Genomic DNA, 121,896 nt, shown 5'->3' with positions numbered 1-121,896 from the left:
CCACTTGTAAAGAAGAACTGGTTCGAGATGATTTGTGGGTTGTTGTTTTTTTTTGGTCCTTCCCTGTCCCTGGCCCTTCCCCCCACTTCCTCATGGGTTAATCGTTTCGAAGGATGTTACTTGCCTACAGAGTGTACCACCCCATCTTTGGATTAAGAGAAAAGGGAAGATTATTGTTGATCCCTGAGGTCTGGGGACCCCTGTTCCATTATTGGACACTGGCAGGTGGGCAACGTCCCCACGGTAAACCAGCCGAGCTGTTGCAATGGGTCACAAAGCTGGGACGTCTGAGAAACTCATGTCACAATCAGTTGCTCCTCTCTCCCTGGTCCCATTCTTCCCTGACATTTGGAAAAATATGGTGAAGATCAGTTAACCCAAGCAATGCAGATGCTGACTGTAGAAGAGCCCCAGGTACACGATCTCAGGCCCTGCTGTCGGGCCTGGCAGCCCGGCCTCTCCTGTGAGCTCCTTTGACTTGGCAAAACAAAACTGAAGTGAAAACCAAAAGGCAAAGCAGGGGAAATGTGGTCGGGCTGTTTGCCTGCTGTCATTAGCAACCCACTTTCGATCCACTTACTATTTCGGACACCTGCATAGTAAAAGTGTTTGGTTATTATCATGGGGGGGTGTCCTACACGCTGAAAAAAATGAGTAAGACGTGTGTGTGTGTGTGTGTGTGTGTGTGTGTGTGTGTGTGTGTGTGTAGGCGGCAGGAAATTCACCCCACCGAGAAGTCAGGCTCACAAGTTCGGTGCTGAGGCCAGTGAGAAAAGACAACTTCTGGATTATGTTCCGGCAGATGGAGTGGGAAACTGAAATTCCTGCCTCGGCACAATTCTCACTAATATTTATTAATTTTTTGGGCTGCATTGGATCTTCGTTGCTGCGCGCGGGCTTTCTCTAGTTGCAGTGAGCGGGGGCTACTCTTCGTTGCGGTGCACGGGCTTCTCATTGTGGTGGCTTTTCTTTTTGCAGAGCATGGGCTCTAAGTACGCAGTCTTCAGTAGCTGTGGCACGTGGGCTTTGTTGCTCCATGGCATGTGGGATCTTCCCGGACTAGGGATTGAACCCGTGTCCCCTGCGTTGGCAGGCAGATTCTTAACAACTGCGCCACCAGGGAGGTTCCCTCTCACTGATATTTAAAAGAGAGAAAATCTCCCAACTATTGGAAAGAGGTAGCGATGCAGCCTGATGCCTTCATGCAGAAATGCCTGGGTGACTGGACGTTCGGGGAGCGTCACACCCGTGACTAAGAGGGCAGGGCGCCAGCTGGGTTTTCAGACACTTGGCTGTAGGGCAGACAAGTTATTGAACTTTGCTGAGCCTCCACTGGATTGGATGGGTGCTTTTTTTTTTGATGTGGACCGTTTTTAATGTCTTTATTGAATTTGTTACAATATTGCTCCTGTTTTTTTTATGTTTCGGTTTTTTGGCTGCAAGGCATGTGGGATCTTAGCTCCCCGACCAGGGATCAAACCCACACCCCCTGCACTGGAAGGCGAAGTCTTAACCACTGGACTGCCAGGGAAGTCCCTGGATGGGTTCTTAGACTTAAAACTCTAAGATCTGAAACATTTTGACAATACTGTTCCCTGTTGCTATCGGGGAAACTGACACCACACAGTAAGCCACGGAGATGCTTTTAAAGACAGGTTACAAACAAAATAACAATGCCACGGTGCCAACTCTTCGCTCAGCCCCTTCAATGTGCCAGGCGTTGTACTCTGGAGATTTTGCCGGGTGGGTGTTGTGGCCTTTGTGCAGATGAGAACCTTGAGTCACTTGGTGCAGTCTCCCAGACAGTGAAAGGCAGGGAGAGTCCTCTGCCACCCAAGCCTGGTTCCTGGCGTTCATCCTACACACCTGCTCTGACTCGGCATGGGTGAGCTCGGGGGCACCTGAACATGGCATCTCGAGGGGCTGAGATACCCACAGAGGAGTCACATGACTTTTCACGCTGTCTCTGTCCCTTGTTTGTGAGACGGGAAACAAAGGGGCCACTGTTCAGCAGAAACTGCCCAGCAGAGGCAAGGATGCTCCGTGAACTGGAGTCTCACTTAGGGTCACCAGACCTGGCAAGTGAAAACCCGGGACACCCCCTTAAACCTGAATTTCAGATAAACCGCGAATACTTTGTTAGTGTAATTATATCCTGCGAAATATCTGGGCCATATTTATACTACACAGTACCCGTGGTTTACCTGAAATTCAGATGTAACTGCATCTTCTCTGGCAGCCCCAAGCTCACGATATCATATCGTTGTTGTGGACTCCGCTCAGAAAGCCCACGAATCAAAATTCTTTCCATCCTTCGAGGCCCAGCCCAGATAACACGTCTTCTGTGAAGCTGTCTCCTCTCCTGGCCCCCAGCACACTGTGCCTGTCACATAGTCACAGAACAAGCCTTGCTCCTCTCTCAGACATCAGACTCGTGAGGGCAGACGCTGGTCCTTTTCCCACAGCTCCTCACTGTGGAATTCATTCATTCCACACTATGCCAACCGCAAAGCAGATGTGGATGCTGATCCCGTGGGTTTTCGTTTCGTAGGAAAGCACCGCATTATCCGGGCAGTTATGAACAGCTGCGTGAAGGGATGGGACAAAGTGCTGCAGAAGGGCTGCTCTGAGGCTGGGGTCCTGCACGGCTTCTCTGGGGGGTGGTGCTCAGGGGCCAGGATGAACAGGAGGAACCCACACGACAAGTCAAGAGAAATTTCCAGAAGACACTGAGGGGTAAGAAAATCTGGTCAGTTTGGGGAACTGAAGGCAGGCCTTCGACATGGAAGTGGGACCCAGAGGTCTTCTACGCGGTGGGTGGCATGGGACTGAGCTCCACCCCAAGTGAAGTTGGTGAGTTAGCGGTGGGTAGTGGGGGCACAATATAATCTGTTATAAGCTTTTTGGGCTGCTTGTGAGAATTACACAAAGCGAAGCACCAAAGTGGAAGAAGCGAGACCAGTCAGAGGCCATTATAGGAATTCAGGTGAGAGAGAAATGGGGGGGCAACGTGGAAAGGGGCTCACTTGCTGTCCCACCTGTTCTGGAACTTGTCGACTCCCCCCAAGAAGTGGAGGCTGTCTCCCTTGGCTCCTGGGTGAGATTTTCCCAGCCGGCCTTGACGGATGGCAGGTGGGGAGGTGATGCTGCGTGACTTTCCCAGGCAGGTGGGGAAAGGCAGTGTGGATTCTGCCTGCCCTGCCCTCCCCCCACCCCGCATGCTCACCCCTGGGACCCCAGTCTCACTCCGTGAAGAAGCTCACACCAGCCCATAGGGAGAGGCCTCCGGTGGAAGCCCCTGCGAAGACCTGTGGCCGCCAACCAGCCACATGGACACCAGACGAGCCACCCGCCATGCCTGGTCTGAATCTCTGACCCACAGCGTCCATGAGCACGGGAAACGTTGCTTTGAACCGTTAGACTCTGGGGTAAAATGTTGCGCAGCCATAGTCACTGGAACAAGAGGATCCTGGTTGGAACTTGGGTGGGTAGCAGGGGACCTGGAGAAAAGCAGACCCACCTGAGATGCTGAAAGGAGACAATGTTAACAAGACGTAGTCATGAAAGGGATGGAAAACGTCTCAAGTAGGAAGATAGGAGGAAAGGCCCAGATGGAACACATTTTTTTTTTTTTCCTGTGGTACGCGGGCCTCTCACTGCTGCGGCCTCTCCCGCTTCGGAGCACAGGCCCCGGACGCGCAGGTCCAGCGGCCACGGCCCACGGGCCCAGCCGCTCCGCGGCATGTGGGATTCTCCCAGACCGGGGCATGAACCCGCGCCCCCCACATCGGCAGGCGGATTCTCAACCACTGCGCCACCAGGGAAGCCCAGAACACATTTTTAAAATCCCTCTTTACATTTTGAATGGTGCATGCATTTCAGCTCGAGAGCTTCATTCGTTCAGTTTAATAATTTGATCCCTGGTAAAATGCAGATTACTCAGGGACTGGTAAAATTTGAGTTTTTCATTCATTTATTAACATCTTAGCATAGATAAAGATTTTGAGATGAAATTTTCTTTTCAGTAAAGAAAATGGAGGGGGACTTCCCTGGTGGCGAAGTGGTTAAGACTCCACGCTCCCAATGCAGGGGGCCCGGGTACGCTCCCTGGTCAGGGAACTAGATCCCACACGCATGCTGCAACTAAGAGTTCGCATGCCGCAACTAAGGAGCCTGCAAGCCACAACTAAGGAGCTGCCAAGCCACAACTAAGGAGCCCATGAGCTGCAACTAAGGAGCTGGCGAGCCGCAACCGAGGAGCCTGCTTGCTGCAACTAAGACCTGGCGCAACCAAATAAATAAATAAGTAAATTAATTAATTTAAAAAAGAATGATTAAAAAAAAGAAAATGGAGGCACGTGAGGGCCAAGTGGGGAGATGTCCCCAAGAAAGGAAAGAGAAAGAAAATTCGGGACACAAAATACAAATGATGCCTCCATAGGGCGTCAGCCCTGACTCTTTATCCTGCTGCTGTTACCGGGGAAGATGCCCACAGGTGACATGCATGTGCTTACCATGTGCCGGTCACCTCAAGCACGACCCCACTGAATCCTCACAATGAACACGGAAGGCACACAAACAGCCCTCATCAAGGCAGCTCTGAAAATGGCACGTGGCAGAGACCCCATCTGGCCCCCAACTTTGATTCTCTGCCAGCTATCATGGCTAAGCTGTGGCCAGCGGGATGGGAATGGAAATGATACACCTGCCTTCATTTTTAATTTTTAAAAAAAATTTAAAAAAATTTTAAAGGTTTTTTAAAACATTTATTTTTATTTATTTATTTTTGGCTGTGTTGGGTCTTCATTGCTGCACGCGGGCTTTCTCTAGTTGTGGTGAGCAGGGGCCACTCTTCGTTGCAGTGCGCGGGCTTCTCATTGTGGTGGCTTCTCTTGTTGCGGAGCATGGGCTCTAGGCGTGCGGGCTTTAGTCATTGTGGCTCGTGGGCTCTAGAGCGCAGGCTCAGTAGTTGTGGCACACAGGCTTAGTTGCTCCGCGGCCTGTGGGATCTTCCCGGACCAGGGCTCGAACCCGTGTCCCCTGCATTGGCAGGCGGATTCTTAACCACTGCACCACCAGGGAAGTCCCTACACCTGCCTTCCTAAAACGGGGGTGCAACTCCCTTTACAGGCTGGTGAGCAGTCTTAGGGCCTGGACAACTGACATCGGGGGTCTGTCTGTCCCCAACTGTCCTAACCCACCCTAGGTTGGCTTTGCCCAGGCTTTTACCTGGGAGAGAAATACACTTGTGTTTATGCCTCTGTTATTTTGGGTATTTGCTATGGGAGAATTTATATTGTAACTAACGTAGGCAACAAAGGAGGTGTGAATAGAGTGGATGGAAGCTCTGAGAAGGAAAAGTTATGTGTGTAAATGTTTTATTGATCTTCCCTCCCCACATGCATGCATACAAGGTCAGGAAGGTGTTTTTGAGAAAATATGGGATCCACACTCATGGAGGCCCATTCTTCTTTGCTTTTGGAGTATGTGTTTTTCTTTACTTGCGGACCTTTCTTACTAAGTGATTTTTGTTTCAGTCTAATGTTAAATGATTAAATTGAGCTAGCTAAGCCCGCGTCAGCTGGAAGAATGGGGAGAGAGCGAGACCAGAGCTGTGGACCAAGGGACAGGGTAACCTGCAAGCTGGACTTCGTTCCTAGGTCTTTTATGTTCATCTGAATCTTAGTTGATTGTGGATTTTCAGCAAAACGGGGAAAAATGAAGTCCATGCATGCTGTAGTCTGGCACAGGTGAATGCTCTAGAATCTGAGAGGTGCTCTGAAGTTATCAGAGACTAATCCAAACAGACATACCCCACTGCATCCAGGCGGTGTCTTTCCACTCCAAGAATTTTAGTTAGCCTCTATGTACGACCATATCTATTCAAAAGAGGTTTTCTAAAAAAGGAGATATATAGGAAATTATCTCTGCAATGCTGTAGTCTGTTTTTTCTCCACTTATAAATGCACACCAAAAATTTTAGTTACCACGTGAATTTTGTGTAGGGCTAATTCATTCGATATAAAAAAGGCTCTCACAAATCAAGACAAACAAAACAACAGTCAAATATAATGCAAGACGTTGATTTCACCAGTGGTCTCAGTCAATGGCCTCCCAGTATCCAGGCTCTGGGTGGTGCCCTCTGGCGCATGCTCTGCTTGGCAGGAGGACTTGCTTTGGCTGATGGGATGGGAGTGTCTGCACACACAGGGCAGAGACAGAAGGGCACTGGAGTCTCTTTTTCCTCTGTCCAATCCCTGCCGCTGTCAGGAGAGCAAGCCCGGGCCAGCCTGACTGAGGAAGGGACCCACACAAAGCAGAGCCGACTCCATCCTGCACGGCTGGCTCAAGCGACAGGACACCACCCGCCCGGCTCAGGTAGGATCAGCAAACCACCGGAGGACCCGAAGCCTCTGGAGAAATCAACAGTTGTTTTCTAAGCCACTGAATTTTGTGGTAGTTTGTTGTTGACTAGGTCATAGCTAACGAATGCTGATAAAAACTGAAAAAATGTAAATGGCCAGTAAATCAATCTAAAGATCTTCAGTCTGATCCATAATTAAAGAAATGCAGGATTACAACAGTGAGATGGTATATCAAGTTAGTAGAAAATAAGAACGTGGTAGCACAGCTCTGGTGATGTGTGTGGGAATCAGGCACTTTCCCAGGTGGTAGATTTTATTTAATTAATTAATTAATTTCAATGTTTAAATTTGTTTCAAAGTTAAACTCAGGACACATTGACTTCATAGGAAATCCACTGGAATGTTCTAGGCTGAACACCTGTTTCCCCTTAGTCTCCCCTAACAGAGCATGTACATGCTAACTACTTTCATTTTGCAGTCACTGCTGTCCCACCCCTACCAGTTATACCAAGACCACCTAAACTGTGTGTGTGGTATTCTGAATGTTCTTAGTTATGCCCTAATTTCAATAACTGAAAAAGATTTTCTGCCATAAACTGTCACTTGAATTCTTTGGCTACTTTTGAAGTCCCAAGAACACTGAAATGATTCTCCTTTGGGGGGATTATCTTATAGGCATTAGTGACTAGCCCCTGGGGCTGTGCTGGTCCCAGGTGGTAGATTTGCTAAGGTATTCCAGCAACACTGAGTATGGTGGGTGTGTGGACTCAAACGCCACCTCCTCTTTATGGGATTTCCTACGCTGCAGTACCAGGAAGATTATAAACCACGTTTCCTGGGCTCCCTTCCAGCCACACTTCTGGATGTGAGTTGGATTCTGCTAACTGCAGAGCCTGGAGAGGCGCCCTGATCCTGCCAGCAGTACCACTGGTCCTCAGGCCATCCTGGTAACCGGGCGAGGAACGCCTGGAGCAGTGAACCCTGAACAAGAGGTAATCACCACTCTGCGGTATTTTTCATCTTGTTTCATGTGCCCCCCGGGATGCCACCCACCCTTAAGTATGCTCTGAGTCTTCCAGAGACGGGGAAGAAGGAAAAAGAGGTTTAGCTCACACCACGAGGCTGGCTGAAATGCCTGCGTCCACCCTGAGGTTGACGTTCTCAGGCCAGAAAAGGCCCCGTGGCAGCGCCTGGGTGGCTGAAGAGTGTAAATATTCCCCAGCACTCTTTTCAGGAAGCCCTTGGCCTGTCCATGTTACAAAGTCAATCACCTTTCTGGGGGATGTTACAAATGCTTTCCCATAGGCCTTCCTCATGCAGGCCAAGCAAAGCCTACTGTCACGGCTCAGGTCAAAGGCCAGGCCCCACTTCTACCTCGTTTTTCTCGATAAACATCACATCCCTCTTTCAAATTGGGTCTTGAACCCTCCACACCCTTGCCGGCTTATGAAAGCAATTTTAACAAGTCTACAGACCGTCAAATGTAAGTTCACATTGTTATTCGCGATGGTAGAAAATGTAACACACGTGTTCCACCAACCCCACTCCCTCTAAATACCGATGTCAGTTGAGGTGTTTGTGTGGGTCCACCTGAAGCTGTCTCCTTACCCTCCCTCCGCTCTCCTGTGCGCCTGGAGCTTGGCCTCCACGGACTTCCGGTCCCCCTCCCCCACCTCCCGAAGGACCCGCTCCCTAAACCTGCTTCCAGTCGAATTTGACAAAGCTTCACTGGTTATCCCATCTACATCTCATCTTAACGAGACAAAATAACCCCAAAATGACAACATAAAGGAATAAGTGTGGACAGTCATACGATGGGGCATTAGACAGCCATTAAAGTAAAAGGTCACAGAATTCTGAAGAGTATTAGGATGTGCTTGAGATGTAAAGTTGGGGTAAACCGCACATACAGCATCATCTCAACTATGTACATTTACAAAGACTAGGAAGAAGTAAGGGTGGTCATTTCAGGGCAGCGGGATGATCGGTTTTGTTTTCTCCTTTACTTTTTTATATTTTACAATGGGCTCTATTAAAAAAAAAAAGCCTGGGCGAATAAAAGGGACATTGCTCTGTGCCGCCACCTGCTGGCGGATCTAGGAACAGCAGGCTGGATAAAGTGTTGCTCCCCCCGCGCCCCAACAGCAGAGCTCTCATTTTCTGAGTGTGAGTTTTGTGCTTTCTTTTCCATGTTGCAATCCCTTTTCTACTTCTGTCTTGTATAACTTTTTTTGGTAATGTGTGTTGGGTCCCAGCTATTTTCAAATGACAGCAATTCTTTGTATCCCTTCCGGCTTCTGCTCTGACCTCTCACGTGGATCAGCTGTGCTCTCGGAAGGACCGGCCACGGTCTCTGGACGTGGGTCATGGATGAGGCGCTGGGAACCCTGGTGAAGGTGGCAGCCAGCATCGGCGGTCAGCGCCCTTGGTCACATCAGAGCCCCGATGGCTGTGCGGGGAATGCATCTGAGGGGGCGCAGGAGGAGAACTTGGGCTGTGGCAGCAGCGGTCTGGATGTGAAGCCTGAACCAGGGAGTCACCATAAGGATGGAGCTGACCAGACTGGCCGGGCCTCCTGTAGAAGGAAGGGACCCGGGGAGGCGGGATGAAGGGCGGTGTCACAGCTCAGACAGCAGGCGCAGAATGAATGTACACAGTTTGGGGGAGGCTAGGGTTTTTTTGGGTTTTTTATTTTACAATTTTTTACTTTATATTAGGGTATAGTTGATTTACAATGTTTTTTTAAATTTTTTATTTTAGGGGGAGGCTAGGTTTTGAGCGAGTTGAGTGTGGGGCAGCCTTGGGACATTCATGCAAAAACGTACAGCCGGCAGCAGAGGGTCAGGGCTGGAGGGACTCAACGGGCAGGGGGCAGTGAGATGAGAGTGGATGAGACGGGTGGAGGCACACTCGGCACAGGGACAGTGCTGAGCGGGGACAGAAGCATGTATGGGATAGGCCCTGACAGAGGCGCTCACGACAGAGACGGAAAAGGAAGGTCAGAAAGGAAAACCCAGAAGCGTGTTGTCGGAGGTGACAAGAAACGAGCTTCCGGAAGGTGGGAGTGATTGATAATTGAACTGAAAGGATCAGTAACATGAGGGCTAAAGGCACGTTACTTGATTTGGCAATTGGGTCCCGGTGACCTAAAAGCAGCAGTGAGGAAGCCGGGCGGCAGGGGCCGGCAGTGCCCATGAACCGGGAACCAAGCACAGGCTCTTCTCTAAGGAGGTCGGGATGAGAAAGGATGCTTGAGATGGAGGATAATTAGGAGGGGCTGCCCCTCTTAAGAGCCAGGGATGGAACGAGACTGGCCAGGAAAGGCACTCAGCACAGCATCCAGGACACAGCAAGTGGTCAAGAAACAGAAGTTATCGTTCACTCGTTGGCTATCTCATGATCTACAACCTTACCATGTGCCAGGCATTGTTCTGGGCCCTGTAGATATAGTGAGTGAGCAAGAGACACAAAAACCCTGGCCAAGGAGCTTACATTCTCGTGGGTGAGACAGACAACAGAGAAAATAAATAACTCAAGACAGCTGGTATATTCCACAGTGGTAAATGCTATGGAGAAAACATGAACTAAGGGAAGAAGATATAAAATGTTGAAGGAGGGAACAAAATTCTAGATCTGGTGGCCAGGGACGGGCCCCACTTTTAACACCCAAAGGAAGTGAGAAAAGTACCTATAATTAGGAAGTGAGAGAATAATACTAATGATCACCACCATTGTCATTAGCATTCTCAATATATTACTACTGCGGTAATAGGTTGTAATTATATCATCACCACTATCTTTGCCACAATGAATGTTACTATCATCACTGCCCTCTCTGGCTCTCGAGTAGCTTTGGCAGCAGCATCCAGCAGCCCTGTCCACGCTACAGGGGCGTTTTCAATGGAGAGCCGTGTACTGGAGAACCAAGCATAACCCGACAGACCATCATCATGGCGAGTGTGTAAGGCAGAGGCACAGCTCGGGTGGGAACACACCTGTGTGCAGTCACTGCAAAGAAAAAGCTGCTTCACGTGTGTGTTGAGGGGAGAAGGGCGGCCCCAGACCGGTCTTTCTGTCCCACCTGCAAGTAGGGATGCACGTAACAGGCCATCCTCAGACCCAAAGGCAGGGACACGAAGACATCTCTGGAGCAACAGGAAACGGTTAACTGCAGCTGGAGAAGGTGCAGATGGAGACAGTGTGTGATTCAGAGGTCCCAGTCATGTTTCTACCAGCACATTTATCTGGTTGTTAGGGATAAAAATCAGCCAGCACCACCTGGGAATAACAGAGAACTGGACATTCCTGCTATTTGCCCAGCCTGGCACGATGCTGAGAACGGGGGTGAGGGCGTGCGATGAGTTCTTACCAGATGACACTGAACGAGGGGACTGAGTCTTGCTTCTGATTGATGCAAACGCTTTTTTAACAGATTGACTTGGACTAATAATTATTATTTGCATATAAAGAAAAAAAGAAAAGGAAAAGAAACAGGAAAAGAATCCAAATGCCTGAGGACTCATCCTTTCTTCAATCTGTTTAAGTTGCTACAAAATTTTTCGAAGTTACAATGTCGAGTGTTTCACTTCTGGACAGCCACAAGCTTCCGTGGGCAGGTGGAAGGTGGGACAGGAAATGTGACCTGTGGGACAAACCCCATTTTTCAAATGAGGTCGTGGAAAGGCTTTGTAAATATCTTCAATGCGTTTTGAGATGCCTTTATTATCCAAAGGGAGCCAATTCAGAACTTGTCATTAAAAAAATAATAACCTCAAGATTAAAACATTATAGCTCAAGGAGCAGTGCTTAGACTATAGAAACGTTTCCATTCCTTGTAAATGTCTATGTAAACAGATCCCAGCATTTCCTTCCAGGCTTTGAAGCCAAAAGTTAAACCATTGCAATGCCAATGAAAAGCCCATGAAAGAAGAAAGTATACAGGCCAATTATGTTTTAACTCTCAAGGCAATAGGAAATTGCTATATTCTAAATATTATTATCATGGCCTCACCACACACTCTTGATTATAAAACATTTCACACACATACATAACAGTATGTACACTGTATTTTCATGCTTCTCTAAGGATTCCAGACACCGACTTCATCAACATCATCTGACTCCACTGGAAGGGCAGAAAAAGTGAATCAGAGATTATGGAAAGATTCCGATCGTGCGGTGTGCAGTCATACAGCCAGGAAGACAGACGCCTCATTCCTGGGGAATCCGCCACCAAAGCGGGGAGTGCAGGAGAGGGAGGGCAGAAAACACTGGCTACTGGCCCATTTCATTGCATCTGCAAACAGATTCAAGCAGCAGGACGTGGATTACTGTGGGTTCACTGTTTTCCTCTGGAAACGCCCTCCGCTGTTGCGCTGTGGTTGAAGCACTGAAGGACGTCCGGACTCCGTGTGAGCTGCTGAGCCAGGGCGCCCGTCATGTCCAGAGAGTCCTCGAGCCCAGAGCACAGGAGGAACTTGACGCAGGCCGCGTGCTGCCCCGCGCAGGCCAGGTGCAGGGCTGGGTGGGGACAGAGGCACCCAGCTCAGTGCATCACCTACAGCAGTACTGACTGGGGAGCAGGATGCCCCTGATAAAAACACTGACTCTTTCAACTGCACAGATTTCATAGTTCCATATTCTTCCCTATGACTTTGCCTATTCTGGATCAAAACATTTTTCCTTTTAACCTGACTTGGTCACAAATGGTTTTAAAAGTAACAAAACCAATCAGAGAGAATTTGAGAGACTTGTCTAAAACAACAAAGTAAGTTAATGAGAAATAGGAGACTTTAAATAGTACAGAAGACATTTTCAAAGTTTTGTGAATTCTCTGTGTAAGTGAAAATATCACCATGAGTGAGAATGACGTAACAGAAAGAAAAACTGCTGACACATCTTCCCATTCTGGTTAGAAATTGGCGCTGAGGGTTTCTGATGTGCTGTGAGCCATGATCCTGGGTCCTGCTCCCCTGTCGTTAGGAGAAAGTTTGTGTCCTGGGACTTAGTGATCTTCCTCTGCAGCCCTGGAGTGAGTTGTGAGGCATCACAAGGTCCTACTTAACCCTTGCAAGATGGACACTGGTGCATAGAGTGCTACTGAGAAGGTTTATTCTAAAGTCCAGGTCTAAGGAATTAGCTCTGAATATATCTTTCTGAGCCCAAAATCTAAAAAATTATAGTGATTAAGGTTTTAAAATACATTCCGTAGAGAGAAGACCTATGAAGAATCTATGTAACACCTGGGGAGCTGGTGTGATCATGGATTAAGATAGAAAGTGCTTTGATGTCACATACGTTGTGTGGTTTAAAATAATCAAAACAACAACAGTAATACCAGCAGCAGTAAGGAGTAGTAGTCATCATCGTTACCATGGTAACAGCAGTAGTTCTATAGCTTTGCAAATGGAGGAGGTGCTTTTTTAAGGAAAAGTTGCTGAGCTACTAGAGGAATAATATTAAAAGTGATGATTTTAACATAGAAGTCCATTGTTTACATTGTTTACATTCAGTTTACTAATAATTTTCAAAGCACGTGTAAAATGAGGTCGTACCTGATCGATTTCTTTCGTCCTTGGCGTTGATGTCGGCACCCAAGGACAAGAGTGTCTGGATTGTGCTTACGTGTCCTTCCTGAGAGTTGAAATAAAGGTGTTACCACTGTAACAACAAAAGCAAGCCTTAAACACAAACTCTAATGCACATTAGGTGCTTCTTCTAAAATACTCGACTGCTGAAACTGAATTTTCATATCCAAAGGAAGGCTCATCACATTACTCTCGAACTTCAGCATAAATCATTAAAGATGTAGGTGACGTTTAGTTATTAGAATACAGATGATCAATTTTGTAGCCAAATCACTGACCACTATGGTTGGGTTTCCCTGAGTGTAAGGAGTATAAATCTTGTGATTTACTCAGAAAGCACAATTCTAAATGTCCCAAGCAAACACACTCTTTGCTAAATCTTTAGGGGAGAAATAAACTGGAAAAGAGCGTAACCTCCCCTGGATGGGATTCTTATCATAGCTGGCATTGTCCTTTGAGAAGCAATCGATATACCTTTGTCCAGCCAGTTAGCCTGTCAGTACCTGCTGAGACTGAAACCAAGGCTGCAGGTTCAATCTTCCCACTCGCTTTTATCCCCGTGGCCATAGACCATGCTCTTAGCCCACCCTCAACTGTATACCCACGTTCTCAAAGGGGGAACACAGGCAGGGGAGTGCAGTTCACCAGAAAAATGTTTATTCCTGTTGCTAGGAAAACAAGTAAAGGCAGGCGGCCAATAATATTAAAGATAGTGGCTAGTTTTCTAGCGAAAACTTTTGTGTGTCTTCAATACTTCATACATCAGAGAGCCCAGTAAATGCAATTCCCTTTCCTTAAAGAAATCTTCTGAAAACCAGTAAAAGGATAAGGAACTAGGAATTTCATACGATGGATTTTTACGGCTTCAAATAACATTATTCCTGAAAACAAAAAAGGGCAGGAGGGAACACAGAGCCCAGACATTACATGGAGTAAAGGGCTCTTCTCAGTTTTTACCCAGAAACAAATAAAGGCAGGTTTCTATTTAAAGGGCCACAGGGCTTTAGAATCATGACCATTTTAAGAGTATGTCATGGGCAATTTCTTTTTTCCATAGAGATCGAGCAAAAGAACCACGACTACAGGGTTACTCATCAACAGAGTTAGGCAAGCCTCAGGAAGCAGGAACACTGTTCTGGAAAGAAACAAACCTTAGCTGCGTAGTGAAGTGCTGTGAGGTGGGTGGAGGCTGCTCTCACATCTACGTTGATGCCAAGCTCAGAGACCAAGAATTGGACGGCCTCATTCTGCCCAGTGACTGCTGCCCGGTGGATGGCCTGGGCCCCCAGGGAGTCCTCAGCAGAAACACAAGCCTAGAGGTTGGGAGAGACATGAACAAAAGTAAGGAGCAGAGATACCTGGGACCACGGACTTCTGACATTTTGGCAAAACTCTGTGGTCTACGTACATTTTCCTGGGCACATGATACATACAAAGCTTTTGTCAGATTCCCAAAGGATGCTCTAACCAAAAAAAATGGTTAAGATTCAACGCTGTAGGCTAAAGTGCCAAACAAATAGAGTCACTGGGGAGAGTCCGTTGTTATTATTATTACGAAACAACTACTATTTATTGAATACTTATTTTGCTAACTGCTTTATGTACATTATGTTATGTAATCCTTATAGTAACCCTGTTTTACAAATGGAAACACTGCTGCTTAAAGAGGTAAAGGGGACCTCAGAGGGGGGGATGTGGCAGAGCTGAGATTTGAACCCATGATCTGAACAACAATGCTTCCTGTTTATCCCATGATCTAAAACTTGTAGGAAGAACTAAAGGGATAAAACCAAACCATTTCTATACCTTGTGTTTTTCGAGGAGCAGCCTGGCTACGTCGATGTGTCCACACTGGATGGCGTCCATGAAGGGTGTGAGGCCACACTTGTCTCTGCAGTCCGGTTCATACTGGCACCTAGAGCCCAAACACAAAGTAACAGCTGGGAACAGTCACTGCTTCAAACCCAACTGTGCTGACTCCTGACCACCTGCCTTATGGATGATCCGTGAGAATTGGAGTGCTTGCCCTCCTTCCCCACCTCAGTATCTGTACCGAGCTCTTCGAGAGCAGGTTGGTTTCCCCAGCAAACCTTCTCCTCCTCTAAGCTTCTTGTCACATTTTTGGGACCATGATCTCTCCAGCTTCTCATGCAGAACCTTGAAGTCACCCCTCATCCCTCATAGCCAATCTATTACCAAAACCTCTCAATTCTACATCCAAAATATTAAACAAAACTGTATCCTTGTCTCCATCTTTGTCTTCACCCCTTAAGACCAAGTCAACAGGGACCTCCCTGGTGGCGCAGTGGCTAGGAATCCACCTGCCAAGGCAGGGGACACGGGTGCGAGCCCTGGTCTGGGAAGATCCCACCTGCCACGGAGCAACTAAGCCTGTGTGCCACAACTACTGAAGCCCGTGTGCCACAACTACTGAAGCCCATGCGCCTAGAGCCCATGCTCCACAACAAGAGAAGCCACCGCAATGAGAAGCCCACGCAAGAGGGATATATGTATATGTATAGCTGATTCACTGTGTTATAAAGCAGAAACTAACACACCATTGTAAAGCAATTATACTCCAATAAAGATGTTAAGAAAAAAAAAAGCCCTCACCCCACAACTAAGAGTAGCCCCTGCTTGCTGCAACTAGAGAAAAGCCCATGTGCAGCAACCGAGACCCAGCGCAGCCGGGAAAAAGAAAACAAAAGACCAAGTCAACACGCAACAGCCTCCTACCCATTTTTCTCTCTTTGGTTCTGGCCCAGCCATTCTGTTCTCACCACTAACAGAGTAATCTTTTCACCATGTAATTTGGGTACAGCCTCTCCTGGTTAAAAGCTTTAACTACTTCCCAACCACAAAGGACAAAGCCTAAAACCTCAACATGACCTCCCACGGTCAGGATTATGTGGCATCCACTCACTTCTCTGGGATCCTCTGGCCCCTCCTCCCTGTGCTTAAGGCGACCCCCCTTCTGTCCAGTCCCACTTTCTTCTCGGTCCCACAGCCTATTTGTCCTCCTTCTTCTGTTCCTATTGCTTCATGGTCCTACCTGCTTTCATTCCTACCCGTCTTCCCTTCTCCCCAGTCCTCCCTTCTTCCGTTCCTACCTTCCTCGTGGTCACACCTGTCTCCCCTTCCTCTCGGCCCTACCTCTCACCTGTCCCATCTTCTTCTGTTCCTACCTTCAACGGTCCTGCCTGTCCCACCTCCTTCTGCTCCCCAGGGTGCCAGGCTCTTTGCTGCCTTTGCACTTGCTGGTCCCCTCTGCTTGGAACATCCTAGTGCCATTCTTCACCTGGCCACTCCAAGGCATCCTTCAAATCTCAGCTTCAGGAGGACCTCAGAGGCCCATCTTCTCCCCCAGATCTACAGGACGACCCCTGCTCCCGCAAAGCATTGTGGACTTTCCCTTTGTAGTATCATCACCATTTGAAATTTTATGACATTTCTGTGATTGTGTGTCTATACTTGGCTTCCACACTAGCCTGAAGGCTGTTAGGGAAAGAACGGTGTTAACTGCTTATCACCCAGTGCTTAACACACACAGGAAGTGCTTAGAAAACATCTGTTGAATGAAGGAAGGAGTATTTATGACTGCAGGTATACAGTCCCAACGCATAGGAGGCAAGCCCTACACAGTGATGCTTTCGGGGCACTACATGAGGCCTCCTCCTCTTCACTCATCGTCTCCTAGGTAACCACTTCCATCCTATGGATTCAATCGTCACTTCCATGTTGACGAGGCCCCCTCCTGTATCTCAGCCCACACCTCTCTTCTGGGCTAAAATCTGTGTCTAACTGCCCGCTGGATGTCTCTGCCTGGGTGTCTCACAGGTACATGTGACTCAACATGCCCAAAAGTGACACTGCCAGCTTCTCCCCAAGCCTGCCCCTCCTCCCCAGGTGTCATCTACCTCGGCAGGTGGCACCAGCACAGCACCAGCTGCTTAAACAAGACACCTGGCCATCATCCTGGACTCGTCCTTCTCCCTCATTCCGTTTGTCCCTTTATTCACCGAGATCTGGTGATTCTACCTCTCAAGTGTCTCCAGACCTTTCTCTTCACCCTATAGTCAGCATCGTGGTCCAGCCACCACCATCTCTCCTGTTCAACTGCAACAGCCGCCGGACTGCGTTCACAGCACCCACGCTTGCTCCCCCTCCAATCCATTCTGTTTTGCAACCGGGGGATCTTTGAAAAATGAAAATCTCTTATTATTCAGTGGTATCTTATACGCTTAGCACAAGATCTGGAATCCTCAGGTGGTGCCCAGTGTCCCACTGGCCCTGAATCGCCCTTCCTCTGCAGCCTCCCCGTCACTTTTGGGACACAGCAAGTGCCTATCTTCTTTTGGTCTCTTCCGTGCACTGTGTTTGTCCCCGGCCCTGAGCATTCACGGTACTGTCACCTCTGCCTGGAATGCCCCCTCCACCCTGCCCCCATTTTCAGCCTCCTCCAGGTCATAGCATCAGTGTCACTGGGGCCAAGATCCCTCACCCCTAGGCCACGTCCCATGCTGTTGTGGGGACCTCGCAATTCCCTGTAATGCTCATCAGACTCACACGACATGGGCAGCGTCTATCTTCCCTGCCCATCTGTGAGTTCCATGGGTTGGGGGGGAAACCGCATTATCTTGTTGCTGTGGTAGCCCCTGTGCCTGGTACAGTGAGTGCTGAGTGAGCATATGAATGTCTGTTGAATGAACAGATAAAAGGCCAATGTTTCCCCAGGTTTGTCAGCTATTTTTGTTTCACCTTCTTTATCTGCTTAAGTCCTTTGTTCATGTCTGTTTTGGTACCTTAGATTCTTTATGAACATTTTGTCTGAGCTCTGATATTATGCAGCACTGATATTAACTGTCAATTAGCAAATATTTTCCTTAATCTGCTGTTCTGTTCTTACCTCTGAAGAAGCACCTCTACTGCCTCTGAACAGCCATGCATTGCTGGGTGGAGAGAGTTGAGAATGAGAGCTTTTTAGCACAAAACCAAAATGCTTCTTCCCTCCTGGCACCTCTCTGTGCCCCATCCCTCTAGCTGTAACTTCCAGGAAAGAGTATTAAGTTAGGTACACTGCCACGGCCCCAGAAAAAGACAAATTTAGCTCGATGAGTGGTAAAGGGTGATGTTTTCACTTAACAGGTACAAGGCTCACACTTGATTATCTTGTCTTTATGAGACTCTGATGGCAAACATTCAATCTTAAACCTGCCTCCTCACTTTCGTGCTACAAATCCCTAGGACCAGTCAGTTTTTTCCCAAGAAATGTAAAACATTTTAAGAGTAATCCATGACAAAATAACCAGGAATTTAATTCTCCTGCTAGAAATAACTATCCTCTATAATAAAGATTTCGAGGGAGTTCCCTGGTGGCCTAGTGGTTAGGATTGCAAGCTTTCTCTGAGATCCCACAAGCCACACGGCGTGGCCAAAAAAAAAAAAAAAAAAAAAAAGATTTTGACTACCTACTCTCCACTATTTTGTGTGAATGACTGGGCACTGACTGTTTCTCCACAAGAGCAGGGTAGTTCATCAAACAATTCATGAGCAGAGAAGTTTTTCCACTCATGTGCAAAGTTTTATAAAGGATTCTTTAGTCCCTAACTGTGGCCAGAATAACTGTGTGCCTATCTCCTCAATTACATCATGTCACAGGCATTGATTTCAGAGAAACCTAAAAGCCCTGTATTCTAATTCAATGTGCTATCCAGAGGGCTAAAGATTATGTTCTAAATGTCTTGACCTGGACTCTTGGTCTGCTTAGTGCCCCTTTTGTCTTATACCGTGGTGCTTTTGCTTTCAACTAAGATAATCTACAAATAAACAGTTCAGAGTTAAGGATAATTACTCCAAACAATGAAAATGGTAGTCCAGATTTATATTCAACATTGTCACTAGATAAGTCACATCCATTGAGCCCTGGTATTTAATTATAAGCACCTATATTTATTTAAATGGACAGTACCATAGTAGGTATTACTGAAGATAAAAGGAAATAGTCCCCTTTCCTTTTGCTTTTAATAATAATAATGTCAAAATGGTTGTGAAAATAGCAGCTGTAGCTGTCCCGTGCTCACTGCGTGTGGAGCACTGCACAGAGGGCCTTGCATGTGCCTTAATCCCTACGACCTTGTGATATGGGCATCATCATTATCATTATTTTGTGGCTGAGGAAACCTGCTCAAGAGACTAAGTTCCTTGCCCAAGGTCAAAGACTTAGTAAGGAACAGAACCAGCCTACCATCTAACTGGGGAGGAGAAGACAAATGTATGTGAAAAGTCACCTAAAACAAGAAAGAAGAGCATGTTAAGGGCCCGGTGACACTGGTTTTAGAAACTAAGTGTTTGCCAAAATACCCCAAAGCTGCTCGTATTCCTTGCCATTTCCCCAACCCCTCGCTCCCTGGTGGGTGGCATCCCGCACAGCTCCAGGTCATACCTGCAGTGTGCAGCGGGGTTCTCCCAATCTTGCTCTCTGTCTTCCAGGCAGCTGGGCAAACAGCGAGCAGGTACTGAAGGATCAGAGGGTTGCCTTCTCGGCTGGCAATGTGGAAACTGTTCCAGCCATCTTTGTTCTTCAGCAGTGGATTGGCGCCATGCTCCACGAGGTCCTGGACCACCTCAAGATTCCTCCTTGTGCAAGCCATCATCAGAGGAGTCCTAAGATTAATCGGGACAAGCTGTCAGACGGAAGGGCAGCTGAGGCATTAGAAGCGCTCGACCAGGGCTTCAGAAAAACGCACACCCTTGGCAGAGACGGAAGACCTAGAGGACTCGAGAGTCTGGGAAGCAGGAAAACAGCTTTGGCTGGCAACTTCCCTGCCTGTCGTGAGGGCCCTGGGAGAATTAACAAGGGGAAAGTGATTGTGACGTGGGTGCCCCTACAGATGGGGAATACTGAGGAGGCAAAGTTGTTTCTGAACTAGTTTTTAGTATGGCACTGAATTGGAATAGAACTAGTCAAAATCACAGTTTGTGCTTAATATTTGCATAAGAGGTACTCTGCTGGACTTATCCCATTCACCTCAATCAGTAACCGATAATTAAACTGTTCTGAAACGGAGTTAAAACAGAGCAGATGACAAAGTGCCTTGCCGTAAGGAGCCTACATTGGTGGAGCAAATGAAACGGCGTGATTACAATAAGGTTCTGAACTGATGTGTGTCCACAACTATGGGACAGTGAACTACATCACTATCAACTCCTCTTCTCCCACATCAGTGATTTTGTGCTTCTGCCTTCTCATCTGCTATGACTCTCGGAAGCAGGGGCAGGTCTTGTTTACCTCCTGTCCCAGGGGCTGGCCCAGCTGAAGCGCAACGTAACTACATGGGTCTCAGCCAGGATCTGTCCTCTGAGACTGCTTTGACATTACTTAATTACCAACACTATTTTGATTTTTTATTTTTGGTAATGTAGTAATGATAGTGAATGAGAAATCAAGAGGGAGACACCCAGATAAATGAAGGCTGGAATCTTCAAGAAGTGCTTCACAGAGGGAATGAATCCAGGGAAGGGACTTGAGAAAGCCAGCAAGGTGAGAACAGGCAAAAATGTCTCACTGTAACTGCACTTCCTAAGCACAATCAAATGAAACGTGCCCTTTTAACGGTTGTTTGGGAAGACTGTTTCCTTACCCATAGAACTGGATAAGCATAAGAAAATCAGTTTTGTGCTTAGTCACAGCCAAAGTGCAAACCTCAAAAAGTCACCAGGTCTACGCCCCCCGCCCCCCCATGCCAGTGGGCAAGATGCACTTTGTTTAGTTATCTGGCTGTCTGATGTGTTCCTTATTTATATCAGATCAGGAATCCCTTGTGGATTCATTCAGGAACTTCATTATGTTATGAATCTTCAGATGTTCATAACCTCTAAGGAGGTGGACAGACATAGTACTGAAAACGATGTGGATCTAACACAATGCAATTACTTTGTGTGATGGTTACAGGTGAGCATCGTTGACTGTGGAGGTGGTCATGCAAGGCTACACGTGATAAAATCACACAGAGTACCCCCCCACACACACATGTGTACGTATAACTGGTGAAATCCGAGTAAGTATACTGATTGTAGCAATTGCGGTTCCTTCTTCTTGCTACCTTACTGTGGCTGTTAACATGTTAACTTTGGGGGAAGATGGGGGAAAGGTGCATGGGACTTCTCCCATGTCTTTCCAAATTTCTGAGAACCTATAACTACGAATTTCAAAGTATAAAGTTAAAACAATGTCACTGGTGAAGTAATCATTTAGCTACATGTTCCTAGAAGAACATCCCGCCCTGGTGCTATACGTAGGACATATAGACAATTTGTAGTTTGCTTATATTCTATCTGATCATGTACTTTACTGTTCTCTGCTCTATCATGGGAGGCAGTCTGGAACAGAAGATCGGAGCAGTTAACCCCATCAGGGTAGCAACCATGTTCTGCTCAATAGGGGAAGGCTGAGGGGCTATGGCGTGGAGGCCGACCAAGGAGCGGGAATCTACGATTCTGCGGGGAATGGTGAGGGTCTCTCCGCAAGTTCCGCCACCTACCAGTCGGCCTTCTTCAGGCAGTCGACCGCGGCCCCTCGGCCCAGCAGATACCGCACGCAGTCCCGGTGGCCCATGGAGGCAGCCTCGTGCAGAGGCCGCTTGTAGTCTCGATTGGCAGCCTCGATGTCCAGGTCCCAGGCCTCGACCAGATAGGCCAGGATTTCCCGGCGGCCGTGGCGCGCGGCGCAATGCAGAAGGGTGTCCCTGGCCGGCCCCGCGCAGCCGGCGCGCCCCGCAGCCCGCAGCTCCTCCCGCAGGGCACACAGCCGGCCTTCCTGCACCAGCCGGCACAGCCGCCTTGGGTCCGCGGGCGCTGCCATGGCCCCTGGCTCCGCTCCTGGTCCGCCCCCGCCCCCCAAGGGCCCTCCCCGACCCTTCCCCCGGACGCCCCCGGCCTCGCCCTGCCGGCTCGGCCCCGGGCGGGCGCTCAGGTCTCCGGCTGACCACGCGCCCCGCTGGCCGCCGCGAACGCACGCTCGGAGGCTGCAGCCCGCGCTGGTTTCACTTTCCGGCGAAACATTAGGTGAACCGCGGGACCGCCGCTGCCGGTCCCGGTCACAAGCAGAGCGGACCCGCGGGGACGGGGTGGGGCCCGCGCGTCCCCGCCCACAGCCCCGCCCACCGCAGCATGCCCCGCCCACAGCATCGGCCCCGCCCCACCCCGACTGCCGCAGCCCCTCAGTGGGTCCCCGAGCTCGGAGGAACTCTGGGAAAGTTTCTGTTCGCCTCTTCCGCCCTAGCGGAAGCACGGACGGGGCGGGGCCCGCTAGCGGTAGCCACCCCTTCTCCGGGTGCGCGTTTCGATTGGCCGCCAGAGAAGTCCGTAAGCACGCCCCCTCCGCACGCGCGTTTCAATTGGCCAGGGGCGCATTCCGTCAGCGCCGGCGGCGGGCTCTTCCCTGGGCTGCGGCGGGGGCGGAGCTGGTGGAGGAAGTCCGCGGCCTTCTCGGGCTCGCGCTGCCCGGGGGATGCTGGGACTGGGTGTCCGGGCGGCTCTGGCCCGGAGGCGGTGGCGGCGGCGGCGGGACCCCCGGTGTGGAGCGCCATAGTGCGTGAGGCCGACGGCGTGGAAGGGGGCGCGGGCGGGCCCAGTCGTGTGGACGCTGAACCTTTGGGTTCCTCAGCGGGTCCCGCCTCAGGGGGTCCGCGGGGGACTGGGGGCCGGGCGCGGACGCAGAGGGGCGCGGGCCGGCGGTGAGGGGCGCGGCGGGGCGCGGCGGGGCGCGCGCGCTGGAGGCCGAGGCGCCCTGGGACGCGGGGGCGCGGCGCTGCTCGGCGGTGTGGGAGTCGCGGAGACGTGGCCTCCAATGGGGGCAGCCAGCGTTTCCTTTTCTTCTGCTCTGCTGTTTTGACCTTGGGCGAGTCATTTTATGGTATCCTTTTGCCTCTTTCGTTTGCAGTCGCCCTCCCCCTAAACTGAGTATTAAGAAAATTAAGGTGATGTGGGAGGGCCTTGAGCGGGTGGAGGGTACTTGAGGTCTGAGCAAGCTGTGTGGGGTGACGGGAGACGTGAGGGTAGGTGTTGAGTTCTTTACCCGATCTTCCTGGATGCTCGTCATTTAACCTTCCTGGTGTTTTCAGTTCCTTTAGAGATAAAATGGGAGCAGCTGCTATTTGCCAGGCCTGGAGACAATTCTGCTTTACATCTTGTATTGTACTCTGGTTTACAAACCACTTTACATTAATTATCTCATCCGCAAACAACCCTGTAAGGAAGGCATCATGACAGGTGGGGAAATTGAGACCTAAAGAAGTTAGCGATTTTCCCACGGGAGTACAGCTAATAAAGACCTCTGGAAGGAAGGGTGGTAGCCCCTGGTGAGGGTCTGCTATTGCTTGGCACTCTGCTCAAATAAATTAAGGGAGATAAAATGAAAAAAGACCTCAAAACAAGCTCATTTTACTTGTGAGCGGATTGAATTTGGTTAACTGAGTGTAATATGGATAATCATCAGAGATAGAACCAAGTCCAGTATCAGCTTTGCCAAAGTTATTGTCCCCTTGTATTTTGCCACTTCCAAAAGAAAGGAAGGTGTAAAAGTGCTTTGAAGTGCATCAAGTCTTAGGACATGCCAAGCATTGGTCTTAGCGCAGCTGTTGGTGTTGGTGCAAATGGAAGTTGAGGTATCTGGTAGTTTCACACTTTTTGTTGTTAATCCCCCTCCACATCCTCATTGCCAGTGACTCCACCTTCTCTTGCCTTACGCCTTCAGCTTCCTTGCTTTTAAAAACAAAACGTTTGCAGTATAGGACAGTATTTTAAATTCAGATGATTGGTTATTTAACTGGTATCCCACATGCAGTTCTGCACCTCCTGCCTTCTTTAGGAGCTTATTTTGGTCTGCGTCCCCCTTGAGATAACTAGATGACAATGTATGTTAACCTGTCCACAGCCCCTGTGGTTCTCTGGAGTAAAAGTTTGGTGTAGAGGGGACAGATCTTGACAGTAAGCTAATGGATGGAGCTATACTGGGGTCTTAAGGTTTCCCAGTTGGTCTGCTCATTCCTTTTTGTGCAGGTGTTTGGAATTTGTGGTGTGCCCTGTAGTGACTCATTTCGCATGTGGCTTCCATTGGCATTGTGATTTGCTGCTTGGCTGTCCTCTTTCCTTTATCTTTTGTTGTGTTTCGTGGTTCCGGTGTCGTGATCATTTGACATGTTTTGTGACCTGTGAGTGTGTGAACACCAAACTTGGTATTGGACTTAGAACTCTCATTTCAGATTTGTTGTCATCATCTTTCTCTGCTTGTCATTCCCCTCTATCCTTCCTAGGCTGATTTTATTCGAAGATTGAATGTGAATTCTGTCTTTGCCCATCTGTCAGTGGAATCATCTGCTCTTAGAGCATCTCACCAAAGCGTCTTGAATCTTATGTCTCCAGTTGTCACTCACAGACGTTTGAGGACAAGTCTCATATCTCAGAGTACCTCCCGGAGCTTAACCTGGCATGCTACAGATAATTTTAAAACAGAACAAACAGCCATTTTCAAAACTGAAAGCTTTCATTTTCCGTTCATTCCCGGAAGAAGTGATTAAAACGAAAACACGATTTCTCCTTTACTCTTTAACGTGGTTAATGATGTGATCATTGAGCTCTGGCTAGAAACGTCAGTTACCTGTTTTGTTTTTTCTCTTCCAGTCTCACCAGTCCAAAAAAACTTGTTAGGCTTCACTTTCCCCTTCTCCCTATTTTTGCTGCTGTTACCCTTAGGCCTTGACCACCTCTTGCCTTGGTTGGTAAAGTGACTTTCTGCCTTGTTTTCTTGACAGTCTGCATGTTTACTCATCCTCTGCCTGCCTCCAGAGTTACCATTCTAATGTGTAAATTTGGTTGGTCATTGACCCTGCTTAGAAAAGCGAGATGATTCGCCAAGTTGCCTACATGATAAAGTCCAAATTCCTTGGCATTATATTTAAGGACATTTATCCTCTGTGTTTCCAAATTCTTTTCCATCCTTTTCCACAATCCATGAGCCTCTTGTTCTAATGAAACCCGGCTTACCGGCACACCATTGGTGTGCTATTTCTCTGTGTTTCTGCACACACTGTTTCTTTTGCCTTCCCCGATCCTACTCATCTTGCAAGGCTGAACTCTTCATAAAGCCTTTTTCATCCTTCCTAACTGGTCACTTTTCTTCATTTCATAAGTGCATTTGTGTAGCACTTATAGTGCCTTATGTATAGTAATTTGTGTGTGTTTTGAGAGCTGCCTTATGGACAAGTGACATCATTTGTTTTTGAATCCTCAGTGTCTCAAATAGCATTTGACCTCAGAGATGCCAAGAGAGGAAGCCCTCATGGTGTTTATAATGAACCTGGGAAATCATAGATACTTAAAAGTGGTTGTGGGTTGAATTGACAGTAGAAAAAAGCCTTTCAAATCTATAAATTCTAGTCTGTAAGTAATGGTTATTTTCTTGTATTTCCGTTCTTCCCCTGTTCTTTCTTTTCCTTGCGAGAAACACGTAGAAAAGCTCTTGCCATCCTTGTTTGCTGTAATAAGTGAGTGCTCTTCCAGGGGAGGAGCAGGTGTTTGTGGGTGTGAGGGGACCTAAGTGAGGTTGGGCCTGCGGGCCTGGACCTTTGGGTTTGTAGGGAAGCGGGGTGTAGTGCTGGCAGGGACCCAGCTCTGCACTGAGAGTGAGGACTTGGATGTTGTGTTTCCTTTCTGCTTTTGCTTCTTGTAGAGCTAATGGGGACGAAATATTTGGAAGTTTTTTCATTTTGAGTGTACAGTATTTTGTGATATTTTCCTTATGCTTGCTATTTTCTAAATACTTGCTATCTTTGGTTATGGTGTTCCACAGTGATTTCTAAAAAGGGACAGAGAAATTAAAGCTGAGGTTTTTAGAAGCTGCTTTGAATATTTCTGGATGTGGAAGAGAGAATATTACCTTCCGTAGAAGGAACTCTGGCTTGAGGAGTCAGAAGATCTAAGTTCCATCACCTGAGCCCCAGTGTCATCCTGGCACAATTGCAGGATTGTGCAAGGATCAGATGAGAGTACGTGAAAGAACTTCCAAAAACTGTGAAGCACGTTGGACCTATAACATAGTGTAGGATTTCAAAGCCAAAGAAGACAACCTCAACCTCATCTTCTTCAGAGGGAAGTGCCGTAGTTGTGCATTTGTTCTTTTAATGCATTCATTTCATTAATATTTATGGACCAGTGAGTGTTGGGTGCTGGGGCCGAGTGCCTTGCTCCTCCCACCAGACTATAAAGCTTTCAGCCTAAGGGCAGAAGACATGTTAATACACGCTTAAACAATGATTAAGAAGACGTTAATAAAACATACTATAGGGACTTTCCTGGTGGTGCAGTGGTTAAGGATCCGCCTCCCAATTCAGGGGACACAGGTTTGAGCCCTGCTCTGGGAAAATCCCATATGCCGCAGAGCAGCTAAGCCTGTGTGCCACAACTACTGAGCCTGCGCTCTAGAGCCCACGAGCCACAACTGCTGAAGCCCGCAGGCCTAGAACTCATGATCCACAACAAGAGAAACCACCGCGATGAGAAGCCCGCGCACCTCAACGAAGAGTAGACCCCGCTCGCCGCAACTAGAGAAAGCCCGCGAGCAGCAACGAAGACCCAACGCAGCCAAATAAATTAATTAATTAAATAAATAAATTTAAAAAACCATACTATAGTAATAGTAATAATTTGTATATAAATGACTTATATTAAATATAGTTGTACAGATAATTGTTGCAGGTCTCTCAGAGACATACAGGGTGGTTTTATTACTACAGAGTGCTGCCTGGGTTGAATGAATACTTTCTGTCGCACTGGAATTGGGGACCAACACCGTTCATGTTGCTCAGATTGGGCTCTTAGTTCTCTCAGGGAGCAGTTTGGCCTGTGAAGTACCTGCTCCTGGTAACGATGGGCCAGCAGTGGGCACCTTTGCTGTCTCACCAGAAACAAGAGGGTGTCCGCTTGATCTGCACGGAGTCCCTCGGAGAAGGGCAGGAGGCTTGTGGGGAGCTAACAGGACGAGGTTGGGTTTCTCTAGATTAGCAAAACCACCCAGCTGGGTTCTTGTTATGAGCTGTTTCTCCAGTCAGGCACCTGTGCTGGTGAGTTATCTTAATTTTTTTTTTTAAATGGTTTTTTAATAATCTTTCCTTCCAGGAATTGTAGGCACTTATTATTTTCAGCTTGTCCATTTAGGTCTGTAACCTGTACATTTTGGAGGCCTTTTGTTTTTTCTTTTGTTTTAGTTTTTTTGTTTTTTTGCGGTATGCGGGCCTCTCACCACTGTGGCCTACGCCATTGCGGAGCACAGGCTCCGGACGCACAGGCTCAGCGGCCGTGGCCCATGGGCCCAGCCACTCCACAGCACGTGGGATCCTCCCGGACCGGGGCACGAACCTGCGTCCCCTGCATCAGCAGGCGGACCCCCAACCACTGCGCCACCAGGGAAGCCCTGTTTGTTTGTTTTAATTAATTAATTAAATTTATTTTTGGCTGTGTTGGGTCTTCGTTGCTGCGCACAGGCTTTTCTCTAGTTGTGGCGAGCAGGGACTACTCTTTGTGGTGTGTGGGCTTCTCTTTGCGGTGGCTTCTTTTCATTGCGGAGCACGGGCTCTAGGCGCGCAGGCTTCAGTAGCTGTGGCACGTGGGCTCAGTAGTTGTGGCTTGCGGGCCCTAGAGCGCAGGCTCAGTAGTTGTGGCATACAGACTTAGTTGCTCTGTGGCATTTGGGATCTTCCTGGACCAGGGACCAAACCCGTGTTCCCTGCACTGGCAGGCAGATTCTTAACCACTGTACCACCAGGGAAGTCCTGCAAGCCTTTTGGTATAAATTATGATTAACAAATGTAGGGGAATAAGGGAAGTGACTTGTGTCAATTTCAAATGATCCTAGAATGGTTAGGGTAGGTGTGACTGCAGTAACAAACAGATCCAAACGTGTAATGACCTCACAATCCAAGCTCATTTCTCAATCCCATAACAGCCTCAGGTGGTTGCAGTTTTGTGTGTGTGAGTGTGTGAGCGTGTGAGCATTGTGCGGGAGGAGTGGTGCTCTTTAAAGCAGTTATCCGAGGACCCAGCCTGCTGGAGGGTCTTCCTTTTCGAATGTTTGGCCTCTAAGATTCTCTGGGGTCACCCTTCCCTTCTCTGGATGGGAGCAGCGGACGGAGGAAGGAGCAGGAGAGGCTTTTATGGCCAGGCCTGGAAGAGGCGCACATCCTTCTACGCACATTCTGTGGGGCCTCCAGCTACCAGCACGATGGGGAAGCGTGGACCAGCCATGTGCCAAGGAGGAAGGGGACTGACAGTCTTCACCACGAAACCAGGAGCAGTCCATTCTGCTTTGTGTGACTTGTTTTTTAAATTGTCTTGGAATCAAGAAGATGACGAAATGAAGCTAGGCGGATTACAACAGAATTGAGTCATAGCACGTACTTCTCATTCAATAAGCGTTGGAGGAAATAACTGTTATTTGCACAATGTCGTGCTAAGTGCTTTGAGGAAGAAGCTGATGAGACATGTTCCCTGCCTTTTCAGGGCTGGTGGTCTCATACAGATTTAGTGATGATCGTTCCAGGGGCGGCTGAGGAGAGTCTAATCTCCAGCAGTGTGCCTGACTGGGGGCGGGGGTGGGTGGGACAGGTCATCATCAAGGTGAAGAGATCGGTGATTGGCAGAGGGCCGCACTCCAGGTGATCGCCACTTCAGAGTGAGATGCAAGGCCGGGACCTGCACCTGCGGTCCGGTGAGGCGTCTCTCTGTGAGAGGACCATCACAGAAAAAGCAGCGTGGGAATGAGCAAAATTCTGTTTGACAAATGGTTTTCATACTTTTCCAGTGTTTTTCTTTCATCACATCTGAGGGATGTGACACATTTCTGTTAGTTACTGTGGTAGAGTCTCCAAGGGTACAGATACCCACTGTGGCCTGGAGATGATTCCACTGGGCCTCTGGGGCCTCACGTAGTTTGGTTGTCATCTCCCTCCATCCCTTTAACGGTGCACGTTCCTCACCGACCACTTTAAGTTTGCTTCTTGAAGAAACGCGAGCAGCTTCTAATAGTGCCCTTGGAGAGCGATGCAAAGGGCACCTACTGCTCAGAGGACGGAGGAGCAACACGAGGTTTGGGGACTCAGGGAAGCAAGAAGTAGCATTTGAGCATCTTTATTTTGATAAAGTTATATTTGAGCTGCTGGTTTAGAAGTATATTAACAAGAACAGAAGGTGGTTAGAATTTTACTGTAGTAATTTTAAATAACTTCACAAGAACATTGGTGCTGTTAAAATGTAGGCATCTTTTAGGAGACTCAGCACGGTGTGGTCCACGTGTAATTCTGAGCTGCTGGGCTTTGTGAGCCTCTGCATGGGTGTCGCTAGGTACTTTCATCTGTCTTGTCTGGTTCAAACCACATGACTGTGGTGTTAACTCTGCATGTTAGCTTGTCAGGGTCCTCGTTGTGATGAGAAGGGGACCAAGGCTGTTAGGGAGGAGGTCTCCCGGCTCCGGATCCGAGTGCATCACACGGCCTTTGACTTAAGTGCCTTGTTAACTCCGGAGACAGGTGCGGGGGCCCCAGCTCCCCATGCAGTGAGTCACAGCGCTTCATCTCGCAGAGACCTGAGAGGCAGAAAGAATAGTCTCAGTTTCTGACCTCTCACTGAAGTCAGAAAAGTAAGAACGTAAAAGTGCTAGCTCTGCCTCCCAGATGAGCAGTCAGGGCTGTGAGGACCATTCCAGATGGACAGTGCAGGCGGCTGTGCTGGTACCCAGAGGCCAGATGGCCCAGTGTGGGCACCTCTGTCCCCAGCTGCTAGCCTTTGCTCTGTGATGGCTTCATGCAGGACCACTCTGGGCTGTACCAGGACTCTGGAAGCAGAACGCTTCCTGCAGGTCTGTACCAGCGCCAAGGTCCTGGGTCATATGAATTTGAGGGTTTGATATTGTTAATCTTATTCGTTTGTGATTTTATCTATGGAAGCTTCTTTAAATTAGACACTGTCTGTTGATAATTTTTCTAGACTGTTTCCAGTTTTAATTCTGGACACTGTATTTGCCAGCTTTGAAACAGTTGGGAATGTTTGAAGAGAAAGCAGAGATCAGTCTCATATCTGGAATCTACAGGGTTAGTGGGTTTATTGGCTGGAATTCTTCAACTGCTTCTGTAGTTGACCCAAGTGTGTTTAGAGCACCTGAATTAGGGGCCAGTATTCGTCAGTATAGTCATTCCAGGGTTTCTGCAGGGAATTCGTTCCAGGACCCCCTATGGCACCAAAATCTGAGAGGGCTCAGGCCCCTCAGAGTCCACCCTGTGGACAGGGACCTGTGGATCCCACATCCGCGGATTCAGCCAACCACAGGTGTTGGTGTTTTTCATCTGCGGTTGGTGGAACTCGCAGGTGCAGAACTCACGGATCCCAAGGGCCAACTCTGTTCTGCAAGGCCCATTGTAGCTTCCTTATGTCTTCTGCCAGTCAGCCCAGAGGTCCCCATTCAGACAAAATAGCAATTAGGTTGTTGGCTTTGTAATATGAAGAATTTTGAGCAGAAGAGGTAAACTTTCGTGTCTTATTTTTAAAAAGAATAATCAGATTTCAAGCTTTTTTTTAATGTGGAAAATTTTCAAATTTATTGTTTTAACATAGAAAAACTGCACATTCATTTTTTCTGCCTCTGTAAGTATGAGGAATATGTTCAACAACAAAATAATTATAAAACCATTATAGTGGAGGGGATTTTTTTGTTCATAATAAGTAATTAAGATATATGACTTGGCTTTTTTTTTAATTAATTAATTTATTTTTTGCTGCATTGGGTCTTTGCCGCTGCGCGCCGGCTTTCCCTAGTTGCGGCGAGCGGGGGCTACTCTTCGTTGCATTGCACAGGCTTCTCATTGCGGTGGCCTCTCCCGCTGCGGAGCACAGGCTCTAGGTGCGTGGGCTCAGTAGTTGTGGCGCACGGGCTTAGTTGCTTCGTGGCATGTGGGATCTTCCCGGACCAGGGTTCGAACCTGTGTCCCCCGCACCGGCAGGCGGACTCCCAACCACTGCGCCACCAGGGAAGTCCCTTGGCTTTTTAAAAGGTATTTTCAGTAATACAGAGTATGCTGTAATTGGACTGCTGATATACTTCATGTCTTGCCATTAGGTGACATCTTTATAAATTGAAAGTTATTTCAATGTTTTATGCAAATCAATCACATCTAAGCTTTGTTTAACACAATAAGCAGATGTGTATATTTGTATAGGGTTTTATTTTAACAAGTCTTTTGGAGTGTGTTTTCTCATTTAATCGTTGTAACGCCCCTGAGTCTTAGAGAAGCTAAGTGACCAGGGGTCCTCCGGCCACTATGTGGCCAACTTAGGGCTCACACCTAGTTTTTTTCCTTTTAAGTCCACTGTCCCCTCACTATGTGACACTGCTTTTATCCGGCTGAGCATTTTTTTAAATAAATTTATTTATTTATTTTTGGCTGCGTTGGGTCTTCGTTGCTGCATGTCGGCTTTTAGTTGCGGCGAGCGGGGGCCACTCTGTTGCGGTGCGCGGGCTTCTCATTGCGGTGGCTTCTCTTGTTGTGGAGCATGGGCTCCAGGCGCGTGGGCTTCAGTAGTTGTGGCTCATGGGCTCCAGAGCACAGCCTTAGTAGTTGTGGCACACGGGCTTAGCTGCTCCACGGCATGTGGGATCTTCCTGGACCAGGGCTCGAACCCATGTTCCCTGCATCGGCAGGCAGATTCTCAACCACCGCGCCACGAGGGAAGCCCGGCTGAGCATATTTTTAAGTACTTCTTCATGACTTAAGAGTTATACCACTGCATTTTAACTCTGAATTCAGGTAGTGAAAAGGTCTCTAGCGTCCTTTCAGAGGGGCCTGTAGAACTATTTCTGTGTGTAGAAGTAATTTTTAAAAAGTCTTGAAATATCCATGAAGTTTTTTTAAACTTCCATTAAACCTTGAAAGAATAAACTGAAATTTGGAAGGATCATTTCTGAAGAAGCTAAGGGCTGAGGGGAGTTATTAAGTTTATAAACTGTATCAGATATACTCAGTGGTGTCTTGGTTTCAGACGTTTTCAGGCTTACAGGAAATGTTGAGTGAGATTCTGGCATTTGATACTACAGTTTACTGGAGTATTTTTAGCATCTGAAAATACGGTACTGGCAGGAACTGATTTCTCTGTTGACCGTCTCCTGTAAAGGGTCACGTTTTAATTTTTTTTTAATTTATTTTTATTTATGTTATTTATTTTTGGCTGTGTTGGGTCTTTGTTGCTGTGCACAGGCTTTTTCTAGTTGTGGCGAGCAGGGGCTACTCTTCGTTGCGGTGCACGGGCTTCTCATTTCAGTGGCTTCTGTTGCTGCAGAGCACAGGCTCTAGGCACTGGGCTTCAGTAGTTGTGCCTCGCGGGCTCTGGAGTGCAGGGTCAGTAGTTGTGGCGCGTGGGCTTAGGTGTTCCGCGGCATGTGGGATCTTCCTGGACCAGTGATCAAAACCATCTCCCCTGCATTGGCAGGTGATTCTTTTTTTGTTGTTTTGTTTGTTTGTTTTTGCGGTATACGGGCCTCTCACTGTTGTGGCCTCTCCCATTGTGGAGCACAGGCTCCGGACGTGCAGGCTCAGCGGCCATGGCTCACGGGCCCAGCCGCTCTGCGGCATGTGGGATCTTCCCAGACCGGGGCACAAACCCGTGTCGCCTGCATCAGCAGCCGGACTCTCAACCGCTGCGCCACCAGGGAAGCCCTGGCAGGTGATTCTTAACCACTGCGCCACCAGGGAAGTCCTTAAAGGGTCACTTTAATTCTCTTGTATCTGTTCTTGTCCTCTCTTTTTTTTTAAGTGTGACTATTCTGTTTTACAGTAGTGTAACTGTTCTATTTAATGCCATAAGGAGGTAGTTAGATCTTACATGCAATAAAATGCAGAAATAGGAATGAAAAAATACCTGGCAGAAAAATGACTAATATAAACAAAAGTATTTCAATACTCTCGAGACAGAATTCTAGGCACAGTCACTGCTGTAGTGTTTTGCTGAGGGAGAATATGAAATTTCCTCCTCTGAAGATGCTGAAAAGTGGGCTCCATTCTCTTCTACTTGGGGGCTTTGCTCCTGTCCTATTACATCAGTGCCCGATGCTGAGATGCTCTCGGGGCCGAGAGGGGTGCATGGGGTGGGGTGGGGTGCATGGGGAGAGACATACAGCAGGGGTGGGAAATCTCCTGTGACTGTCCGCTTAGTGCCTTCTGCTTCTCAGACTTGGAAAAGCTGGTGTATACAGGGGACAATGCATGAGTATATTTTGAAAAGCTATAGCCAACTCTTAAAATATTTATGGTTATTATGATAGTATAAATGGCCTGGCTAAAGTCAAGGAAAAGTTGCCAGATCTCCATTTATCCATTAGTGGCAACTTCTTTTTGAATGAGCATTTCATGATCAGGGCTTCTACAAAGTGTGATAGGTGGAAAAGAAGGCTATTTTAGGATCTTATTTTAGGATTCTCAAATCCTAAGGAAGAGATGCAAAGAAACTATAAAATGACTGAAAGTTGATGGGAATATGGGGAAGAGGGAAAGGGCTGGCTGGGGTGGCCCACAGCCACTGTATTCCTGAAAATTAAGGTTAACTTGCTAGCTTGTAGAATTGGTGATAACTAACAAGTGTCCCATTTCTTCTGCCTGTTGATACAAAACAGTGAGACGGTTTAAGCGGAAGCATCTTACAGCCGTCGACTGCCAACATCTGGCTCGCAGTCACTTGGCCGTGACCCAGCCCTTCGGTCAAAGATGGACAAACAGAGACCCGAACCACGGTCTCTATCCTAGACCCAGAACCAAAAGAGGGACTAGAGGTATGTCTTTCCCCCAAATATCTTGCGTTTCAGAATCTGTAGTGTGTGTGGCCTTTGAGTATCTCCCGGTATTTGTAAATACTGCTACTGTGATCTTGTGGTTCTGTTGCAGTAGTTTGACACTTTTTCACTATTTCTGAGTTTTCTGTGAAAATTCCATCCTATCATAGTGGTTGGTAAAAGCCCCAGAAAAGCACGGCTGAATGAATTCCACTAGCTGGCTTAACTTTAACGTGGTAGGGAACACGTCCCAGCATGACCACGATACCATTCTGGAACCGTCGTGATTTCCTGACTCTTCAGCAGTCCTCTTTGTCCAATCCATCACTAGGTCCACCGTCTCACTCTTTTTCTCCCAAACGTCCCCTCACTCAGTGCTTTTACGGTAGATTGTGCCCTCAGTCACCTCGTACCTGGGCTGCTGCAATAACCCTCTCCTTGCCTTCAGACTTTATTTTTTCCATATCAGCTCGAATATCAAATAATGTTCCTGAGTACCATTTTCTGTCATGTCACTGCCACTCTCAAGAACCTCCAGTGTGGTATGTTCCCTGTTACTATGAGGGACTCAGGCTCAATCCCCTGACGTTATTACATGCAGGCTCTACTTCTGGCAGATTGTTTTCCTTATGACCCATTTAGTGCCAAGTGAATTCCCACTTTCATTAATACCTGTTTGTATAATCCAGATTGTCTTATTTCCCTGTGATATATCTCATTTCAGAATCCAACTCGGATCTCACTAGTCATCTTCAATTCTTGTGATGTGATTGTAGTCTCTGTTTCCCACTTTTTGGAACCACTGTAACCAATTGTATGAGGCAGTTTTAAACTCGGTGGTTATATAGTGTTTGATATTTTGTCTGTTTTGTGTGTATAAGTCAACTTCTCCTCTGTATTGTGAGTTCTTTACTGATAAAGACTTATCAGCATGTGTGTTTCAGCGTGAAGTCCTAGCACTGAGCAGGTGGTAGCTCTTCATAAATATTGGTGTAATTAACTCCACAATTAGAAAACATCAGAATTTAACCCTGGCCTATTGCAAGGTGTACTGTGGTCCTCACACCATCCAGACTGGTCTCTGTCCCTTTCCAAATGTGTATCTGACTGTATGATAGAGCCCGATAGAAATATTTTTTGGATTAATCTATTTATATAATCAGTTGACCAATAAAATACATCCTTGTCTCTTTCCTCTATTAAAATCGATAATTGAAAATTAGTTTGTCTTATTTGGGTCAACAAAGGGTCATCAGTCATTATTCACTTCTCGTTCACCTTGTTTGGGTTCTCTCTCCAGGTCGAGGATGCCTGGGATACAACCCTGAATTCTTCCTCGCTGGCCAGCAGCGGCGCACCAATGACATGGCCAAAAGCAATTCTGTGGGCCAGGACAGCTCTAAGGACTCGGAGGATGAGATGATTTTTGCTGCAGAAGGCCACTGCGCCCTGCCTCAGGGAGGTGATGGAGCAGTACGGCCACGCTCGTCAGGGAAGCGGTCTCGGTCCTTCGAGGACGAGAGGAATCAAGCCACAGGGACCAGTCAGTGGGATGGGGTTTCTAGGAAGACCCCACGGCATCATCTGTCCCTGTCGTGCAGACGGCCCAGGGAAGGCAGGCAGGAAGCAGAGGACGGTGTGTCGTGGTTCTCTGCGCAGCCGGGAGAATCCAGCCAGGAGGTGGAGGACATTGGTCCTGATCCTGTTCCTGACTCTTACTATGGGCTTCTTGGGACCTCGCCCTGCCAGGAACCCCAGAGCCACATCTGCAGCCTGCCCAGTGAGGTCCTGAGGCACATCTTTGCTTTCCTCCCCATGGAAGACCTCTACTGGAATCTGAGCTTGGTGTGCCACTTTTGGAGGGAGATAATCAGTGATCCACTGGTACGGAAAGCGCTTTTCGTTCTCTCGTGTTTTCTCTAAAAAGTCCATGGATTCGCTTCACTTAATGCATACTCCTGACAATGGCATTTCTTCAGAAATGTTGGTGTCCATTTTGCCTCCAGGATCAAATCCCAATCTCCTGGAGGCAACCGGGACCTTCTGTGTGTGTCCCACCTTATTATTCCAGGCTCATTGCTGACTTCATTCCAGTCCATTCCTGTATTCTGTCCACAACCAATGATGTTCTGCTTCCCAACTGTGGACTGCACAGTACTTCCCTTATGTTGGTCTAATCTGCACCCCACTTCCCCCAGCCAACCAAAAGGGCCCCTCATAGCTCTGTTGATGTCTTTCCTCTTCAAGACTGCACTCTTAGACTAACGCTTTCCCGTTCCATCCCATTGAAATCACTCACTCTCTTCCTTGTGCTATTATAGTGATTTATACCTCTGTTCAAGCTTATCATGTTCTGTTATGGTCTTAGAGAGCCTTCTTCCTCCCTGTAAATTATTAGCATATTGCTAGAGGGCTGGTTGTCCTGTTTGTTTTTGCATTCGGCACTGTCTCACGATGTTCTACATACAGTAGGTGATTAGTAAATGAGTGTTGCGTTTAGTCACAAGAGTACCTTTTGAAGATGACACAGGGGCAGCCCGTGATCTCAGAAAGGATTTCCTGATACCGTTATCCTGTGCCCTGCCCTTCCCTTTGTTGTGTCATTATACTTCCCAGGTTCAGGTCTCCAGTAAGCCTGAGGGCTGGGAGAATGTTCTCCTTAGCTTGTATGTCCCTTAGACCAGACATTGGGAAGAAACCAGAGGTAGAGAGTTTAATTTATTCTTCAAATGCATTGAAGTTTAAAACCTTGGAGATGGAGGGAAAGGTGGATATATCAAAACTTAGTACATTTCTCTTCCAAGCCCAAAAGATTTTGGAGGAAATTTCATATCGCTCTTGCTCCATTCTTTGCCTGGGGTCTTGTCTCCTACTTTCTAAGAAATATCTTTCTGTTTTTATTTGTGAACTCTGTTTTGGTTCAGTATTTCTACCCATTTAATTATCTCTCTGATGTGAACTGGGGATAGATGAGGTTTCACTCCATTCTGCTCGAGAAGATTTTGGGAAGATATCCCAGCTTATCCTTACCTCTTGATGTTTTTATCATCACCAGCAATGACTTGGTTATTTTCAGTGACCTTGTCACAGATGTCATTTTCTTTTTATTTCTTGTAGTGTCTTTGTCTGGCTTAGGTATAAGGTTATGCTGGCCTCAGAATAAGTCTGCAAGTGCTCCCTCCTCTTCAGTTTTTTTGAAGAGTTTGAGGGGGATTGATGTTAGTTCTTCTTTAAATGTTCAGTAGAATTTTTCAGTGAAGCAGTCTGGTCCTGGACTCTTAACTTTTTGGGAGGCTTTTGATTACCGATTCAGTCTCTTTACTAATTATTGGTCTGTTCAGATTTTCTATTTCTTCATCATTCAGTCTTTGTAGGTTGTGTGTTCCTAGGAATTTATCCATTTCTTCTACTATATCCAGTTGGTTGATATGCAGTTGGTCATAGTATTCTTATAAGTCTTGTTATTTCTGTGACATCAGTTGTAATGTTCTCCTCATTTCTGAGTTCAGTTATTTGAATCTTCTCTTTTTTCCAAAATATATCTAAGGGTTGTCGATTTTGTTGATCTTGTTAAAAAAAAAAACAACTCTTAGTTTTATTGTTTTTTTTTTTTTTTTTTTTTTGCGGTACCTGGGCCTCTCACTGTTGTGGCCTCTCCCGTGGCGGAGCACAGGCTCCGGACGCGCAGGCTCAGCAGCCATGGCTCACGGGCCTAGCTGCTCTGCGGCATGTGGGATCTTCCCGGACCAGGGCACAAACCCATGTCCCCTGCATCGGCAGGCGGACTCTCAATCACTGCGCCACCAGGGAAGCCCTTATTGGTTTTTTTTCCTATTTTTCTATTCTCTATTTCATTTATCTCTGCTCTTTAGTCTTTATTATTTCCTCCCTCCTGCTAGCTTTGGGTTTAGTTTGTTCTTTTTATAGTTCCTTTACATGTAAAGTTAGGTTGTTGATTTGTGATCTTCATTTTTTAAAAAATATTCTTAAAACATTATTTTATTTTTGGCTGTGTTGGGTCTTCATTGCTGCATGTGGGCTTTCTCTAGTTGCGGTGAGTGGGGACTACTCTTCGTTGTGGTGTGCGGGCTTCTCATTGTGGTGGCTTCTTTTGTTGCAGAGCATGGGCTGTAGGCATGTGGGCTCAGTAGTTGTGGCTTGTAGGCTCTAGAGCACAGGCTAAGTAGTTGTGACACATGGGCTTAGTTGCTCCGCGGCCTGTGGGATCTTCCTGGACCAGGGCTCAAACCTGTGTCCTCTGCATTGGCAGGCGGATTCTTAACCACTGCACCACCAGGGAAATCCAGACCTTTCTTCTTTAATGTAAGTTTTTATAACTATCAACTTAACTTTTAGCCCTGCTTGCACTTCATTCCATACGTTTTGATATGCTGTGTTTTTGTTTTCGTTTGTCTCAAGGTATTTTCTAATTTCTTTGTGATTTCCTTTTTGACCCATTGGTTGTTTTAAGTGTGTTGTTTAATTTCCACATATTTGTGGGTTTTCCAGTTTTCTTTCTGCTACTGATTTCTAGTTTCTATAGTGATTGAAAAACATACTTTCTATAATTTCAGTCTTTTAAAATATGTTAAGACACTTGTTTTGTGTTCTTGTACGTGATCTTTCCTGGAGAATGTTCTATGTATACTTGAGAAGATTGTATATTCTACTGTTGCTGGATGGAGTGTTCAGTATATGCCTTTTTGGTCCAGTGTTGTTTGTTCTATCCATTCTTGAAAGTGGAGTATAGAAGTCTCCTGTTATTATGTTGCTGTTTTTCTCTTCAATTCTGTCAGTGTTTCCTTCCTAGATTTAGGAGCTCTGATATTTGGTACATGCATATTTATAATTGTTATATTTTCTTGGTGAATTGACCCTTTTATCATCAAGTAATATTCTTTGTCTCTTCTAATAATTTTTTTTAAGTTATTTATTCGGTTGCATCAGGTCTTCATCGAGGCACGCAGGATCTTCATTGCAGCGCTTGCTGTGGCGCGCGGGGTCTTTGTTGTGGCACGCGGGCTTCTCTCTAGTTGTGCTGTGCAGGTTTTCTCTTCTCTAGTTGTGGCGTGGGCTCCAGGGCACGTGGGCTCTGTAGTTTGCAGCATGCAGGCTCTAGTTGAGGTGCGTGAGCTCAGTAGTTGTGGCACGTGGGCTTAGTTGCCCTGCGGCATGTGGGATCTTAGTTCCCCGGCCAGGGATCGAACCTGTGTCCCCTGCCTTGGAAGGCGGATTCTTCACCACTGGACTACCAAGGAAGTCCCTCTTCTAATAACTTTTGACTTAAAGTCTATTTTGTCTAATCTTAGTATAGCCACAACTCTCATGTTATTTAATCCTTGCTGAAGCTCTGAGCCATTAGTGTCCCAACAGGGACAGGGCACTATTTCAGATAGGGAAATTGAAGCACTGGCTTTTCCCAGATTCTGTAAAAAGTTATGTAGGAACCCAAACCAAGAGCCCCCCCTTCTCCTAGTTTCCAACTAAAATTTGTATAATGTTTCTACCCTATTTGCCCAGCTTTTGAATTGTAGACTGTGATTGTTTTTCAAGCAGTTATCTATATGTTTGTGGCCTGATCAGTTCTCTAATAGCCATTGCCTGCATGTTGTTTTGGATTTTTTAAACTGTCTAGTTCATTCCTTGGAAAAAGCTGTATCACCGATACCTGATGAATGAAGAGCAAGCTGTCAGCAAAGTGGATGGCATCCTCTCGAGCTATGGCATAGAGAAGGAGTCAGACCTGTGTGTGCTGAACCTCATCCGGTGAGTCCCCGTTTCCTGGGAGGAAGTCAGTTTCCAAAGTCCTTTCCCAGAAATCAGCACTTACTGGATCACCTTTCCCATGGACGCTGCTGTGAATGTCTTACAGCTACACAGCCACCACTAAGTGCTCCCCGAGTGTGGACCCTGGACGGGCGTTGTGGAGTCTGAGGGATCACCTCCTCCTCCCCGAGGCAGAGGCCTGCGTGCGCCAACACCTCCCCGATCTCTACGCTGCCCCTGCCGTACGTGAAGAGGCTGCAGGGAGGGGAGGGCTGGGGAGGTGACACCTTTTCTCTTTGGAAGAAAGTGTATTGGTGATCAAGTTTGGTTGAAGGTTATTTTAGATTTATTTTCAAAAATCTTCCTTCAGCCTTTGCTTTGAAGCCTTAATCTTGTCATTGGTCCCATAGAGAAATAAAAGGCTACATTGTTATAGATTCTTTAATTTGGAAGGAATTTTAAAAAGTATTTCATCCAATTTCCCATTCTGTTGAGCGGTTCCAACAGAGGATGGTCATCTAGCCTCTACACACTTTGATTAGTAAGGGCTTCTTTACAAGGCAGCCCATTGTATTGTTGACACCTTGGGTTATTTGAAAGAACCAGAGAAAAGAAGGATTTTGTACTGATGCACAGTGAGTTAATGAGAAGCTGGAAATAGTCTCCAGTTTCCTTTGTCTTGTGGCTTCTCATCTGGATAGCGATTCTTCTTAAATTTTGTTTTGGAAGCCACATGCAACCTCAGCCTCATTCTGCAGCCAGTCGAGGGTTGGAAATCCAGCCATGTGCATTTCTCTGTCCATCTTTAGTGAAGTGATTGTCGATGGAGTGAGATTTGTTTCCCAGTATGGTTGTAGTGAAAGGTGTGTGGAACTTTGCTTTTGTGGATGCATTTTTAACAGGGAGGCTTGCAGTAAAGTTAAGAATGATAGTTATATACTTATATGTCTATTATTATTAGTTTTATTTTTATTTGGTTGTGCTGGGTCTTAGTTGCGGCAGGCGGGCTCCTTAGTTGCGGCTTGCCGGCTCCTTAGTTGTGGCTTGCGAACTCTTAGTTGAGGCCTGCATGTGGGATCTAGTTCCTTGATCAGGGATCGAACCCAGGCCCCCTGCATTGGGAGCGTGGAGTCTTGATCACTGAGCCACCAGGGAAGTCCCTATATGTCTGTTATTGATATTTCCATGTTAGTGAACATTTTCTTAGACATTAATAAATGGAGCATACTGTGTCCATAATAATAAATTTTCAATAATTTAATATTTAGTTAACTTAATATTTAATAAGTATTACTAATAATATAAATACTAAATTAACATCTTAATGCCATTGAATTGTCAGTCTTGATTTCCCCCTAAAGACCGCTATCTTCTTTTGTATCCCCCAGTTTTTGTGCCTCCCACATGGGCACCCATTTAATAGTGAGCTTGTTTGAGTTGAGTGTCTGGACCTCAGAGCTCACACTGACCTGGTGCGGGTGGGGTGGGCTGGTGAGGAGGTGGGAGGATCACGTCTGTGCAGCGTCTTGTGTTAAGTACTTTATAAATGTTATTTAATCAAAGAAAACTTAAGAACTCAAACCCAAAAATGATGAGAAAGAAGGAATCCAGGGTAAAAGGAGACATGCCTGGTGTTTCCCAAATGTCATTCAGGAAGTTTGCGCTCCGTTTAGATGGTCTGAGGAAGGTACACGAACCCCAAACCTGGCTTTCTTCACCGGCTGTCCCATGTGATTCTTACCGGTTGTGTTTTGGGTCTCGTCTCCTGTCCTGTCCACCTCCCTCCTCAGGGTGTCAACGTGTGGGCCTTGGTGGCGGCCATCATCCTCCTGTCCAGCAGCGTCAATGACATCCAGCAGCTGCTCTTCTGCCTCCGGCGGCCCAGCTCCACAGTGACCATGCCAGACATCACTGAGACTCTGTACTGCATTGCCGTGTTGCTCTACGCCATGAGGGAGAAAGGGATCAACATCAGCAATCGGTAACTGGCCCCCGCCCTGCCCCGCCCCCGCCCTGCCCCTTCCCCGCGTTACCGCTGGGCGAGCCCCACCACCCACTGCTCCGCCAGGTTCTCCGTGAGGTTTGAGTGCAGTGATGCAGGCAGGCGGGTTCTGTGAACGTGAGGTGCCGTGGGGTCGTACACCATCCCCAAGATAGTGTTTACCTACAGGGCTGTTGAGCCTGGAGTGGACGGAGCCTTCTGTGTTCATACGTGGCTACATTTTGTTCCCCAAAGAGCACATCCTGGTCTGTCTCCTTTGCCTCTGCCCATCGCAGCCAGGCAGAACCGTGCTCTCCAAATATTTACCTCCAACAGTGCAGGTAAATATAGCTCAGCTCTAGGTATATTTAAACCCTTTTCTTCCCTTTTTTTCATAAAATGGTGGTACATATTTTATTTTTAGCAATGATTAGGAGTCTAAAAAACATCTGAGGAAAAATAAGATACAGGTCGTGACTGAATTTGAAAATCTCTAATCTGCTTTTTTCCTGTTAGGATTCACTACAACATTTTCTATTGCCTGTATCTTCAGGAGAATTCCTGTGCTCAGGCCACAGAAGTCAAAGAGGAACCATCGGTCTGGCCAGGGTATGTCTGTAAGGGGGTGTGTGTGTGGACGTCTTTGATTCCTGACTCTCGTACTTGAAGAGGAAAAGGTGTTTTGTTTTAACCACTTTATTGAGTTATAATTTACATTACATAAAATTCACCCATTTTAATTGTATAATTCAATAATTTTTAGTAGATTTACTGAGTGTGCAACTAACATCATAACCTAGTTTTAGAACAATTTAATCACCCTAAGGGGGGGCGGCCCTCCCCTTTTTTCTGGTTAAATTTTATTCGTCCCATTTGGTTTCCTGTTTCATTTTTGACAGTCCATCACCTGATCGTTTCAATTCCTTATTCTTTTCCTGATTTCTCTTCTGTAATGATTATAGCAAGAAAACAACCATCCAGCTGACACATGAACAACAGCTGATCCTAAGCCATAAGATGGAACCTCTCCAGGTGGTAAAAATTATGGCATTTGCAGGTAAGGGGGCTGCCATTCCTGGAATGCCTCTTACCACCTTACCCACCACCTGCCAGAATATCTTTACCTTAATCTATTATTGAACTGCTGCAATTAAATCATCTAAAAAGCAGTTGCCAAGGAATAAGTGCTTTTTCTTACCACTGCAGGGGGGCATCCACACTGGGCTTCCTGGTGAACGAATGGCCATAGGAGTTTGTTTGTGGGGTAGATGCCACTGGGATTGATCCAGCCTATTATGTATCATCATATCTGCTCAGACACTGATTGCTTATGGGGCGGTAGGTCATGTGAATCCCTTGTTCAGACAGTGTCAGGAGCTCCTTGATTTCTATAGGGTGAAGTCTGGAAGGGCCTCCTACCTTTTGGTTCTGACATACATTATTCAGTCAGCTAATTGTGCTTCCTGGCTCTTAAAGTACTTGGTTGCTCTTTGAACCTTTGCTCATACTATTTTCTCTACCTGGAATGCCTTCCCGCTTCTTTTCTGCCTAAATATCCTACTAAAAACAACAGCCACTTTATCAAATGTCTGCCCTGTGCTAATCCTAACATTCTGTGAGGTTGGTTTATTTATTTATTTTTTGGCTGCACTGCGTGGCATGCAGGATCCTAATTCCCCAGGGATTGAACCCATGCCCTCTGCGGTGGAAGTGTGGATGGCCAGGGAATTTCTGGTTCATTTTATGTATGAGGTTTTAAAGCTCAGGGAAATTAAAATGATGTGGTCCAGATTAAATGAGCAAATACGTGGTGGAGGTAGAATTCAAAGCTGTATCTATTTCTCTCCAGAAACGTGCCTTTTCGCCTACCCTCCCCGTCCCCTACTTCCTCTATCTCTCTGCCATCTGACGTTGACCCCCGTCACTTCTGTGTCTTCTTGGTGGAGGCTTCCTCAGCCCTTTGAACCCTCCGTGATTCTGAACTCTCACTGTGACTAATCTGTATTAACTGTTTGGTGCCTGATTACATAGGAAGAATAGCCAACACACACCTTCTATAAACACCTCCACACTATGTCATTGATCTGTTGATCTTCAAACAGCCCTGGTAGGTAGGAAAGGAGGTGCTATTTTTCTTCTTCCATAGGCGAGATTTTCTTTTTTGTTTCCAGATCCATATTCTTTTTCACTCTACTGTGTTATCATTATTCTCTTTTTTTTTTGTTCCAATTGTTCCAACTGTGTTGGTGTTTTATTCCCAACTAGATTGTAATGCAGGAAGCTTGCTTTGTGTTTGTGACATGCCTAGTGTAGGGCTGAATATGCAGTAGGTGCTCAGGAAATACTTGTTCAGTGGGTGACAGTTGACTAACTGAATAACTGAATGAAAGGCGGGGAGGAGGGGCAGATAGGATAGTTCAGAACAGGTTGGAAGGATCCTTGAATCTCATTTTCATGCTCTTGCTATCGAAGCATGAATGGTGCCTAGGCCAGCATAGCTACCGTTTATGAGTTCCTCTGCTGGGTACCTGGGTAATTATCCTGCACACCCTATGAGGTCAGTGTTACCCACACAGGCTGAGGAGCAGACTGAAGTGGCCCCTTTAGAGCTGCAGGGTCTGCTACCTCAACCCAGGTGGCTCTGTCTTGAGTCTGCTGCTCCCTTCACAGCACTGTTTTTAGTTTTCATCAGTACTGGAGAACTTGCCACTGTCTGGTCCCAGACAAGCGGGGAGATAGGCATGGGTGGGACCCGATTATAGCATCTGTGGGAACCGTTATTCCTGGTCAGAGGGTCACCTCCCTTGCTCTTGGCTTCCTCAGGTACTGGGAAGACCTCCACCCTGGTCAAGTACGCTGAGAAGTGGTCTGAGAGCAGGTTTCTGTACGTGACCTTCAACAAGAGCATCGCCAAGCAGGCCGAGCTCGTCTTCCCCAGCAATGTCATCTGCAAGACCTTCCACTCCATGGCCTACGGGCACATCGGGCGCAAGTGAGCATCATGGTGCCACTGTTGCCATTACGTCCAGTTACTGCTCTCACGTTGCAGTCAGTACACCACAGTGACTCGGAGAAAACTTAGTGCTTTATCTTCACTTACAGGCAGGGAATATGGCCATAGATTGAGTAATTTTTACTTCACCCCATAGAGATATATTGCTACTGAGGGAAGCTTAACACTGTCTCACTGAGGGAGGCATTTTCATGTCTCGAACTGAGGCACAGAAGGTCAGAGTGACTTGCCTAAAGTTCAGGGCATCACCAGTCTGGTTGACCCATTCAGGCTTTCCTCAGAAGCTGGAGGGGAGAAGATGGGGCTGAGGGGCACTTGTTCCAGGCACCCAGGCCTCTGAGCCATGTCCCCTTGGACGAGAAAGCTTCAGGGAGCTTCGAGGGTCCCCCCCTGGGGCCTCCTGGAGTCTGGTCCACACCTTGGAACAGTGATATCTGCTGTGAGCCACTTCGTCTCCTGGGTTATTAGATGTGAATTCTGGAAAGCGTAACGGAGCCCTTTCCAATCCTACGAGGACCTCACTCAGCTCCTCAGGCTTTTTTTTGTCACCTGTATGTGCCACTTTCAGTGACCTGGTGGTGTCATTGGAGAGAAGGGGGCAGACCTGGGGGAGACACTAAATCGCGAGTTGCCACAAAAGCCAACCCGGTGCCTTTGGGACGTGCATTGCAGGTACCAATTGAAGAAGAAGTTGAATCTCTTCAAGTTAACCCCCTTCATGGTCAACTCTGTCCTTGCTGAAGGGAAGGGTGGCTTCATAAGGGCCAAGCTAGTATGTAAGACTCTGGAAAACTTCTTTGCCTCGGCTGACGACGAGCTGACGATTGACCACGTGCCCATCTGGTGTAAGAACAGCCAGGGACAGAGAGTCATGGTCGAGCAGAGCGAGAAGCTGGTGAGTGTCTCAGTCCCTTTGGAGTTAGGGCTCGGGAGGAACAAGGGCTCAACACGGTGCCAGCTTGTACTGGTCTTTGATGTCTTTAGAGCTGCTGGCAGGAGGTAGAGGTGGGGGGAGACCCTAGGCCAGTTGTGCTGGCTGCAAAGTATACAGGGTTTTCTGTGAAGAGCACTCATCTTGCTTAGTCCTCAGCCTGGTCCTCCATTTCACAGATGGGGCTCCTGCCCAGGGTTTATAAGAGCTCGTCGTGGGGTCTGCTGGTCCAGGGTCTAAAGATGTGATTCTCTTTTCTAATTTTTATCAAGTCTTTTCAGTCATTGACCACACTTTTTATGAATTAACTGTCGGTCATAAATCTAGAGGAATCATCCAGCCTTTCTTGGTTCATCAGATGCTGTGCTCCCTGAGCGATGCTCTACCTCTGGGTGTGGTCCAGCCCCTGGCTTTTGCCCATCTGGGCGCCTGACGTTGACATGAGGCCGTCGTGGAGCCGGGGGAGGCCAGGGGGTGGCTGCCGTTCACCGTGAGCTGGGACCTTTGCTTTGACCCCTGCACATGGACATGAACTCCTGATTTCAGGGTCATGACCTTCACATCACCGTGTCACTTGCTTTCTAGAACGGTGTCCTCGAAGCGAGCCGACTTTGGGACAACATGCGGAAGCTGGGCGAGTGCAAGGAGGAGGCTTACCATATGACGCACGACGGTACGCACGCGCCCAGTCCTGAGCCCCGCCGTGGACCCGCCTCATTCCGATTTCTGACTCTTCTGCCCCTTCTTGTAGGCTACTTGAAACTCTGGCAGCTCAGCAAGCCTCTGCTGGCCTCTTTTGACGCCATCTTTGTGGACGAGGCCCAGGACTGTACCCCAGGTGATAAACCATTCAGGACACCAGTAGTCCCAAACACATAGCAACAGTGTTGTGAATGTGTAAGAGGACACGTGTGTGCATAAGTCGATGATTCTTGTCTGTCATGAGGAGGAGCGCGTGACGCTTAGTCATTCAGAAACCCTTTGCTGTCTGACTGTGGATTTCAGCACTTGTCTCTCCACCCCCACCCCTCACCCAAAGGAGACTTAATTTTCTCTAAATGTTTTGCTTGCATTATTCTTAAAATATTGGCTGAGCCTAGGTCACCACATGATTGGGTTGAGACTCATGTGGAGGGGGAAAAGGTAGTCAATTTAGAGTGAACAATTTGTGTTGTGTATTTTTCCAGTGGCTGATAGAAAATAGTGTGACTTGGTCATTTTGGGGCCTTAAATTATAATATCAGAGAAGATAACTTGCGTCATTTTATATTTGCCTATGTGGTTTCTTATACTCATATGGAGTAAAAATAATCTGCATTCATAGGGTTAGAAGCTGTTTCTTTTGTTTGTTATAAAATCATTTCTTTGGACTGAGTGCACCTATGCTGGAGGGAAAGATAACTGTTGTCCAGTGTGCAAGCGTTTTCATCCTTTTCTGTCTTAAGTTTGGTTTCTTTTTGCTCCGTGGGTTGGTGTCGCTTCAGAGCCCTTACTTTCCATCTTCTTGGTCGCAGCGATCATGAACATAGTTCTGTCTCAGCCATGTGGGAAAATCTTCGTGGGGGACCCACACCAACAGATCTATACCTTCCGAGGTGCAGTCAACGCTCTGTTCACAGTCCCTCACACGCACGTCTTCTATCTCACACAGGTAAGCGCTGTCTTTTCTTCCCAGTCCCCAGACGCGTATATACACGCAAGCCTTGTGGCTCCCCACCCTGGTTCTCCAGTGTTGACTACATGCCAGGCCCCGTGTAAGGCTTTTCATGAGGCTCACTGTGTGTAGCAAATCCGTGCCTCTAAGCAGTGGCTCTCCGTGGTTCTCAGGGGGTCTGCAAAGTCAAAACTGTTTTCATAATAGTTATCTGCCTCTTGCACTATGTTGACATTTGCACTGATGATGCAAAGTCAGTGGTGAGACTGTGGCTGAGAATCTCGGCTTTGGCACCAGCCGGTCCTAGCAGTTGCCTTATTCTTCACTGCAAGGCACTGAGTCAAAAAAGAAAGTAGGCAGTTCACTAAGAACATATTTTGTTTTTAAGAGTACTATTTTTTTTAATATTTATATTTATTTATTATCTTCATTGTAGCACACAGGATCTTCTGGTTGCAGCATGCAAACTCTTAGTTGTGGCATGCATATGGGATCTAGTTCCCTGACCAGGGATCGAACCTGGGCCCCCTGCATTGGGGGCGCAGAGTCTTACCCACTGGACCACCAGGGAAGTCCCTACTAAGAACATCCTTGATGGCACAGGAAAAATGATTAATTTCATTACTGTAGACCCTTGAGTCCGTCTCTCTCACAGTCTGTGTGATGAAATGGGAAGTAGGATGAAGTCCTTCTGCCCCTGCAGTGTGCTGCTGTCTGACCAGGAGCACTTTTGTGATTGTGTTGTGAGCTCCACCGCTGCTTCTTTCGTTTGTGCTTGAACAAGCAGCTGACAGACCAATTCTGGTTATTCAGACTTGGGGATTTGGCATTTTCTCAAAAACGCATGCTATGAGCTGTGACTTTAAGGAAAACAGCTGACATATGTATTGCCGAAGATAAACTTGCTTTCAAGTGAAATCCAGATTTTGGAAACCTTGTTTCCAGCATGAGCATGGCAACTCCTGGGGCCTTGATTATCTGGAAAAGCTGTTACATGTTCCTCCCCTTTTCAGCACTCATCTTTGTGAGGCTGTCACACCAGGCTGGATGCAGATAGCTCTGAGATTCGGCTGTCTTAAGCTGGGCACTAAAAACATTTGCAAAAATGTAAAAACAGTGCCACTCTTCTCTCTAACTTATGTTTTGGAAAATACCATTTAAAAATTTTTTTTAAAATTTTTTGGCTGCGTCGGGTCTTGTTGCTGCGCGCGGGCTTTCTCTAGTTGCGGTGAGTGGGGGCTACTCTTTGTTGCGGTGTGCAGGCTTCTCATTGCGGTGGCTTCTCTTGTTGTGGAGCACGGGCTCTAGGCATGCGGGCTTCAGTAGTTGCAGCATGAGGGCTCAGTAGTTGCGGCGTGTGGGCTCTAGGGCACCGCCGTGGGCTCAGTAGTTGTGGCTCTCAGGCTCTAGAGTGCAGGCTCAGTAGTTGTGGCGCATGGGCTTAGTTGCTCCATGGCATGTGGATCTTCCCGGACCAGGGCTCGAACCCGTGTCCCCTGCATTGACAGGTGGATTCTGAACCACTGTGCCACCAGGGAAGTCCTGAAAAATACCATTTTAAAAATATGTTCTGTATGTTATCATGTAATGGGGTTATTGTTATATTGAAATGCACTAAAGTTGCTAATGTGGTAATTGTAGGTAGGTACAACTCATGTAAATGATAAGCATCTTTGGGTGCTCACTAATTTTTTAAAGTATGAGGAGTCCTGAGACTAAAAGGTGTGAAAACCACTGCTTTTAAGAACCTCACTTCTAGTAAGAGGATGTGAGACTGCCAGCGAAAGTGCCAGCGTCATCTAAACTGTGTTCTGTTCTTTTCTAGGAGGCCCTGTAGCCCACTCAGTGACCTTATTTCCTGGAGTTTCCCTTGTTTGCTGTAGTGACTTAGGGTGGCGTCAACCCAGAGGAATTTTTTTTAATAGACGTTTTTTAGTTTCAGATATATAGAAGAGTTGAGAAGATAGTATGGAAAGTTCTTACACATCCTACATTCAGTTTCCTTTATTATTCACGTCTTATATTCGTGTGGTACATTTGCTACAGTTAATGAACTACCGTGGATACATTATTATAAACTAAAGTCCATCGTTTATTCAGATTTCCTTGGTTTTTTACCAAATGTCCTTTTTCTATTCCAGGATCTTATTCAGGTGACCCTATCTGCATTCAGTTGTCAAGTCTTCTTAGGCTCCTATTGGCTGTGCTCTGTGGTTTCTCACGCTTGTCTTTTTTTTGGACCTTGAAGAGGACTGGTTAGGTGTTCTGTCGGATACCCCTCTGTTGGTGTTTGTCTGGTGGTTGCACTGATGTTTTGGGAGGAAGGCCTTGGAAGAAAAATTGCCATTTTCATTACAAGGTATTGGGGGCCCGTACTGTCAACATGGTTTATTTATTTATTTATTTATTTGAAAAATATTTATTTATTTATTTGGTTGCACTGGGTCTTAGTTACGGCAGGCGGGCTCCTTAGTTGTGGCATGTGAACTCTCAGTTGGGGCATGCATGTGGGATCTAGTTCCCCAACCAGGGATCGAACCTGGGCCCCCTGCCTTGGGAGTGTGTAGTCTTACCCACTGCGCCACCAGGGAAGGCCCCCTTCAACATGATTTATAACTGATGATGTTGTCTTGGTCCCCTGGCTGAAGTGGTGCTTGGCAGTTGCCTTCACCGTGAAGTGACTCCCCCCGCCACCCCTCCACACTGTGTGCCTTGGAAGGAAGTCACTGCCCTCAGTGCTCACTCGGGAACAAGAGTTGGAGTGTCTACATAGATTATTTGGAATTCTTCTGCAAAGGAGATTTTGTGTCTTCTCTTCCATTTATTTATTCATTTATTTATTTGTGTCAATATGGACTCGTGGATCTTTATAATTTGAGTTATGGCTCACTTAGAATAGTTCTATAGCAACAAAGTACTGTTTGTTGAAAGTCTTGCTTTCCTTAGGCTGTGTTATTGATATTCACCAAAGTACATAATACTTCATTACCTTAAGTTATAAGTGAATGGAAAAAGGCAATAAATACCACGAGTTTGGGCAAGAATGGTGTCTTTCCAGCTACAGTGGTCAAGGGATTAGTGTGTTGGGCTGCGTTTTGAAGTTACTGCCATGCAGCACGGCAGGGGGAGGGCAGGGAACGCTCAGGAAATGGTGATTAGTCCCGTGGCCGGTTATGTAGAGTTTGAATCGATGTTGAGGGAGCCTCAGGGGGCAGGGAGAGACCCCCTTCCTCCCTTAATTTTCTGTATAATATACGCTTCTTTGTTAGAGGCAGTTTGGAAAGAATGGTAGATTTGCTTAAAAGAAAAGTTTGCTGCTGGTCTCGGGGAACGAAGGGGCTTAAGGCTGTCCAGGCTGCAGGAGTCCTGAAAGTCCACACGTCACCTTTTCTTCGTAGAGTGCTCGTCCTTTTTGTGGCGAGGCACGGGGCTTGATGAACACATGAGGGAAAGATTCAAGTGGCAGAGGGAAAGAGGCCAAGTTGGGGAGGCATGAGGTAGGGGTCTCTGAGCTGCGCTGGGAGCAGTGGTAAGAAAACGACTGTAGAAAACATGGTGGAAGATTGTCAAGGTTTGGATTTGGGGGCAAGAGATAAAGAAAAGCAGGTAACTCTCAGGTTTCAAGATAGAAAATGCTATTCTGAAAACTTAGAATGGTGATTCTTTGCTTGCCAAGCTCCTGTTCTGTGTAAGTCAGTTTACAGTAGGGAATTTCCAAGTACCCATTCCAGGTCGGGCAAGTCAGAGATGCTCAGTGGGGTTTGGTGAGGCCAGGCCTTGGCGGTGGTAGCAATGTGCTCACGTTCTTCAGGAGGTGTTAACTCCTTTCATTGTGTTGTTCTCCCACAGAGTTTTAGGTTTGGTGTGGAAATTGCCTATGTGGGAGCTACAATCTTGGATGTCTGCAAGCGAGTAAGAAAAAAGACTTTGGTTGGAGGCAACCATCAGAGTAAGGCTTTCAGTTACATGTATTTGTTACACAGATTAGCTTCCCTCTTTATCTGGATTTGCTCTAGAGTTTGTGCTCTCTCCCAAAAGGTGGCATTCGAGGTGACACGAAGGGGCAGGTGGCCCTGCTGTCCCGGACCAACGCCAACGTGTTTGATGAGGCCGTCCGGGTGACGGAAGGAGAAGTGCCTGCCCGGATCCACCTGATAGGGGTAGGAGTGCGTTTCTGTTCTCTGCTTTCGCCCGGAAACATTGCCGACACACAGAGCCATTGAAAACGGCCCACATGTCCAGGCTTACTCTGCACACAGGCATTTGGGTTTGTGACTGTTCCCGAGCCTGCGCTGTGAAGTCCTTCCCCCTGGCCATTCTGGTCCAGCGAGTCCTGTAAAGTCTGGCCCAGCAAGGACTGTGGACCTTTTCCTCCGATATTAAAAAAAAAAAAAAGAATGCCCTTCTAACCTGTGTGCATGCGGGGCTGCCAGCTGCCTGTGAGTGTCCTGAGGTGTGATGATCAGTCGTGTAAGACAAGCGAGGTGAGGGCACAGCTGGGAGGTGCCCGGGGCTCCAGATGCAGAGTGGACACTGGTTCTAGCTCTGCTTCTTCACTAACTGTGTGTGGCTTGTGGCAGGCGACTCAGCCCCTCTGTCTCTGACACAGTGACACTGCCTGTTTCACAGGGAAGCTAGGAGGGTTGAGTGACATGTGTACGGCGTTTTTAACTCTTGGAAGCAAGAGTTTTATGTCTAAGAGACATTCACCCGTTCATGTATGAAAAAAATATTTTCTAGGGCCTACTATGTGTAGACCCTCAGTACATACAGTAAGTGAATCAAAATAAAAAATTTCTGATGCTCCTTTTTTTAATTTATAAAGATTATGTAACCAAGTTACAGAAGTTTTGGAAATTAAAAGGAAAAAAATCACCCTTAATCTCAGTGTTTTATGTAAAAATTCTCATTTTTGCTAATTATTTATGTCTTTGGCCTTATAGTTGTGTATTTTTACACAATTGCATTTAGAGTGTACAAAAAAGAGTATGTGTTTTTTACTCCACCCACGAGCATATTTTCTCCCATGTTGCTATTTGAGTGACTTTACAATACTTTCTCAGTGGATGTAGCATAGTTTAGCCATCTTTGTTATTGTAAGGAAATGGTACTGTTGGAGCATCTTCCACGCCAGGCAGGATGTGAGCTTGTCCTCTCCCCTGTCTCACTCCCACATGTGTCATCCCGCTTGATCACTTCTGGTTACGTTATAATCTGTACTGTCTTATTTTGGTCTCAGTTTGATGTTAATGTTTTATGTGTCCCTTCCCCAAATGATCTAAACCCTTGGAGTGTGGAGCCTTTGTCCTGGGCCCCAGTCAGCGCTCAGTACACGCTTCCCAGTAGAGGTGGGCTGAACTGGGAGGGTCAGGCCCTCTCCTCCAGGAGCTGACCTTTTAACAGATCCAGTACCTGTAGACAGTCTAGTTCTTTCCTCAGAAGGAACAGCGGCGAGTGTTTGTGCTCCACACTCAGTATTCAGGTCTCATCTGTCTTCTTTGCTGCAGCTGTTTTATATTCGTGGAAGGTAGATGATTTAAATTGCCTTCTTTGACATGAAAGCAACATGCAGCTAGTTCTTGCCTTTTTTTTAAACATAGGAGAAGTCTGAGGGAGCAGCCAGAGCTTAGCACTGGGTCATCCCGAGTTTGCAGGCTGCATTGTAACCTCTGCTTTTGTGCGTAATGAAGGTTCCCACTCGATGTCTTTATGCTTTGGGTGCAATTTGAGATCTGTTTCCAAAAAAAGCGTCTCATTTCAAAATCCCACCTCTACATTTGCTTTACTTTGTCCTGTTAACAACAGTAACAAAAATAAAACAAAATTAAAAACAACAAAACACCAAAAAATTCCCACCGAAAAACTTTTTCAGGGGATTAAATCATTTGGATTGGACAGAATCATTGATATTTGGACGCTTCTTCAGCCGGAGGAAGAACGGAAGAGACGTGAGTGTCCTCCTTGCTGCGTGGGGTGGACGCAGGCACACAGTGGCGGGGTGGAGGAGGGCGGGCAGGTTCTGAGTCAGTTCCCGTTTGCTCTGGAGGAGCCAGTGTGGCTTCTTCTCATCAGCGGTGGGATGCCAGAGACCTCCTGTTTTCAGAGGCACCGATGGCTCTTTCCAGACCCTTTTCTCAGGAGTCTAAGTTTCTCTGTCACGCTGGCCCCTAGGCCGTCTTCCCCACCATCTTTCTGTCTGCCCGGGTGACCTCACACACCGAGACTTCTGCATGGGCCCCATGTGATCCTTTCTAATTTTCTGTAGCGCTTTCGTTTTTTCATTACTGCACAATTTCGAATCCCTGAGAAGCAGACAAGGATGTCAGCAGGGCTCTTGACCCTGAGTTTGGAGCTGGAGGGGCTATGGCACAGGTCACTGCGCTGACTTGCCCAGGCACCCACGGCAGGTTAGTGATGCCGTCGAGCCTGGACCTGGGTCTCCAGCTCTGAGACCATTCGTTTATCATGTGGTCAGTGAGGAGTGCACGTCGGTGCAGCCTGTGTCACCTTGACCCCTACGCCTGTTCCCTCTAGGAAACCTCGTCATTAAAGACAGGTTCATCAGAAGGTGGATGCACAGAGAGGGCTTCAGTGGCTTCAAGCGGTATGTGACTGCGGCCGAGGACAAGGAGCTGGAAGCCAAGATTGCGGTCGTGGAGAAGTACAACATCCGGATTCCAGAGCTGGTGGAAAGGATAGAGAGATGCCACATAGAGGACTTGGACTTTGCAGGTGAGGGACACGGGGGCTCTTCACTTCCCCCTGGGGGCGGGGGCAGCCCACCTCTGGTGCCTCTTGCCAGCGTGGACATCATGGGTGACTAGGGGCGGCTGTGTCAGTGGAACAAGGCTGCTGTTCTCCTGTGGCCCCTTTATTTCTGTTCTACTTCCAGCCCGTAGAAGGGGCTCCCGAGTCCCATCTCTGCTACCGGCTGACCCTTGGCAAACCCCCAGCCTCTTCTGGGCCTCTGTCCCCTCGTGCGTAGGAAGCAGGCGGTGGGCAGCCGCCATGAGCTCTGGACTGGAACTCGGCCGTGTTCGCAACACCTGCAACGAATTTCTACTTTCCCCTCGTCTTTTTTTTGTCTCTCCCTTTTTTATTCTGACTGAGGTTTCCTCTTTCCCCCTTTTTCTGCAGAGCCGCACCCAGGCAAGAAAACGTAATTAGCATTTTGGGAGTGGTGGGAAGTGTAAGCTTTTCACCTCTTTCCTTTCTTTCCCAGTCACCCCCTCATCTGCCCGTCCGCTGTGTTTCTGTTCCAGAGTACATCTTGGGCACTGTGCACAAGGCCAAAGGCCTGGAGTTTGACACTGTGCATGTCCTAGATGATTTCGTGAAAGTGCCTTGTGCTAGGCACAACCTCGCTCAGCTGCCCCACTTCAGAGTCGGTAAGGAGACCGCTGACGCCTCACTGCAGGGCTGCCTTGCTTTTTCTTGCACGGTGTGGCTCCTTGGAAGGATCCTTCTAGAACAAGAAAATCCTCCTGCTCCTAAATTTGTTGTTTTTAGACTGTGTGTTTAGAAAAACTGAGCCTCCAGGGTCCACCTCCCTCAGGGCTGCTCGGAGGGCAGCTGTGTTTATTGCATCCTGTTTAACCTGCACCGGCTCTTCAGCTGTGGGTTTTTCCCCATCAGACAGAAGCTCTAAAACAGTTTACCTGCTCGCCAAGGTGTTTTTCTTTAATTAATTCTCCTTTTTATTAAAGAGGCCCGAAAATCATACAAGGCATTAGTGTAAGCACTCTATCATTTGTCTGCTTTTGTATCAGTTGATACTCAAGGCTACCTGTTAAACTCTAAGCATCTAAGCATCAGTGCTGTTTTTTTTTTGTTTTTTTTTTTTTTTTTTTTTTTGTGGTACGTGGGCCTCTCACTGTTGTGGCCTCTCCCGTTGCGGAGCACAGGCTCCGGACGCGCAGGCTCAGCGGCCATGGCTCACGGGCCCAGCCGCTCCGCGGCATGTGCGATCTTCCCGGACCAGGGCATGAACCCGTGTCCCCTGCATTGGCAGGCGGACTCTCAACCACTTGCGCCACCAGGGAAGCCCAGTGTTGTTGTTTTGGTTTTAAGTCTTATAATAAAACCATTTGAAGTTTTCCCACAAACAGACAAACAAAAGCTCTCTGTTAGTCATGGAGTCAAAATGTGGGTGTTCTGTGCCCCTAGTCTGTTAGAGTTTTGTTTCTTTTCGGAGTTGGTGTTTGTAGGAAAATTTTGCTTATAAAGCCAGCAAATCCTGAGGGTTTTTTGGGGCGATGGGGAGTAGTAAACTTTTTTTTTTGGCTGTGTTGGGTCTTCGTTGCTGCACGCGCGCTTTGCACATGGGCTTTCTCTAGTTGCGGTGAGCAGGGGCTGCTCTTTGTTGTGGTGCATGGGCTTCTCATTGCAGTGGCTTCTCTTGTTGCGGAGCACGGGCTCTAGGCGCACAGGCTTCAGTAGTTGCAGCACGTGGGCTCAGTAATTGCGGCACAGGCTCTAGGGCGTGTGGGCTTCAGTAGTTGCAGCACGTGGGCTCAGTAGTTGCGGCATGTGAGTCCTAGAGCACGTGGGCTTCAGTAGTTGAGGCATGTGGGCTCAGTAGTTGTGGCGCGGGCTCTAGGATGCATGGACTTCAGTAGTTGTGCATGGGTTCAGTAATTGTGGCTTGTGGGCTCTCGAGCACAGGCTCAGTAGTTGTGGTGCATGGGCTTCAGTAGTTATGGCTTTCAGGCTCTTGAGCTCAGGTTCAGTAGGTGTGGCGCATGGGCTTAGTTGCTCCACGGCATGTGGGATCTTCCCAGACCAGGGATCAAACCCGTGTCCCCTGCATTGGCAGGCAGATTCTTAACCACTGCGCCACCAGGGAAGACCCGAATAGTAAACGTTTAGATAAGAATATAAATTTCTGTAAGCAGGCTTCTGTGTTGATATTTTTTTCCCCTTTGCTTTCTTCAGAGTCATTTTCTGAGGACGAGTGGAATTTACTGTATGTAGCAGTAACTCGCGCCAGGAAGCGTCTCATCATGACCAGGTCACTGGAGAACATCTTGACTTTGGCTGGGGTAAGAGGACAGCACGAGTTAATTTAACAACGTCCGGATTTTACCGGTTTGAATAAGGGATCAGCCAACCCGGGGCCTTCGAGGCTTTTGGTTGGGGGTCTGCATCAGAAGAGAGGGGCTTCTCTTTCTTGGGTGCTTGGAGGCCGATTGCCAGTGGGGGAGGGTCCTTCCTAACCACAGAAACAAAAACCTGGGTTCTTTTCTACGTTCTTTCCTGAGTCAGTTTTAAAAGTTCTTTTTAAAACACTAACTGCGCTCACGTCTTTGGTGAGTTCTCCCTGCTCGGTTAGCGCTCAGCACTCTTCGGGAAGAACAGCAGGAATGTCCTCTGGGTCTGCACGCCCTCCTTCTTCTCCCTGGTCCCTTTTGGACTGGTGGACTCCAGACTTGGACAGAATGTGTCCTGCCAGGGAGAGCGCATGTTCAGGCACCTGTCCTTGTCACTGGTGAGAAGCAGGAAAGTGTCAGCCCTCCCTCTTTACCCCTCACAGACCAGCCCCCTCCCCCACCCCCTCATTTCCACGTCTTTTCTGCCTTTCAGGGTCTAGAGGATAAGCTGTTCAGTTTTTTCAACGCTGTTGGGTTGAAACTAGAACAGAAATTTGAGCTAATGGTTACTACTTCGTCTGTCTTTCCCTGAAGCAAAGATTCTTAAGCCTGAAACATAAAACTTACATGTAAAAGAGACTGTAAATATTCTTTTTTTTTTTTTTCCTTTTGGCTGTGCTGCATGGCTTGCAGGATCTTAGTTCCCTGACGAGGGATTGAACCCTGCATTGGAAGTCTTAACCACCAGATCGCCAGGGAAGTCCCTATAAATACTCTTTTTTCCTTAGCCGTCTCCCAAACGTGTGAGGTTTTGTACAGTAGGAGGATTTAGTCCAAGTGCTGTAGTGCGTGTTCTCTCAGAGGTGAGAACACTGGGAGCCGCGGAATCTCAGCTTTGCTGCTCACGGCTTGGGGCCTGGGCTGGGGGAGATGGGGGGCAGTGGTCCTTTCTAGTAAGTGGTGTCCACAGTCTCAGAGTTGGTAAGTGGTGGTAACACAGAACCCTGATGCTCATAATCGAATATCTGTTGAGTGTCTGATGTGTTCCAAGTGCGTGTCTAGGCCCTGGGGTGTGATAGTGGGCTGGAGAAATTCCTCCCCTCACAGAGCCTGAGCTCTAGGACAAGAGAGAGATGGTAAACAAGTTAGCAAATAGCATTTCTCTTCACATTCTTGAGGAAGAGTGTGTCAGCGCTTAAAGGGAGAAATTGCAGATGAATATGCTGTATGACCTGTCGTGGCAGCAAAAGCTTCCTGTGTGAGACTGATGACCTTGCATTTTTATTGCACTTTTCTCTGAACCCTCTCTGGCACTTGTCTTCCATGCCTCTCTAAGACAGGCCTGTTTGGCCATAGAATGTTTCTGGAATTTGAAGTCAGCTGCATGCTTCCCCAGCAGCTTTGCTTCGCCTGGGCCTCGCTGTGTGTAACAGCTAATGTGTCAGCGCTTAGAACTGTAAGCCTTTTTCTTTGGCTGCACCCTTGGTGGCACCTGGGTCACCCAGTGGGGTTTCCAGAGATGACTTAGAGCAGAGTGCTGCCATCTCTTTCTGTCAAGGGCCAGACGGTAAATATCTGAGGCTTTGCAGGCCTGCAGTTTCTGCTGCGTCTTCTCAACTCTGCCACCACAGCAAAGAGAGCTGTGGGCCATCTGTTAACAAACGGTGGGCCACGTCCCAATAAAACTTTATTGACAGCAGCAGATGCTGGTCTGGATTTGGCCCCTGGTTGCAGTTTGCTGACTCCTAGTGTAGAGATAAGCATGGCTTTTTTTAACCTCTAAAACCAGTGCCCTAGGGAGTGAAGTAGGAGAGTAATTTTTATGTACAAATAATCTGTACCTACTGTGTGAGTTTTTGCATAAACTTTGATCATAAGTAATTTTTTTTAGAACCTGTAGTATGGTTTTCTTGTAGAACCTGTGTTATGGTAGTGGTTAGATCTGTAACAAAAGCAGATTGTCACATCCGTGACTTTTTGGGTTTTTTTTTTGCGGTATGTGGGCCTTCCACTGTCGCGGCCCCTCCCACTGTGGAGCACAGGCTCTGGACGCACAGGCTCAGCGGCCATGCGTCACAGGCCCAGCTGCTCCGCGGCATGTGGGATCTTCCCGGACCGGGCCACGAAGCCGTGTCCCTTGCATCGGCAGGCGGACTCTCAACCACTGTGCCACCAGGGAAGCCCTCATCTGTGACTTTTAATGGAGGTCTTGTAGAGCAGTGATACTTCACAACATGGGCTACATAAGGAAAATTTTGAGACGTTTTAAAGTTGAGAAAATGGTATATCGAATTTCCGTGTACAAATCACCCATGTGTATATTTGGAGTCCACATCTCTAAAACGCCCTGTACCTTTCTCTCGTAACCACGGTCCCATTTTATATCTTATAAAATTTATGGTGATTCCTTATGGGCTCTACTACCCATTCTGCAGTCATACTTTTATGATTATCTCAGAAATGTCTTTTACAGTTGATTTGTTCAAATTAGGGCCCAAACGCATGTTTGGTTATAAGGTCTTTTAAGCTTCTTAATTTAGAGCAGCCCAGGACCCCCTGCGTCCTTTCTGACGCTCCTGTCTTTTTGTGGAAACCGAGTTGGTTGTCCCCCAGAACGTCTCCCGTTCTGGGTTTGTTCTGCTGTCCCCCTCCCTGGGCTCCCCATCACTGGAAGTCACTGCAGGGGCATGACTGGATTTGGGTCTAACTGTTCTGGCCAGAATCCTCCATGGGGGGTGGGGTGGGCAGGGGGCTTTGCTTTGTGTTGCATCCCATCAGGAGGCAGTGATTTCAGATTCTCTCCCTCTTAGTGATGCTCAGACTGTTTACCTTTTTAGTAGACAGGGCTAGGAAATCCGTATTTTTGAAAAGAAAAATCAACAGTTCTGATTATTATCATACTGATAATTCCAATCGCAATTTTTAATTTAAACTTCTTGTTGTTAAACGTGACACAAATGTATAAAACACACGGGCGGTGCAACTAGGGGTGAGGTGGGCGTCCACCCAGGTCAGGAGAGTGTGTCTGCCAGCTGTCCCCACTGCCTTCCTGGTGGCCTCACAGCCAGCACCCCCACCCCACCCCCACCCCCGGGAGTAGCCACTGCCCCAGCTGTGACCACAAGCACTTTCTCACTTTTCCTCAGAGTTTTTTGCCGAGTGTGCACCACAGACAGTGAAAACCTTTTCTTCACCTGCTGTCCTTCTGCTCCCCTTTCGTGAGGCTGCTCTGTGTCCGCACTGTCGGAGCCGGTGGCCAATTACATTTGTAAACCTCATCACTTGTGGTTTTCCAGCCCAATCAGATTTAACCTTTAAGGATTTTTACTTCTTTTAAATGCTTGAATATTTTCTCTTACACTGAAAATCTTGGTTCCGAACAGTATTTATTACTTACTTATTTACGCTATTCTGTGTATAAAAGTTTTAATGTAATACCAGTATTACTGTTGGCAGAATACTGTATGGAATTTAAGATTTCCTACCAGCTCTGTTTCCCCACATTCCACTGAGGATGTGCAGTCAGAAGAGCATGTTCTGAAGGTGCCTGAGATGAGTCTCTCTTTGTGTGGTATGATCACCAGTTTAATTGTAGGCAGATATGTTTCTTTGTCTACACTTCCTGAAAGAATTGCTTTCCTGTTTGATTATCTTTTTTGAATGTATAAAATTTACGTTTTCAAAGTGAAAACTTTGTAACACATGTATCCCCGAGAAGTCTCATTCCCTCCCTGTCTCCTGCAGACTTTCTCTCCCTCCATTGTTGATAGCTAGTTTTTATTTATTTTTAAATTTTTGGCTGCGTTGGGTCTTCGTTGCTGTGCACGGGCTTTCTCTAGTTGCGGCGAGCGGGGGCTGCTATTCATTGTGGTGCGCAGGCTTCTCATCGCAGTGGCTTCTCTTGTTGTGGAGCAAGGGCTCTAGGCGCGCAGGCTTCAGTGGTTGCAGCACGCGGACTCAGTAGTTGTGGCATGTGGGCCCTAGAGCACGTGGGCTTCAGTAGTTGCGGCATGCGGGCCCTAGGGCACAGGCTCAGTAGTTGTGGCACACGGGCTTAGTTGCCCTGTGGCATGTGGGATCTTCCCAGACCAGGGATTGAAGCCGTGTCCCCTGCATTGGCAGGTGGATTCTTAACCACTGTGCCAACCAGGGAAGTCCCGATAGCTAGTTTTTAAAAATTAGTTTTTGATTTATCCTTCAGTATTTCTTTTTGCAAATATTGGCAGATGTGTATATATATTCTTCTGTTCTCCTTTTTCACAGAAAGTAGCATTCTGTAATATTCTGTACCTCACTTTGTCACTGAGAAATAGACATGGAAATCACTCTTTATCAGTTCCTTTTTTTTAATACATTTTTTAATAAATCTTTACTGGGGTATAATTGCTTCACAATGTTGTGTTAGTTTCTGCTGTATAACAAAGTGAATCAGCTATATGCACACACATATCCCCATATCCCCTCCCTCTTGCGTCTCCCTCCCACCCTCCTTATCCCACCCCTCTAGGTCATCACAAAGCACCGAGCTGATCTCCATGAGCTGTGCAGCAGCTTCACACCAGCCATCCATTTTACATTTGGTAGTGTATGTATGTCAGTGCTACTCGCTGACTGCATCCCAGCTTCCCCTTCCCCCCTGGGTCCTCAATCTGTTCTCAACGTCTGCATCTTTATTCCTGCCCTACCACTAGGTTAATCAGTACCATTTTTCTAGATTCCATATATATGTGTTAGCATACGGTATTTGTTTTTCTCTTTCTGACTTACTTCACTCTGTATGACAGACTCTTGGTCCATCCACCTCACTACAAATAACCCATTTTCGTTCCTTTTTACGGCTGAGTAATATTCCATTGTATATACATGCCACATCTTCTTTATCCATTCGTCTGTCGATGGACATTTAGGTTGTTTCCATGTCCTGGCTATTGTAAATAGTGCTGCAATGAACATTGTGGTACATGTTATCTTTTTGAATTATGGTTTTCTCAGGGCTATATACCCAGTACTAGGATTGCTGGGTCATATGGTAGTTCTGTTTTTAGTTTTTTTTTTTTTTTTTTTTTTTTTTTGCGCTACGCGGGCCTCTCACTGCTGTGGCCTCTCCTGTTGCGGAGCACAGGCTCCGGACGCGCAGGCTCAGCGGCAATGGCCCATGGGCCCAGCCACTCCGCGGCATGTGGGACCCTCCCAGACCGGGGCATGAACCTGTGTCCCCTGCATCAGCAGGCGGACTCTCAACCACTGTGCCACCAGGGAAGCCCTGTTTTTAGTTTTTTAAAGGAGCTGCATACTGTTCTCCATAGTGGCTGTATCAATTTACATTCCCACCAACAGTGCAGGAGGGTTCCCTTTTCTCCACACCCTCTCCAGCATTTATTGTTTCTAGATTTTTTGATGCTGGCTCTTTATCAGTTTCTAAAGCTCTTTCTCCTTTTTACAGCTGAGTAGTATTCACTGTGTCCATTTATCATGATTTATGTAGCTCCTCACTGATGGGTATTGGGTTCTTTCCAATCTTTTGGTTTTAAAACTAATGCCACAATGCATAATCTTATGCACAAGTCATGTTCTGTTTTTGCCAGTGCTTCTTGGGGATACATTTCTATAATCTAAATTTCTGGGTCAAGGGTAAATGGATATGTCATTTTTCTAGGTATTGCTAAATTCATCACATGGATTTTATACCTTAAAGTCCCACAAGTTATGTATTAGAGTCTAATAGGCTTTTTAAAACTAACTGGAAGCTTATCAGTTGGTCACTGCATATATTTTATGGGGAAAATGAATTTTCTCCATGGAAAAAAGAACACAGACTCTAGAGAAATACTTCCCGCTTACTGAGGCTGGGCTGGGAAACATCTCTTGGCCCACAGGGTGGGGGGCTCTGAGGAAGCCCCGGAAATATTGCCCATTTGCGTGACTAGATGTTTCTAAGTCTGAAGGACCTTGCGTGAGGACTTCTGCTTTTTCTTTATCGCAGCTGCAATATGAACCAATTTGGGGGCATCCTGTTTCAGAAGTGGCTAAGTCTACCCTCAGCTCATGGGGGATCTTGGAGGTTCTGGAGGGGGAGAGGAGGGTAGTCACTGGAGAAGGTGAAAGCAAGTCGTGCCTGGTGAGGATTTAGAACAAAAGGGAGCCCTTGTTTCCTGCTACCTTATCACCTGTAAGGTGATGAGCCATCCTGGTCTCCCCTGTAACCAAAAGTAGGGCAGGCAGACTCCTTTTTCTCTGACCCCCTTAGAAAATCTAGGTAAACACCTTTTGTTTCTTTAAGTTTTGAGGAAGCGAGGGGATCATTACATTATTGAATTATTAAATGACGTGGAGTTATGCTGGTTGCTCAAAGACGCTTCTCAGCCTCAGCATCTTGGATTCTGAACCCAGCCCTCACGGGTCTCTCCTTAGAACAGGTCCTGCACAGAGTCAGCACTCAGTGCGCATTTGTGGGATGAGGGACAGCAGCATCCCCTCCTGTTGAGAGGCTTTGCGGGCCCAATTCTACAGATCCGGGTCAGACTGGGTCCTCCACGTGGGCGCTCTGAGACCTTGGCAAGTTACTCATTGCTCTGTACCTCTGTTTCCTAGTCTGTAATACTGGCAAAATGGCGATCACCGCACCTCAGAGGAGACGGTTAGAGAAGGGTTGTGATGAGCTGATGAGATAACTGTATTACAGTCGATTGGGAGAAGCGTCAGGGTCCTCAGAGATGGCTACTTGTCTTTGAGACGTTGACCTCCAGGGGCAGGGGCCGAGGGAGGCCTGGCATTTAGGAGGAGATTAATAATAAGCAGGACATATAATAGTAAATCATAAAACAGGTAAATTTGATTGCATCGAGATGTAAAGCTTCAGTGTGATAAAGTAACAGCTAACATATAGTTAACCCTTAAAAAAAACCATCTTTCGTGATGCAGTTGTCGTTTTGCCAGTTTTACTGATAAGAAAACTGAGGCACCGAGTAGAATCACCTGCCCAAAGGTGCGCTACCCCAAAGTGGGTAGACTGGGCTGTGAACTGAGGTGAGTCTGCAGGGCCTGTGCCCTTCACCGTGCCGGCCGCTGCTTTGCATGAAGTTAAAAGGCCCGTCACGGAGTGGAGGGGACACTTCCCCCATCCGTCCTGCATGTGCTTACTAAGCGCAGCTGTACTCAGCACTGTACTGGGCACAGTGCTGAGGTCGTGGGCATGAGCCAAGCATAACTCTGCCCTCCTTGAGCTTATGTGATTGTGGAAGAGGACCCACACAGTCATAAAGAACTGCACATTCCTGAGACACAGGCAACCTAGTGGGTAAATGGGCAAAGGAAGCCCCAGGGACCAGGGAATCTGTTAAAAAATTTATATTTATGCAGCCTCCTTGATGGTCAGGGAAATGCAACCTAAAATTGTCTGATGGGTGAGAATGAAGAAGTCTGTCCTTTCAGATTCTGGCCAGGATGGTCGGGGGTGGGCACTGGTTCTCAAAGTGTGGTCAGAGGAACCTTCTGGGAACCTTTCACAATACACACTGTACGTGTACTCCGTGCTCTTCTCATAATACTGGGTAGTTACTTGCCCTTTTCCCTCAGTGCTCTCACAAGTGTACAGTGGAGTTTTCCAGAGGCCACATGGCATGTCGTCACCACAGATTGAACCCAGAGGCAGAGATGGGAGCCCAGTTGCCTTCTTTTAAGCCGGACATGAAAGAGATTTGCAAAAATGTATAGCAATGCTACTCTTCTCGTTAAAGTTGTTTTTTTTTTTTTTAATAAAAACCCTGCAATTATTTGAGCCATTATTTAAGTGTTACAGGCAGTAGAACACAACGCCTAATTGACATATTAGCTGTCCAGTCTGTTTATTTACTTTTATTGAGCTGGTTTGTTTTCATGGTACCCTTTGTTTTTTTTCTTTTTTGGCCACACTGCACGGCATGTGGGATCTTAGTTCCCCAACCAGGGATTGAACCCGCGCCCCCTGCATTGAAAGGCAGAGTGTTAACCACTGGACTGCTGGGGAAGTCCCTTGTTAAGGTTTTTTTTAATACAGTTGTTTTTCATAAAAATATACAGGTTAACATATGATAGGTTTATTATGTTATGTTTTAAATGAATTAATAAACATTTTAAAACGTTTGGGACTTCCCTGGTGGTACAGTGGTTAAGACTCCAGGCTCCCAATGCAGGGGGCCTGGGTTCGATCCCTGGTCAGGGAGCTAGATCCTACATGCATGCCGCAACTAAGAGTTCGCATGCATCAACTAAGGAGCCCATGAGCTGCAACTAAGACCCGGCACAACCAAAAAACAAAAATTTAAATTTCTAATCAGGTAAACATTAGTAGCTCTAACTCATGGAAGCAATACCTCTTTGGAGCCTTTAATGTTTATTAGTGTAAAGGAGTCCCGAGACCAAAATGTTTGAAAACCACTGCTCTGCAGCAGTGTTTTTCCAACCGTAAATTGCAATTTATTAACGACTTAGGAACCTAGTTAGTGGGTTATGATGATCTTTAAAAAAAAAAAAAGGGAAGTGGAGTAAAGTCTAAAGGAGGAATCAGTCCACAGCATGTGAGGTTACATACTATTTTGTGAAACTGATTTCAGTCTTTCATACATTTATGTGTGTGTATGTAGAATTGTAGTGCTGAGTGGATTTCTTGGCGTGGATCGGGGTCAGAAAAGGTAGAAAGCCCTGGAGGACCTCATGCATGTGTGGGCGGGAAATCATGTACAAGGATGTTCATTGCTGCGTTGTTGGAAATAATTTGGTAACATCAGTCTCCACACAGAGGGACTGTCTTAATAAAATGTGGGAGAGTGAGATGATTGAATCCTGTACAGCACTTAAAAGAAATGTACTAGGGCTTCCCTGGTGGTGCAGTGGTTGAGAGTCCGCCTGCCGATGCAGGCGACACGGGTTCGTGCCCCGGTCCAGGAAGATCCCACATGCCGCGGAGCGGCTGGGCCCGTGAGCCATGGCCGCTGAGCCTGCGCGTCCAGAGCCTGTGCTCCGCAACGGGAGAGGCCACAACAGTGAGAGGCCCACATACCGCAAAAACAAAAACAAACCAAAAAAAACAAAAAGAAATGTGCTAGATGAGAAGCAAACTAACAGTATAACACTTACGTAAATAAATACCTATAAGATGACACCTTATGTTCTTAGAAATATACGTTAAGTGTAAAGCCAGTTTAGAATGGATTGGAAAGGATTCATGCCAGATTCATGATGCTGCTTTCCCCTAGGGAGGGACTGTGATGACAGATGGGCAAAGGGGACTCCAAGAAAATCTCTAATTTTATTTTAGAAAGCATTTCCCACCGTTAGATTGGGAACACTAGTGTTTATTTATTTTCTGTTCTTTCCTAAAGCAGGTAGCCAGATCCTGAAAGAGAGAAAAACCATATAAATCAGAACTTTGGACACGGATTTTGCAAAAATTGGATAAATAGCCAGTTGTAATCCAAAAAAACATGAAATCATAATTACTTTGTCAGCAAGTATTTGCAGTCTTACTGGTATGCCAGAACCTTGTTAGCCTCCTGTGGGGCAGCAGCAGACCAGACCGTGGTCCCTGTTCTCATGGCATTTCCCGTCTGGCATTTGATCTGGGTGCCCATTGTGTGCAGTCGCTGAGCACTTAGCGCTCGGTGTTGTGTGTCTTCCTCACAACAGCCGGGTGAAGTGGGTGCTGGCTTCTGTGCATTTTACAGATGGAGAAACTGGGGTTTAGAGAGGTTGAGTGTTTGCCCCCTAGGACAGCCAAAGACTTGCAAGATGGTAGTGGGCAGGACTGATGTGGGCAGGTCTTTTAAGCTCATCTGGGCTGTAAAGAGAATATACAAGTCATCCTTAATGATTCAGGCACAGGTCAGCCTAAGATAAAATCCAGAAATAATCCTGAAATATCATTATAGCCAACAGTTTCACATTTGTCCATTAAACCTTTCCTTTTTAAACTGGCCATTTTAGCAAGAATCCAGCTAGACTGGGTCCAGCTGTGAGTGTTCTCTTGGAGACGGTGTTACAGGCAGGAGGAAGGTAGAGAAATGGAGGGAAGATGCAGGGGTCAGTGCTCTTCTCATTCCGGGACTTGTGCAAGGTCTACAGTGTTGACAGCCCTCAGCTGTTGGGGTGTCCAAGTAGGAAGTGGCAGAGGCATTGCTGTGACTCTTGTCCTCACTCTTTCCTTCCCAGGAGTATTTCTTGCAAGCAGAGCTGACAAGTAATGTTTTGAAGACAGGCGTGGTCCGCTGCTGCGTGGGGCAGTGCAGCAACGCCATCCCCATGGACACCGTGCTCACCATGCGGAAGCTACCCATCACCTATGTACGTGTCTCGGCCACGACCTCTGCTCTCCGTAGGATTTAGTTCAGTCGTCTTTGTGCCCATCTGGGTTGTGGGTGAGGGAGGTGAAGGGGAAGCTCGTCCAATCCTTCCACGAGGAAGGCCCAGAGGTGTCTGGTGGGCCTCAGTGTCACAGACGCTGGACCCAGTGGGGCCAGGCTGGGTGACCACAGTCTGGGAGGTGGGCTTGTGTGGACACTCAGGTGAGGACAATTTACCTGGGGGCCCAGTTAGGTTTTTCTTGGCTCTTCATCCCTTGCCTTGATACGTTCTGGGGGATTTGATAGAGCAGAGTCCACCCTGGGCACTTGTGCTGGGGGAGGTACGGCCTCAGGGCCACGCAGGCCCTGAAAGCATCAGTCATGATGGCAGTGCTGGTGGTGGTTGGTTCACACTTCTTGGTGGGAAACGCTTGCCCTTCAATTGTTCCCCCTGCTCCCTTTTTCTCATCCCGCCCTGCAGAGCAACAGGAAGGAAAACAAGGGTGGGTACCTGTGCCACTCATGTGCAGAGCAGCGCATTGGGCCGCTGGCCTTCCTGACTGCCTCCCCCGAGCAGGTGCGCGCCATGGACCGCACCGTGGAGAACATCGTGCTTCCCCGGCATGAGGCCCTGCTCTTCCTTGTCTTCTGAGGTGCAGGGAGCTCTCTCCTCCGGCCAGGATGCTGGGCAGACTCCTGCCTCCGTGGACGGCGGCATGGGGGGCTCCCTCCCCGAGACCGGACTCACTCACAGAGCATCTTCTGAGGAAGATGAAGCCGACTGGAGCTGGACTTGCCGTGTCTCCACCCCTGGAGGTAGCCAGACCCCACTGCCCCTCCTCCACCCCAGCAGGCCGGGGATGCAGGGGATGGTCTTTTGATAAAAAAAAAAAAAAGAAAAAAAAAAGAAAAATTATGTATTTAAACTTTTATTACAAGGTTTCGATTAAACAGGCATTGTAGCACTGGCGTTCCACTGTGTGACGGCCCCTGCCTTCAGCCCTGCTGTTTCTGGACTTTCTCCTTTTCTCCTCTTACTCTTTTCAAAGCTCTGTAACTGTTCACAGTGCACACCAAGCAGAGTAGGAGGCTTATTGTCCAGGGTGACAACTAATGCATCAAAAATGAGATTTTTCATGCTGTGGGGAATCACACATGTATAAGACACAGGGTGCGCCTTTGTCATCACGGGGTTCACAGCCTGAACAGGGAGGCAGCGTGACATATAACAAGACAAGTAGAAAGTGACACTAGCTAGACACCTTGTGTTCCCACAGGTAGAACGGAAGACCAGAAATACCTGAGAGGGAGGCGGAGTAGGCCAGCCACGTTGTGGGGGAGACAGGAGCAGGTGGAGATGGGCAGCTGGTACCTAGTTCACTGCCTGGGGATGCTGGGTGGATGTCGTAATAAAGCTGTTCTTTATAGAGACCAGTGGGAAAACCCACGTTGCTTAGCCGTACATGGATCTGGTTTTTTACATTTTTGCCATGCAGCACTTCAGGGATGCAGATGGCAGGTGAGGGCATTGCCCAGAGAGTTCACCAGCTAGTGTCTGAGCCCAGTCAGCGGAGTGGAGAGCAGACTCCTAGCCTCATTGTTGCGGCCGCCCCTAACCTCTCCCACGTCAGGCCTCTAGTGGAGTTTAGCGAGCAGGCCGGTGAGTAAAGCAAGGGTGCTGTTGGATCGGGCTGGGGTGCTTGGAAAGGGTGAGGGACACGTCTGCATATAGCAGAGAATTCACAGAATGGGCCCTGAAGACAGAGGTGGGACGGGGTGCTTTCATCTGCTCCGCCGGCATGCCTGGCCTCGCCTCGCCTCGCCTCATTTGGTGCTTTTGGTTAACTCAGAGCAAAACAGCACGTGAAAGGAAATGGTTTGGATTTGGAGGTCACAGCGCTCAGAGTCGTTCAGAAGAGGGGTTTGTGGGGGTGGGTGGCAAGAGGGGCCATGAACACGTTTTCTGGAAATCTGCTTTTACCAACCAGAGAGGAAGCAACTTATTTATTGGGGAGAAGTCATGAATTCTCTAGACCTTCTCAGAGCACCTGATGTGGGGCAGGGCCCTGGTCGCGGGCGTCTGCAGTCAGCCGTGGGCCTGACTCGGAGAGGTGACAGTAAGAGGTGTGATGCGTGTGGGGTGTTTGGAGGTGGGCCGCTCGGGTGTGGGGCAGAGGGCGTCCGGAGAGGGAGCCGCACTGCTGCTCTGGGGCGGGAGGGGTGTCTCTCTCAGAGGTGAGGTCGGAGGGCCACCAAAGCGGGTGGTGCTGGAGCTGTTTTTAATAACGGGGTGAGTCGTTAGCTATTAAAGAAGAAAAGAATATTCTAGAAAGAAGGAAAAACATGAAGTGTTGGTGGTCACGGCACTACCAGGGCAAAATGTCAGCACTAGTATTTTGGTACTTATTTAAAAAATAATAGGATCTAGGAATTGATGCTGGTACTTTATTTTTTAAGTGTTAAGAATTTCTAAAAAATCAGTAAAATCAAATGGTTGGTGTGTTTCAAATAGAAAAACAATTTTTAAATACACAGTAAAAATAGAAATGTTATTTATTTTAGTTTCTTATCAGTAATCAGTTTAAGATAGAAATTCCTATATAAAACTTACGATTTTGTTAAATATACTTATAAAGTTAATTATATTCTATTTATTTTTATTAAAAATTTTTTATTGAAGTGTAGTTGATTTACAATATTATATTAGTTTCAGGTGTACAACATAGTGATTTAATATTTTTATAGATATACTCCATTTAAAGTTTTTAAAAATGGTTATATTTCCCTGTGCTGTATATATCTTTGTTGCTTATCTATTTTATACATAGTAGTTTGCATCTCTTAATCCCATACCCTTATCTATAAGTGTTAAATACCCATTATCACTTGAATAAAAGTGATTAGATGGAAAGAGTAAAAGCATTATTCAAAAATGTAAACTAAATACTACATGAAAATGAAAATCTTTTAGATCTTTTATAAGGTATAGTCTTTAAAATATGGGGCTTCCATGATTTCATTTAGTTGTTAATGTATTTTTGTGCACAATTTTCTGTAGAAGTTTGTTTTGTTTTTACACCACGTAAATTGGGAGAAAAAATAATTATAAGCTAGTTCCAAATATTTTTCTTTGGTTCATTAATTTTTAAATAATCCCTCTTATTTGATAACTTAGAGGAGTTCTTTTTTCAGTTGTTTAAGAATGTGCAGTCTACTGATAGCAAGTTCTAGTTTTTTTGTTTCAAAGTTAGGATTTCTGATTTGTCTCTGTCTTTGACTTTATCATGTATATAGAGGTTCTGATGCAGAGTTACTCATATAAAAACAAATTATGTTATGTCATAATCCATTTGTTTAGAAGGTATTTGAAATAAAATAAAAATTATTCTTGGAATAGAAGTGTTAAAATATCATAGTGCATTGTAGACTATGCATTAGTTTTTCCTTTCACATAATTATTCTCAAAACATATTTCAGATTTTAGATTTTTAAAAAACTAGGTGATAGTAGTTGACCAACCTGAAATATTGGCATAGAGAAATTTTAAAATGTCACAGAACATCAGCACCTGAAATTGCATTCACTAAAGGTATGCCACTGTAGGAAAGGCTTGGGGAAATGAGATGTGTGTGGCTGGAGAATGTATATAGTAGGAGCCGGCTAGCAAGGGCCAGGTAACAAAGGGCCCGGGACACGAAGGAGTTTGGGTGGTATCCTCAAAGATTATTAGTCAATGTGAGATTTTAAGACATCAGATTTTGTTTTCAGGAAGAACATTCCAGTTGTAGATTGGAGGATGTTTTAAGAAGGTCAGATCAATTAAGAGGCTCAGAGTTGTGATCTCTGCAAGAAATGACAACCACTGGGCTGGACCAAGACAGGCAAAATGGGTTTGGTGAGGAAGGGATGGACCTAGGTGAGTGGTCCTCAGAGTGTGGCCCCAGATGAGCAGCGTCAGCATCCCTTGGGAACTTGATAGAACTGCACATTCTGTTCTTCACCCACATCTACTGGATCAGAACCCATGAGACAGCCCAGCAGCTGGCATTTAACCAGCCCTACAGTGATTCTGATACACACTGAATTCTGAGAACTTCTGCTCTCAGGATTAAAAGGTAGAATCAGTAGGACTTAGTGCTTCAGTGGGAGTGGCGAGTCGGTGATAGGAATCCCGATGGGACCCCTGGTCTTCTGGCTTGTTTTCAGGATGGGTGAGGGTACCCATCATTGGGACAGAAAACATAGGATGTGGTAGGTTTGTATAAAAACAGTGATGGGTTTGGTTTTGACATGTTGAGTTTGGGTGCTTATGAGAAACCCAGGTAGATTTGTCCTGGAGGCTATTGGGAAAACAGGTGTGTACATCAGCAGACCTGTTTGGGCTGGGAGCAGAGGGTTTAGAGCTGTCACGTGTAAGTGGTGGGTGAGGTAGATCAGTGTAGGGGTCTCCGAGCTCACCCCAGCATAGGGTCCAGAGAGAAAAGAGCAGAGGACGACAAGGCTTGGGAGGAAAAAGGAAGAGGATTCTGTGAAGGAAGTGACAGCTAGTTCTGAAAGATAGAGCTGCTGCTGAATTCAGGAGAGGAAGGGGTTTAAGCAGGAGTGAGCTTCAGCATCCAGCACTGTCCAGACCGAGGGGAATGAAGGTACAGAGCCAGAGGTGATGGTGTTAGTGCAAAGCCTATTATCTGCTCTACCTTCACCCAAGGTCATCCTTTAAAGAACCTACCCAGGGCCTCAAGAAGTAGCTGACAGGACTCAACATCCTGGATTGTTTTTTTCCTTTTTTAAATGTCCAATTCAATGGTCCTGGATTCTTTTTTATGTAATCATTTTCCTGGTATTATGTTTTCTTGATCTGGAGCCTGTGACAGAAAAGGTAACATTCTAATGAGTGGTTTGGAGCTGCATGAGGAAGGGCCACTGGCTTCCTGGCCTGAGGTGGAGGGACCTCACTGTCCTGTCCTCCCCCTCTGCTCAGCCCGTTTCACATCTCAGGGTAACTTACACCGTCCCCACTTTGTGTTACCAAATTCTGTATCCGGACACTTGGGGCCATGAGTCCCCCAGACAGAAGCTCTAAAGGGCGTTGAACAGGAAATGTGACGGTTTCGCAGAGGAGGGCGGGCTGTTTCTGGCCTCCCTGCCGTCTCTAGTGTCAGCTTTGCCGCCAGGCTGGCTTCCCCGTGGCAAGCTGCCTGTATCTTGTCGGGCAGTGTGTCCAGATGCAGCAGTGAGAAGAAAGCCTGTCCTTTGTGTCTCTTGGGAGCAAGGAATCCTTCCCCAGGAGCTTCCCCTCACGTCTCAGTGGTCAGAACAGGGTCACTTGCCCATTCCTAACCCAGCTGCTAGCAGGAGGGTAGCTTAAAATAATCAGGATTTGCTTTCCTGGAGTCTGGAATGAGGTCTGCTTCCTTTGATATACATGATGGTGTGGAAGAGAATTAATACCCCAAAAGTGGGAACTCGTTTGAAAAGGAAGGAGAGGGGCAGGCAACTGCCAGGGCCTGATTGTCCAGTGTACACATCGATGTCGTCCAGGAAACGACTGCAGCATTTCTTAGCATGATAGACATACTCGGGACTGTACATTATTTTATGTAGTTCTCCCGACAAACCTGGAGGAGCGGATGATGAAGCAGCCTTTAGAGTGATTGATCAGTAGCACATAGAATAGTGCTCGGGTTAAAACAAGTGTGATCTCCAAACCCGTGGTATTTCCAGCACCACCATGTCAACGGAACTAGAACTCTTCAAAAAGCCCACATTTGTCAAGAACAAAGCATCAAAGGCTTTCTGATGTTCTTAGCCATGGCATTCTTCAAACCAAATTTTACTGCCAGTTAAAGTGTAGCTACTGTAATTAGGACTTGGGGTGGCAACTAGAATTCTTTCTTAAGCTCTCCCCCTGGGAAGCCCCCAGGCTAAGGCTCTAAGGCTTCTGGGAACAGACCAGAGACACCGCAGCCACATGCAGCCCAGGCGGCCCTGGACAACTTGGAATTAGAGAAGCTCAGGCGCCTCTGGATCACATTCATCTCAAAGGGGGTTCTGAAGATTACACGCTTGTTTTGTAATTAGTGCTTTTGGCTCTCTGCCCAGAGAAATGAGGAAACAGCCCTGGACAGATAACCATCCAAGTTCATGGTGATGGTGTCCCTCAGAAGGGGGCCCTTGGGTAGCACCTGGGACTTGCAAGACCCTAAGATTCTGCTGATTGCACTCAATCCCTGCAAGGCCATCGCTCTTTAAGGCTGCTTTCGTTTCTGTTTGTTTATAATAGTCATCAAGCCGTCCTCCCAGAACGAGCTCGTGTCACAGGCCACCCCAGGGGTTGTAAGAGAAGCACGGAGCTCCACAGTCTGCCTTCCACCTCGTCTGTCATGTGAGCCCCACAAGTGGTCTGTCATTCCAACTGCCTCCTCCTCTTCTGAACTTGTCACTTGCTTCCCTCTGTCTTTGTCTGTATCGTTCCCCCTATTTAGAACCCTCCCTGCCTATTTCTATTTATTTAAATCACAACCATACTTCAACTCAAGTCCCGTTACATCTAAAATACTCCTCAAGTGTCCAGGCCTTTTAGTGATTTCTTCCCCTCCTGAGCTTAACGTGGTAATATTACTGTGTTCACGCCCCATGTGGCGTTTATATCTGCTAATGTGTGGTATGAAGTTTTTGCTTTGCTTTGTTTTGCTATGTCTCCCCTTTTTTTTGATCAGGCTGTAAGCACCTACAGGGTAAGAACCAGGTCTTCACTTAGCATCTCTAGTGTCTAGAGAGAGAGAGAAAGAAGCAATTCAGAAAGCACTTTGAAACACCGCATTGATCCTCACCTTTGTGAAAAGGACAATGCAGGTGTTGTTATCCCCACTTTAAAGATGGAATGTCGGTCCTTACAGCTTAAGTGACTCTCGCAAGGTGACAGGGCCAGCGAAGGGTAGAGTGCGAGCTTGGCACCCAGGTGGTCCGAGTCCTGTGCTCCTGCCACTGTTTGAGGTACTATTCAGCAAACTCCGCATTTATAGGACACGTAATAAAGGTTACAGGGGCTCAGAGGCGGACGATTTCACACATTTGAGTAGCTAATGAAGGCTCCCTGGAGCAGGTAGATATCGAGCTGGCTCTTGAAAGGTAGATTGGATGTAGAGAGGATGGCCAAGGACTGGCAGATAGGTTGACCGTGGACGTCGTGCTTGGCCTGTGGGGACACAGGGAAGCGGTGGGGGGAAAGGTGGAGGAGGCAGCCTGGAGCAAGGCCCTGGATGGCCCTTGTGAGGGCTGTGATTTAGTCGAACAGGCTGCTACGTGATCCTGAGGGTCTGGCTGGCATAATCAGTGAAGCTCTCTTCCTGTGCCCACCGGGGGTAGAACAGGGCCACAGGCTTCTCTTGCAAGGTGACTCCTCAACCAAGGAAGCAGCGATGCTGCCTTGAAGCCAGCGAGGAGCCGCGTTGCCAGGTAAAACGGGCTGCTGCTGAGGACGAGGGAGGGTCCCTGGGGGTAGAGCTGGGAGGCTTGTGAGCCTCCAGATTGCCCCTATATCTTTTTTTTTTATTGGGGTATAGTTGATCTACAATGTTGTGTTAGTTTCAGGTGTACAGCATAGTAAATCTTTATACATATACATATATCCACTCATTTTTAGGTTCTTTTCCCATATAGGCCATTACAGAGTATTGAATAGAGTTCCCTGTGCTATACAGTAGGTCCTCATTAGTTATCTATTTTATATATAGTATTGTGTATATGTCAATCCCCATCTCCCAATTTATCTCCCCTCCACCCCCCACCCCATTTCTTAATTCCAATCCTGGGGCCTCGTCCTCATCCAATCAGTGCTCTGTCTTCCAGCCCTCAGGTCTCTTAAACCTGCCGTGGCTGTAAATTCAGCTAACATGATTCAACACTGTGAAGACTTGAGCTCTTAAGTTGGGTTTCCTCTTGACCTTGCATCTCGAAGGCATGCGATTCAGTGGTTACAGAATCTCTAGGTTTTAGACTGTGGCTTGAAACTTGAATAGAGATTTTAGGGATTTGAACTCGTGTTCTCTTATCTAAATTATTCAATGCCATGAATAGTAGCCACCCGGCTATGGCCTTGGATTTTTCCACCCACAATATTTTAGGCCAGCTGTGGTGCAGCCTCCCGGAGCTGGGCCTTCAGCGGGCCTGCCGTTCTAGGCCACTCCTGGGGAACTAGTTCACTGCCTGCCCTGGGCCACTGGAGTCCCATCTCAGGCTGCTAGCCGAGCTTACGCTGTTTTCTGCCCTCTCTAAGGCAGATAACCATTCAAAACTATTCCTTCTTTCCCTACTTCTCTGTAATTTGCAATACCTGTTACTAGTACCAAATTCCATACTGGTGCGACCTTCTCAGTGACAAGTAATGAAAACTGAATCTGTAACAAGGAAAGAGAAGATGTATTGGAAGAGTGTTGGGGGCTCGTAGAATCACAGGATGTTGGAGGATTAGGCTAGGGAAACAGGTAGGAACCACAGCAGTCTGGAGAGCTAGGAAACAGGCAACCTGACAACGTTGGATGCCCCTGAAGCCTTGCTGGGCGCTGCTCCATCAGTTCTGTTGTGTTCCTTCATCCCATAGTCAACGCTTCTCACCAGGTGAGGGCATCTGATGGGCCTCATGTGGCTCTGGGGCCCACACCTGGTGGGAGTTGGTGGAGGGGATATTGGCCTTTCTGCGTTGTGGGAGGGAGGTTGCCCCACACGGTGGCGGGTCCCCAAATTGGAGAAGAGGGAGTGTTACATCCCAGATAGCTCAAGACCACAAAAGTAGCATGGGTGGATTTTTAGACAGGCCCTTAGGGGAGAACAGTGTGAACCACAATTCCCTCATAAGTGTAGTGCCATATATTTATAAATTCTGTGAAAACAGTCACATGTTGAATTCCTCATAGGTTCCCACAGTGTGAGGTGTTGGGGATGCTCTGATCTGAATCAGGCTGCTCTTGCCTTCAAGGAGCACAGTCTTACAGGAAAACAAGCAACCTCAAGAGTCTTATGGGAAAACAAGCAAACTCAAGATTCTCGGCTACGTTCTCAAAATTCTGAGGCCAGAATTGAAGAAAGTGGATTGGGCAATTAGGAGCACGGAGAAACCCTTAAATGTGCCTTTTTGGTCCCTGTTCTCCTACTTCCTAATGTCTAGAGAGGGTTTAAAAAGATGAAAGTCAAAGTCTTATTTATTGATCAAGGAAAATCAAGTTAAGATAAAAAAAAGATGATGGGCAATCAGTTTTCTTCATGACAAATGTGGTGGAGCACAGGAAATGAGAGAGGAGGGGAAAATGTGAATTATGTAGGTTTGTAGCCAGCTGGTGACATCATCTGGGCTAAAGACCTAACAGCTGTAGAACTTGCAAATCCCTTTGGGTCCTGTGTACCTTGTCCACTAAAAAGTAAAAATAAAAAGATCGACTCTTCTCAGTGCCTGGCAGATACTGACCCCCGATCATTCTCTTCACTCATTTGTCCAACATTTCCTGGATTTATGGAGTGCCAAGAATCGAAAGATAAATGCCACTTCTCTGGTGCCCCTGGGAAGTACTCTGGTATAATCTCCAAAGATGGTTTCCCTTGATTCCTTTCCTCCTTTTTTGTCATCCCCCTCCCCTTGGGGCTGGGTGGCCTGGCGACTTGCTTTGACCAATAAAATGCAACAGATGTGCCCATCAAGTGTGCCAGGTCCTACCTTTGAGGTGCCTGGTGGCTCTTCTTTCAGCCACCTGTAAGCAGTCTGGCTGTCCCGAGGCCACCATGCTGTGAGGAAGCCCAGGCTAGCCACGTGGAGAGTTTACACAGGGGAGCACTGGGGCCCCAGGCAGTGAGTGAGGCCTTCTTAGACCTTCACCTCAGCCCAGCCACTAACTGAATGCAGCCGAGTTGATGACACAGAGCAGAACTGCCTGGCTGAGCCCAGTCAGCCCCCAGAGACAGTAACAGTGGTGGTGCAGAGCTGCTGTTGGGGTGGCCTGTGATGCGGTGACAGGTAACTGGAGGAGGTAACCGCACACCAGGTCTTTCTGCAGGACCCTCCCAGGTTGGCTGGATTGGGGCTTCCGGGTAGGAGAGGGGAAGTGGTAGTTTTTGGAGAACTCTCGCAGGCAGCCTACAGGTGGGGGCAGGTGGGAGGGAGTAGGAAGGGGGTCCTGATGCCACATAAGAGGTGCATCTGAGACCCCCGCATACCGTTTATCTGCCCTTCCAGCATACGTTGTTACGGTTTCCATGTCTATTCCTCACTTCCAGGTCACCTTGTGTCCTCCCAGGCCAAGCCCTCTGGGCGTCAGTCACTATTTGTGTGTAAAAATAGGGGCCAGATGTAGAACTTGAAGCAGTGCTTGGAGCTGTCAAAGAAGGCTAGGGAGATGGGTGCAAAAAGACAAGTGGCTGAGTGCCTCCCAGATCACTTCCTTTGTAGCTTTGCCTGAGAACCTGCTACCCTGTCTCAGAAAATTTGGCCTTACTGTGATTAGGAATCTTTTAGTGTATTGATCTAGCATCTGTTAATGACCTTCAGGGCACTGCGTCAGTCTCTGAGAATTCAAAGATGAAAGCACAGTTCTTTTCAAGATGTTCATCACTGCTTGATGGATAAATTCTGAGGCCATGGTATGTTCTGGGATCGTACAGGTTACTTAAACATTTCCCTAGAAGGACTACACCACCTGGTAAGAGAATTCATTTTACCCCTTTAGACTTAAAAAAAAAAGGAAGAAAGAAAAAAGGTCCTGATTGATTGATTGATCTGTCCCTACCCAACCCCTCTTGGTCCTTTTAGACCTCAGCTCCACCCAGCCCTGCTTCTATGTCTAGATCTAATTTTTGTCATATAATTTACCCAGCTTGAACTTGGTTGGTGCCTGGTAGATCGCAGACTTCCGTGCTGGACCTGAACCGGGTGATTCTGCATCTTCAAAACAGCACCCCGCTGCCCCCCAGAGGTCATCATGTCACTCACTCTTCCAAAGATGATGGTGATTTTGAACCATAAATCCTTGAACTATCCCTGTGACTCAGCCCTCTTCCATCCCATAGAAACCTTTCAGATTCCTGGCTCCACTGAACATCTGCTCTTTTTTTTTTCCTGTCTAATTAGTTTTAAAATAACAAGGGTCATACACTTAAAGATTCTTGTAAGAACAAACTGGATCCAGTTAATGGTAAACTCTAGAAACTTAGGGGCAAGCAGCTGAAGAGAGAAGCAAAAAGTTTAGGTAATCAGGCAGGTTCAGGATAATCAAGTACTTAAGGCCAATAGTGAATAGAATGGCCCAGCTCATGTGTTAGCAATGAGTTTTCCTACTTGTTGAAACAGATATTTGCAGGTAGTGAAAATGGTGTGGCTCTGAAATCCCCAAAGCAGCCATTTAAAATTCCTCCCCTTCCTTCCTTCACTTTTTAAAAAAAATAAATTTATTTATTTATTTTTGGCTGCGTTGGGTCTTCGTTGCTGTGCGCGGGCTTTCTCTAGTTGTGGCGAGCGGGGGCTACTCTTCGTTACGGTGCGCAGGCTTCTCATTGCGGTGGCTTCTCTTGTGGAGCACGGGCTCTAGGTGCGCAGGCTTCAGTAGTTGTGGCTTGCGAGCTCTAGAGCGCAGGCTCAATAGTCAGGCTTAGTTGCACCGCGGCGTGTGGGATCTTCCCAGACCAGGGCTTGAGCCTGTGTCCCCTGCATTGGGAGGCAGATTCTAAACCACTGCGCTACCAGGGAAGTCCCCCTTCCTTTACTTTTTTTTTTTTGCGGTACGCGGGCCTCTCACTGTTGTGGCCTCTCCCGTTGCAGAGCACAGGCTCCGGACACGCAGCCTCAGCGGCCATGGCTCACAGGCCCAGCCGCTCCACGGCATGTGGGATCTTCCCGGACTGGGGCACGAATCCGTGTCCCCTGCATCGGCAGGCAGACTCTCAACCACTGCGCCACCAGGGAAGCCCTACTTTTGATGAAGCCATCTAAATTCATGACATGAAGAAGTTTATAAGAAATGGTACTTTGAGAGCCGCGGCAGCTTGTGAATTTGTTGCTGTGCCTATGCCCCACCTCCTGTATGCTTGTGCCGTGTGATGGGGCAGCTGACACCTGGTTTATAGACCTACCCCTGCACCTGCCTTGTTCAGACTCTGTTCAGACTCTGGCATTAATTGAGCCGCATGGCCTTGGGCAAGTCACTTCTCTAGGCCTCAGTTTTCCCATCTGTAAAAAGAGGAGGTGGGACCAGGCCCATGATTTTATAAACAAAAGTTATAAGCATCAAAGCATGAAAGAAAAGAACACTGTAGAGAAAGAGACAGTGTGTGCACCAGGCATGCCTGGGCCACAACCTGCCACCCGTTGCTTCTGACGTGGAAATGCTATTAAAAATTCTCCAAAACTGTGATCTGACTCGGATTCAGACAAGACTTTTTTTTCTCCTTTGAGAAAGAAAAGCTGAACTCAACCATTTGGGACTCTGCATTCCTGATCTCCTTTTTTTATTTGTGGTACATTTCTCGTGATTCTTTCAGTGCATTTTTTTTGGTATTGAAAATAGACATTTTATTTTGTTTATACAAGACACAATTTCAAAATACAAATCTTATAATATGTAGCTATAAAAGACAAGGATATAAATATAAATGCACATCTATAGAAAATGTCACCAAGTTCAGTTTTCTTTCTGAACGTTTAAGTCAAGAGGATTCACTGGGCACAATCTCTCTGTTCCCTTTCAATGTGTGCAGAGCACCTAGCTGAGAGAGAGGTTTTAGGAGCTGAAATGCTGGTGTCATCCTCGTAAACATCTCCCAAGCCAGGAGGAGCCTCGTAATTCACTTGGAGCCTCGAGCGTATTTCTTTTCTTTGTAAACTGCAGGTCCCGGTGAGGAATGGGAGAGAGAGTCGAGTGGATAAGCTGTTCTGAATGAATGTCATGATGAAATAAAAGCCCTGATAGTAAGACCTGAGACCTTCATTCTCTCCTGGGAAAGTGTCGACCGCTGGGACTTTGGGGACTGGGCCCTGTGCCCCAGGGCAGGGAGCGAGTGTCCGTCCTGAACCCAGAGAACCCACTCATACGGGCGGTGCCTGAGCTGGCCAGTTGGTAAAATGGTACCAGGATGTTTTCTCACCCTGGCGGGCTTTTCCCCGAGGCCGCCACCCCAAGGCTTCTCTAGGTCCTCTTTGGCTGGAGCAGAGCTGGGCCTTCACTGTGGCCTTTGCTGTCCTTGGCGTCCCCTGGAGCCTCCTAGGTCGTGTGGTTCGTTTTCTGTGCCCTTCCCTCTGGCGTCGGTTCCCCCAGTCTTTGGCACGACCTCCATGCTTTCCATTTCAACACTGGGTATCTGGTAAGCTTGCCTGTAAAGCAGGTAATTCACAGGTTTTGAAAAGAGAGATTAGGTCAAAAGATAGTTCATTCTAGGTGTTCAGATGGAGAGCACCTAGATTGCCTCCACTCACAGGTGGTATTTAAATCTTATTTTGTATTTTAAGCCCTTTGTCCACCAAAGTTTACCAATGCTCTTGGAGTGGCCTCCCACACCTTGCCAATCCTCCCTCTGCTAAAGGTGGTGGTTCAAATGCCAGGCACCGTGGAAGGAGTGAGTCACCAGGAGCCCGGCTAAGCCAGGTGTGACAGTCTTAATAAAAATGGTGTAATGGTTACAAAGCTTTTAAAACAGCTCCTGACATTTACTTAGTAAGTGTTAAATAAATAAACAAATGTTGGACTTCCCTGGTGGCGCAGTGGTTAAGAATCTGCCTGCCAATGCAGGGGACACGGGTTCGAGCACTGGTCCAGGAAGCTCCCACATGCCGCGGAGCAACTAAGCCATGCACCACAAATACTGAGCCTGCAGTCTAGAGCCCATAAGTCACAACTACTGAAGCCCGCGTACCGCAGCTACTGAAACCCACATGCCTAGAGCCCGTGCTTCGCAACAAGAGAAGCCACCGTAATGAGAAGCCCGTGCTCTGCAACAAAGAGTAGCCCCTGCTCACCTCAACTAGAGAAAGCCCGTGCACAGTAATGAAGACCCAACGCAGCCAGATATAAAGAAATAGATTAGTTAGGGCTTCCCTGGTGGCACAGTGGTTGAGAGTCTGCCTGCTGATGCAGGGGACACGGGTTCGTGCCCCGGTCCGGGAAGATCCCACATGCCGCGGAGCGGCTGGACCTGTGAGCCATGGCCTGCAGAGCCTGCGTGTCCGGAGCCTGTGCTCCGCAACGGGAGAGGCCACAACAGTGAGAGGCCCGCGTACAGCAAAAAAATAAAAAAGAAAAAGATTAGTTAATTTAAAAAAAAAAACAAAGAAAAAACCACATATTAATCAGTCCTTGAGAAGCCAAGAGTAGGGGATGCAGAGCATCTTAATTCCACAGTTCCCTGTCTGTCGTTGGACATGTGTTTTAGGCCCTGAGTATGTGGGTCTGTGGATTATACAGTCTACCTCCTGAGGATAAGCAACTTTTAGGACATTTTAGAGTAAGCACTTTGAGTTCCTTGGAGTGAGGGCTAAACTGTAAATTAGGACTCTAGGCCAATTTACCAAAAACAATTTTCTAAAAGCCAACTTGTTGAATGACAAATCTACCTAATAACTTATTTGCAAATTATCAGTTTATGGCAAGAATCGACTCACCAAATGCCCAAGTAGTCACACTTATCAGGTTTACCAATTCTTCTTATAGATATATTTATGATTTTCCATAATATATTGAGTGAATATTGATGTTTTCCTTTTATGAGCATATTTATTGGCCATATATATCAAATTTACAAATCCCTTTAAAAAATATATTTTAATGTATTCTTAAAAAAGATCGTGTATATATTCTTTTCTAATATAGTCAATGAATATATTCATTATTGGGACTTCCCCAGTGGTCCAGTGGTTAAGATTCTGCCTTCCAATGCAGGAGGCGTGGGTTTGATCCCTGGTCGGGGAGCTAAGATCCCACATTGCTGTGGGGTGCACCCAAAGACTAAAATAAATAATGGAAGGAAATTAAAAAACATATATATTCATTATAATCTCCTAAGAATGTAATTCCAAATACAACATTTTATGTGGAAATTATTTACTTGTAATGGTATTCTTAAAATCCTTTTAAAAGTCATTTTCTGTTTTGCTAATATTTTAGCACTTGGGGGGATTTTTTGATGAATTTTTAGGTAAAATATCAACCTTACTTTGATTTCTAAACTGTGAGGTTTGTGGCATTTCTTTTGCTTGGGGTGGTATTAACAGCTTTTGAAGATTTGTGTGAAGTTTTTGATGGCTGTTTTTCATTTTGGCTTTACAGTAGCATTTCATGGAATGTTCATTTTGTCAAAGTTAGGCTCGAAGGGTGATATAGTCTTTGTATTGAGATAATATTTAGAAAAAAATATTTTATAACTAGTGACCAAAAGTTTAGTTTCAACACACCTGATATGTCTGGAACAGCCATCTCACTGTGGAATTCTAAAATACTGGCTACTAACTGATGGAAGTACAAAATCAAGGCTAATATGCCACTTGAGGCTTTTACGAAGGAATAGTAAAAATGCGTAAAGATTAGAAAAATAATAAAAACTGAAATTTCAGCAAGTGGCAGAAGCAATCTTGCCACTACTGCTGAAATATAGAATTTCAAGTGTTAGAAATTCCAAGGCCAACATGAATGAACCTATTTATGGGGAAGCATATCTGTATTTAACGAGTACATTCAAGAAGAATACATTCGTGACTGTATCATCAGAATTGCAGATCCATCAGATTGGTTATTTGGAACCTTCTTTCCTTCTGAATCGGCTTTCGGTGAATTGGCCCCGTGTCATCTGTTGGCTTCTGGCTGCCTGGTTCTGACCAGTGGCCTGCAGGCTGCTTTGGAAAGTGAAGGGCACAGGCCCGACTCAGTGACCGCTCAGCCCCGACACTCCTTTTGGCAAACACAGACAGCATGCATGGAAGTGCCTGTGTCTACAGCCAGGAAAGGGGGTCTTCCTTGGACAGGGCAGGCCCGGGGTCATCCATGCAGCCCTTTTCTTGGGGGAGGAAGCATCTTGTGCGGTGTGAGTCTTCTGTCTACTCACCTTGACCGTATGTAACGTACGTAACGTACCAGAAGACATACCACGCACACTCCACAGAGCACGGCGACTGACGTGGAGATGGCCGCTAGAAAGAGAGCAGAATTGAGTTGGCATTGAGCTCGAAGGCCCGGCAGCAGATTTGTTTCTGAGACTGAAAATTCTTTACAGTTTACATTCCTGCAGCGAGATCCAGATGCCTTCCTAGCCAGCTCACCGTTACTAACAGTTCCCTGAGGTCCAGCTGTTCAGCCTATTCTACGTCTGGGCACAAAGGACACTCCTTTCCCACCAACACTGCCAGTTCAAACCGTCCCCATTCGCATTATCTTTATCCTCGTCCTTCCCGATCAGTGTGGCATGGGTGACTGGGCAGGGACAGGAGTGAGGCTGGAGGAGGAAGTAAGGGCCTCAGCAATCAGAAGCTGGGCGTGAGCATCAGGGCGAGGGCACCAGCACCCCAGGAGGAGAGGAAGCTGCTGTAAACCCGAAGGTGGGTAAATAGGTCAGGGATCCTCCTCAGTTGTCCCCGCCACAATGTCCCCCTTTTCTCCACCTTCACAGAATCCTGATTTAGAAACAATAGAAGGCAGTGCCATTTTTCTTCCAATTTCATCTTTACTATGTTTTTTTACTTGCAACTTTTTACAGTGGTGTTAAGAAGGGTGTCATGAGGCAGGTGTTACAGATTAGAAGAGAATAAGGTAACAGTTTAGGACAAGGGAAACACATGTTTCGTTGGAGTTGAAAGGACCAGCATTGGGAGGGGGACTTGAGGGTGGAGGACCCGAGGCACGATGGCTTGAGATTGTTAGAGAGGGTGGGATCTTCACATGGAAGCGAGAGGGCTGAGCCTGAGGGCAAGCTGAACAGAACTATCTTTAAAACATTTGTATCAATCATAAGCGCCAAGCAGATTTGGCCAGTTTGCCTTACTATTGTGAAATCTCCCTGCAAAAGAATCACCTATGTGCCCTGTGTGTAAGATGACAGCCCCGACCGTCTGGGGACCCAGGAATCTCACTGTGGACCAGGAGGCACATTCATCTCCTGAATTGTTGAGCTTTTCAGACCTGCACCTATACGGACAGCACACAGCCGTGCGTACAAGGATGAATCACCCATGACGTGGCCTTAAAAATAGAACTTTCCTGAAGAACAGCTAAATATGAGGGGAAATACCCAGATTCTCTGCAGGATAGAAGAGGAAGTGGGTGAAGTTTTTCTCAAGGGCAGTTAGCACGTGTAACAGAAGCTTTGGAGAAGACCGTTTCCTTTGACTCTCTAAGTCCACTACTAGAAATTTATTCTAAGGAAATAGGAAATACATATACAGTATTCACTAAAGTATTGTTTAAAATAATTTTTAAAATGTTAATCTAAATCTCTTATCAGTAGAAAATTAAAATGTGGCATACCCACACAATGGAATATTATTCAGCTTTTTAAAACTATGAAATCTACATTTGTTAATGTGGAAAGATGGCTACAATGTCTTAAGTAAAAAAAGATGGTTGACATAAAAACAAAAAAAAATTTCCAGTAAGCCATGTGTGTATCCATACGCACAGAAAAGTCTTGAAGACTATATACCGAAGTATTAGGTAATACTTTAGGATTGTAGATAACCTTATTTTCTTTTTTAAAAAGTTTTTTTTCCTGATATTTTTGCAATGATATTGTAATCAGAAGAGATACTAAAGTTACAGAAACATAACTAGTTCCACCTAAGTAAATAAAAATAAGCATAGAAAAGTTGTTCCAAAAAAAGTAATGGAAAACATGGGAAATTAGTGGAATTTGTTTTGAGTTTTTAGACTTAACATTAATCATCATTATGACTAAAAGACAAAATTTTTTTATGTGACTCCGTTAAACTATTCCTTCATGTTGACTAATCAGGTTGGCATGCATTTACTGTTCATGGAGAGATTTATTGGAAAAGGCAAGCTGATGTTAACTGTAGTTCCACTTTCACAATGCTGCTTCGTGTTTCTTCTTATTGAGAATAAAAACTGCAGACTCCAACTCAAGTGAGAAGAGCGCCCCTGAGCCAATGATATAACACAGCAATTTGAATTCAGCCATTTGAACTTGGCCTCTTCCTCAGTTATTTCCAGGCAAATTTAGTAAAGAAACCAGAATCACCAAAACAATGGATTAATATATCAACTGCTATGTTCTCCACCCTTTTGTGTTTCCTAGGGGGCACATGGATTGGAGAAAAAGGAAAAGAGATTTGGCGAGACAGAGGAAAGAGGGGAGAAAAGGTGGATGATTGCACAGGAGCCCGGAAGGGCCAGGAGCCCCCACCTTGACTTCAACCTACAGTGATGTTGGGTCTACACTGGGGAAGGCGGCCAAGGTGGCCAGTGGCCACTATTCAGTGTGGGTGATGAAAGGGTCCTCTGTACCCACAATGAAGTGTCACCTCACGCCCGTCAGAATGGCCATCATCAACAAGTCTACAAATAGCAAGTGCTGGAGAGGGTGCAGGGAAAAGGGAACCCTCCTACACTATTGGTGGGAACGCAAATTGGTGCAGCCACTATGGAGAACAGTCTGGCGCTTCCTCAAAAAACTAAAAACAGAACTACCATATGATCCAGCAATCCCACTCCTGCCTATATGTCTGGAAAAAATGAAAATACTAATTTGAAAATATACGTGCAGCCCAATGTTCATAGCAGCAATATTTTCCAAGCCAAGACATGGAAGCAACCCAAGTGTCCATCCACAAATGAACGGATAAAGAGGTGGTATATATATATATACAATGGAATATTGCTCAGCCATTAAAAAAAAAAATGAAATTCTACCATTTGCAGCAGTGTGGATGGGCCTAGAGAATATTATGCTTAGTGAAATAAGTCAGACAGAGAAAGAGAAAATACTGTATGATATCACATATGTGGAATCTAAAAAATAATACAAATGAATGTATTTGTAAAACAGGAACAGCCTCACAGAGAAAACAGACTTGTGGTTACCAAAAGAGAGAGGGAAGGGGGAGGGGCAGATTAGGGGTAAGGGATTAACAGATACAAAACATACGTAAAATAGATAAACAATAAGGATATACTGCACAGCACAGGGAATTATAACCATTATCTTATAATAACGTAAATGGAGTATAATCTGCAAAATTACTGAATCACTATGCTGTACGCCTGAAACTAATGTAATATTGTAAGTCAACTATACTTCAATTTTAAATGTGTCCTCTGTGAACATCCAGGGAATCGTCATTTCTTGGCAGTCCGTGCAAACTAGTTAAGCCGCGGGGTAGTGTATTTGATGTGCCGTGTGCCTGCATCTGCTGAAGGTAGTTTTGAAGTGAGAATGTCAATTCCTTATTCCTGGGCAGTGGTTTCTGTTTCTTCCAGTACTGAGCACTCTGCTGGGTTCAGAGTGGGTAATCAATACGTTAACCTTCCGTAAGCTGAAGGACATGTAAAGTGCCATTTGCTTTTTAATGAGAAATCTGCATTTCGTTGCAGCTTAGGACCATATCTGGCACAGGATAGGAACTCAATTTATATTGTTTGAATAGATGAATGACATAATATAGGGGTAGCTCCTGTTAAAGGCTGAGCATATAAACTGCAGCAAATGTATTTCAGCTATGAGAGATGAGAGGTATAATACAGTCTGAAAGATAAACCCTTTACTCCTCGTGCACTAAATGAATATGGCAGCGTAATGGGATGCACCAACTCTGGCTTCTACGCCAGTAGCCTGACAGTGAGAAACTACCGACATTAAGATAAATAGTCAAGTTAGAATTCCATAAACAGGGCGATCATGTAACTTACCTAAACAGAGACACTTCTGAGAGTGAAAGAGGGAGCTGTTGGTGACCATGCTGGGACAGCAGGCATAAGCCAGGTCTGCCCAGCACCCTGGTACTGAGATGCCCTGAGCATAAACACCACCAGGACAAAGGAAAATACTTACCAGTCACAGCTCTGGGATTGTACTGATATGCACCTGCAGAGAAGAGATTGCAGCTCAGTTATTGCCATGGTCCTAAAGGCACTAATTTCTCACTAAGCAAGACAAATCCTGGACAATTTGGCTCCCATCTTAAAGCCTTGAGAGAGTCACGGCTAGCAAAACCAGCCTCACTTTAGCACAGAACCAGGGTCATTGATTTGATTGATGCTGGGCCATGCTTAAGAATCAGATACGCTCTTAGAGAAGATGCCGATTACCGAGCGCTCCCCCATCCCACACACTGTGATTCCAGATCAAGGAAAGCTTCCTCTGGCCTCCCATATCGGGAGGAGGAAGATCTTATTCTGATTCTTGGCAAAGGCTCTGCCATGTGAATTAATACGGGGAGGCTTGTCACATGTAGGAGACAGGCTTTCTGTCCCCACTGAGCTGAGCCAGGGTGGAGCACAGAGAACCAAGGCTGTGGCAGAGAGCAGGAGGCAGAGGGTTGCTCAGTCATCCTGATTTTGGATTGGATGGTGTGATGCGATCCGCTTGCTCAGGATCTGCAACTCAGAAGCAGCCTGTGGGAGCTGCCCTCTCCTCCAGCACGCAAAGCCAGCACTAACCGGGCGGGTCCTGCGAGGCCGAGGGGGTGTGTTCCGGAGCCTTGGCTGTTGTCTGAGCTGGGACTTGGGAGGGCTCATTATTGACTACCCCTGTGGTCCCCGCAGAAGGAGCTTTGGATGGCATCAGCCTGGAGCCTGGTCCAGTAGCCAGCCTTGTGGCCACTGTGGTGTCTGACCTGGAAGTAAAAGCTGGCTCTGCAGGGAAGTGCAAGACATGGACAACGAAAATATTGAGAACAGTGTCTTTTCTTGGCTTTGGAAGAGAGTATACTAACACCGGCTCTCGTGAGCCTGCCCCAGCCAGCCCGCCCCCAGCAAACTCCTCCACGGCTCTGGGGGAAAACCCCTTGAGTGGGTAACATCTTCATCCATCTGGAATGGCCAAGGGGCTTTTGAGGACGCTGGAGGATTTATGGTTATTTATCATGGGGCACATAAACTAACCATCCCAAAGATCTGAGTAGAACCAGGCACTAGAGAAGCGTTTACTAGGAGACCCAGCTCAGATAAACAGTGGAACTGTACTGGCCAAAAGACATTGGGATGCTGATTTTAGTTTACTTTTTACATGTTTGCACAAAACATTTGAAATCAGGGGAACCTGAGATTTGCCCTGAGGGATGTGTCCTGGCTTGGCCCCCATTTCGGGGAGGGTGGGCCACCTGCCTTATGTTTAGGTCCTTTACCTCCCCATCCCTCACTAGCCAACGGCTGCCCCAAAGTGTAAAGTGTGGTGGCACAACTCCGCTGTTCTCTTTCTGTGAAAAATGGGTCTTCCACTGTGACAGTACAGTGCTTAGGAGCCCAGCCCTGGAGCAGAGGGTGTGCAAGGGTGGCTGTGAGCCCCGCATCCCAGGCTGTCGGGCCATACAGTCGGGCCACTTCCCCACGCTCTCCCAGCCACGTGGGCAGAGCATGGGTGGGCACCCGTGGCCATGGTACCTGCCTGGGAGATCAATCTCATGTCTGAGGTTTCACTATGCAGCTGCGTCTGCCAAGTGTTTGGGGCATGAAGGCAAGGCTCTGGGAGGCCACCCAAACCAGGTGTGACTTGGACCAAAGGGATTCTGGGTACTCCAGCCCCTTCCTTCCGTTTGTCATCGGCTAAGTAACTGGGAGGAAACCTTGCTCCCGCCTCTCCATCCTCCCTTCAGCAGTGGTTCTCAGCCTTGGGCACCTAAGTAAGGGTCCCCAGGAGAGCTTCTAGAACCCTAATTCCCAGATGCTCCCCAGACCACCCAGAGTTCCAAGGAGATTTCAACGAGCATCCACGGTTAAGAACCGGCTCTCCAGGGAGGCAGCCCGAGCAGCACGGTCAACCACAGTGGGATGGCTGTGCCTGGAGGGAAGGGAGGAGACGGGGACCAGGAAAAGCCTCACAGTGGGTAATGGGCGACAGAAAACCAGGAGTCAAGAGAGGGCATTAGAGGATACAGCGCACGTTGTCCCAGGATGTTCAGCCTCCAAGAGCTCGGATTTTCTTAACATCAGGACGGTGCTGAGGAAATTGGGGTAGAGTTTACCTAAGACTCGGTGGAAATGCAGAACCCTGGCAGCTTCATGCAAGCGTCTGTACTAAAGCAATCACAGGTTATTGGGAGACGGCTCTGCCTGGGTCTCTCCCGGTTCTGCACACCTTGCTAGCAGGGCACTGACGGCCCTTTCCTGACACCGTCTTTTCAAGGATGCTTAGATGGCCTTGGAAGGTGGAGACAGTGCCTCCCCCTGGAACACAAGGCAGACATGTTCATGCCAGCAGTGAAACACTCAGGTTCCTGCTCAGGCTTCCCCTCCAGTGACGTAGGCTGCCTGTACGGGCATCTGTTTAGGCCTGCTTAAGGCATGTGGGGACGAGGGACTTGATGAAACCTGCTGACAGTCCTGTTGCCTGTGGTGCCGGGTAGGAAAGTCCTCCATCTCTGACCCAGGAGGGTCAGGTTTTCTGCCAGCGCCCATGAGACCTGGCAAGGCTGACGTGCAAGGCATTCAGAACCTCAGACCCTCCCCCGTTCTTGAGGCTACATTTCTCCCACAAAGTGTGATCTGGCCTATTAAGAGTGGATTTTAAACTCTTATTAATTATGTATCTGTGAAGCCTGGCTATCAAGCTACTTTGGTTTAAAAGGGAAAATGAAACTAATGTCAATCCTCATTCTTGACGTGAATAAGAGGTGTTTGCAGTGGAACCCTGGCAGTGGTCCATGAATCTGAGGGTTCTCTGTGGACCGGATGGCATTAGGGGATGAGAGTCCGGAGAGAGTCTGTGACATTCCTACCTTTTCCAGAAGGGTTGGGGCTGTCTGGCTCTGGGGTCACCCCTGTCGGTGCTGCTGTGGAGGGTGGCCTTTGGTGAGTCAGGGAGGGGTCTCCTAGAGAGAGGATAACCACATGGCATTTATGATCCTGAGGGTGGAACCTGGTGTGGCTTCAGAACTGGATGTAAATAAAAAATAAATATATAAATTTAAAGTGGACACGTCTGGCTCCCTAGGCTAGGCCAGAAGCACAAGAGATAAACAAGCATCAGTCTGCAGTTCCCATTGCAAACAGACTGCGCACTATTTTTTTCTAGCCTTTCAGAAAGACTGCATAAGTTAAGTATCACGTGTGTTTTATTTTTGGCTGGGATGATAGCAGCGATGTCAACTCAGCTTTATAACGCTGGCTTTTGCGTGGGAAAATAAATGATTACGCGATGGATTGTGTTTGGCACAAGAGGTTGGGGAAAATAATGGAGGCAGCTGTTAGTGGTAAAAGGTGGGGGCTTTGGGGATGAGACCTAAAGCTTCCTCCAGTCTTCGGGTACTAGATTCCAGGCCTCGCCCCCTTCTTTCCTCTCCCGCCTGCAACCCACCCTGTTCAGTTCGCCATCCTCGATTCATTCACCCAGAGGAATTGGAACTTTGAAGAAACAGTCACTCTCCCTACAGTGGAAAGCCCTCATTTTTGCCCCTGGACTATGGTTCCAGTGAGTCCCCGGACTAGACCGAGGAAGACACCTGTGTTCTCCCAGAAGTTACTGCTCAGACCCGTCCTCACCCAGCTTATCCCTCCAATGGCCCCAGGATGCCGTGGGCGCCATGTTCCCAGCCCAGCTATTCCTCTGCAACAAGCAGAAGGCTCCCTCCTTGCCCGGCCTCTGATGCCTGCATGGTGGCCACGCAGCGGGAGGGGAAGGGGTACAGGGCGATCTCAGCGCTACAGATTCAATACAGATTCAAAAAGCCAGAGGGAGTCTGGTTTTTCAAGGAGTCTCCCAGCTGTGAGTTTGCTGTAGAACAGCCCCGCTTGTCTGCTTTGCCCAGAGAGGAGTGGCGAATTTTCACAAATACTACGTGAGAAAGTATCACAGCTGGACATGCACCACGTGTGCAATAAATGTGTGTTAAATCATCACTCTCTTGGAAGATCACAGATTAACCTTTCCTTTTCTAGAGTATGGGGCTTAGTATTCCTGAAAATAGCACTACTGGCTTCCACTCCAAGATTGTTTGACTTCTGGTGTGGTTATCCAGCTGTGGATGGTTAAAAAAAAAGGGATTCTGGAGATCTTTCCTCACACCCAGTCTTGAGCTCTGGCGGGACCCCAGACATGATAACTGGGCCAAGGGGGTCTCTGCTCTGTGGGTCTCTGCGCTGCTCTCCGGGGAGGAGAACGGGGAGTGATTTCCTTGCAGGCTGTCTCCTAGGGAGGAATCGGGAATGCTCTCTGGGAAACAAGCATGCTGTGAGCACACACCTTTGTCTGTAGCCAAATTCTTGCTTCTATCATCTTAAAGCACTGAGGTAATAATAGTTAATATTTACCAGATTTCTCTTAATCCTCCTACAAGCCACAATGTTGACATCAGGTCCATTTTCTAGATTAGGAACGAAGAGATCCAAGACATTAAGGCCCTCACTCCAGGTCTCACAGATGGTTAAGTGGCAGAGCCAGGACTTGAACCCAGAACTGTGTGACCCCAAAACCCATGTATTTCCACCTCCCGGAGGTGTGTTTAGAAGCCCATTTGTTTATTTAGTCTCAGTCCTCAACCCAGATGTCAAGGCCACCTCATTCTGCTGCCCACAGTGCAGTCTGCTCTCTGCGTGGCCTTGGCAAAAGGGGCGGAGGGACAGTGCACTTACTGATGCACTTGAGATTGGGAGTGGTCCAGTGGGCGATGTTCACAGTCTTGTTAAACACGCACTCGGTCAGGCTGGAGGTCCCGGCTTTACGCTTGAAGCCAGAGTTACAAACATACCGCTCCCTGGAGTTGAGGTTGTAACTCTTGACCCAGATGTCTGCATGTTTCACAGATGTAGGAGTTGGGCATGTGATGCCTGCAGAAGTGCAGATGAGAGGGGAGAGATGAAGAGATTTCAGCTTGCTCCGAGGGAACACGGGTGGTAGTCAATAACTTTATAGTCGGGGTCTGGATTATCGTAGGGGCCCCTGGGGATACACCTCAGATTCCAAGCATGTGGAAGATGTTGAGGAAGGGCCCCCACTGTCTAGAAGCTGTCCAGAATCTTGCCTCAAGTACCAGCCATTCAGCATAGCTAGATACCAGGGGTCATCAATAGAGACCTCTCTCTCTTGCCCTCCACTCCCATCAGTCTCCAGCCTTAGTATCTCTTAGCCTCTGGATTGCTATCCCTACAAGCCTTTAATCCATTTCCACAAGGCAGCCGGCATCATCTTCAGATGACTTCAAGTTTGATGACTTCACTCTTCCTCGGTTGCCCACTGCTCTTAGAATAAAAACTAAAATCAAGGCTCTGCTGGACCCGGCACTGTCTGCCTCTCCAGCTACCCTTCCCTCTGGCCACACTGGCCTCTGGTCCCCCCATGCCTCTCACCATGCACCTCCCCCGCCCACTCTTGGCTGGCCATCTCCTGCCACCCTTCTTAGCTTAGTTCAACGTCGCTTCCTCAGGAAAGCCCTCCCTCAGCCCCACAATCAGAATAGCTGTTGGCATTAACCACGACCCCGCGGAGTAACCACTGGCCATAGATGAAAGGCTACACTGATGAGGACTGGAAGAATATTAGTCATGTGTATATATTATATACTGTTTTAAATATATGAAATACTTCATAATAAAAAGTGGGGGAGGGGATTTTAATATACCCTGCCACAGAAAGTCAGAAACCTTGGCTGACCACAGGGCAAGAGAGGGCTAAACCATGCCAAGGGTGGGTATTCAGTGCTTTTGCTGCTAAATGAATGTGAAAAAGGGAGGAGATCCTAGAATTAGGAATTTTCTCCTTTCTCTGGGCAAGTTAGGGCAGCTTAGGGTAAAATTGAAGCCGAGAAGACTTGTGAGGCCATTTGGGAGGATTCTGGACAGGCTTTTGGGAGACAAGACACAAGTCACTCCCAGCAGACTGTGAATGTGACCAAGTGCATGTGGAGTGAAAAATAAGATACGTTTTATCAGAAGAATGTTACCAAAAGAAGGTAAGAGCCAGAACTAGAACAATTAAAGTTTTCTTAATAATTGCCCCCTTCTAATTAGTTGGAAGTTGAAAGATTTGAGCAAGATTTAGACCCTACGATTTTCTTTGTATGAAACTTGATGGCTAAAACCAGTGTCCTGGGGTTTGCCCCATCCTGGACCTTCATTTCATTTCCGAGGCACCTCTCTGTAGACAGATGCTCAGTAGATCAGCAGTCAGCTCCGTAGCTCGTCTAGTGCTGTTAGCATGACACCTAGTGAAGTCCTTTGTTCTCATATCTGAGTTTGGGAACAGGCTAGGATCAGACAGTGCTAGTCTGAAAATCTGCTGATTTAGCCACCTGAGAGTACTGGGAACAGCCCAACTCCCAAATGGATGAGGTGGGCTCAGTCACCTATCGGGATTGGACAGTGTCCTATCCAGATTAGAGCCTGTGCTACGCCCGGAGGGGGACAGAGTCTGGAAACTGTGACCATCTTCCACAGTTTTGCATGACGTGCTGAGGATGCTGGGTTCCAGAACATGAATCTTCATCTGCCTTGGAAAATGTCTCTGTCTTCACCCATGTGTCCTGGTGGTGCTGAGTTCCTTCTACAGCCTTCGAATAAGCCAGTCTTGTTTGATTTACCCCACCAGAACCTGTGCCTGCTTCCTAGAAATCCGAACCTTCCTCTGGTCGGGCAGGATCTGGGGTCAGCTTTGACTAGCCACGGGCCCCCCAAATAGCAGCTTTCACCATCCTTCTCACCTGCTCCCTGTGGACTGGGCTGCCTCTGTCCAGGACCCTAGCTTTCTGGACTAGGGACTGCCCCTCTGCCCAGGTCTTGTCCATCTTCTCCTCCAGAGGGCATCCCCTGGGTTTCCACACTCCCCAGCTGCTGGCCTAGGTTTGGATGTCAGAGAATGACTGCCAGAATCACCAGGACACTTATTCACCTGACTCTCAGCGTCACCACCACCTGGACCCCTTATGCCACATCTTGCTGGCCAGGTGGGCCTCTTTAGATATCAAAATCACAAGGAGCCGTCTCCAGGGACTTCCCTGGCGGTCCAGTGGTTAAGACTTCGCCTTCCAATGCAGGGGGTGCAGGTTCGATCCCTGGTCGGGGAGCTAAGATCTCACTTGCCTCGCAGCCAAAAAACCAAAACATAAAACAGAAGCAATGTTGTAACAAATTCAATAAAGACTTTAAAAATGGTCCACATTAAAAAAAAAAATCTTAAACAAAAAAAGAAGAAGGAGCCAGATTCAGAGTGTGGTTGGAACAATCCACGGTCAAGTGCCCAGCAGCCTGCAGACAGGCCAGCCCACTGCTGGGGCGGCTGTCAGACCCTCCCCTCCTGCTTCAGGCTCTGTCACTGAGGTGTCAGCATCCTCATGCCGGAGCCCACCTGAGCTTGGTGGGTTAGTCACTCCAGGCTTTACTTTGGTCTCCCCAGTCTCAAGAGGGAAAATGGATTGTTTGCTTTTTGTTCTTAATCCAACCCCTGACTCTTCTTTTAAAGCCCCATTGACATCTAATATTAGATTTGTAAAACTATAACATACAGCCTGCCATCCTTTATCACTCCATCCTGATGGTGACAATGTTCTCTTTTCGCTTGCAGGGCTTCTATAGTGGACTCAAACATTTTCATTTTCTTTTCAATGAGATCATAAGATAATCGTTATTTCAATGTACCAGTTTTCTAAAAGAAAAATTTCCTACTAATTTGTATGAACAAAGTTCATAGTGAAGAGAAGAAATCTGGCTGTTTAGGTTTACTTCCTTCATCTTCCTCTCTCTCCCATCTGGTCTTTGGGTTGTACCTCTTTCGCCTGAATCCCTTCCCAAACGTTTTTATTCGCTGTGTAGTCCTCAAGTTCAGCTTAATCCACTGATTGTAATTTCAAATGATGTTCTTTTAAAAATATATATTTATTTATTTATTTGGTTGCACCAGGTCTTAGGTGCGTCAGGAGGGCTCCTTAGTTGCAGCTCCAGGGCTCCTTTAGTTGTGGCTCACCACCTTCTTAGTTGCAGCACGTGGTCTCCTTAGTTGAAGCATGCGAACTCTTAGTTGCGGCATACACGTGGGATCTAGTTCCCTGACCAGGGATCGAACCCAGGCCCCCTGCATTGGGAGCGTGGAGTCTTATCCACTGCGCCACCAGGGAAGTCCCTCAAATGATGTTCTGAATCTATTGATCTTTCCTCGGCCACCTTTTTTCAGTCTTCCCTGTTTTCTGTGTTGTTTTCAGATTTGGGATTTTTGTCAGCAAATTGTTCTACATCTTCTAAGTCTTAAAATACTCCCCTCCATTTAGGGCAGTGGCTTTCAACTTTGAGTGTCTGTGGCACTCTCTGAAATCAAACATTTGCGCCCTCCCACTCAAGGGGATTTAAAACTTTGAGACAATGGTGACCATGTCAGCAAGTTATAAAGAGCCACTGCCACAGCATAAGGGTATCCATGCTAATGTGTAACTCACTTGGTCATCCTTCAGGGCTGGCTGCTATGTGGGTGGGATAGTTTATTGCGTATAAAAGTACCTAAGTTTATGGTGTATATAATAATTCAGAGTTCTTACAGCCTTCAGTAAATATGCAGTCTTCTTTGTGGTGGTTCGACTTCACCTTAGATTCATAGCAGGTAGTACCCCTCCCAGCTCGACACCCCTTCTGCCAAACGTTGTCATTGCTGGTATATTCACTTGAGCAACAGTGAATTTTACACACTGATCAGGAAATGTGCTGTGCACACAGTTGAGGACCTCTGTTTTACAAGGCAAAGCACGCTGGGCCAGATCCTGAGTGAATGAGTAGTGACTTCTTGTAGCATCCGTAGATTTTCCTCCCAAGCCCATCTCTGCTGTTAAACCTGAGGGCAAAGGTCTGAAGTCACTGTCATCCCTCCTTTTCTTCCTGATTCTCTACTGGAACCAGTCATCAGTGAGTAAGACATACTCAACCCAGGGTCCTCACTGTTGGAGGAAGTTACAACTATGGAAATGGGGAGGGGACGACTGGAATGCACCCTGCGGTGCTGGGATAGAATTGGGGTTGGAGGTGTCAGAGTGTAATCATAGTGTGTGTGTACACGTCTGTGTATACGTGATTCTGTGTGTACACGTGAGTGTGTGCGCACACGCTACCTGTGTCCTCTGACAGTGCCTGGAAGCAATGACATATAAGCGGAAAACACATTTAGTACCAAGATCTTTGTCTCCACTAAAAGGAACCTCAGCTTCTTGGAGAAAAGGCTGACCCGGGGCCGGGAGAGGGAAAGCACAAGGTGAGCGTGGAATATCTGGTACCAGAAAGTAGGGAAGGGCTTAGAGAATGATGGCAACATGTCAAAAGGATTTAGTGGCCAGGTTGAACTGGCTATTGCTGGCCAATCTAGGACAATCTGAGTGTCAAAACAAATATAATAACAGATTAAGGAGTAAAATAAAACAAAACTCAAGTCTGTGCTAATATAAATAAATAAAGGACTAATAACTAAATAGGGGAGAAGAGAAAGCCTTCAGTATAATGCTAACTAATAAATATAAACAGGATGATGGAATAAGAAAAAGGGACAATGGATGCAAAAATGAGGGACATAGTATTTACATAGTGTGGCAGATTTGCCCTGCGTTAGTTTAGCTGAGCTGGACACACACGCCCTAAATTCCCCTCCCTGCACGGTGTCCAGTTAGCCTGTGACACAACAAAGATTTTATGTTCAATCTGGAAGGAGGGAAGGAGCATCCATGTTCCTTTGCACTTGGGAGACAGGGGCCGCTGCCGCTCACACACTGTCGCTTATCTGCAGGCTCCCTTGGGTGGCCAAACAGCTTCTCCAGCCCTGTGACTCTTTGCTGCAGCTTCTTCCACCTTTGGGCCTTAGGTGTGTATCTTCTGCCATGATGAGGAGCGCCAGCTTCTGCTGGACACGCTCCTCGTGGAAGCTGGAGTCTCGGAGGGAAGATGAAAGGCCAACGGCTTGGCCTCACGGCTCCCAGGTGGCTCTTGCTTCCCCCACTTTATGACCATCTTCCCACTCAGACCGTGGCCTGGAGGCTCCGGCTCCAGACACAGAAGGAACAGCTCACCTAGATGGTAACCGGCTCCCATAGCTGCACAAGGTGGTTCTGCTCTTCTTAGATTCTTAGGACCACAATCCTGACTGGTACATAGAGTCCTAAAGAATCTTCCCACAATTAGTTACTAGTTACAATGGGGAAAATGGTAACTATATCGGAGAAAGCTGACAAACACCACCTGAACCAAGTGATCAGAAGTAACATCACCAACACTTGGACAAATAGCTGTCATATCCCTCCTGATCCGATTCATTGACAAGGACACAAGCATCACATCTGTGGTCTCTCTCCCCCAAATCCATAACTGGAATCTAACCACAAGGAAACACCAGATGAACCTAAACTGAGGGACATTCTGAAAAGTAGTTGGCCTGTATTCACGATCAAGAAAGATCAAGAGGGGCTTCCCTGGTGGCATGGTGGTTAAGAATCCTCCTGCCAATGCAGGGGACATGGGTTCGAGCCCTGGTACGGGAAGATCCCACATGCCGCGAAGCAGCTAAGCTCGAGTGCCACAACTACTGAGGCCCTCATGCCTAGAGCCCGTGCTCTGCAACAAGAGAAGCCACTGCAATGAGAAGCCTGTGCACCACAATGAAGAGTAGCCCCCACTCGCGGGAACTAGAGAAAGCCCGCACGCAGCAACAAAGACCCAACGCAGCCAAAAAAGAAAAAAAAATGAAAGGCAAAGGGAATGTTCCAGACTGAAAGAGGCTAAAGAAATGTGACAACTAAATGTGATACATGTTCCTGGATTAGATCCAGAATTAGCAAGAAAACAGCTAAAAAGGACATTAATGGGACAATTGACAAAATTTGAATATTGACTAAGTATTAGATAATAATATTATGTCAAGATTAAATTTCCTAATTTTGATAGTTGTACTATGATTATGTGAGAGTGCTGTTTTTTAGGAAGGTATGTAAGAGAATGTGTTCTTAGGAAACATACTGAAATATATAAGCATAAAGAAGCATAGTGTCACCAACTTAGTTTTAAATGCTTCAGAAGAACGTGCACGTGTATAATAAATGTAGATTTATTTAGAGAGATGGGGGAATGATAAAGCAAATGGGGAAAAATGTAAACAGCTGGCGAATCTGGGTAAAGGATATTCCGAAGGTCTTTGTACTATCTTTTCAACTTCATGGTAAGTTGGAGGTTGTATTGGAATAAATAAGTTAAAAAATAAGTATCCAAAGAAAAACCACCTGATGAGTGGCACTTGGGCCCTTTCTTTGAGATTTCCTGTTGAAGGAAACTCTATGAGCCCTTGACAACTCAGACCAAGATTACCTTTTGGTCAGGAAAATTTTAATTATTTCCCTAATTGTGGTTTTCATGGTGCCGACCTCCCCTCTTTTCTTGTCCTCTCTCCACACCTTTTATTTTATTTATTTATTTATTTAATTTTTTTGCGGTAGCGGGCCTCTCGCTGTTGTGGCCTCTCCCGTTGCGGAGCACAGGCTCCGGACGCGCAGGCTCAGCGGCCATGGCTCACGGGCCCAGCCGCTTCGCGGCATGTGGGATCTTCCCGGACCAGGGCACGAACCTGTGTCCCCTGCATCGGCAGGCGGACTCTCAACCACTGCGCCACCAGGGAAGCCCTTGGTTTCATTTTTGAAAGATGCTTTTCCTGATTATTAGAATTCTGGCTTGACAGTTTTGTTTTGTTTTGGCACTGTAAAGATGTCACTCCATTTTCCTATGGCTTGCATAGTTTCTGATGAGGTCTACTGTAATTCTTATCTTTGTTCCTTGTGTATAATGTATCTTTATTCTTCTTATCATGATTTTCTCTTTACTTTTCAGCAGTTTGAATATGATGTGTCTAGCATGAGGTTTTTGTTTTTTTTTTTTTTCGCGGGGGGCCATTTATCCTTCTTGGTGTTCTCTGAGTTTCCTGGATATGTGACTGAATATCTTTTATAAATTTGTGGAAATTCTCAACTATTATCTCTTCCAATATTTCTTCTGCTCCATTCTCTTCTGTTTCTGGAATTCTGATTACACATATATTAGACTACTTTCTATTGTACCACAGCTCTTGGATACTCTTCTATGGGTTTTTTTTTTCTTTCATTTTTTCTCTTTATGTTTCTGTTAGAGTAATTTGTACTGACCTATCTGCAAGTTTACTGATTCTTTTCTTGGCTGTGTGAAGTGTTCTGATAAGCCTGTCAAAGGCTTGCTTCATTTTGTTTTTTAAAAATTTTCTAACATTTCCATTTGATACTTTCTTACGATTTCCATCTCTCGGCTGAAATTCCCCATTTACTCGTGAATCCTGTCCATCTTTTTCACTTGAGCCTTTAACATATTAATGATAGTTACTTTAACTTCCAGTCTGATAGTTCCAATTTCTGGGTCAACTCTGAGTCTTGTTTACTGCTCTGTCTCTTCATAGTGGGACTGTGCTATTGCTGCTTTTTGATATGTCTCATAAGTTTTGATTGAACACTGAACTATGTGTGTAGAACTGAGATAAATAGTATTTATGCCTGAAAATGTGAACACTTCTGCTAAACTGATGACGTGGGGAGGATTGAGTCAATCTAGTCAGCTGTTGAATTGGATTTGGATTTTGTTGTTGCTATGGTTACCTTCAGAACACCATTGGCTTCAAATTCCTCTAGTCTTATCTTTTTTTTTTTTTTGCAGTACACGGGCCTCTCACCGCTGCGGCCTCTCCCGCTGCGGAGCACAGTCTCCGGACGCGCAGGCCCAGCAGCCATGGCCCACGGGCCCAGCTGCTCCACGGCATGTGGGATCCTCCCGGACCGGGGTCGGGGGGGATCCTCCCGGACCGGGGCACGAACCCGCGTCCCCTGCATCGGCAGGCGGACTCTCAACCACTGCGCCACCAGGGAAGCCCCTCCTCTAGTCTTATCTTGTGCTTAGGGTGGGGGCTAGAGTGGCAGAAGATGCTTCTCAGTGCTCCCGCTCCACCCTCATCTTTTGTCCTTTTCCATTTATCTAAACCACAGGGGTTGTCTCTCCACACTCTTGCCCACCCCACCTTGAGCAGTTGACTGCTGTGTTTTTTACTTGGTGCTTGCTTGCCTGGATGTGGTGGCATCAGGGGAAGTTCTCTGTGGTCTTAATCCAGCCTCACTCTTAGGCTGGCCCTGTGTGCTTGGCTCTCAGGGTTGGAGTTTTCAGTTATATTGCTTTTTCCTTTCATGGCAGCCAACCTCTCCCTTGTATCTTTGACAGGTTTTGTGCATTAAAAAACTTCCTTCCTCTCATCCAGCAGCCACAGCAGTGGACCTCCAGTGGTATTTAGTGTAGGATCTTGACACAGGACCAAGTGTATGTGGGGTTATTTATGGACTTGATATTCTGTTCCATTGATATATTTGTCTATTTGTTAATCTTGACACCAATACCATGCTGTCTTGATTACTATAGCTTTATAATAAGTCTTAAAGTCAGGTAGTGTAAATCCTCTAACTTTGTTAATTATTTTCAAAGGTGAGTTTGGTTCTTCACTGGGTTATAGAGTCAGTATATCAATTTCTCAGTATATCAATTTCTAACTGGAAAAAAAAAGCCTGCTGAAAGTTTGATTGGAATTGCATTAAATTTATAGATCAAGCTGGTGAAGAACTGACATCTTAATAATATTGAGTCTTCTCAGTATCCAAAAGCACAATATCTTTCTTGATTTATTTATATCTTCAGTAGTTTATCAGAAATGTTTTATAGTTTTCAGAGTACTAATCTTGTACATATTTTGTCAAATGTATTCCTAAGTATTTCATATTTTTATTTCAACACAAATGGCATTATTCTTATTTTAATTTCTAATTGTTTGTTGCTAGCATTTTGTATACTGATATTTGTAAATTAATTGTGTACTCTGCAACTTTGCTAAACACATTCTAGTAGCATTTTTGTAGATTCCATAGGATTTTCTATGGAGATGGTCCCATAGAAATTTCATGATTCTCGGTTATATTATTTTAGTGGTTGCTTTTGGGTTTATAGTACGTGTCTTTACCTTATCACAGCTTACTCTCAGGTGAAATTATACTACTTCACATATATAGTATAAGAGCCTTAAACAATATACTTTCATTTCTCTCTGCCCAGCCTTTGTGCTATTTTGTAATACATTTTGCTTCTACATATTTTATAAGCACTACAACACATTATTATTATTTTTGCTTTAAACAGTTGTTTACCTATTTTATTGGCTATGGATTTTAATAGATGTTTGCTCTGTATTATTTATCATTTCTGGGTATTTTTTTCAGCAGGAGAGTTTTTCAGAATACCTACTCTATCATTTTGCTAAAAAAGGGAGTCTACTTTCTGTTGTGAACAGTCCTCAAAGAAAGATAAATCCATGAATAATTGATACATGAATCCACAGGGTATTAGTATACTGCAGCCAACCCAATCAGCCACATACTGGCCAGTAACTAACTTTACAAAGCTAGACTCTCTCACAAGTGCATTGGAGATAACACATTTGATTGCATCAATAACCTTTCATTTCAGAGGCCTTAATCACATCTTTTGATACTTCAATTATAATTTCTCTATATATTCTCTCATAACATTGTTCCTTCGATAATCAGTGTAAGCAAGTCTCACCTTGTTTACAATATTGTAAGCTCCTGAAGGGGGGGAATATATTTCTCTGGTACTCTTACAGCTCTAACTAAGCCCAGTATGTGATGGGTGTTTTCTCAAGTTAGTTACTAGCTTATGAATCTACAGAGTGGAACGGATGAAGTAATGGAAGTGGGAGAAAATGTAAGATTCTGGCATTTTCAAAGCTCTTAAGTAGCAAAAAATATAAATAACAAGTCCTATTGATCATTTAAATGAAGTCACCAAAATAGTTGTGTAGGGCCACACCTCTTTCACTTCTCAGAACCTGTGAATCAGACTTTTTTATCAAGTCAGTTTACACAGTCTAGTATGAGTAAGTAGCCCTGGCCTAGTCTTGCATCCAGAGTTCAAGGGTAGCAGGCGCCTCCCAGTCTTCAAGGAAAGTCAGAATCCATTCGAGTATTTTCTTTCTCTTATTCTATTATTTAAATGTCTACAGAATGCTGACTGCGGTAGGATACAGACGTATAGGATATGCTTTCTGCCCTCAAGCTCTTTGTGACTCTGATGTCTCAAAAGCATAAAAGCCTCTCTGTGTTCACAGGAATCCATTTTTCCTCATTATTTTTCTGGCTGAAACGCCAGCCAAGCCAACACATTTCTTTCCTATTGGCACTCAGTGTAAGTACCAACCACAGCCAGGTCATGCCCTTAACTCATCAATTCTCTTCTCTCAGGCTCATTCACTGAGCTTCTTAATCTACCTTTTGTGTAGTAGGTGGATTCATCACAGTTCAAGTCCTTAAATTATGACTTTTGAAGGCTTGGAAGACTTGAGTGGCTATAGGTTGAAGGGCAAACAAAAAAGGGAAAGAGTGAAATACATTCTATACTTGTAGAACTCAAAAGGAAATCTGCCCCCTCCCCTCTCCATTACTGACACTGCCTTGCTTCAGGGTTTCATCACCACTTACTGGAACTGTTGCAAAAGCCTCCAACTTAGCTTCCTGCCTCCAGACCCTCTTGACTACAGTTTGTTATTCACACTCTTGATAAGAGTAACCCCTTCCACCATGCAGCTCCAATAATATCCCCCCACCAGAGCCCTTAATTAGGTCCCTTCCGCACAGAAGAAAAGTAAGTCTTTCCAAGTGGAAACATTCAGGCAACATCAACCATGTGTAACGAGTAACACGGATATGACTCCAAGAGTATATACTAGGGGATTTTATACATGACTTTACTTAGTTACGTACTATTTGGTAAAATCAATTTGGCAGAAGTGATTTAGTCGAATACAAGTTAGTTGAAGTGATGATTTGATTGAAAAAGAATATCCTCAAACATTCTGCCATTTAAAAAAGACTTTGAGGGCTTTCCCCTTGCCTTTTTTGTTCTTTATAGCTAATTTTCATCCAGTTATTCCTACTCTGTGCTTTTTAGAATATCAGACATTTTGAAACAACCTAAATATCCAACCATTGGAAGGTAACAGTAAGCCTACAAATAGCTCTAACAATAAGGAATTGTTCAAACAAGTTGTAAAGGATTATAAATGTATGTATATAATGCACAAATGTTATATGCAGTGACTTTATAGAACCTGATTTTGAGCAATTTGAAACATTTATAAAGCCACAAAAACATTGGCAAACAAGATCGGCTATAAGTAATTAAAGATGAATTAGAAAAAAATTCCAAAATTCTAGATCTTTTTTGCATTATTTCTTTTGTTGTTTTATTTATTTCCTTTCATTACAAAAGCAATTCAAATTACGACAGAAAAATAAGAAAAGGCGGACAACTACACACACACAGACACATACACACAGACATAACCTATAATTTTTCTACTCAATGACAACTACTAGATCTTCTAGTAAAAATGGAATCATATGATGCATACTATTTGAAAGCAACCCTATTTTACTTATGCAATCCTCCACTGTTGGACATTTAGGTTGATTTCAACAAATCCCATATTTTGTACATTTAAGTTTTTATCACTTTTTTTGCTATCAGTAGCAGCACAAAGCAATAATGAGATAAAAATGACTTGGAAAAAAAAAAGGTTTTAGCAAAACTTCCCAGATTCTGAAAAATGGTTTAAAAAATGTTTAAAGACATAAGTTTTACAACCACCCCCAAGCACTACACTAGCACCCTGCACAACAAAACCCAAACTGATGAGCAGGGATATTCATCTTCAAACAAATCATTGCCCTTTCCAGCTGCTTTGGGCAAATCATCTGCAGCCTTTCAGGTTACGAGGATCTTTAAGAAGCAAATGACCTCCTAGCCGAGATGATGGGTTTCAACTTGCTGTGTCTGTTAGCGCTGAAAACTAACAGGAACAGATCTGAGACTATTATTTACCCAGCTAGTTGTAAGGAATGAGCTGCCCTGTATAATTCCTGACCAGGATCATACTGCCAAGTAGCAAATCTAATCATCTGTATCCACTTCTAAGCTCACTTAAAAACATCAGGCACCCTCTGTTCTGTTAGCTTTTTGTCCATCTTTACACCAATACCACACTGTCCTGATTACTGTAACCTTCTAACTCTCAATATCAGAAGTGTTGATCCTCCAACTCAGTTGTGTTTCAAAGTTGTTTTGGCTATACTACGTCTTTTGCATCTCCGTGTGGATTTTGGAACCAGTTTGTCAATTTCTATAAGAAAGCCTGCTGGAATTTTGATTTGGGGAGGATTGACAGCTTAACAATATTGATCTGTCCAATGCATGAACATGATATACCTCTGTTTATTTAGATCTCCTTTAATTTCTCTCAGCAGCGGTTTGTGGTTTTCAGTGTACAGGTCTTCCTCATTTTTGTCAGATTTATCCCTACATATTTCATACTTTTTGATGCTATTGCCAGTGATATTGCTTTTTAAAAAAATTTCAGTTTCCAATTGGTCAGTGCTAATGTCTAGTAATATAATTGATTTTCACGTACGGATGTTTTGTCTACAGCAGCCAGCACATGTATAAACAGCTGATGCTCAAAATAGGTGTGTAAGAGCAATTCAGCAGAGATATCTTTCCAACAAATGGTGCCAGAATGACTGGATATCCACATGCAATAAAACCCAAAACCAAACCAATACAAAACCTTCAAGCCATACTTCACATTATATGAAAACTTAATTCAAAATGAATCACAGACATCAATGTAAAACCTAAGCTATAAAACTTCTAGAAGTAAACACAGAAGAAAACCTTTGTAACCTTAACTTAAGCAAAGGTTTCTTAGATATGACACTGAAAGCACAGTATATAAAAGAAAAAATTAATAAGCTGAACTTCATCCAAATTAAAAATTTCTGGGTTTCCCTGGTGGTGCAGTGGTTAAGAATCCACCTGCCAATGCAGGGGACATGGGACATTCAATCCCTGGTCTGGGAAGATCCCACGTGCCACGAAGCAACGAAGCCTGTGCACCACAACTACTGAGCCTGTGCTCTAGAGCCCACGAGCCACAGCTACTGAGCCCACGTGCCACAACTACTGAAGCCCACGTGCCTAGAGCCTGTGCTCTGCAATGAGAAGCCACCGCAGTGAGAAGCCCGAGCACTGCAAGGAAGGGTAGAGCCTGTGAGCCACAGCTAGAGAAAACCCATGCACAGCAATGAAGACCCAACGCAGCCAAAATTAAATAAATAAAATAAATAAATTTATATAAAAAAAATTTCTGCTCTTCATTAGATGCTTATGAGAATGAAAAGACAAGCCACAGACTCTGAAAAAATATTTGCAAATCATATATCTGATAAAGGACTTGTATCCAGAATATAGAAAGAACTCTCAAAACTCAATTCAATAACTCATTTTTTTTAAAAGGGCAGAATATTTAACTAGACACTTTACCAAAAGAAGATATATTGATGGAAAATAAGCACAAGAAGAGACGCTCGACATCATTCATTATTTGGAAAATGCAAATTAAAACTATGAGAGACCGGGCTTCCTTGGTGGCGCAGTGGTTGAGAGTCCGCCTGCCGATGCAGGGGACACGGGTTCGTGCCCTGGTCCGGGAAGATCCCACATGCCGCGGAGCTGCTGGGCCCGTGAGCCATGGCCGCTAAGCCTGCGCGTCCGGAGCTTGTACTCCGCAACGGGAGAGGCCACAACAGTGAGAGGCCCGCGTACCAAAAAAAAAAAAAAACCCCAAAACAAAACAAAACAAAACAAACAAACAAAAAACTATGAGAGACCACTACACATCTATTAGAATGGAACGATTAAAAAGACAGACTGGCCACACACACACACACACACACACACACACACACACAGGTTTTTTTTGGTAACTGTGAGATGATGATGAATGTGTTAACTAATCTTATTGTAGTAATCATTTCACAATATGCACATATATCAAATCATCATGTCGTACACCTTAAACTTACACAATATTATATACCAATTACATATATCTCAATAAAGCTGTAAAAAAATTAAAAATTTTAGAAGTTAAACAACAAAAAAAGACTGGCCATACCAAGTGCTGACAAGGATGTGGAGGAAGTGGAACTCTCACCCACCGCTGGTGGGAGTGTAAATGAGTACAATTACTTTGGAAAATAATTTGGCTGTTTCTTTAAAAATTAAACATACACAAGTCACGTGATCCAGCCATTCCATTCCCAGCCATTTTCTCTGCCCAAGAGAAACAAAAACCTCTGTCCACATAAAAACCTATATGTGAATGTTCATAACAGCTTGATATGTGATAGTCAAAAACGGGAGACAACCCCAAAAATGTCCACTATCAAGTGAATGGATTAAAAAACCCTGCAATATCCATGCAGTAGAACAGTAGTAATAAAGAAGAATGGGCTGTTGATACAAGTTACAAGGCTGGAGAATTCTCTGAATAATTACTATGAGTGAAAGGAGCCAAACAAGAAAGAGTACAAACTGCATGATTCCGTTTATATAAAATTCTAGAAAATGCAACAAATCAATAGTGACAGAAAGCAGATCTTTGTTGCCTGGGGGACAGGGCTGGGAAGTCAGGATAAACGCAAGATGTAAGGAAGCTTTTGATAGTGATGGTCATGTTTACTCTCTTGACCGTGGTGATGGTTTCGTGACTAAACATTTACCTCTGAACTTGTCAAATTGTGCCTTTAAATGTATACTGTTTATTATCTGTCAGTTGTACACCCGAGAGAACTGTTTAAGAAAAACTAAGAAACACCGGGAGCCAAAAGATGGCAGCAATGCCTTTGTGGGGTCAGAGAGGTATGCTGGTTGATGAGCTTTAGAGAGCTTGCCTGCAGTGTCATCTGCATTTGTAAGCAGACGGCTCATCTTTGCCGGGTTCTGACTAAAGGTGAATTTCACTTTCACATTGTCCAGTCGAGTTGCCCCAGTGCTCTGGCTGTGCCCCACATCTCCCCAGGGGTCGTGTGGGACACTGGCTAGCCAACTGACTCCGTCACCAACATAACTCAGATTCTCAGAAGTTGGGGGAAATGCAAACATAGTCTCAGGAAAATTAAACTTTAGGAAAGCCTTCAGAGCTATGGGTTCACAGCAGGCCAGCCAGCCACAACTGTGGATGGACGCCTCTGATGGAGTAATGGGTAGACTGGCCCGACTGGAGGTAAGTTATTAGGAGTGTTGCCTTAAACATACACACATACACACACACACAGATCATGGGATTACTATCTCCTGGAGAGTCCATGGTTGGTCTTTGGGGTCCCAAACCCCAAAATTATATGCAAGTTTTGGAAGTATGTGCATTCATGTATTTTTCAGAGGAGAGAGTTCGTAGCTTTCATCAGACCCTCAAAGAGCTCCGTGACTGTAACAAGATTAAGGCGCGCCAACGTGGATAAAGCCAGACCCATCTCTCCTTTCTCCTCCCTCTTGTCTAGCTCTCGGGACGAAAATCTACAACCTATAGGACACTCGTTCGAGTCTAACCGGGAAATGACATCTGTGCGACCTAAAGTTCTTCCCGAACACACCCAGCCATCCTCAACTTCGTTCTTCCCCGTTTGCCTGGTACCGCGTACTCCGGGGCGCGCCCCCCACCCCGCGCACTCTCTCGGTTTTCTAGTGCTGAAGAATTTAGAGCTGTTGCCAGGTCCCCCAGGTGTGCAACCTGCCCGACACGTTTTCACTCCTCCGGGACGCACGCAGTCCGTACCCCGTCCTACCACCCCCCCCCCATATAACCTGCTTTGATCGGAGGGTAGAGACCAGTCGTTTTCCCCGGACCGCCCCATCCCCCGGGGGGACTGCCGGCGGATGAACGCGCGCACAGCTTTCCTCGCGGGGCTGATGCGTTTCTCGAAATCGCTGTAAAACTCTCAACTCCGAGCCCGCATTGCAAACCCCGGCTTCTTCCCTTTGCCTCGGAAATTGGGGAAAACGTAGAATGAAAAGCCCGACCACTCGCTCCCTGCCTTGAGAGGCCAGGCGAGCCGGGGCGCGGGGCCCTGAGCCGACGGTCCCCGCGTCCCTCCACGTGTCCCCGGCGCGCGGCCGCACACCCTTGTGCTGGGGGCCGACCCCAGCCCGGCTTCCCGCTCCCCGCGCGCTCCCTACCCGGCGTCGCCGGCGGTCCGAGCAGCAGCAGCAGCAGCGCGGGGAGGGCGCCGACTCCGCAGCCCCGGAGCCGCCCCGACATGGCCCGACCCCGGCCGCGCCCCCGCCGGCCTCCTCCCGGGCTCGCCGCGGACGCGACGCCCCGCCGCTCGCGCGCTCAGATGTCCACTGCCCGGGAGCAGGCGGCGGGCGCAGCTCCGAGACCGGCCGCCCCGCGAGCCGCATTCGCTTTCGCTTTTGCTTTTGCTTTAGCCCCCGAGGGCTGGAGAGGTGAGAAGCGGTGACAGACCCGTGACTCAGCATCCCCACCTCCTCCCCTGGAAAAAGACCCTATGACCTCCGCGCCGCCGCCCGGTCCCCGCAACGCCACCGGCAGCGCGGGACGGGGACCCGGACTGTGCCCTGAGGAGGCCCGGGGTCCTCCCCGGCTTTGCCCTTCTCGCCCCTGGTGACCCCAGCAGTCCACTCCGTCGTGTGTCCCCGCGACGAGTGGGAGAAGCTTTCGGGAAGCAGACTAGTTCCCGTAAGCACGGCCGGTGGGCGTCACACCTGGCTTCGGCTCCACTCGGTCACCTCGCCTCGCTTGTCTCTGCCTGTTGCTCCGACTTCGAAGGTCCTGGACCAGGAGCTGGCGAACGAGTTGCCGCGCGTCCCGCTGGTCCGGGCCGGTGACGCTGAGTGACAGCGGGGATATCGCCGCGGCGCGGCTGGCCCGGTCACCTGACCGGTGCGCCCAGGCCCAGACCGGGAACGAAGCCCAGGCCGCCTGTCCCGAACCTTGCCTGGCTCCCGGCACCGCCACTTTTCTTACTCCTGCTGCCTCTTTCTTCCCCAAGAACATTTAAACTATTTGAAGCGGGCGTGGGAGGGAGGACCGACAGTTATTCACCTCTGTGCCTTAGACGATTCGGCTAGCTGCTGCTTTGCAGGTGGCTTTTTTTCTTTCTTGGGATCTCCAGTTAAGCCTGACATTATTGAGAAGCGAGTGTGCAGTGAGAGAGCTCGGGACGCACAATCAGAAATCCCCAGTTCTGGGAGTGAAATTAGGCAGGATGGGTCGTCTCTGGGCTCGGGTCTCCATCTGTTCTCCAGTGGTAACATCCTGAATAACTCCAGTACAACAGCACAGGCAGGGAATGTCATTGATGCAACCCCCAGACCTTACTCAGATTTAGTCCATTTTCCGTGCACTCAATGGAGCGTGTGTATTCAGTTCTGGGCACTACACATCACATATGTAGGTGTCTGTGACCACCACTGTCAAGACGGGGAACAGTTATCAAAAGCATCCCTCCCACTACTACTCTTTTAGTCACAGCCACCTTCCACTCTCACCTTCTCCCTAAGCCTTAGCAACCACTGATCTTTTCTCCATCTCTATAATCTTGTCATTTGAATAATGTTATGTAAATGGAATCATACAGTTTGTAACCTGTAGAGGTCAGCTTTGTTCACTCAGTATAATTCGCTCGAGAGCCATTGAAGTTGCTGTGTGTCAGTAGTTTGTTTCTTTTTATAAGCAGTACTGATGGTTTCTTCTTTTAGAAACATGTGAATCTCTGCCATCCACACCCAAACAGCCCTGTGCTTTTGTATGTGTATTATTTTGCTAGGGCTGCCTTAACAAAGTACCAAGAACTAGGTGGCTTAATGACAGCAGGAATTGGTCCTCTGATCTTCTGGAGGCCAGGAGTCCGAGATCCAGGTGTCTGCAGGGCCATGCTCTCTTGGACGGCACCAGGGGAAGATCCTTCCTTGCTTCTTCTAGCTTCTGGTGTTTGCCGGCAATTCTTGGTGCTCCTGCGTGTGTAGGTGCGTCACTGCAGTTACGTGGCTGGCTTCTCCCTGTGTCTTCACCTCGTCTTCCCTCTGTGTCCAAATTTCTCCTTTTTATATGGACACCAGTCGTACTGGATTAGGACCCACCCTAATCCTAATGACCTCATTTTCACGTGGTGACCTCTTAGAGACCCTATTTCCAATAAGGTGACATTCTGAGTTAGTGGGGGTTAGGACTTCAATATATCTTTTTGGGGTGACACACTTCCACCTATAACGATATGGTATATTTATTTCTGAGAACAAAGTCCAAGACCTGTTTTCTCAGGCCAAAGGAACTGACCTGGATGCAGAAGAGTTGGATCCCTGCGGTACAGTGTCCACACCTCAAGGGTGACTCAGATGGGAGCTTGTTTGGGGCCTTCAAATAAGAGGGTCCCTTACAGGGCTGGGGAGCTTGGTCAGCAGCCACCACTCAGGGCAGAGCTGGAGTTGAGGACAGGGCTGTGGGGTCAGGAGAGATGATACCTGGGAGCTGGGTCTTCAGCCATCGGCTGTCCTCTGGAGGGGAGCAGACAGTGAACCCTCAGGATGGGAGGGTAACATGTCACACTGGGCCACCAAGAAGGGGAGGCTATGGATCAAGGCTAATGGATTATTCCCCAACCCATTCTCCTCTTCCTCCTTCTTTAGAATCTTAACTTTTTAAAGTAAGATATAATTCCTATAACAGTAAATTCACCACTTTATAGAGTATAATTCAGTGGTTTTTATTCATGACGTTGTATAACTATCACCACTATCGAATTCCAGAATAATTCCATCACCCCAAAAAGAAACCCAGGGCCTGTTAGGAGTTCCTCCCAATTTCCCCCCTTCTTAGTTGCTGGTAACTTCAAATCTACTTTCTTTCCCCATGGATTTGACTATTCTCAATATTTCACAGGAATGGAATCAGACGATATGTCCTTCTGTTCTGGTTTCTTTCACTCAGTGTAATTTTTTTCAAGGTTCATCCATGTTGTAGGGTGTAGCAGTACTTTATTCCTTTTTATGACTGGATAATATTCCATTAAATAGGTATTTCACATTTTGTTTATTCATTCACCAGTTCATGGATATTTGAGCTGTTTCCAACTTTTAGCTGTTAGGAATAATACTGCTATGAACATTCATGTACAGGCTTTTGTGTGAACATATGTTTTCAGTTCTCTCGGGTGTATGCCTAGGAGTGGGATTGTTGGGTCACATGGTAATTCTCAGATTCTTGAAGGACAGCATGCAGACTCGGGGAGCCTTTTAGGAACCAGACACAGCTGGTTCCCAGACTGGGGGCGATCATTCCACTGCTCACCAAAGGATAGTGTCCTTGGCTTTGGGAGATGCTGACTTAGGAGCTAAGGCAATATAAGTCTGTAGGCATCAGCTCGTGGGCACCTAGCTGCTGCTGTCAACCTGGGGGCACCGAGGCAGTAAAACGAGACAGAGGGACCCAGAGAAAACTAGTTGTGCTGAAGAGCAGAAAGACAAATGTTGACTGTAAGGGGAAGGAATTGCTTCTCAATCCTCGAAGTATAAAAAATACCACATTTTCTTATTTTTGTAAATCTTCCTATCTGGCTCCAAGCTTCCACTTGCCAAGATCAACACAAATCCGATATCGCTCTCGCCCCATCCTCCAAAGGCAAATGGCTGTCTTCCCTTCTCATGGATTTTGCCAGGAAAAATAGAGAGAGGCCTCTGTCACCTCTGTCTTCTTGGTTATTTCTGGGTGGTCGTTGTCCAAACCCACCCTCCGGCCTCTGGTCTCAGCAGACCTACCTGACCCCCTTTTTTGCACAGACAATCTAGTCAGATTCTTTCAATTAGCCAAGGTCTTTGTCCAGAAAAGGCCTATTTGGGTCCACCTCCCTGTTACTCTGCAATCAAATAAACAAACACCAAACAAATACATAATCTGTAAACTGCATCCCTCGGGTGGGAGAGTCCCACACTGTAGAATACAAAATCTTGTCTGCTCTTGGGGAAAATCACCCCTTACTTTCTTCCCTGTGATAAGTAGCAAAAATCTCCAAGAGACCAATCCATTTCTTTCTTTTTTTTTTTTTTTTTTTGTGGTATGCGGGCCTCTCACTGTTGTGGCCTCTCCCGTTGCGGAGCACAGGCTCCGGATGCGCAGGCTCAGCGGCCATGGCTCACGGGCCCAGCCGCTCCGCGGCACGTGGGATCTTCCCGGACCGGGGCACGAACCTGTGTCCCCTGCGTCAGCAGGCGGACTCTCAACCACTGCGCCACCAAGGAAGCCCCCAATCCATTTCTTGATAACTCAGTTATATTCATTTGCAGCCTCATAGCCATAATTTAATCACGTTTAGTTGAAAAATTAAGCGATGAAATGGATTTTGAATCTTAAAGATTTAAACATGTCAGAGTAGTGTGTGTTTAACAACTATTTAAAGTTTATTTTTTAACTCAAAGTTGTTTTGGAACTTTTTTTAATTGAGGTAACATGATTTATAACGTAAGTTTTATTTGTAAAACATTATATTTCTACTTCTGTCTACCGTACAGCGTGCTCACCACCAAACATTTAGTTTCCCTCTGTCACCATATAGCTGATCCCCTCTACCCATTTTACCCTCCCCCCATCCCTTCCCCTGTGGTAGCCACTATTCTGTTCTCTGTATCTATGTGTTTGTTTTTGTTTGATTTGGCTTGGAACTTTTACTTTTTAATTGACTTTGAAACCACATTCTCTCCAGTTCTGCATATATGGGAATAACAGGACCCACACCACAGGGTGGTTGTGAAAATCAGACGAGTTAACAAAAGCATTTTGAACAGTGCCCCACATATAACAAATGCTCAATAAGTGTTACATATATGGTACGCAATGTGTAATATATAATATATTGTCCTTTGTAAATTACTTCAGATGATTGTAGAGAAAGTTATCAGCTAAAAATATTAAGTACAAGCTAGGGGTGGAGAAAGGGTTAGGAGAAACGTTATATCTGATACTAAGCCGAGCCAGCTGCCAAGGCGGGGACCAGACGTGTGGAGAAGCCGAGCTGATGTAATGGATTAAGAATATGCAGGTTATGACCTGCTGAACGAGGCAGCAGCAGTCACTCACAGGGTGTCGGCAGGCAGCTTTCTCAGCATCCCAGCTCCCGCTTTGGGGAAGCGAAACCCACGGGGGTCGTTTTGATTGAAGGTGAAGTTTCAATAGACCCACACAGGAAGTAGAGTCATAGACTGATTATTACTTACGGATCGCAGAAGCGAGGGGGCGCAGTGACCCTGGGGAAAATCAGTCCTCCGTCCCAGGTGGCGGCAAGCAGGAGATGGAGAGCAGGGTAGCGAGCACCTGTTATTTACAAGGTGCTTGGGCGAAGGTCACTAACTTTTCACAGACTTCACTGTAAGGCGTTATTTTAAAAGGTGCCCGAGGAAAAGCAAAGCGGGAACTTATGGCGGCATCCTCAATTCAAGTCTTTATCTAAATGTCCAGACTCTGGGTGTGAGTAAGGTTATCATAGTGTAAAATACCTCAGCAGCAACTCAGAAGACAAAGTTGTTTTTCGCAATAGTTTTTTTTTTTCTTTCTCCCTCCTCATCGCACCAAAGCACCAAGAAGATAGACAGGGAGGGCTTCCCTGGTGGCGCAGTGGTTGAGAGTCCGCCTGCCGCTGCAGGGGACACGGGTTCGTGCCCTGGTCTGGGAGGATCCCACATGCCGCGGAGCGGCTGGGCCTGTGAGCCATGGCCGCTGAGCCTGCGCGTCCGGAGCCTGTGCTCCGCAACGGGAGAGGCCACAACAGTGAGAGGCCTGCGTACCGCAAAAACAAAACAAAACAAAACAAAAAAACGGAGATAGACAGGGAGGCCCCATGAACAGATGGTGAGGATAGAAACTCCATCCTGGGTGGAAGTTCCAACAGCTGGGACCAATATTCCCACTTGTGCTGTCACTTCCTACAGCAAGACAACAGCCAACTAAGATGATAAACTTGTAAAGCAAACCTCCCCGAGCTGAATCAGCTTTGTGTTCCACTTTCAGTTACACCAGGAGAATCCCCTACTGACCCTCGTTCACCCAAGATCCCAATTCGGCCTGTCACCCTGGGAGCTCTTCCTTAAATCTGCCCCTCCTCTCCTGCCCCCAGCCCGGCCTCTTCTTCCTTCCTTATCTCATCGCTGGTGAGGAGGGCTTGAAGAAGAGGAACAGCTTTCATGAGCCTCCTGCTTTCTCCTTTGTTCTTTAGTTCATCCATAAATAACTCAGGATAAATCCAAGGAAGAAAGTGACAGAACCTTAGGGTTTTAAAAATGCAAACCCATGATTTATCCTGGAATCTCAAACCCAAATGCCCTTAAGGACCCGAGGGCGGGTTGGTGGGCGTGAGAGGAAGTGAGCTGAAAGCTCTTGCAGACTACGGGACTAGTGTGTGTCCAGTGCCACTAGAGTTTTAATTTTTGAAGAAACATTGGAAATATAGGTCCTTGTGTGATATCTCCTGGTTTGCAAATAGTGACTATTGCTTTAGAAAAAAATCAAAACACCATGCAAGCCCAAGAAAGCCCATTCGTACGCTTTGCAACATCTAATATGTAGTAATCTTTTTATGCAGACAACTACTCAAAGTATTTTGATTCCTCCACTATGCTAGAAATTAGAAATATTAATTTATTGGAATGAGTTTGGTTCACGAATTTTAAAATCTTCGATCTATGACCAATCACAGTAGGTGACCCATGACCTCTTGGAACATTTTGCAAAAGTTTTTTGAGCATGCTCTTTTCTGCAGAAAAGACCCATAACTTTCATTAGTGTTTGTTTCAAAAGGGTCCTTGACCTAAAATATTAAGAATAAAATACCTACAAGTTATAATATTTTATAGACATTGTAATTTTTTTAATGTAAGAACTTATAGATTCTGAGTTGAAAGATAAGGTATTTATGAACCTAAAACTCTTACTGATTTCTTTGGGGTTAGAGTTATTGTTAGTGTCATTTCTTTCTCTCTTTTTTTTTTTGCAAAATGATTTCTCCAGATACGTTATAAAAAAAGTAAGAAACATCTTAATAGTTGCAAAGATTGGAAATAACCTGAATGTCCATCAACAGGAAAGTACATACAAGTGAATATAATGCAGTTGTAAAAAAGTTCTCTTTCTACGAATGTGGAAAGATCTCCAAGATATATTGTTTAGAAGACAAATAACCAAACAATATGCAAAACTATGTATAGTATGCTGCCTTTTATGTCAGAAGGGAGAAAATAAGAATATATTTATATTTTCTAGTATTAACACACATATTTGATAACACCCTGGGAAAGCACACAAGAAAGCAATAAATGTGCATTCCTATGGAGGTGGTAACTGAATAAATGGGACATGGGATGAAGGGGGGATGCTTCAATGTATACGTTTAGTTTTACCCTTTTTTCCATATTTTTGAAACATCTATTCTTTTAAAAATATTAATTAATTAATTAATTTATTGGCTGCGTCGGGTCTTAGTTGCAGCACGCGAGATCTTCTTTGGGGCATGCGGAATCTGTCATTGCGGCGCACAGGCTCCTCTCTAGTTGTGGTGCGTGGGCTGCAGAGCACGTGGGCTCTGTATTTTGTGGCACGCAGGCTCTCTTGTTGAGGTGCACGAGCTCAGTAGTTGTGGTGCATGGGCTTAGTTGCCCCGCAACATGTGGGATCTTAGTTCCCCGACCAGGGGTGGAACCTGCGTCCCCTGCATTGGAAGGCGGATTCTTGACCACTGGACCACCAGGGAAGACCCATATTATTTATTCTAAAAACTAAATTTAAAAAGTCTCATGACGACCTTAAACATCCTGTTTTCAAACAGGAATTTTTAGCTCATGGGTAATATTAAGAAATTGAAACAAGGCAAGCCAACAGCTTTGATATGGTTTTGCAGGTATACTTTCCAGTGAAAGTTTACTTTGGCCATTTTATTAGAGATACTTCTAGTGTAAAGTATAGTATACTTCTAGTATAAAGTAGCCATTTTAAATAAGAATCCTGAAGTAAACAGGCTTCTAAAATGAGAATGTTTCCAAAATAACTAACCAATAAGAGATTTAAAATCTGGCATTCTGGTAGACCAGAGAGGCTCAATTAGGCAAGATTATTCATCCCTAAAAGATAGTTCATCTCTTCCAGATCGTCTCTTTACACACTATTCCAAAACCAATAGACATTTTTTTTTTGTTTGCTGATGTAGTTGCAAAAAAAAAACAACAACAACAACAAAAAACTGAAAACAGAGATGTGCTTTATATCTTGTCACTTGATTTAAATGGCCTTAAAAGGAAGGAATGTGTCATTCTTCACCCTTCCTCTTTCTTGCTGGCTGAAATGCAGACATAATGACTGGAGCTCCAAAAGTCATATTGAGCCATGAGGACTCTCAAAACTAGGAGCCACAAGCCACCCATAGAGTAGAGCTAAGATGGAAAGAACCTGGGTCCCTGACACCAGGAGGACCAAAGCAGCTTGGACTGTCTCCCTTTGAATTTGTTGAACCTGAAAGAGAAATAGACATCTACCTTGTTTGTCATTTTTACTTTTGGTTTTTTTCTTACAACTAAACTTATCCTAACAATACACCTAAAAAGAGAAACTATGTTCCAGATAGGCTTGGGTTTTTTCCCTTATAGATTTTCTTTTCATTAGCCCTGGTATTTTCATTTCCTGATGCAAGGAAAAACATTTAGTATACTCTTTATTTTCATCAATTTTGAGATACTATTAAGCCTATTTTGACATCTTCATTACCCTTTTGTGATTTAAAATAAATTTTATTATATTTCATTTATAAAAAACATAAAATTATGTTGTATTTTTAAAGAAAAAAGTCTGTTATTATTATACATTAACTTAATAATCAAATTTATAATATAACTAAAAGAACATTGATAAGGTTATAAGATGTGTAAGATTATTCTAATTATTCTCTTATCATCTGAGCCTTCAACAAGTTGTAGTAGTAACATCAAAGATCACTGATCACAGATCACCATAACAAATATAATAATAAGGAAAAGATTGAAATATTGTGAGAATTACCAAAATGGGACACAGAGATATGAAGTGAGCAAATTGTTGGAAAATGACACCAATAGACTTGCTCGATGCAGGATTGCCACAAACCTTCAATTGTAAAAAACACGATATCTGCAAAATGCAATAAAATGAAGTGCAATAAATTGAGGTCTGCCTGTAGAGCTGATAGAAGAACATGCATGCTCATTTCTGGGTATAAATATTGTTTACCTCAGTCTCTATTATTCTTGTACACACAAAATTTAACATTTAATCCAAATGACATCCCCCCAAAACAAAATGAAATGAGATAAAATAGTCAACAGAGCCAGACACAGAGATGGTGCAGATGTTGAAACTATCAGAAACTTTAAAATAACTATAATTAATATATTAAGAGTGTATAGTGGAAAAAGTGGACAACATGCATGATGGGGAATTTGACCAGATAGATGAATACTCTAAAAAAGAGTTAAAGAAAAATGCTGGAAATGAACACCATTTCTTTATGGACTAAATTGTGACCTTCCCTCCTTCCCCCCAAATTCATATGTTGTAGCCCTAACCCCCAATGTGGCTGCATTTGGAGATAAGGCCTGCCCTAGCAGACGAATAAGACCATGATATCAGACATGAAGAATTCCTTCAACAGGCTTATTAGCAGAGGGAAGAATCAGTTAACTTGAGGAAAGGACAATAGAAATTATCCACACTGAAACATGAGTGAAAAGGGAGGACAAAAAATACCAGCATCCAGGAACTTTGGGATGATATGAAATGGTCTAACATATGTGTTACTGAGTCCTAGAAGGATGAGAGACAGGAAGATAGAAGAGATAAAAGCTGAGATTTTCCCAAAGTGCATGAAAAACAACAAACTCCAGATCCAGGAATCTCAAAGCACCCTGGTCAAGATAAATACAAATAAAAACACAATTAGCACATCATTATCAGACTGCTGAAAATCAGTGATAAGGTGGAAAATCTTAAAGACAGCCAGAATGAAATAATGAAATAATCCGTAAGGAAGATATTACATTCTGAAGACTTCACATCAGGCACTGTGCAAACCAGAAGATGATAGAGTGACATCATTAAGAAACTGAAAGAAGGGATTCCCTGGCAGTCCAGTTGTTAGGACACTGCGCTTCCAGTGCAGCGGGCATGGGTTCAATCCCTGGTGGGGGAACTAAGATCCCACAAGATACGTGTCATGGTCAAAAAAAAAAAAAAAAACTGAAGAAAAAGTCAACCTAGAACTCAGTGAAAATCTCTCACACAAATGAAAGAAAAATAGTGGTTTTTCGGCAAGTAGATGCCAAGAGAATGTATCACCCATAGACCTTCACTACAGGAAATGTTAAAGCAAATTATTCAGGCAGAAAGAATATGAGACTAGAAAGAAGTCTGTATCTACACAAAGGAATGAAGAGTACTGGAAATGGTAAGAATGTGGGCAAATATTGAAAAGTTTTTTCTTATTTTTAATCTCTTAAATGGATAATTGACTCTCTAAAGCAAAAACAGTAAAAATGTACTATGGGAATTATAACATATGTAGAAGTAAAATGCATTTCAACAATAGCAAAAAGGATGGGAGAGAGGAATTGGAAATGTACTGCCGAAAGATTATTACACTTAAAGTGAAGTGCTAAATTATTATTTAAAGATAGACTATGACAAGTAGAAAATGTATATTCTTTAGAGCAACCACACACACACAAAAGGTATAGATAATAAACAATAGTGGAATGGAATGGAATCATTAAAAAAATAATCAAAAAAACCCAGGAAATGAGAAAAAAAAGTAACAAGGAATAAACGGGACAAATAGAAAACACATAGCAAGATGATAGATTTAAACTCAACCATATCAACAATTAAATATAAATGGTTTAAGTAACCCAATAAATTAGAGAGATTGTCAGATTGGATTTAAAAAGCAAAACCAACTATATACCATAAGAAACCCAGTTTAGGGCTTCCCTGGTGGTGCAGTGGTTGAGAGTCTGCCTGCTGATGCAGGGGACACGGGTTCGGGCCCCGGTCCGGGAAGATCCCACATGCCGCGGAGTGGCTGGGCCCGTGAGCCATGGCCGCTGAGCCTGCGCGTCCGGAGCCTGTGTTCCGCAACGGGAGAGGCCACAACAGTGAGAGGCCCGCATACCGCCAAAAAAAAAAAAAAAAAGAAAAAAGAAACCCAGTTTAAATATAAAAAGAAATAGGGTAAAACAATGGAAAAAGATATGCTATGTTAATACTAATCAAAAGAAAACTGGGGCTATATTAATTCAAAGTACACTTTGGACAAAGAACATTACCAGGGATAAAGAATATTAAATAAAGAATAATCCTAGGATAAAGAGGGACATCATATACTAACAGGATAAATTAATCAAGAAGACATTGCAGGGTTTCTCTGGTGGCGCAGTGGTTAAGAATCCGCCTGCCAATGCAGGGGACACGGGTTTGAGTCCTGGTCCGGGAAGATCGCACATGCCACAGAGCAACTAAGCCCGTGTGCCACAACTACTGAGCCTGCGCTCTAGAGCCCGCGAGCCACAACTACTGAAGCCCGCTCGCCTAAAGCCCGTGCACCACAACAAGAGAAGCCACCGCAATGAGAAGCCCGTGCACCACAACGAAGAGTAGCCCCCGCTCACCGCAACTAGAGAAAGCCCGCGTGCAGCAACAAAGACCCAACACAGCCAAAAATAAATAAATAAATTTATATTAAAAAAAGAAGACATTGCAAAAAACTTTCAACAAAATGAGTGTAGAGGGAACATACCTCAACATAATAAAGGCCATATACGACAAACACACAGCTAACATCATACTCAACTGTGAAAAGCTGAAAGCATTCCTCTAAGATCAGGAACAAGACAAGGATGCCCACTCTCACCACTTTTATTAAACATACTATTGGAAGCCCTAGCCACAGCAATCAGACAAAATAAAGAAAGAAAAGGAATCCAAATTGGAAAGGAAGAAGTAAAACTGTCACTGTTTGCAGAAGATCAAAACAGATGAACAAGAGATGAAAAGATGAAGATTTGAATTTCAATATGATAAAATTTATCAATTAAATTTTTTTACTTTATGGTTACGAGGGTTTTTGGGGGTTTTTTTTTTGGGTTTTTTGGGGGGTTTTTTTTGAATTTCTTTTAAAGAAACTCTTTGGGGACTTACCTGGTGGTCCAATGGTTAAGACTCCATGCTTCCAGTGCAGGGGGCGTGGGTTCAATCCTTGGTCAGGGAACTAAGATTCCGCATGCTTTGCAGTGTGGCCAAAAAATAAAAATAAAAAAAATAAGAAATTCCTTCCTCAAAGTCAGAAAGATATTAATCTTTATTTTCTTATAAAAAGTTTAAAGTTCAGCTTTTGACCACTAAGTCCTTACTTAATCCATCTGGAGTTAACTTATTTGCGTGCTATGAAATAGAGATCTAATTTCATTTTTTTTATATGGAAAACACACTTTTTCTAGCTTTGTTTATTGAATAGTCCCTCTGCCATGCTACCTCCTTCATCATTCCCAAGTTTAACTCTCCATAAATAAACTCTTCCAAGAAAGGTGTGTCTCCACGGGATCAAGAAGGACAACATCTCTGGTGAAATATACTGGGTGACTCAGATGAACACCGACTTTATTTCAAGTCATCCCAAACAAGAAAAAGCCAAAGTGTATGCATTTGTCAATAAATAAATATATACACACATTTATACTGGGGGTGAAATGATAAAGAAAATGTGATGACTGATAGGTGTCCATGAAATATAGAACTTTCTTGCAGTTTTGAAAAACTTCACCTTCATCTTTGATGAGAGGTCCAGGGATGCATGCAAGCAAGAGCAATCTTGGATTCCTTATGAGCCATGGAGAACAAGATTTAACCTTCCTTTCCACCTGAGAAAGTAGAGGGAACAAGGCTCAGATTCTGGCAGTGGGTAAAGAAATATACTCTCAACCAGGCGTGTTCTTTCCTGATGAATGTTCGGTTGCAATTCCTCAAATCAGTCTGTGAAATCAGAAAGATTGTTTCCAAGACCACCTGGAAGAACTAACAAGAATATATTTCTCTTTTCATTCACATAGGATCCAGATTAATTGTAGAAAACTTAATCCAAATAGCAAGAATAGGAACTGAAATAATCATTAGGGCCCTGAGGAAACACTCCTATTATTGAAGTGGACTCCGTGATGGTTCTGCTAGGGCTCTGCTCCAGGGAAGTGCTGGGTATCGTATTGAGATGCCCTAGTGCTATGGTGCTCTGCGGAGCCTATAGGGCTTGAAGTCAGGCTGCTGGAGTTTGAGTTTTCCTGCACACGAACCTCCCTCTGCCTCCCTTTTCTCATCTGCAAGGTGGGAACAGAAGTGGGGTTGTTTGGGGTACAGTGAGATTCCAGGTAGGGTCCTAGCCTAGGGTCTGACCTCTTTCAGCAGCTCATTATTATTACTATTAGTCTCATTATTACTGTTAGTAATAATAGTAGCAATTATTATTCGGCATTTTAATGATGTCTAGCTGACTTGGGTTTTCATGGGCAAAGCTTATAAATAAGACATTTTCTGTGCCCAGTTAGGGTTCATGCTTATTTCCTTCATTTTAATCCATAGCAACATGCCGTTAACCTCTGATTTCTTGAGCCTGGACCTAATCTGGAAGGTCAGAGCCATATTTTAAGGTAGTTTCATGCTAGTTACTATGGGACTCCTGAATTTATGAAAGAAAGCATGCTTGGGTTTGTACTTGCATCAGATCCTACATGACTTCATGGGGAGATTTGGTTTTAAGGGTCATTGAGAGCAGATTGGGCCATAGCCTTTATCTCTTTTTTCAGGTATAAAAATGAAATAACGAGAAAATAAAACACAACAAATTACATATTTTTGAATAGTCTTCAGATAACACAGCTGTCTCTTAAAACTTCAGTCCACAACTCCTCTCTTATTTATTGGCCAAAGCAAGTCACAGAGTCGTGCCTGAGTTTAAGAGGGTGGTCGAGGGAACCTCCTGCATGGTGGAGCGCTGAATATCTGTGAGCACTTGTACCCATTAGAGGCACAGCGTGACCCACTGTACTTGCAGTTTATTTATTTTCTAATATTTTTTTCTCTAAGGGTCCCAGCACATGGTTTGTCCATTTAAAATGACTGAGACATCTCTAGGGAGGGAACTACGGGAGAAGAGG

At 46.1% G+C, this 121,896-nt stretch overlaps 3 protein-coding genes across 13 annotated transcripts; 1 reads left to right on the top strand and 2 right to left on the bottom strand.

Annotated features, from left to right (window-relative positions):
- Nucleotides 1-1,349: 1,349 nt before the first annotated feature.
- Nucleotides 1,350-22,101, bottom strand: ANKRD16 (ankyrin repeat domain 16). 2 transcript variants are annotated; one of them, XM_033409102.2, is made up of 8 exons: nt 21,493-22,101; nt 19,395-19,615; nt 17,859-17,901; nt 14,759-14,867; nt 14,104-14,265; nt 12,920-12,998; nt 10,361-10,539; nt 1,350-2,729 (listed from the first exon to the last, which is right to left on the bottom strand). In XM_033409102.2, exons 1-8 carry the CDS (start codon nt 21,810-21,812, stop codon nt 2,496-2,498), a joined length of 1,347 nt encoding a protein of 448 aa, XP_033264993.1. In that variant the 5' UTR covers nt 21,813-22,101; the 3' UTR covers nt 1,350-2,495. The 2 variants fall into 2 exon arrangements, with proteins under 2 accessions (XP_033264993.1, XP_004281761.1); XM_004281713.4 differs by lacking the exons at nt 1,350-2,729; nt 10,361-10,539 and adding an exon at nt 11,068-11,885 and having other exon boundaries at nt 21,493-22,097.
- Nucleotides 22,102-22,392: 291 nt separating this feature from the next.
- FBH1 (F-box DNA helicase 1) lies at nt 22,393-69,964 on the top strand. 6 transcript variants are annotated; one of them, XM_033409166.2, is made up of 21 exons: nt 22,393-22,540; nt 33,660-33,815; nt 35,116-35,699; nt 39,451-39,581; nt 39,688-39,823; nt 41,372-41,562; nt 42,079-42,171; nt 42,525-42,619; nt 44,386-44,554; nt 45,248-45,470; nt 46,092-46,179; nt 46,258-46,344; nt 46,991-47,157; nt 51,010-51,109; nt 51,199-51,320; nt 53,033-53,108; nt 53,695-53,892; nt 54,423-54,548; nt 56,095-56,201; nt 66,435-66,566; nt 67,047-67,535. In XM_033409166.2, coding segments are annotated over exons 1-21 (3,153 nt in total). In that variant the 5' UTR covers nt 22,393-22,539; the 3' UTR covers nt 67,218-67,535. The 6 variants fall into 6 exon arrangements, 5 of the variants coding, with proteins under 5 accessions (XP_033265057.1, XP_033265058.2, XP_049561315.1 ...); XM_033409167.2 differs by lacking the exon at nt 22,393-22,540 and adding an exon at nt 29,890-32,479; XM_049705358.1 differs by lacking the exon at nt 22,393-22,540 and adding an exon at nt 32,515-32,713.
- Nucleotides 69,965-79,029: 9,065 nt separating this feature from the next.
- Nucleotides 79,030-108,041, bottom strand: IL15RA (interleukin 15 receptor subunit alpha). 5 transcript variants are annotated; one of them, XM_033409169.2, is made up of 7 exons: nt 107,848-108,041; nt 91,327-91,521; nt 89,475-89,567; nt 87,199-87,393; nt 86,591-86,623; nt 82,637-82,721; nt 79,030-79,916 (listed from the first exon to the last, which is right to left on the bottom strand). In XM_033409169.2, the coding sequence occupies exons 1-7, from the start codon at nt 107,927-107,929 to the stop codon at nt 79,766-79,768; spliced, it is 834 nt and encodes a 277-aa protein (XP_033265060.1). In that variant the 5' UTR covers nt 107,930-108,041; the 3' UTR covers nt 79,030-79,765. The 5 variants fall into 5 exon arrangements, with proteins under 5 accessions (XP_033265060.1, XP_033265062.1, XP_033265063.1 ...); XM_033409171.2 differs by having other exon boundaries at nt 82,666-82,721; XM_033409172.2 differs by lacking the exon at nt 87,199-87,393.
- Between the last annotated feature and the right edge of the window lie 13,855 nt (nt 108,042-121,896).

The sequence above is a fragment of the Orcinus orca genome, chromosome 2 (assembly GCF_937001465.1).
Source record: "Orcinus orca chromosome 2, mOrcOrc1.1, whole genome shotgun sequence".
NCBI lineage: Eukaryota > Metazoa > Chordata > Mammalia > Artiodactyla > Delphinidae > Orcinus > Orcinus orca.
The sequence above is the reverse complement of the archived record's forward strand: the minus strand, read 5'-3'. Positions and strand labels throughout refer to the sequence as shown.

What these genes read in the sequence shown, in the direction of transcription:
- IL15RA (XM_033409169.2), bottom strand. Translation starts at nt 107,929, where the DNA reads ATGTCGGGGCGGCTCCGGGGCTGCGGAGTCGGCGCCCTCCCCGCGCTG. An exon ending in CGGACCGCCGGCGACGCCGG is followed by an intron (nt 91,522 to 107,847) that starts GTAGGGAGCGCG and finishes GCACTTCTGCAG; the next exon opens with GCATCACATGCCCAACTCCT. An exon ending in GGCCTCGCAGGACCCGCCCG is followed by an intron (nt 86,624 to 87,198) that starts GTTAGTGCTGGC and finishes TCTTCTCTGCAG; the next exon opens with GTGCATATCAGTACAATCCC.
- FBH1 (XM_033409167.2), top strand. Translation starts at nt 32,428, where the DNA reads ATGTGGGATCTTCCTGGACCAGTGATCAAAACCATCTCCCCTGCATTG. An exon ending in TGTGTGCTGAACCTCATCCG is followed by an intron (nt 39,582 to 39,687) that starts GTGAGTCCCCGT and finishes AATGTCTTACAG; the next exon opens with CTACACAGCCACCACTAAGT. An exon ending in GGTTGGAGGCAACCATCAGA is followed by an intron (nt 51,110 to 51,198) that starts GTAAGGCTTTCA and finishes CTCTCCCAAAAG; the next exon opens with GTGGCATTCGAGGTGACACG.
- ANKRD16 (XM_033409102.2), bottom strand. Translation starts at nt 21,812, where the DNA reads ATGGCAGCGCCCGCGGACCCAAGGCGGCTGTGCCGGCTGGTGCAGGAA. An exon ending in AACCCCGCTGCACACTGCAG is followed by an intron (nt 17,902 to 19,394) that starts GTATGACCTGGA and finishes CTCTCCACCCAG; the next exon opens with CAATGCATGGCTGTTCAGAG. An exon ending in TTTGCAGTGACTGCACACAG is followed by an intron (nt 2,730 to 10,360) that starts GTGTGTTCCCAC and finishes CTTACCCCTCAG; the next exon opens with TGTCTTCTGGAAATTTCTCT.